Source organism: Symphalangus syndactylus, chromosome 12 (genome assembly GCF_028878055.3).
Source record: "Symphalangus syndactylus isolate Jambi chromosome 12, NHGRI_mSymSyn1-v2.1_pri, whole genome shotgun sequence".
NCBI lineage: Eukaryota > Metazoa > Chordata > Mammalia > Primates > Hylobatidae > Symphalangus > Symphalangus syndactylus.
This window is the reverse complement of record NC_072441.2, coordinates 109,455,700-109,599,878: the sequence shown is the minus strand read 5'-3', so window position 1 is coordinate 109,599,878 and position 144,179 is coordinate 109,455,700.

Sequence of the window (144,179 nt, the reverse complement as noted above, 5' to 3'; positions counted from 1 at the left end):
AGATAAAACATATTTTTGATTGAGCAGTTATGAAACACTCTTTTTGTAGAAAATGCAAGTGGAGATTCGGAGCGCTAAGAGGGTAATAGTGGAAAAAGGAATGTCTTCAAATATAAACTACACAGAATCATTCGGTGAAACTTCTTTCTGATCTGTGCATTCAGCTAACAGAGTTAAACCATACTTTTGATTGAGCAGATCTGAACACTCTTTCTGTAGAAAATGCAACTGGACATTTGGAGCGCTAAGAGCGTAGTAGTGGAAAAAGGAATATATTCAAATATAAACTACACAGAAGCATTCTGTGAAACTTCTTTCTGATCTGAGCATTCAGCTAACAGAGTTAAACCATACTTTTGATTGAGCAGTTTTGAAACACTCTGTCTGTAGAAAATGCAACTGGACATTCGTAGCGCTAAGTGGGTAATAGTGGAAAAAAGAATATGTTCAAATATAAACTACACAGAAGCATTGTATGAAACTTCTTTCTGTTCTGTGCATTCAACTAACAGAGTTGAACCTTACTTTTGATTGAGCCGTTCTGAAACACTCTTTCTCTAGAAACTGCAATTGGACATTCTGAGCGCTAGGAGGCCTATATTGGGAAAAAGAATGTCTACTAATAAAAACTACACAGAAGAATTGTGTGAAACTTCTTTCTGTTCTGTTTGTTCAACTAAAAGAGTTGAACCTTAGTTTTGATTGAGCCGTTCTGAATCACTCTTTCTGTAGAAAATGTAAGTGGAGATTCGGAGCGCTAAGAGGGAAATAGTGGAAAAAGGAATGTCTCCAAATATAAACTACACAGAATCATTCTGTGAAACTTCTTTCTGATCTGTGCATTCAGCTAACAGAGTTAAACCATACTTTTGATTGAGCAGATCTGAACACTCTTTCTGTAGAAAATGCAACTGGACATTTGGAGCGCTAAGAGAGTATTAGTGGAAAAAGGAATATATTCAAATATAAACTACACAGAAGCATTCTGTGAAACTTCTTTCTGATCTGAGCATTCAGCTAACAGAGTTAAACCATACTTTTGATTGAGCAGTTTTGAAACACTCTGTCTGTAGCAAATGCAACTGGACATTCGTAGCGCTGAGTGGGTAATAGTGGAAAAAAGAATATGTTCCAATATAAACTACACAGAAGCATTGTATGAAATTTCTTTCTGTTCTGTGCATTCAACTAACAGAGTTGAACCTTACTTTTGATTGAGCCTTTCTGAAACACTCTTTCTGTAGAAACTGCAATTGGACATTCTGAGCGCTAAGAGGCCTCTATTGGGAAAAATAATATCTTCAAATAAAAACTACACAGAAGCATTGTGTGAAACTTATTTCTGATATGTTCATTAAGCTAACAGAGTTAAACCATACTTTTGATTGCGCAGTTCTGAACACTCTTTCTGTAGAAAATGCAAGTGGACATTCGGAGCGCTAAGAGGGTAATAGTGGAAAAAGGAATATATTCAAATATAAACTACACAGTAGCATTCTGTGAAAATTCTTTCTGTTCTGTGCATTCAACTAACTGAGTTGAACCTTACTTTTGATTGAGCCGTTCTGAAACACTCTTTCTGTAGAAACTGCTATTGGACATGCTAAGCGCTAAGAGGCCTACATTGGGAAAAAGAATATCTTCAAATAAAAACTACACAGATGCATTCTGTGAAACTTATTTCTCATCTGTAAATTCAGTTAACAGAGATAAAACATATTTTTGATTGAGCAGTTATGAAACACTCTTTTTGTAGAAAATGCAAGTGGAGATTCGGAGCGCTAAGAGGGTAATAGTGGAAAAAGGAATGTCTTCAAATATAAACTACACAGAATCATTCGGTGAAACTTCTTTCTGATCTGTGCATTCAGCTAACAGAATTAAACCATACTTTTGATTGAGCAGATCTGAACACTCTTTCTGTAGAAAATGCAACTGGACATTTGGAGCGCTAAGAGCGTAGTAGTGGAAAAAGGAATATATTCAAATATAAACTACACAGAAGCATTCTGTGAAACTTCTTTCTGATCTGAGCATTCAGCTAACAGAGTTAAACCATACTTTTGATTGAGCAGTTTTGAAACACTCTGTCTGTAGAAAATGCAACTGGACATTCGTAGCGCTAAGTGAGTAATAGTGGAAAAAAGAATATGTTCAAATATAAACTACACAGAAGCATTGTATGAAACTTCTTTCTGTTCTGTGCATTCAACTAACAGAGTTGAACCTTACTTTTGATTGAGCCGTTCTGAAACACTCTTTCTCTAGAAACTGCAATTGGACATCCTGAGCGCTAGGAGGCCTATATTGGGAAAAAGAATGTCTACTAATAAATACTACACAGAAGAATTGTGTGAAACTTCTTTCTGTTCTGTTTGTTCAACTAAAAGAGTTGAACCTTAGTTTTGATTGAGCCGTTCTGAATCACTCTTTCTGTAGAAAATGTAAGTGGAGATTCGGAGCGCTAAGAGGGAAATAGTCGAAAAAGGAATGTCTCCAAATATAAACTACACAGAATCATTCTGTGAAACTTCTTTCTGATCTGTGCATTCAGCTAACAGAGTTAAACCATACTTTTGATTGAGCAGATCTGAACACTCTTTCTGTAGAAAATGCAACTGGACATTTGGAGCGCTAAGAGAGTAGTAGTGGAAAAAGGAATATATTCAAATATAAACTACACAGAAGCATTCTGTGAAACTTCTTTCTGATCTGAGCATTCAGCTAACAGAGTTAAACCATACTTTTGATTGAGCAGTTTTGAAACACTCTGTCTGTAGAAAATGCAACTGGACATTCGTAGCGCTAAGTGGGTAATAGTGGAAAAAAGAATATGTTCAAATATAAACTACACAGAAGCATTGTATGAAACTTCTTTCTGTTCTGTGCATTCAACTAACAGAGTTGAACCTGACTTTTGATTGAGCCTTTCTGAAACACTCTTTCTGTAGAAACTGCAATTGGACATTCTGAGCGCTAAGAGGCCTATATTGGGAAAAATAATATCTTCAAATAAAAACTACACAGAAGCATTGTGTGAAACTTATTTCTGATATGTTCACTAAGCTAACAGAGTTAAACCATACTTTTGATTGCGCAGTTCTGAACACTCTTTCTGTAGAAAATGCAAGTGGACATTCGGAGTGCTAAGAGGGTAATAGTGGAAAAAGGAATATATTCAAATATAAACTACACAGTAGCATTCTGTGAAAATTCTTTCTGTTCTGTGCATTCAACTAACAGAGTTGAACCTTACTTTTGATTGAGCCGTTCTGAAACACTCTTTCTGTAGAAACTGCAATTGGACATGCTAAGCGCTAAGAGGCCTACATTGGGAAAAATAATATCTTCAAATAAAAACTACACAGATGCATTCTGTGAAACTTATTTCTGATCTGTAAATTCAGTTAACAGAGATAAAACATATTTTTGATTGAGCAGTTATGAAACACTCTTTTTGTAGAAAATGCAAGTGGAGATTCGGAGCGCTAAGTGGGTAATAGTGGAAAAAGGAATGTCTTCAAATATAAACTACACAGAATCATTCTAAGAAACTTCTTTGTGATCTGTGCATTCAGCTAACAGAGTTAAACCATACTTTTGATTGAGCAGATCTGAACACTCTTTCTGTAGAAAATGCAACTGGACATTTGGAGCGCTAAAAGAGTAGTAGTGGAAAAAGGAATATATTCAAATATAAACTACACAGAAGCATTCTGTGAAACTTCTTTCTGATCTGAGCATTCAGCTAACAGAGTTAAACCATACTTTTGATTGAGCAGTTTTGAAACACTCTGTCTGTAGAAAATGCAACTGGACATGCGTAGCGCTAAGTGGGTAATAGTGGAAAAAGAATATGTTCAAATATAAACTACACAGAAGCATTGTATGAAATTTCTTTCTGTTCTGTGCATTCAACTAACAGAGTTGAACCTTACTTTTGATTGAGCCTTTCTGAAACACTCTTTCTGTAGAAACTGCAATTGGACATTCTGAGCGCTAAGAGGCCTATATTGGGAAAAATAATATCTTCAAATAAAAACTACACAGAAGCATTGTGTGAAACTTATTTCTGATATGTTCATTAAGCTAACAGAGTTAAACCATACTTTTGATTGCGCAGTTCTGAACACTCTTTCTGTAGAAAATGCAAGTGGACATTCGGAGCGCTAAGAGGGTAATAGTGGAAAAAGGAATATATTCAAATATAAACTACACAGTAGCATTCTGTGAAAATTCTTTCTGTTCTGTGCATTCAACTAACAGAGTTGAACCTTACTTTTGATTGAGCCGTTCTGAAACACTCTTTCTGTAGAAACTGCAATTGGACATGCTAAGCGCTAAGAGGCCTACATTCTGAAAAATAATATCTTCAAATAAAAACTACACAGATGCATTCTGTGAAACTTATTACTGATCTGTAAATTCAGTTAACAGAGATAAAACATATTTTTGATTGAGCAGTTATGAAACACTCTTTTTGTAGAAAATGCAAGTGGAGATTCGGAGCGCTAAGTGGGTAATAGTGGAAAAAGGAATGTCTTCAAATATAAACTACACAGAATCATTCTAAGAAACTTCTTTGTGATCTGTGCATTCAGCTAACAGAGTTAAACCATACTTTTGATTGAGCAGATCTGAACACTCTTTCTGTAGAAAATGCAACTGGACATTTGGAGCGCTAAGAGAGTAGTAGTGGAAAAAGGAATATATTCAAATATAAACTAAACAGAAGCATTCTGTGAAACTTCTTTCTGATCTGAGCATTCAGCTAACAGAGTTAAACCATACTTTTGATTGAGCAGTTTTGAAACACTCTGTCTGTAGAAAATGCAACTGGACATGCGTAGCGCTAAGTGGGTAATAGTGGAAAAAGAATATGTTCAAATATAAACTACACAGAAGCATTGTATGAAACTTCTTTCTGTTCTGTGCATTCAACTAACAGAGTTGAACCTTACTTTTGATTGAGCCTTTCTGAAACACTCTTTCTGTAGAAACTGCAATTGGACATTCTGAGCGCTAAGAGGCCTCTAATGGGAAAAATAATATCTTCAAATAAAAACTACACAGAAGCATTGTGTGAAACTTATTCCTGATATGTTCATTAAGCTAACAGAGTTAAACCATACTTTTGATTGCGCAGTTCTGAACACTCTTTCTGTAGAGAATGCAAGTGGACATTCGGAGCGCTAAGAGGGTAATAGTGGAAAAAGGAATATATTCAAATATAAACTACACAGTAGCATTCTGTGAAAATTCTTTCTGTTCTGTGCATTCAACTAACAGATTTGAACCTTACTATTGATTGAGCCGTTCTGAAACACTCTTTCTGTAGAAACTGCAATTGGACATGCTAAGCGCTAAGAGGCCTACATTGGGAAAAAGAATATCTTCAAATAAAAACTACACAGATGCATTCTGTGAAACTAATTTCTGATCTGTAAATTCAGTTAACAGAGATAAAACATATTTTTGATTGAGCAGTTATGAAACACACTTTTTGTAGAAAATGCAAGTGGAGATTCGGAGCGCTAAGTGGGTAATAGTGGAAAAAGGAATGTCTTCAAATATAAACTACACAGAATCATTCGGTGAAACTTCTTTCTGATCTGTGCATTCAGCTAACAGAGTTAAACCATACTTTTGATTGAGCAGATCTGAACACTCTTTCTGTAGAAAATGCAACTGGACATTTGGAGCGCTAAGAGCGTAGTAGTGGAAAAAGGAATATATTCAAATATAAACTACACAGAAGCATTCCGTGAAACTTCTTTCTGATCTGAGCATTCAGCTAACAGAGTTAAACCATACTTTTGATTGAGCAGTTTTGAAACACTCTGTCTGTAGAAAATGCAACTGGACATTCGTAGCGCTAAGTGGGTAATAGTGGAAAAAAGAATATGTTCAAATATAAACTACACAGAAGCATTGTATGAAACTTCTTTCTGTTCTTTGCATTCAACTAACAGAGTTGAACCTTACTTTTGATTGAGCCGTTCTGAAACACTCTTTCTGTAGAAACTGCAATTGGACATTCTGAGCGCTAGGAGGCCTATATTGGGAAAAAGAATGTCTACAAATAAAAACTACACAGAAGAATTGTGTGAAACATCTTTCTGTTCTGTTTGTTCAACTAAAAGAGTTGAACCTTAGTTTTGATTGAGCCGTTCTGAAACACTCTTTCTGTAGAAAATGCAAGTGGAGATTCGGAGCGCTAAGAGGGTAATAGTGGAAAAAGGAATGTCTCCAAATATAAACTACACAGAATCATTCTGTGAAACTTCTTTCTGATCTGTGCATTCAGCTAACAGAGTTAAACCATACTTTTGATTGAGCAGATCTGAACACTCCTTCTGTAGAAAATGCAACTGGACATTTGGAGCGCTAAGAGAGTAGTAGTGGAAAAAGGAATATATTCAAATATAAACTACACAGAAGCATTCTGTGAAACTTCTTTCTGATCTGAGCATTCAGCTAACAGAGTTAAACCATACTTTTGATTGAGCAGTTTTGAAACACTCTGTCTGTAGAAAATGCAACTGGACATTCGTAGCGCTAAGTGGGTAATAGTGGAAAAAAGAATATGTTCAAATATAAACTACACAGAAGAATTGTATGAAACTTCTTTCTGTTCTGTGCATTCAACTAACAGAGTTGAACCTTACTTTTGATTGAGCCTTTCTGAAACACTCTTTCTGTAGAAACTGCAATTGGACATTCTGAGCGCTAAGAGGCCTATATTGGGAAAAATAATATCTTCAAATAAAAACTACACAGAAGCATTGTGTGAAACTTATTTCTGATATGTTCATTAAGCTAACAGAGTTAAACCATACTTTTGATTGCGCAGTTCTGAACACTCTTTCTGTAGAAAATGCAAGTGGACATTCGGAGCGCTAAGAGGGTAATAGTGGAAAAAGGAATATATTCAAATATAAACTACACAGTAGCATTCTGTGAAAATTCTTTCTGTTCTGTGCATTCAACTAACAGAGTTGAACCTTACTTTTGATTGAGCCGTTCTGAAACACTCTTTCTGTAGAAACTGCAATTGGACATGCTAAGCGCTAAGAGGCCTACATTGGGAAAAAGAATATCTTCAAATAAAAACTACACAGATGCATTCTGTGAAACTTATTACTGATCTGTAAATTCAGTTAACAGAGATAAAACATATTTTTGATTGAGCAGTTATGAAACACTCTTTTTGTAGAAAATGCAAGTGGAGATTCGGAGCGCTAAGAGGGTAATAGTGGAAAAAGGAATGTCTTCAAATATAAACTACACAGAATCATTCGGTGAAACTTCTTTCTGATCTGTGCATTCAGCTAACAGAGTTAAACCATACTTTTGATTGAGCAGATCTGAACACTCTTTCTGTAAAAAATGCAACTGGACATTTGGAGCGCTAAGAGCGTAGTAGTGGAAAAAGGAATATATTCAAATATAAACTACACAGAAGCATTCCGTGAAACTTCTTTCTGATCTGAGCATTCAGCTAACAGAGTTAAACCATACTTTTATTGAGCAGTTTTGAAACACTCTGTCTGTAGAAAATGCAACTGGACATTCGTAGCGCTAAGCGGGTAATGTGGAAAAAAAATATGTTCAAATATAAACTACACAGAAGCATTGTATGAAATTTCTTTCTGTTCTGTGCATTCAACTAACAGAGTTGAACCTTACTTTTGATTGAGCCTTTCTGAAACACTCTTTCTGTAGAAACTGCAATTGGACATTCTGAGCGCTAAGAGGCCTATATTGGGAAAAATAATATCTTCAAATAAAAACTACACAGAATCATTGTGTGAAACTTATTTCTGATATGTTCATTAAGCTAACAGAGTTAAACCATACTTTTGATTGTGCAGTTCTGAACAGTCTTTCTGTAGAAAATGCAAGTGGACATTCGGAGCGCTAAGAGGGTAATAGTGGAAAAAGGAATATATTCAAATATAAACTACACAGTAGCATTCTGTGAAAATTCTTTCTGTTCTGTGCATTCAACTAACAGAGTTGAACCTTACTTTTGATTGAGCCTTTCTGAAACACTCTTTCTGTAGAAACTGCAATTGGACATTCTGAGGGCTAGGAGGCCTATATTGGGAAAAAGAATGTCTACAAATAAAAACTACACAGAAGAATTGTGTGAAACACTTTTCTGTTCTGTTTGTTCAACTAAAAGAGTTGAACCTTAGTTTTGATTGAGCCGTTCTGAAACACTCTTTCTGTAGAAAATGCAAGTGGAGATTCGGAGCGCTAAGTGGGTAATAGTGGAAAAAGGAATGTCTTCAAATATAAACTACACAGAATCATTCTCTGAAACTTCTTTGTGATCTGTGCATTCAGCTAACAGAGTTAAACCATACTTTTGATTGAGCAGATCTGAACACTCTTTCTGTAGAAAATGCAACTGGACATTTGGAGCGCTAAGAGAGTAGTAGTGGAAAAAGGAATATATTCAAATATAAACTACACAGAAGCATTCTGTGAAACTTCTTTCTGATCTGAGCATTCAGCTAACAGAGTTAAACCATAATTTTGATTGAGCAGTTTTGAAACACTCTGTCTGTAGCAAATGCAACTGGACATTCGTAGCGCTGAGTGGGTAATAGTGGAAAAAAGAATATGTTCCAATATAAACTACACAGAAGCATTGTATGAAATTTCTTTCTGTTCTGTGCATTCAACTAACAGAGTTGAACCTTACTTTTGATTGAGCCTTTCTGAAACACTCTTTCTGTAGAAACTGCAATTGGACATTCTGAGCGCTAAGAGGCCTCTATTGGGAAAAATAATATCTTCAAATAAAAACTACACAGAAGCATTGTGTGAAACTTATTTCTGATATGTTCATTAAGCTAACAGAGTTAAACCACACTTTTGATTGCGCAGTTCTGAACACTCTTTCTGTAGAAAATGCAAGTGGACATTCGGAGCGCTAAGAGGGTAATAGTGGAAAAAGGAATATATTCAAATATAAACTACACAGTAGCATTCTGTGAAAATTCTTTCTGTTCTGTGCATTCAACTAACTGAGTTGAACCTTACTTTTGATTGAGCCGTTCTGAAACACTCTTTTTGTAGAAACTGCTATTGGACATGCTAAGCGCTAAGAGGCCTACATTGGGAAAAAGAATATCTTCAAATAAAAACTACACAGATGCATTCTGTGAAACTTATTTCTCATCTGTAAATTCAGTTAACAGAGATAAAACATATTTTTGATTGAGCAGTTATGAAACACTCTTTTTGTAGAAAATGCAAGTGGAGATTCGGAGCGCTAAGAGGGTAATAGTGGAAAAAGGAATGTCTTCTAATATAAACTACACAGAATCATTCGGTGAAACTTCCTTCTGATCTGTGCATTCAGCTAACAGAATTAAACCATACTTTTGATTGAGCAGATCTGAACACTCTTTCTGTAGAAAATGCAACTGGACATTTGGAGCGCTAAGAGCGTAGTAGTGGAAAAAGGAATATATTCAAATATAAACTACACAGAAGCATTCTGTGAAACTTCTTTCTGATCTGAGCATTCAGCTAACAGAGTTAAACCATACTTTTGATTGTGCAGTTTTGAAACACTCTGTCTGTAGAAAATGCAACTGGACATTCGTAGCGCTAAGTGAGTAATAGTGGAAAAAAGAATATGTTCAAATATAAACTACACAGAAGCATTGTATGAAACTTCTTTCTGTTCTGTGCATTCAACTAACAGAGTTGAACCTTACTTTTGATTGAGCCGTTCTGAAACACTCTTTCTCTAGAAACTGCAATTGGACATCCTGAGCGCTAGGAGGCCTATATTGGGAAAAAGAATGTCTACTAATAAAAACTACACAGAAGAATTGTGTGAAACTTCTTTCTGTTCTGTTTGTTCAACTAAAAGAGTTGCACCTTAGTTTTGATTGAGCCGTTCTGAATCACTCTTTCTGTAGAAAATGTAAGTGGAGATTCGGAGCGCTAAGAGGGAAATAGTGGAAAAAGGAATGTCTCCAAATATAAACTACATAGAATCATTCTGTGAAACTTCTTTCTGATCTGTGCATTCAGCTAACAGAGTTAAACCATACTTTTGATTGAGCAGATCTGAACACTCTTTCTGTAGAAAATGCAACTGGACATTTGGAGCGCTAAGAGAGTAGTAGTGGAAAAAGGAATATATTCAAATATAAACTACACAGAAGCATTCTGTGAAACTTCTTTCTGATCTGAGCATTCAGCTAACAGAGTTAAACCATACTTTTGATTGAGCAGTTTTGAAACACTCTGTCTGTAGAAAATGCAACTGGACATTCGTAGCGCTAAGTGGGTAATAGTGGAAAAAAGAATATGTTCAAATATAAACTACACAGAAGCATTGTATGAAACTTCTTTCTGTTCTGTGCATTCAACTAACAGAGTTGAACCTGACTTTTGATTGAGCCTTTCTGAAACACTCTTTCTGTAGAAACTGCAGTTGGACATTCTGAGCGCTAAGAGGCCTATATTGGGAAAAATAATATCTTCAAATAAAAACTACACAGAAGCATTGTGTGAAACTTATTTCTGATATGTTCATTAAGCTAACAGAGTTAAACCATACTTTTGATTGCGCAGTTCTGAACACTCTTTCTGTAGAAAATGCAAGTGGACATTCGGAGCGCTAAGAGGGCAATAGTGGAAAAAGGAATATATTCAAATATAAACTACACAGTAGCATTCTGTGAAAATTCTTTCTGTTCTGTGCATTCAACTAACAGAGTTGAACCTTACTTTTGATTGAGCCGTTCTGAAACACTCTTTCTGTAGAAACTGCAATTGGACATGCTAAGCGCTAAGAGGCCTACATTGGGAAAAATAATATCTTCAAATAAAAACTACACAGATGCATTCTGTGAAACTTATTTCTGATCTGTAAATTCAGTTAACAGAGATAAAACATATTTTTGATTGAGCAGTTATGAAACACTCTTTTTGTAGAAAATGCAAGTGGAGATTCGGAGCGCTAAGTGGGTAATAGTGGAAAAAGGAATGTCTTCAAATATAAACTACACAGAATCATTCTAAGAAACTTCTTTGTGATCTGTGCATTCAGCTAACAGAGTTAAACCATACTTTTGATTGAGCAGATCTGAACACTCTTTCTGTAGAAAATGCAACTGGACATTTGGAGCGCTAAGAGAGTAGTAGTGGAAAAAGGAATATATTCAAATATAAACTACACAGAAGCATTCTGTGAAACTTCTTTCTGATCTGAGCATTCAGCTAACAGAGTTAAACCATACTTTTGATTGAGCAGTTTTGAAACACTCTGACTGTAGAAAATGCAACTGGACATGCGTAGCGCTAAGTGGGTAATAGTGGAAAAAGAATATGTTCAAATATAAACTACACAGAAGCATTGTATGAAACTACTTTCTGTTCTGTGCATTCAACTAACAGAGTTGAACCTTACTTTTGATTGAGCCTTTCTGAAACACTCTTTCTGTAGAAACTGCAATTGGACATTCTGAGCGCTAAGAGGCCTCTATTGGGAAAAATAATATCTTCAAATAAAAACTACACAGAAGCATTGTGTGAAACTTATTCCTGATATGTTCATTAAGCTAACAGAGTTAAACCATACTTTTGATTGCGCAGTTCTGAACACTCTTTCTGTAGAAAATGCAAGTGGACATTCGGAGCGCTAAGAGGGTAATAGTGGAAAAAGGAATATATTCAAATATAAACTACACAGTAGCATTCTGTGAAAATTCTTTCTGTTCTGTGCATTCAACTAACAGAGTTGAACCTAACTTTTGATTGAGCCGTTCTGAAACACTCTTTCTGTAGAAACTGCAATTGGACATGCTAAGCGCTAAGAGGCCTACATTGGGAAAAATAATATCTTCAAATAAAAACTACACAGATGCATTCTGTGAAACTTATTTCTGATCTGTAAATTCAGTTAACAGAGAAAAAACATATTTTTGATTGAGCAGTTATGAAACACTCTTTTTGTAGAAAATGCAAGTGGAGATTCGGAGCGCTAAGTGGGTAATAGTGGAAAAAGGAATGTCTTCAAATATAAACTACACAGAATCATTCTAAGAAACTTCTTTGTGATCTGTGCATTCAGCTAACAGAGTTAAACCATACTTTTGATTGAGCAGATCTGAACACTCTTTCTGTAGAAAATGCAACTGGACATTTGGAGCGCTAAGAGAGTAGTAGTGGAAAAAGGAATATATTCAAATATAAACTACACAGAAGCATTCTGTGAAACTTCTTTCTGATCTGAGCATTCAGCTAACAGAGTTAAACCATACTTTTGATTGAGCAGTTTTGAAACACTCTGTCTGTAGAAAATGCAACTGGACATGCGTAGCGCTGAGTGGGTAATAGTGGAAAAAGAATATGTTCAAATATAAACTACACAGAAGCATTGTATGAAACTTCTTTCTGTTCTGTGCATTCAACTAACAGAGTTGAACCTTACTTTTGATTGAGCCTTTCTGAAACACTCTTTCTGTAGAAACTGCAATTGGACATTCTGAGCGCTAAGAGGCCTCTAATGGGAAAAATAATATCTTCAAATAAAAACTACACAGAAGCATTGTGTGAAACTTATTCCTGATATGTTCATTAAGCTAACAGAGTTAAACCATACTTTTGATTGCGCAGTTCTGAACACTCTTTCTGTAGAGAATGCAAGTGGACATTCGGAGCGCTAAGAGGGTAATAGTGGAAAAAGGAATATATTCAAATATAAACTACACAGTAGCATTCTGTGAAAATTCTTTCTGTTCTGTGCATTCAACTAACAGAGTTGAACCTTACTTTTGATTGAGCCGTTCTGAAACACTCTTTCTGTAGAAACTGCAATTGGACATGCTAAGCGCTAAGAGGCCTACATTGGGAAAAAGAATATCTTCAAATAAAAACTACACAGATGCATTCTGTGAAACTAATTTCTGATCTGTAAATTCAGTTAACAGAGATAAAACATATTTTTGATTGAGCAGTTATGAAACACTCTTTTTGTAGAAAATGCAAGTGGAGATTCGGAGCGCTAAGAGGGTAATAGTGGAAAAAGGAATGTCTTCAAATATAAACTACACAGAATCATTCGGTGAAACTTCTTTCTGATCTGTGCATTCAGCTAACAGAGTTAAACCATACTTTTGATTGAGCAGATCTGAACACTCTTTCTGTAGAAAATGCAACTGGACATTTTGAGCGCTAAGAGCGTAGTAGTGGAAAAAGGAATATATTCAAATATAAACTACACAGAAGTATTCCGTGAAACTTCTTTCTGATCTGAGCATTCAGCTAACAGAGTTAAACCATACTTTTGATTGAGCAGTTTTGAAACACTCTGTCTGTAGAAAATGCAACTGGACATTCGTAGCGCTAAGTGGGTAATAGTGGAAAAAAGAATATGTTCAAATATAAACTACACAGAAGCATTGTATGAAACTTCTTTCTGATCTGTGCATTCAACTAACAGAGTTGAACCTTACTTTTGATTGAGCCGTTCTGAAACACTCTTTCTGTAGAAACTGCAATTGGACATTCTGAGCGCTAGGAGGCCTATATTGGGAAAAAGAATATCTACAAATAAAAACTACACAGAAGCATTGTGTGAAACTTATTTCTGATATGTTCATTAAGCTAACAGAGTTAAACCATACTTTTGATTGTGCAGTTCTGAACACTCTTTCTGTAGAAAATGCAAGTGGACATTTGGAGCGCTAAGAGGGTAATAGTGGAAAAAGGAATATATTCAAATATAAACTACACAGTAGCATTCTGTGAAAATTCTTTCTGTTCTGTGCATTCAACTAACAGAGTTGAACCTTACTTTTGATTGAGCCTTTCTGAAACACTCTTTCTGTAGAAACTGCAATTGGACATTCTGAGCGCTAGGAGGCCTATATTGGGAAAAAGAATGTCTACAAATAAAAACTACACAGAAGAATTGTGTGAAACATCTTTCTGTTCTGTTTGTTCAACTAAAAGAGTTGAACCTTAGTTTTGATTGAGCCGTTCTGAAACACTCTTTCTGTAGAAAATGCAAGTGGAGATTCGGAGCGCTAAGTGGGTAATAGTGGAAAAAGGAATGTCTTCAAATATAAACTACACAGAATCATTCTCTGAAACTTCTTTGTGATCTGTGCATTCAGCTAACAGAGTTAAACCATACTTTTGATTGAGCAGATCTGAACACTCTTTCTGTAGAAAATGCAAATGGACATTTGGTGCGCTAAGTGAGTAGTAGTGGAAAAAGGAATATATTCAAATATAAACTACACAGAAGCATTCTGTGAAACTTCTTTCTGATCTGAGCATTCAGCTAACAGAGTTAAACCATACTTTTGATTGAGCAGTTTTGAAACACTCTGTCTGTAGAAAATGCAACTGGACATTCGTAGCGCTAAGTGGGTAATAGTGGAAAAAAGAATATGTTCAAATATAAACTACACAGAAGCATTGTATGAAACTTCTTTCTGTTCTGTGCATTCAACTAACAGAGTTGAACCTTACTTTTGATTGAGCCTTTCTGAAACACTCTTTCTGTAGAAACTGCAATTGGACATTCTGAGCGCTAAGAGGCCTCTATTGGGAAAAAAAATATCTTCAAATAAAAACTACACAGAAGCATTGTGTGAAACTTATTCCTGATATGTTCATTAAGCTAACAGAGTTAAACCATACTTTTGATTGCGCAGTTCTGAACACTCTTTCTGTAGAAAATGCAAGTGGACATTCGGAGCGCTGAGAGGGTAATAGTGGAAAAAGGAATATATTCAAATATAAACTACACAGTAGCATTCTGTGAAAATTCTTTCTGTTCTGTGCATTCGACTAACAGAGTTGAACCTTACTTTTGATTGAGCCGTTCTGAAACACTCTTTCTGTAGAAACTGCAATTGGACATGCTAAGCGCTAAGAGGACTACATTGGGAAAAAGAATATCTTCAAATAAAAACTACACAGATGCCTTCTGTGAAACTTATTTCTGATCTGTAAATTCAGTTAACAGAGATAAAACATATTTTTGATTGAGCAGTTATGAAACACTCTTTTTGTAGAAAATGCAAGTGGAGATTCGGAGCGCTAAGAGGGTAATAGTGGAAAAAGGAATGTCTTCAAATATAAACTACACAGAATCATTCGGTGAAACTTCTTTCTGATCTGTGCATTCAGCTAACAGAGTTAAACCATACTTTTCATTGAGCAGATCTGAACACTCTTTCTGTAGAAAATGCAACTGGACATTTGGAGCGCTAAGAGCGTAGTAGTGGAAAAAGGAATATATTCAAATATAAACTACACAGAAGCATTCTGTGAAACTTCTTTCTGATCTGAGCATTCAGCTAACAGAGTTAAACCATACTTTTGATTGAGCAGTTTTGAAACACTCTGTCTGTAGAAAATGCAACTGGACATTCGTAGCGCTAAGTGGGTAATAGTGGAAAAAAGAATATGTTCAAATATAAACTACACAGAAGCATTGTATGAAACTTCTTTCTGTTCTGTGCATTCAACTAACAGAGTTGAACCTTACTTTTGATTGAGCCGTTCTGAAACACTCTTTCTGTAGAAACTGCAATTGGACATTCTGAGCGCTAGGAGGCCTATATTGGGAAAAAGAATATCTACAAATAAAAACTACACAGAAGAATTGTGTGAAACTTCTTTCTGTTCTGTTTGTTCAACTAAAAGAGTTGAACCTTAGTTTTGATTGAGCCGTTCTGAATCACTCTTTCTGTAGAAAATGCCAGTGGAGATTCGGAGCGCTAAGAGGGAAATAGTGTAAAAAGGAATGTCTCCAAATATAAACTACACAGAATCATTCTGTGAAACTTCTTTCTGATCTGTGCATTCAGCTAACAGAGTTAAACCATACTTTTGATTGAGCCGATCTGAACACTCTTTCTGTAGAAAATGCAACTGGACATTTGGATCGCTAAGAGAGTAGTAGTGGAAAAAGGAATATATTCAAATATAAACTACACAGAAGCATTCTGTGAAACTTCTTTCTGATCTGAGCATTCAGCTAACAGAGTTAAACCATACTTTTGATTGAGCAGTTTTGAAACACTCTGTCTGTAGAAAATGCAACTGGACATTCGTAGCGCTAAGTGGGTAATAGTGGAAAAAAGAATATGTTCAAATATAAACTACACAGAAGCATTGTATGAAACTTCTTTCTGTTCTGTGCATTCAACTAACAGAGTTGAACCTGACATTTGATTGAGCCTTTCTGAAACACTCTTTCTGTAGAAACTGCAATTGGACATTCTGAGCGCTAAGAGGCCTCTATTGGGAAAAATAATATCTTCAAATAAAAACTACACAGAAGCATTGTGTGAAACTTATTTCTGATATGTTCATTAAGCTAACAGAGTTAAACCATACTTTTGATTGCGCAGTTCTGAACACTCTTTCTGTAGAAAATGCAAGTGGACATTCGGAGCGCTAAGAGGGTAATGGTGGAAAAAGGAATATATTCAAATATAAACTACACAGTAGCATTCTGTGAAAATTCTTTCTGTTCTGTGCATTCAACTAACAGAGTTGAACCTTACTTTTGATTGAGCCGTTCTGAAACACTCTTTCTGTAGAAACTGCAATTGGACATGCTAAGCGCTAAGAGGCCTACATTGGGAAAAAGAATATCTTCAAATAAAAACTACACAGATGCATTCTGTGAAACTTATTTCTGATCTGTAAATTCAGTTAACAGAGATAAAACATATTTTTGATTGAGCAGTTATGAAACACTCTTTTTGTAGAAAATGCAAGTGGAGATTCGGAGAGCTAAGAGGGTAATAGTGGAAAAAGGAATGTCTCCAAATATAAACTACACAGAATCATTCTGTGAAACTTCTTTCTGATCTGTGCATTCAGCTAACAGAGTTAAACCATACTTTTGATTGAGCAGATCTGAACACTCTTTCTGTAGAAAATGCAACTGGACATTTGGAGCGCTAAGAGCGTAGTAGTGGAAAAAGGAATATATTCAAATATAAACTACACAGAAGCATTCTGTGAAACTTCTTTCTGATCTGAGCATTCAGCTAACAGAGTTAAACCATACTTTTGATTGAGCAGTTTTGAAACACTCTGTCTGTAGAAAATGCAACTGGACATTCGTAGCGCTAAGTGGGTAATAGTGGAAAAAAGAATATGTTCAAATATAAACTACACAGAAGCATTGTATGAAACTTCTTTCTGTTCTGTGCATTCAACTAACAGAGTTGAACCTTACTTTTGATTGAGCCGTTGTGAAACACTCTTTCTGTAGAAACTGCAATTGGATATTCTGAGCGCTAGGAGGCCTATATTGGGAAAATGAATGTCTACAAATAAAAACTACACAGAAGAATTGTGTGAAACTTCTTTCTGTTCTGTTTGTTCAACGAAAAGAGTTGAACCTTAGTTTTGATTGAGCCGTTCTGAAGCACTCTTTCTGTAGAAAATACAAGTGGAGATTCGGAGCGCTAAGAGGGAAATAGTGGAAAAAGGAATGTCTCCAAATATAAACTACACAGAATCATTCTGTGAAACTTCTTTCTGATCTGTGCATTCAGCTAACAGAGTTAAACCATACTTTTGATTGAGCAGATCTGAACACTCTTTCTGTAGAAAATGCAACTGGACATTTGGAGCGCTAAGAGAGTAGTAGTGGAAAAAGAAATATATTCAAATATAAACTACACAGAAGCATTCTGTGAAACTTCTTTCTGATCTGAGAATTCAGCTAACAGAGTTAAACCATACTTTTGATTGAGCAGTTTTGAAACACTCTGTCTGTAGAAAATGCAACTGGACATTCGTAGCGCTAAGTGGGTAATAGTGGAAAAAAGAATATGTTCAAATATAAACTACACAGAAGCATTGTATGAAACTTCTTTCTGTTCTGTGCATTCAACTAACAGAGTTGAACCTGACTTTTGATTGAGCCTTTCTGAAACACTCTTTCTGTAGAAACTGCAATTGGACATTCTGAGCGCTAAGAGGCCTCTATTGGGAAAAATAATATCTTCAAATAAAAACTACACAGAAGCATTGTGTGAAACTTATTTCTGATATGTTCATTAAGCCAACAGAGTTAAACCATACTTTTGATTGCGCAGTTCTGAACACTCTTTCTGTAGAAAATGCAAGTGGACATTCGGAGCGCTAAGACGGTAATAGTGGAAAAAGGAATATATTCAAATATGAACTACACAGTAGCATTCTGTGAAAATTCTTTCTGTTCTGTGCATTCAACTAACAGAGTTCAACCTTACTTTTGATTGAGCAGTTCTGAAACACTCTTTCTGTAGAAACTGCAATTGGACATCCTAAGCGCTAAGAGGCCTACATTGGGAAAAAGAATATCTTGAAATAAAAACTACACATATGAATTCTGTGAAACTTATTTCTGATCTGTAAATTCAGTTAACAGAGATAAAACATATTTTTGATTGAGCAGTTATGAAACACTCTTTTTGTAGAAAATGCAAGTGGAGATTCGGAGCGCTAAGAGGGTAATAGTGGAAAAAGGAATGTCTCCAAATATAAACTACACAGAATCATTCTGTGAAACTTCTTTCTGATCTGTGCATTCAGCTAACAGAGTTAAACCATACTTTTGATTGAGCAGATCTGAACACTCTTTCTGTAGAAAATGCAACTGGACATTTTGAGCGCTAAGAGCGTAGTAGTGGAAAAAGGAATATATTCAAATATAAACTACGCAGAAGCATTCTGTGAAACTTCTTTCTGATCTGAGCATTCAGCTAACAGAGTTAAACCATACTTTTGATTGAGCAGTTTTGAAACACTCTGTCTGTAGAAAATGCAACTGGACATTCGTAGCGCTAAGTGGGTAATAGTGGAAAAAGGAATATGTTCAAATATAAACTACACAGAAGCATTGTATGAAACTTCTTTCTGTTCTGTGCATTCAACTAACAGAGTTGAACCTTACTTTTGATTGAGCCGTTCTGAAACACTCTTTCTCTAGAAACTGCAATTGGACATTCTGAGCGCTAGGAGGCCTATATTGGGAAAAAGAATGTCTACTAATAAAAACTACACAGAAGAATTGTGTGAAACTTCTTTCTGTTCTGTTTGTTCAACTAAAGGAGTTGAACCTTAGTTTGATTGAGCCGTTCTGAATCACTCTTTCTGTAGAAAATGCAAGTGGAGATTCGGAGCGCTAAGAGGGAAATAGTGGAAAAAGGAATGTCTCCAAATATAAACTACACAGAATCATTCTGTGAAACTTCTTTCTGATCTGTGCATTCAGCTAACAGAGTTAAACCATACTTTTGATTGAGCAGATCTGAACACTCTTTCTGTAGAAAATGCAACTGGACATTTGGAGCGCTAAGAGAGTAGTAGTGGAAAAAGTAATATATTCAAATATAAACTACACAGAAGCATTCTGTGAAACTTCTTTCTGATCTGAGCATTCAGCTAACATAGTTAAACCATACTTTTGATTGAGCAGTTTTGAAACACTCTGTCTGTAGAAAATGCAACTGGACATTCGTAGCGCTAAGTGGGTAATAGTGGAAAAAAGAATATGTTCAAATATAAACTACACAGATGCATTGTATGAAACTTCTTTCTGTTCGGTGCATTCAACTAACAGAGTTGAACCTGACTTTTGATTGAGCCTTTCTGAAACACTCTTTCTGTAGAAACTGCAATTGGACATTCTGAGCGCTAAGAGGCCTCTATTGGGAAAAATAATATCTTCAAATAAAAACTACACAGAAGCATTGTGTGAAACTTATTTCTGATATGTTCATTAAGCTAACAGAGTTAAACCATACTTTTGATTGCGCAGTTCTGAACACTCTTTCTGTAGAAAATGCAAGTGGACATTCGGAGCGCTAAGAGGGTAATAGTGGAAAAAGGAATATATTCAAATATGAACTACACAGTAGCATTCTGTGAAAATTCTTTCTGTTCTGTGCATTCAACTAACAGAGTTCAACCTTACTTTTGATTGAGCCGTTCTGAAACACTCTTTCTGTAGAAACTGCAATTGGACATGCTAAGCGCTAAGAGGCCTACATTGGGAAAAAGAATATCTTCAAATAAAAACTACACAGATGCATTCTGTGAAACTTATTTCTGATCTGTAAATTCAGTTAACAGAGATAAAACATATTTTTTATTGAGCAGTTATGAAACACTCTTTTTGTAGAAAATGCAAGTGGAGATTCCGAGCGCTAAGAGGGTAATAGTGGAAAAAGGAATGTCTCCAAATATAAACTACACAGAATCATTCTGTGAAACTTCTTTCCGATCTGTGCATTCAGCTAACAAAGCTAAACCATACTTTTGATTGAGCAGATCTGAACACTCTTTCTTTAGAAAATGCAACTGGACATTTGGAGCGCTAAGAGCGTAGTAGTGGAAAAAGGAATATATTCAAATATAAACTACACAGAAGCATTCTGTGAAACTTCTTTCTGATTTGAGAATTCAGCTAACAGAGTTAAACCATACTTTTCATTGAGCAGTTTTGAAACACTCTGTCTGTAGAAAATGCAACTGGACATTCGTAGCGCTAAGTGGGTAATATTGGAAAAAAGAATATGTTCAAATATAAACTACACAGAAGCATTGTATGAAACTTCTTTCTGTTCTGTGCATTCAACTAACAGAGTTGAACCTTACTTTTGATTGAGCCGTTGTGAAACACTCTTTCTCTAGAAACTGCAATTGGACATTCTGAGCGCTAGGAGGCCTATATTGGGAAAATGAATTTCTACAAATAAAAACTACACAGAAGAATTGTGTGAAACTTCTTTCTGTTCTGTTTGTTCAACGAAAAGAGTTGAACCTTAGTTTTGATTGAGCCGTTCTGAAGCACTCTTTCTGTAGAAAATACAAGTGGAGATTCGGAGCGCTAAGAGGGAAATAGTGGAAAAAGGAATGTCTCCAAATATAAACTACACAGAATCATTCTGTGAAACTTCTTTCTGATCTGTGCATTCAGCTAACAGAGTTAAACCATACTTTTGATTGAGCAGATCTGAACACTCTTTCTGTAGAAAATGCAACTGGACATTTTGAGCGCTAAGAGCGTAGTAGTGGAAAAAGGAATATATTCTAATATAAACTACGCAGAAGCATTCTGTGAAACTTCTTTCTGATCTGAGCATTCAGCTAACAGAGTTAAACCATACTTTTGATTGAGCAGTTTTGAAACACTCTGTCTGTAGAAAATGCAACTGGACATTCGTAGCGCTAAGTGGGTAATAGTGGAAAAAGGAATATGTTCAAATATAAACTACACAGAAGCATTGTATGAAACTTCTTTCTGTTCTGTGCATTCAACTAACAGAGTTGAACCTTACTTTTGATTGAGCCATTCTGAAACACTCTTTCTCTAGAAACTGCAATTGGACATTCTGAGCGCTAGGAGGCCTATATTGGGAAAAAGAATGTCTACTAATCAAAACTACACAGAAGAATTGTGTGAAACTTCTTTCTGTTCTGTTTGTTCAACTAAAGGAGTTGAACCTTAGTTTGATTGAGCCGTTCTGAATCACTCTTTCTGTAGAAAATGCAAGTGGAGATTCGGAGCGCTAAGAGGGAAATAGTGGAAAAAGGAATGTCTCCAAATATAAACTACACAGAATCATTCTGTGAAACTTCTTTCTGATCTGTGCATTCAGCTAACAGAGTTAAACCATACTTTTGATTGAGCAGATCTGAACACTCTTTCTGTAGAAAATGCAACTGGACATTTGGAGCGCTAAGAGAGTAGTAGTGGAAAAAGTAATATATTCAAATATAAACTACACAGAAGCATTCTGTGAAACTTCTTTCTGATCTGAGCATTCAGCTAACATAGTTAAACCATACTTTTGATTGAGCAGTTTTGAAACACTCTGTCTGTAGAAAATGCAACTGGACATTCGTAGCGCTAAGTGGGTAATAGTGGAAAAAAGAATATGTTCAAATATAAACTACACAGATGCATTGTATGAAACTTCTTTCTGTTCGGTGCATTCAACTAACAGAGTTGAACCTGACTTTTGATTGAGCCTTTCTGAAACACTCTTTCTGTAGAAACTGCAATTGGACATTCTGAGCGCTAAGAGGCCTCTATTGGGAAAAATAATATATTCAAATAAAAACTACACAGAAGCATTGTGTGAAACTTATTTCTGATATGTTCATTAAGCTAACAGAGTTAAACCATACTTTTGATTGCGCAGTTCTGAACACTCTTTCTGTAGAAAATGCAAGTGGACATTCGGAGCGCTAAGAGGGTAATAGTGGAAAAAGGAATATATTCAAATATGAACTACACAGTAGCATTCTGTGAAAATTCTTTCTGTTCTGTGCATTCAACTAACAGAGTTCAACCTTACTTTTGATTGAGCCGTTCTGAAACACTCTTTCTGTAGAAACTGCAATTGGACATGCTAAGCGCTAAGAGGCCTACATTGGGAAAAAGAATATCTTCAAATAAAAACTACACAGATGCATTCTGTGAAACTTATTTCTGATCTGTAAATTCAGTTAACAGAGATAAAACATATTTTTGATTGAGCAGTTATGAAACACTCTTTTTGTAGAAAATGCAAGTGGAGATTCGGAGCGCTAAGAGGGTAATAGTGGAAAAAGGAATGTCTCCAAATATAAACTACACAGAATCATTCTGTGAAACTTCTTTCCGATCTGTGCATTCAGCTAACAGAGCTAAACCATACTTTTGATTGAGCAGATCTGAACACTCTTTCTTTAGAAAATGCAACTGGACATTTGGAGCGCTAAGAGCGTAGTAGTGGAAAAAGGAATATATTCAAATATAAACTACACAGAAGCATTCTGTGAAACTTCTTTCTGATTTGAGAATTCAGCTAACAGAGTTAAACCATACTTTTCATTGAGCAGTTTTGAAACACTCTGTCTGTAGAAAATGCAACTGGACATTCGTAGCGCTAAGTGGGTAATATTGGAAAAAAGAATATGTTCAAATATAAACTACACAGAAGCATTGTATGAAACTTCTTTCTGTTCTGTGCATTCAACTAACAGAGTTGTACCTTACTTTTGATTGAGCCGTTCTGAAACACTCTTTCTCTAGAAACTGCAATTGGACATTCTGAGCGCTAGGAGGCCTATATTGGGAAAAAGAATGTCTACTAATAAAAACTACACAGAAGAATTGTGTTAAACTTCTTTCTGTTCTATTTGTTCAACTAAAAGAGTTGAACCTTAGTTTTGATTGAGCCGTTCTGAATCACTCTTTCTGTAGAAAATGCAAGTGGAGATTCGGAGCGCTAAGAGGGAAATAGTGGAAAAAGGAATGTCTCCAAATATAAACTACACAGAAACATTCTGTGAAACTTCTTTCTGATCTGTGCATTCAGCTAACAGAGTTAAACCATACTTTTGATTGAGCAGATCTGAACACTCTTTCTGTAGAAAATGCAACTGGACATTTGGAGCGCTAAGAGAGTAGTAGTGGAAAAAGGAATATATTCAAATATAAACTACACAGAAGAATTCTGTGAAACTTCTTTCTGATCTGAGCATTCAGCTAACAGAGTTAAACCATACTTTTGATTGAGCAGTTTTGAAACACTCTGTCTGTAGAAAATGCAACTGGACATTCGTAGCGCTAAGTGGGTAATAGTGGAAAAAAGAATATGTTCAAATATAAACTACACAGAAGCATTGTATGAAACTTCTTTCTGTTCTGTGCATTCAATTAACAGAGTTGAACCTGACTTTTGATTGAGCCTTTCTGAAACACTCTTTCTGTAGAAACTGCAATTGGACATTCTGAGCGCTAAGAGGCCTCTATTGGGAAAAATAATATCTTCAAATAAAAACTACACAGAAGCATTGTGTGAAACTTATTTCTGATATGTTCATTAAGCTAACAGAGTTAAACCATACTTTTGATTGCGCAGTTCTGAACACTCTTTCTGTAGAAAATGCAAGTGGACATTCGGAGCGCTAAGAGGGTAATAGTGGAAAAAGGAATATATTCAAATATGAACTACACAGTAGCATTTTGTGAAAATTCTTTCTGTACTGTGCATTCAACTAACAGAGTTGAACCTTACTTTTGATTGAGCCGTTCTGAAACACTCTTTCTGTAGAAACTGCAATTGGACATGCTAAGCGCTAAGAGGCCTACATTGGGAAAAAGAATATCTTTAAATAAAAACTACACAGATGCATTCTGTGAAAATTATTTCTGATCGGTATATTCAGTTAACAGAGATAAAACATATTTTTGATTGAGCAGTTATGAAACACACTTTTTGTAGAAAATGCAAGTGGAGATTCGGAGCGCTAAGATGGTAATAGTGGAAAAAGGAATGTCTCCAAATATAAACTACACAGAATCATTCGGTGAAACTTCTTTCTGATCTGTGCATTCAGCTAACAGAGTTAAACCATACTTTTGATTGAGCAGATCTGAACACTCTTTCTGTAGAAAATGCAACTGGACATTTGGAGCGCTAAGACCGTAGTAGTAGAAAAAGGAATATATTCAAATATAAACTACACAGAAGCATTCTGTGAAACTTCTTTCTGATCTGAGCATTCAGCTAACAGAGTTAAACCATACTTTTGATTGAGCAGTTTTGAAACACTCTGTCTGTAGAAAATGCAACTGGACATTCGTAGCGCTAAGTGGGTAATAGTGGAAAAAAGAATATGTTCAAATATAAACTACACAGAAGCATTGTATGAAACTTCTTTCTGTTCTGTGCATTCAACTAACAGAGTTGAACCTTACTTTTGATTGAGCCGTTCTGAAACACTCTTTCTGTAGAAACTGCAATTGGACATTCTGAGCGCTAAGAGGCCTATATTGGGAAAAAGAATGTCTACAAATAAAAACTACACAGAAGAATTGTGTGAAACTTCTTTCTGTTCTGTTTGTTCAACTAAAAGAGTTGAGCCTTAGTTTTGATTGAGCCGTTCTGAAACACTCTTTCTGTAGAAAATGCAAGTGGAGATTCGGAGCGCTAAGAGGCCTATATTGGGAAAAATAATATCTTCAAATAAAAACTACACAGAAGCATTGTGTGAAACTTATTTCTGATATGTTCATTAAGCTAACAGAGTTAAACCATACTTTTGATTGTGCAGTTCTGAAAACTCTTTCTGTAGAAAATGCAAGTGGACATTCGGAGCGCTAAGAGGGTAATAGTGGAAAAAGGAATATATTCAAACATAAACTACACAGTAGCATTCTGTGAAAATTCTTTCTGTTCTGTGCATTCAACTAACAGAGTTGAACCTTACTTTTGATTGAGCCGTTCTGAAACACTCTTTCTGTAGAAACTGCAATTGGAGATTCTGAGCGCTAAGAGGCCTATATTGGGAAAAAGAATGTCTACAAATAAAAACTACACAGAAGAATTGTGTGAAACTTCTTTCTGTTCTGTTTGTTCAACTAAAAGAGTTGAACCTTAGTTTTGATTGAGCCGTTCTGAAACACTCTTTCTGTAGAAAATGCAAGTGGAGATTCGGAGCGCTAAGAGGGTAATAGTGGAAAAAGGAATGTCTCCAAATATAAACTACACAGAATCATTCTGTGAAACTTCTTTCTGATCTGTGCATTCAGCTAACAGAGTTAAACCATACTTTTGATTGAGCAGATCTGAACACTCTTTCTGTAGAAAATGCAACTGGACATTTGGAGCGCTAAGAGAGTAGTAGTGGAAAAAGGAATATATTCAAATATAAACTACACAGAAGCATTCTGTGAAAATTCTTTCTGATCTGAGCATTCAGCTAACAGAGTTAAACCATACTTTTGATTGAGCAGTTTTGAAACACTCTGTCTGTAGCAAATGCAACTGGACATTCGTAGCGCTGAGTGGGTAATAGTGGAAAAAAAATATGTTCAAATATAAACTACACAGAAGCATTGTATGAAACTTCTTTCTGTTCTGTGCATTCAACTAACAGAGTTGAACCTTACTTTTGATTGAGCCGTTCTTAAACACTCTTTCTGTAGAAACTGCAATTGGACATTCTGAGCGCTAGGAGGCCTATATTGGGAAAAAGAATGTCTACAAATAAAAACTACACAGAAGAATTGTGTGAAACTTCTTTCTGTTCTGTTTGTTCAACTAAAAGAGTTGAACCTTAGTTTTGATTGAGCCGTTCTGAATCACTCTTTCTGTAGAAAATGCAAGTGGAAATTCGGAGCGCTAAGAGGGAAATAGTGGAAAAAGGAATGTCTCCAAATATAAACTACACAGAATCATTCTGTGAAACTTCTTTCTGATCTGTGCATTCAGCTAACAGAGTTAAACCATACTTTTGATTGAGCAGATCAGAACACTCTTTCTGTAGAAAATGCAACTGGACATTTGGAGCGCTAAGAGAGTAGTAGTGGAAAAAGGAATATATTCAAATATAAACTACACAGAAGCATTCTGTGAAACTTCTTTCTGATCTGAGCATTCAGCTAACAGAGTTAAACCATACTTTTGATTGAGCAGTTTTGAAACACTCTGTCTGTAGAAAATGCAACTGGACATTCGTAGCGCTAAGTGGGTAATAGTGGAAAAAAGAATATGTTCAAATATAAACTACACAGAAGCATTGTATGAAACTCCTTTCTGTTCTGTGCATTCAACTAACAGAGTTGAACCTGACTTTTGATTGAGCCTTTCTGAAACACTCTTTCTGTAGAAACTGCAATTGGACATTCTGAGCGCTAAGAGGACTCTATTGGGAAAAATAATATCTTCAAATAAAAACTACACAGAAGCATTGTGTGAAACTTATTTCTGATATGTTCATTAAGCTAACAGAGTTAAACCATACTTTTGATTGCGCAGTTCTGAACACTCTTTCTGTAGAAAATGCAAGTGGACATTCGGAGCGCTAAGAGGGTAATAGTGGAAAAAGGAATATATTCATATATGAACTACACAGTAGCATTCTGTGAAAATACTTTCTGTTCTGTGCATTCAACTAACAGAGTTGAACCTTACTTTTGATTGAGCCGTTCTGAAACACTCTTTCTGTAGAAACTGCAATTGGACATGCTAAGCGCTAAGAGGCCTACATTGGGAAAAAGAATATCTTCAAATAAAAACTACACAGATGCATTCTGTGAAACTTATTTCTGATCTGTAAATTCAGTTAACAGAGATAAAACATATTTTTGATTGAGCAGTTATGAAACACTCTTTTTGTAGAAAATGCCAGTGGAGATTCGGAGCGCTAAGAGGGTAATAGTGGAAAAAGAATGTCTTCAAATACAAACTACACAGAATCATTCGGTGAAACTTCTTTCTGATCTGTGCATTCAGCTAACAGAGTTAAACCATACTTTTGATTGAGCAGATCTGAAAACACTTTCTGTAGAAAATGCAACTGGACATTTGGAGCGCTAAGAGCGTAGTAGTGGAAAAAGGAATATATTCAAATATAAACTACACAGAAGCATTCTGTGAAACTTCTTTCTGATCTGAGCATTCAGCTAACAGAGTTAAACCATACTTTTGATTGAGCAGTTTTGAAACACTCTGTCTGTAGAAAATGCAACTGGACATTCGTAGCGCTAAGTGGGTAATAGTGGAAAAAAGAATATGTTCAAATAGAAACTACACAGAAGCATTGTATGAAACTCCTTTCTGTTCTGTGCATTCAACTAACAGAGTTGAACCTTACTTTTGATTGAGCCGTTCTGAAACACTCTTTCTGTAGAAACTGCAATTGGACATTCTGAGCGCTAAGAGGCCTATATTGGGAAAAAGAATGTCTACAAATAAAAACTACACAGAAGAATTGTGTGAAACTTCTTTCTGTTCTGTTTGTTCAACTAAAAGAGTTGAACCTTAGTTTTGATTGAGCCGTTCTGAAACACTCTTTCTGTAGAAAATGCAAGTGGAGATTCGGAGCGCTAAGAGGGTAATAGTGGAAAAAGGAATGTCTCCAAATATAAACTACACAGAATCATTCTGTGAAACTTCTTTCTGATCTGTGCATTCAGCTAACAGAGTTAAACCATACTTTTGATTGAGCAGATCTGAACACTCTTTCTGTAGAAAATGCAACTGGACATTTGGAGCGCTAAGAGAGTAGTAGTGGAAAAAGGAATATATTCAAATATAAACTACACAGAAGCATTCTGTGAAACTTCTTTCTGATCTGAGCATTCAGCTAACAGAGTTAAACCATAATTTTGATTGAGCAGTTTTGAAAAACTCTGTCTGTAGCAAATGCAACTGGACATTCGTAGCGCTGAGTGGGTAATAGTGGAAAAAAGAATATGTTCAAATATAAACTACACAGAAGCATTGTATGAAATTTCTTTCTGTTCTGTGCATTCAACTAACAGAGTTGAACCTTACTTTTGATTGAGCCTTTCTGAAACACTCTTTCTGTAGAAACTGCAATTGGACATTCTGAGCGCTAAGAGGGCTCTATTGGGAAAAATAATATCTTCAAATAAAAACTACACAGAAGCATTGTGTGAAACTTATTTCTGATATGTTCATTAAGCTAACAGAGTTAAACCATACTTTTGATTGCGCAGTTCTGAACACTCTTTCTGTAGAAAATGCAAGTGGACATTCGGAGCGCTAAGAGGGTAATAGTGGAAAAAGGAATATATTCAAATATAAACTACACAGTAGCATTCTGTGAAAATTCTTTCTGTTCTGTGCATTCAACTAACTGAGTTGAACCTTACTTTTGATTGAGCCGTTCTGAAACACTCTTTCTGTAGAAACTGCTATTGGACATGCTAAGCGCTAAGAGACCTACATTGGGAAAAAGAATATCTTCAAATAAAAACTACACAGATGCATTCTGTGAAACTTATTTCTGATCTGTAAATTCAGTTAACAGAGATAAAACATATTTTTGATTGAGCAGTTATGAAACACTCTTTTTGTAGAAAATGCAAGTGGAGATTCGGAGCGCTAAGAGGGTAATAGTGGAAAAAGGAATGTCTCCAAATATAAACTACACAGAATCATTCGGTGAAACTTCTTTCTGATCTGTGCATTCAGCTAACAGAATTAAACCATACTTTTGATTGAGCAGATCTGAACACTCTTTCTGTAGAAAATGCAACTGGACATTTGGAGCGCTAAGAGAGTGGTAGTGGAAAAAGGAATATATTCAAATATAAACTACACAGAATCATTCTGTGAAACTTCTTTCTGATCTGAGCATTCAGCTAACAGAGTTAAACCATACTTTTGATTGAGCAGTTTTGAAACACTCTGTCTGTAGAGAATGCAACTGGACATGCGTAGCACTAAGTGGGTAATAGTGGAAAAAGAATATGTTCAAATATAAACTACACAGAAGCATTGTATGAAACTTCTTTCTGTTCTTTGCATTCAACTAACAGAGTTGAACCTTACTTTTGATTGAGCCGTTCTGAAACACTCTTTCTGTAGAAACTGCAATTGGACATTCTGAGCGCTAGGAGGCCTATATTGGGAAAAAGAATGTCTACAAATAAAAACTACACAGAAGAATTGTGTGAAACTTCTTTCTGTTCTGTTTGTTCAACTAAAAGAGTTGAACCTTAGTTTTGATTGAGCCGTTCTGAATCACTCTTTCTGTAGAAAATGTAAGTGGAGATTCGGAGCGCTAAGAGGGTAATTGTGGAAAAAGGAATATATTCAAATATAAACTACACAGTAGCATTCTGTGAAAATTCTTTCTGTTCTGTGCATTCAACTAACAGAGTTGAACCTTACTTTTGATTGAGCCGTTCTGAAACACTCTTTCTGTAGAAACTGCAATTAGACATGCTAAGCGCTAAGAGGCCTACATTGGGAAAAAGAATATCTTCAAATATAAACTACACAGATGCATTCTGTGAAACTTATTACTGATCTGTAAATTCAGTTAACAGAGATAAAACATATTTTTGATTGAGCAGTTATGAAACACTCTTTTTGTAGAAAATGCAAGTGGAGATTCGGAGCGCTAAGAGGGTAATAGTGGAAAAAGGAATGTCTTCAAATATAAACTACACAGAATCCTTCGGTGAAACTTCTTTCTGATCTGTGCATTCAGCTAACAGAGTTAAACCACACTTTTGATTGAGCAGATCTGAACACTCTTTCTGTAGAAAATGCAACTGGACTTTTGGAGCGCTAAGAGCGTAGTAGTGGAAAAAGGAATATATTCAAATATAAACTACACAGAAGCATTCCGTGAAACTTCTTTCTGATCTGAGCATTCAGCTAACAGAGTTAAACCATACATTTGATTGAGCAGTTTTGAAACACTCTGTCTGTAGAAAATGCAACTGGACATTCGTAGCGCTAAGCGGGTAATGTGGAAAAAAAATATGTTCAAATATACACTACACAGAAGCATTGTATGAAATTTCTTTCTGTTCTGTGCATTCAACTAACAGAGTTGAACCTTACTTTTGATTGAGCCTTTCTGAAACACTCTTTCTGTAGAAACTGCAATTGGACATTCTGAGCGCTAAGAGGCCTATATTGGGAAAAATAATATCTTCAAATAAAAACTACACAGAAGCATTGTGTGAAACTTATTTCTGATATGTTCATTAAGCTAACAGAGTTAAACCATACTTTTGATTGCGCAGTTCTGAACACTCTTTCTGTAGAAAATGCAAGTGGACATTCGGAGCGCTAAGAGGGTAATAGTGGAAAAAGGAATATATTCAAATATAAACTACACAGTAGCATTCTGTGAAAATTCTTTCTGTTCTGTGCATTCAACTGACAGAGTTGAACCTTACTTTTGATTGAGCCGTTCTGAAATACTCTTTCTGTAGAAACTGCAATTGGACATGCTAAGCGCTAAGAGGACTACATTGGGAAAAAGAATATCTTCAAATAAAAACTACACAGATGCATTCTGTGAAACTTATTTCTGATCTGTAAATTCAGTTAACAGAGATAAAACATATTTTTGATTGAGCAGTTATGAAACACTCTTTTTGTAGAAAATGCAAGTGGAGATTCGGAGCGCTAAGTGGGTAATAGTGGAAAAAGGAATGTCTTCAAATATAAACTACACAGAATCATTCGGTGAAACTTCTTTCTGATCTGTGCATTCAGCTAACAGAGTTAAACCATACTTTTGATTGAGCAGATCTGAACACTCTTTCTGTAGAAAATGCAACTGGACATTTGGAGCGCTAAGAGAGTAGTAGTGGAAAAAGGAATATATTCAAATATAAACTACACAGAAGCATTCTGTGAAACTTCTTTCTGATCTGAGCATTCAGCTAACAGAGTTAAACCATACTTTTGATTGAGCAGTTTTGAAACACTCTGTCTGTAGAAAATGCAACTGGACATGCGTAGCGCTAAGTGGGTAATAGTGGAAAAAGAATATGTTCAAATATAAACTACACAGAAGCATTGTATGAAACTTCTTTCTGTTCTGTGCATTCAAATAACAGAGTTGAACCTTACTTTTGATTGAGCCTTTCTGAAACACTCTTTCTGTAGAAACTGCAATTGGACATTCTGAGCGCTAAGAGGCCTCTATTGGGAAAAATAATATCTTCAAATAAAAACTACACAGAAGCATTGTGTGAAACTTATTCCTGATATGTTCATTAAGCTAACAGAGTTAAACCATACTTTTGATTGCGCAGTTCTGAACACTCTTTCTGTAGAAAATGCAAGTGGACATTCGGAGCGCTAAGAGGGTAATTGTGGAAAAAGGAATATATTCAAATATAAACTACACAGTAGCATTCTGTGAAAATTCTTTCTGTTCTGTGCATTCAACTAACAGAGTTGAACCTTACTTTTGATTGAGCCGTTCTGAAACACTCTTTCTGTAGAAACTGCAATTGGACATGCTAAGCGCTAAGAGGCCTACATTGGGAAAAAGAATATCTTCAAATAAAAACTACACAGATGAATTCTGTGAAACTTATTTCTGATCTGTAAATTCAGTTAACAGAGATAAAACATATTTTTGATTGAGCAGTTATGAAACACTCTTTTTGTAGAAAATGCAAGTGGAGATTCGGAGCGCTAAGAGGGTAATAGTGGAAAAAGGAATGTCTTCAAATATAAACTACACAGAATCATTCGGTGAAACTTCTTTCTGATCTGTGCATTCAGCTAACAGAGTTAAACCATACTTTTGATTGAGCAGATCTGAACACTCTTTCTGTAGAAAATGCAACTGGACATTTGGAGCGCTAAGAGCGTAGTAGTGGAAAAAGGAATATATTCAAATATAAACTACACAGAAGCATTCCGTGAAACTTCTTTCTGATCTGAGCATTCAGCTAACAGAGTTAAACCATACTTTTGATTGAGCAGTTTTGAAACACTCTGTCTGTAGAAAATGCAACTGGACATTCGTAGCGCTAAGCGGGTAATGTGGAAAAAAAATATATTCAAATATACACTACACAGAAGCATTGTATGAAATTTCTTTCTGTTCTGTGCATTCAACTAACAGAGTTGAACCTTACTTTTGATTGAGCCTTTCTGAAACACTCTTTCTGTAGAAACTGCAATTGGACATTCTGAGCGCTAAGAGGCCTATATTGGGAAAAATAATATCTTCAAATAAAAACTACACAGAAGCATTGTGTGAAACTTATTTCTGATATGTTCATTAAGCTAACAGAGTTAAACCATACTTTTGATTGCGCAGTTCTGAACACTCTTTCTGTAGAAAATGCAAGTGGACATTCGGAGCGCTAAGAGGGTAATAGTGGAAAAAGGAATATATTCAAATATAAACTACACAGTAGCATTCTGTGAAAATTCTTTCTGTTCTGTGCATTCAACTAACAGAGTTGAACCTTATTTTTGATTGAGCCTTTCTGAAACACTCTTTCTGTAGAAACTGCAATTGGACATTCTGAGCGCTAGGAGGCCTATATTGGGAAAAAGAATGTCTACAAATAAAAACTACACAGAAGAATTGTGTGAAACATCTTTCTGTTCTGTTTGTTCAACTAAAAGAGTTGAACCTTAGTTTTGATTGAGCCGTTCTGAAACACTCTTTCTGTAGAAAATGCAAGTGGAGATTCGGAGCGCTAAGTGGGTAATAGTGGAAAAAGGAATGTCTTCAAATATAAACTACACAGAATCATTCTGTGAAACTTCTTTGTGATCTGTGCATTCAGCTAACAGAGTTAAACCATACTTTTGATTGAGCAGATCTGAACACTCTTTCTGTAGAAAATGCAACTGGACATTTGGAGCGCTAAGAGAGTAGTAGTGGAAAAAGGAATATATTCAAATATAAACTACACAGAAGCATTCTGTGAAACTTCTTTCTGATCTGATCATTCAGCTAACAGAGTTAAACCATACTTTTGATTGAGCAGTTTTGAAACACTCTGTCTGTAGAAAATGCAACTGGACATTCGTAGCGCTAAGTGGGTAATAGTGGAAAAAAGAATATGTTCAAATATAAACTACACAGAAGCATCGTATGAAACTTCTTTCTGTTCTGTGCATTCAACTAACAGAGTTGAATCTTACTTTTGATTGAGCCTTTCTGAAACACTCTTTCTGTAGAAACTGCAATTGGACATTCTGAGCGCTAAGAGGCCTCTATTGGGAAAAATAATATCTTCAAATAAAAACTACACAGAAGCATTGTGTGAAACTTATTCCTGATATGTTCATTAAGCTAACAGAGTTAAACCATACTTTTGATTGCGCAGTTCTGAACACTCTTTCTGTAGAAAATGCAAGTGGACATTCGGAGCGCTAAGAGGGTAATAGTGGAAAAAGGAATATATTCAAATATAAACTACACAGTAGCATTCTGTGAAAATTCTTTCTGTTCTGTGCATTCAACTAACAGAGTTGAACCTTACTTTTGATTGAGCCGTTCTGAAATACTCTTTCTGTAGAAACTGCAATTGGACATGCTAAGCGCTAAGAGGACTACATTGGGAAAAAGAATATCTTCAAATAAAAACTACACAGATGCATTCTGTGAAACTTATTTCTGATCTGTAAATTCAGTTAACAGAGATAAAACATATTTTTGATTGAGCAGTTATGAAACACTCTTTTTGTAGAAAATGCAAGTGGAGATTCGGAGCGCTAAGAGGGTAATAGTGGAAAAAGGAATTTCTTCAAATATAAACTACACAGAATCATTGTATGAAACTTCTTTCTGTTCTGTACATTCAACTAACAGAGTTGAACCTGACTTTTGATTGAGCCTTTCTGAAACACTCTTTCTGTAGAAACTGCAATTGGACATTCTGAGCGCTAAGAGGCCTCTATTGGGAAAAATAATATCTTCAAATAAAAACTACACAGAAGCATTGTGTGAAACTTATTTCTGATATGTTCATTAAGCTAACAGAGTTAAACCATACTTTTGATTGCGCAGTTCTGAACACTCTTTCTGTAGAAAATGCAAGTGGACATTCGGAGCGCTAAGAGGGTAATAGTGGAAAAAGGAATATATTCAAATATAAACTACACAGTAGCATTCTGTGAAAATTATTTCTGTTCTTTGCATTCAACTAACAGAGTTGAACCTTACTTTTGATTGAGCCGTTCTGAAACACTCTTTCTGTAGAAACTGCAATTGGACATGCTAAGCGCTAAGAGGCCTACATTGGGAAAAAGAATATCTTCAAATAAAAACTACACAGATGCATTCTGTGAAACTTATTTCTGATCTGTAAATTCAGTTAACAGAGATAAAACATATTTTTGATTGAGCAGTTATGAAACACTCTTTTTGTAGAAAATGCAAGTGGAGATTCGGAGCACTAAGAGGGTAATAGTGGAAAAAGGAATGTCTCCAAATATAAACTACACAGAATCATTCTGTGAAACTTCTTTCTGATCTGTGCATTCAGCTAACAGAGTTAAACCATACTTTTGATTGAGCAGATCTGAACACTCTTTCTGTAGAAAATGCAACTGAACCTTTGGAGCGCTAAGAGCGTAGTAGTGGAAAAAGGAATATATTCAAATATAAACTACACAGAATCATTCTGTGAAACTTCTTTCTGATCTGAGCATTCAGCTAACAGAGTTAAACCATACTTTTGATTGAGCAGTTTTGAAACACTCTGTCTGTAGAAAATGCAACTGGACATTCGTAGCGCTAAGTGGGTAATAGTGGAAAAAAGAATATGTTCAAATATAAACTACACAGAAGCATTGTATGAAACTTCTTTCTGTTCTGTGCATTCAACTAACAGAGTTGAACCTTACTTTTGATTGAGCCGTTCTGAAACACTCTTTCTGTAGAAACTGCAATTGGACATTCTGAGCGCTAGGAGGCCTATATTGGGAAAAAGAATATCTACAAATAAAAACTACACAGAAGAATTGTGTGAAACTTCTTTCTGTTCTGTTTGTTCAACTAAAAGAGTTGAACCTTAGTTTTGATTGAGCCGTTCTGAATCACTCTTTCTGTAGAAAATGCCAGTGGAGATTCGGAGCGCTAAGAGGGAAATAGTGTAAAAAGGAATGTCTCCAAATATAAACTACACAGAATCATTCTGTGAAACTTCTTTCTGATCTGTTCATTCAGCTAACAGAGTTAAACCATACTTTTGATTGAGCAGATCTGAACACTCTTTCTGTAGAAAATGCAACTGGACATTTGGATCGCTAAGAGAGTAGTAGTGGAAAAAGGAATATATTCAAATATAAACTACACAGAAGCATTCTGTGAAACTTCTTTCTGATCTGAGCATTCAGCTAACAGAGTTAAACCATACTTTTGATTGAGCAGTTTTGAAACACTCTGTCTGTAGAAAATGCAACTGGACATTCGTAGCGCTAAGTGGGTAATAGTGGAAAAAAGAATATGTTCAAATATAAACTACACAGAAGCATTGTATGAAACTTCTTTCTGTTCTGTGCATTCAACTAACAGAGTTGAACCTGACTTTTGATTGAGCCTTTCTGAAACACTCTTTCTGTAGAAGCTGCAATTGGACATTCTGAGCGCTAAGAGGACTCTATTGGGAAAAATAATATCTTCAAATAAAAACTACACAGAAGCATTGTGTGAAACTTATTTCTGATATGTTCATTAAGCTAACAGAGTTAAACCATACTTTTGATTGCGCAGTTCTGAACACTCTTTCTGTAGAAAATGCAAGTGGACATTCGGAGTGCTAAGACTGTAATGGTGGAAAAAGGAATATATTCAAATATAAACTACACAGTGGCATTCTGTGAAAATTCTTTCTGTTCTGTGCATTCAACTAACAGAGTTGAACCTTACTTTTGATTGAGCCGTTCTGAAACACTCTTTCTGTAGAAACTGCAATTGGACATGCTAAGCGCTAAGAGGCCTACAATGGGAAAAAGAATATCTTAAAATAAAAACTACACAGATGCATTCTGTGAAACTTATTTCTGATCTGTAAATTCAGTTAACAGAGATAAAACATATTTTTGATTGAGCAGTTATGAAACACTCTTTTTGTAGAAAATGCAAGTGGAGATTCAGAGCGCTAAGAGGGTAATAGTGGAAAAAGGAATGTCTCCTAATATAAACTACACAGAATCATTCTGTGAAACTTCTTTCTGATCTGTGCATTCAGCTAACAGAGTTAAACCATACTTTTGATTGAGCAGATCTGAACACTCTTTCTGTAGAAAATGCAACTGGACATTTGGAGCGCTAAGAGCGTAGTAGTGGAAAAAGGAATATATTCAAATATAAACTACACAGAAGCATTCTGTGAAACTTCTTTCTGATCTGAGCATTCAGCTAACAGAGTTAAACCATACTTTTGATTGAGCAGTTTTGAAACACTCTGTCTGTGGAAAATGCAACTGGACATTCGTAGCGCTAAGTCGGTAATAGTGGAAAAAAGAATATGTTCAAATATAAACTACACAGAAGCATTGTATGAAACTTCTTTCTGTTCTGTGCATTCAACTAACAGAGTTGAACCTTACTTTTGATTGAGCCGTTGTGAAACACTCTTTCTGTAGAAACTGCAATTGGACATTCTGAGCGCTAGGAGGCCTATATTGGGAAAATGAATGTCTACAAATAAAAACTACACAGAAGAATTGTGTGAAACTTCTTTCTGTTCTGTTTGTTCAACTAAAAGAGTTGAACCTTAGTTTTGATTGAGCCGTTCTGAATCACTCTTTCTGTAGAAAATGCCAGTGGAGATTCGGAGCGCTAAGAGGGAAATAGTGTAAAAAGGAATGTCTCCAAATATAAACTACACAGAATCATTCTGTGAAACTTCTTTCTGATCTGTGCATTCAGCTAACAGCGTTAAACCATACTTTTGATTGAGCAGATCTGAACACTCATTCTGTAGAAAATGCAACTGGACATTTGGATCGCTAAGAGAGTAGTAGTGGAAAAAGGAATATATTCAAATATAAACTACACAGAAGCATTCTGTGAAACTTCTTTCTGATCTGAGCATTCAGCTAACAGAGTTAAACCATACTTTTGATTGAGCAGTTTTGAAACACTCTGTCTGTAGAAAATGCAACTGGACATTCGTAGAGCTAAGTGGGTAATAGTGGAAAAAAGAATATGTTCAAATATAAACTACACAGAATCATTGTATGAAACTTCTTTCTGTTCTGTACATTCAACTAACTGAGTTGAACCTGACTTTTGATTGAGCCTTTCTGAAACACTCTTTCTGTAGAAACTGCAATTGGACATTCTGAGCGCTAAGAGGCCTCTATTGGGAAAAATAATATCTTCAAATAAAAACTACACAGAAGCATTGTGTGAAACTTATTTCCTATATGTTCATTAAGCTAACAGAGTTAAACCATACTTTTGATTGCGCAGTTCTGAACACTCTTTCTGTAGAAAATGCAAGTGGACATTCGGAGCGCTAAGAGGGTAATGGTGGAAAAAGGAATATATTCAAATATAAACTACACAGTAGCATTCTGTGAAAATTCTTTCTGTTCTGTGCATTCAACTAACAGAGTTGAACCTTACTTTTGATTGAGCCGTTCTGAAACACTCTTTCTGTAGAAACTGCAATTGGACTTGCTAAGCGCTAAGAGGCCTACATTGGGAAAAAGAATATCTTCAAATAAAAACTACACAGATGCATTCTGTGAAACTTATTTCTGATCTTTAAATTCAGTTAACAGAGATAAAACATATTTTTGATTGAGCAGTTATGAAACACTCTTTTTGTAGAAAATGCAAGTGGAGATTCGGAGCGCTAAGAGGGTAATAGTGGAAAAAGGAATGTCTCCAAATATAAACTACACAGAATCATTCTGTGAAACTTCTTTCTGATCTGTGCATTCAGCTAACAGAGCTAAACCATACTTTTGATTGAGCAGATCTGAACACTCTTTCTGTAGAAAATGCAACTGGACATTTGGAGCGCTAAGAGCGTAGTAGTGGAAAAAGGAATATATTCAAATATAAACTACACAGAAGCATTCTGTGAAACTTCTTTCTGATCTGAGCATTCAGCTAACAGAGTTAAACCATACTTTTGATTGAGCAGTTTTGAAACACTCTGTCTGTAGAAAATGCAACTGGACATTCGTAGCGCTAAGTGGGTAATAGTGGAAAAAAGAATATGTTCAAATATAAACTACACAGAAGCATCGTATGAAACTTCTTTCTGTTCTGTGCATTCAACTAACAGAGTTGAATCTTACTTTTGATTGAGCCTTTCTGAAACACTCTTTCTGTAGAAACTGCAATTGGACATTCTGAGCGCTAAGAGGCCTCTATTGGGAAAAATAATATCTTCAAATAAAAACTACACAGAAGCATTGTGTGAAACTTATTCCTGATATGTTCATTAAGCTAACAGAGTTAAACCATACTTTTGATTGAGCAGTTCTGAACACTCTTTCTGTAGAAAATGCAAGTGGACATTCGGAGCGCTAAGAGGGTAATAGTGGAAAAAGGAATATATTCAAATATAAACTACACAGTAGCATTCTGTGAAAATTCTTTCTGTTCTGTGCATTCAACTAACAGAGTTGAACCTTACTTTTGATTGAGCCGTTCTGAAATACTCTTTCTGTAGAAACTGCAATTGGACATGCTAAGCGCTAAGAGGACTACATTGGGAAAAAGAATATCTTCAAATAAAAACTACACAGATGCATTCTGTGAAACTTATTTCTGATCTGTAAATTCAGTTAACAGAGATAAAACATATTTTTGATTGAGCAGTTATGAAACACTCTTTTTGTAGAAAATGCAAGTGGAGATTCGGAGCGCTAAGAGGGTAATAGTGGAAAAAGGAATTTCTTCAAATATAAACTACACAGAATCATTGTATGAAACTTCTTTCTGTTCTGTACATTCAACTAACAGAGTTGAACCTGACTTTTGATTGAGCCTTTCTGAAACACTCTTTCTGTAGAAACTGCAATTGGACATTCTGAGCGCTAAGAGGCCTCTATTGGGAAAAATAATATCTTCAAATAAAAACTACACAGAAGCATTGTGTGAAACTTATTTCCTATATGTTCATTAAGCTAACAGATTTAAACCATACTTTTGATTGCGCAGTTCTGAACACTCTTTCTGTAGAAAATGCAAGTGGACATTCGGAGCGCTAAGAGGGTAATGATGGAAAAAGGAATATATTCAAATATAAACTACACAGTAGCATTCTGTGAAAATTCTTTCTGTTCTTTGCATTCAACTAACAGAGTTGAACCTTACTTTTGATTGAGCCGTTCTGAAACACTCTTTCTGTAGAAACTGCAATTGGACATGCTAAGCGCTAAGAGGCCTACATTGGGAAAAAGAATATCTTCAAATAAAAACTACACAGATGCATTCTGTGAAACTTATTTCTGATCTGTAAATTCAGTTAACAGAGATAAAACATATTTTTGATTGAGCAGTTATGAAACACTCTTTTTGTAGAAAATGCAAGTGGAGATTCGGAGCGCTAAGAGGGTAATAGTGGAAAAAGGAATGTCTCCAAATATAAACTACACAGAATCATTCTGTGAAACTTCTTTCTGATCTGTGCATTCAGCTAACAGAGTTAAACCATACTTTTGATTGAGCAGATCTGAACACTCTTTCTGTAGAAAATGCAACTGAACCTTTGGAGCGCTAAGAGCGTAGTAGTGGAAAAAGGAATATTTTCAAATATAAACTACACAGAATCATTCTGTGAAACTTCTTTCTGATCTGAGCATTCAGCTAACAGAGTTAAACCATACTTTTGATTGAGCAGTTTTGAAACACTCTGTCTGTAGAAAATGCAACTGGACATTCGTAGCGCTAAGTGGGTAATAGTGGAAAAAAGAATATGTTCAAATATAAACTACACAGAAGCATTGTATGAAACTTCTTTCTGTTCTGTGCATTCAACTAACAGAGTTGAACCTTACTTTTGATTGAGCCGTTCTGAAACACTCTTTCTGTAGAAACTGCAATTGGACATTCTGAGCGCTAGGAGGCCTATATTGGGAAAAAGAATATCTACAAATAAAAACTACACAGAAGAATTGTGTGAAACTTCTTTCTGTTCTGTTTGTTCAACTAAAAGAGTTGAACCTTAGTTTTGATTGAGCCGTTCTGAATCACTCTTTCTGTAGAAAATGCCAGTGGAGATTCGGAGCGCTAAGAGGGAAATAGTGGAAAAAGGAATGTCTCCAAATATAAACTACACAGAATCATTCTGTGAAACTTCTTTCTGATCTGTGCATTCAGCTAACAGAGTTAAACCATACTTTTGATTGAGCAGATCTGAACACTCTTTCTGTAGAAAATGCAACTGGACATTTGGATCGCTAAGAGAGTAGTAGTGGAAAAAGGAATATATTCAAATATAAACTACACAGAAGCATTCTGTGAAACTTCTTTCTGATCTGAGCATTCAGCTAACAGAGTTAAACCATACTTTTGATTGAGCAGTTTTGAAACACTCTGTCTGTAGAAAATGCAACTGGACATTCGTAGCGCTAAGTGGGTAATAGTGGAAAAAAGAATATGTTCAAATATAAACTACACAGAAGCATTGTATGAAACTTCTTTCTGTTCTGTGCATTCAACTAACAGAGTTGAACCTGACTTTTGATTGAGCCTTTCTGAAACACTCTTTCTGTAGAAGCTGCAATTGGACATTCTGAGCGCTAAGAGGCCTCTATTGGGAAAAATAATATCTTCAAATAAAAACTACACAGAAGCATTGTGTGAAACTTATTTCTGATATGTTCATTAAGCTAACAGAGTTAAACCATACTTTTGATTGCGCAGTTCTGAACACTCTTTCTGTAGAAAATGCAAGTGGACATTCGGAGTGCTAAGAGGGTAATGGTGGAAAAAGGAATATATTCAAATATAAACTACACAGTGGCATTCTGTGAAAATTCTTTCTGTTCTGTGCATTCAACTAACAGAGTTGAACCTTACTTTTGATTGAGCCGTTCTGAAACACTCTTTCTGTAGAAACTGCAATTGGACATGCTAAGCGCTAAGAGGCCTACAATGGGAAAAAGAATATCTTAAAATAAAAACTACACAGATGCATTCTGTGAAACTTATTTCTGATCTGTAAATTCAGTTAACAGAGATAAAACATATTTTTGATTGAGCAGTTATGAAACACTCTTTTTGTAGAAAATGCAAGTGGAGATTCAGAGCGCTAAGTGGGTAATAGTGGAAAAAGGAATGTCTCCTAATATAAACTACACAGAATCATTCTGTGAAACTTCTTTCTGATCTGTGCATTCAGCTAACAGAGTTAAACCATACTTTTGATTGAGCAGATCTGAACACTCTTTCTGTAGAAAATGCAACTGGACATTTGGAGCGCTAAGAGCGTAGTAGTGGAAAAAGGAATATAATCAAATATAAACTACACAGAAGCATTCTGTGAAACTTCTTTCTGATCTGAGCATTCAGCTAACAGAGTTAAACCATACTTTTGATTGAGCAGTTTTGAAACACTCTGTCTGTGGAAAATGCAACTGGACATTCGTAGCGCTAAGTCGGTAATAGTGGAAAAAAGAATATGTTCAAATATAAACTACACAGAAGCATTGTATGAAACTTCTTTCTGTTCTGTGCATTCAACTAACAGAGTTGAACCTTACTTTTGATTGAGCCGTTGTGAAACACTCTTTCTGTAGAAACTGCAATTGGACATTCTGAGCGCTAGGAGGCCTATATTGGGAAAATGAATGTCTACAAATAAAAACTACACAGAAGAATTGTGTGAAACTTCTTTCTGTTCTGTTTGTTCAACTAAAAGAGTTGAACCTTAGTTTTGATTGAGCCGTTCTGAATCACTCTTTCTGTAGAAAATGCCAGTGGAGATTCGGAGCGCTAAGAGGGAAATAGTGTAAAAAGAATGTCTCCAAATATAAACTACACAGAATCATTCTGTGAAACTTCTTTCTGATCTGTGCATTCAGCTAACAGCGTTAAACCATACTTTTGATTGAGCAGATCTGAACACTCATTCTGTAGAAAATGCAACTGGACATTTGGATCGCTAAGAGAGTAGTAGTGGAAAAAGGAATATATTCAAATATAAACTACACAGAAGCATTCTGTGAAACTTCTTTCTGATCTGAGCATTCAGCTAACAGAGTTAAACCATACTTTTGATTGAGCAGTTTTGAAACACTCTGTCTGTAGAAAATGCAACTGGACATTCGTAGAGCTAAGTGGGTAATAGTGGAAAAAAGAATATGTTCAAATATAAACTACACAGAATCATTGTATGAAACTTCTTTCTGTTCTGTATATTCAACTAACTGAGTTGAACCTGACTTTTGATTGAGCCTTTCTGAAACACTCTTTCTGTAGAAACTGCAATTGGACATTCTGAGCGCTAAGAGGCCTCTATTGGGAAAAATAATATCTTCAAATAAAAACTACACAGAATCATTGTGTGAAACTTATTTCCTATATGTTCATTAAGCTAACAGAGTTAAACCATACTTTTGATTGCGCAGTTCTGAACACTCTTTCTGTAGAAAATGCAAGTGGACATTCGGAGCGCTAAGAGGGTAATGGTGGAAAAAGGAATATATTCAAATATAAACTAAACAGTAGCATTCTGTGAAAATTCTTTCTGTTCTGTGCATTCAACTAACAGAGTTGAACCTTACTTTTGATTGAGCCGTTCTGAAACACTCTTTCTGTAGAAACTGCAATTGGACATGCTAAGCGCTAAGAGGCCTACATTGGGAAAAAGAATATCTTCAAATAAAAACTACACAGATGCATTCTGTGAAACTTATTTCTGATCTGTAAATTCAGTTAACAGAGATAAAACATATTTTTGATTGAGCAGTTATGAAACACTCTTTTTGTAGAAAATGCAAGTGGAGATTCGGAGCGCTAAGAGGGTAATAGTGGAAAAAGGAATGTCTCCAAATATAAACTACACAGAATCATTCTGTGAAACTTCTTTCTGATCTGTGCATTCAGCTAACAGAGTTAAACCATACTTTTGATTGAGCAGTTTTGAAACACTCTGTCTGTAGAAAATGCAACTGGACATTCGTAGCGCTAAGTGGGTAATAGTGGAAAAAAGAATATGTTCACATAGAAACTACACAGAAGCATTGTATGAAACTTCTTTCTGTTCTGTGCATTCAACTAACAGAGTTGAACCTTACTTTTGATTGAGCCGTTCTGAAACACTCTTTCTGTAGAAACTGCAATTGGACATTCTGAGCGCTAAGAGGCCTATATTGGGAAAAAGAATGTCTACAAATAAAAACTACACAGAAGAATTGTGTGAAACTTCTTTCTGTTCTGTTTGTTCAACGAAAAGAGTTGAACCTTAGTTTTGATTGAGCCGTTCTGAAGCAATCTTTCTGTAGAAAATTCAAGTGGAGATTCGGAGCGCTAAGAGGGAAATAGTGGAAAAAGGAATGTCTCCAAATATAAACTACACAGAATCATTCTGTGAAACTTCTTTCTGATCTGTGCATTCAGCTAACAGAGTTAAACCATACTTTTGATTGAGCAGATCTGAACACTCTTTCTGTAGAAAATGCAACTGGACATTTGGAGCGCTAAGAGAGTAGTAGTGGAAAAAGGAATATATTCAAATATAAACTACACAGAAGCATTCTGTGAAACTTCTTTCTGATCTGAGCATTCAGCTAACAGAGTTAAACCATACTTTTGATTGAGCAGTTTTGAAACACTCTGTCTGTAGAAAATGCAACTGGACATTCGTAGCGCTAAGTGGGTAATAGTGGAAAAAAGAATATGTTCAAATATAAACTACACAGAAGCATTGTATGAAACTTCTTTCTGTTCTGTGCATTCAACTAACAGAGTTGAACCTGACTTTTGATTGAGCCTTTCTGAAACACTCTTTCTGTAGAAACTGCAATTGGACATTCTGAGCGCTAAGAGGCCTCTATTGGGAAAAATAATATCTTCAAATGAAAACTACACAGAAGCATTGTGTGAAACTTATTTCTGATATGTTCATTAAGCCAACAGAGTTAAACCATACTTTTGATTGCGCAGTTCTGAACACTCTTTCTGTAGAAAATGCAAGTGGACATTCGGAGCGCTAAGAGTGTAATAGTGGAAAAAGTAATATATTCAAATATGAACTACACAGTAGCATTCTGTGAAAATTCTTTCTGTTCTGTGCATTCAACTAACAGAGTTCAACCTTACTTTTGATTGAGCCATTCTGAAACACTCTTTCTGTAGAAACTGCAATTGGACATGCTAAGCGCTAAGAGGCCTACATTGGGAAAAAGAATATCTTGAAATAAAAACTACACAGATGCATTCTGTGAAACTTATTTCTGATCTGTAAATTCAGTTAACAGAGATAAAACATATTTTTGATTGAGCAGTTATGAAACACTCTTTTTGTAGAAAATGCAAGTGGAGATTCGGAGCGCTAAGAGGGTAATAGTGGAAAAAGGAATGTCTCCAAATATAAACTACACAGAATCATTCTGTGAAACTTCTTTCTGATCTGTGCATTCATCTAACAGAGTTAAACCATACTTTTGATTGAGCAGATCTGAACACTCTTTCTGTAGAAAATGCAACTGGACATTTTGAGCGCTAAGAGCGTAGTAGTGGAAAAAGGAATATATTCAAATATAAACTACACAGAAGCATTCTGTGAAACTTCTTTCTGATCTGAGCATTCAGCTAACAGAGTTAAACCATACTTTTGATTGAGCAGTTTTGAAACACTCTGTCTGTAGAAAATGCAACTGGACATTCGTAGCGCTAAGTGGGTAATAGTGGAAAAAGGAATATGTTCAAATATAAACTACACAGAACCATTGTATGAAACTTCTTTCTGTTCTGTGCATTCAACTAACAGAGTTGAACCTTACTTTTGATTGAGCCGTTCTGAAACACTCTTTCTCTAGAAACTGCAATTGGACATTCTGAGCGCTAGGAGGCCTATATTGGGAAAAAGAATGTCTACTAATAAAAACTACACAGAAGAATTGTGTGAAACTTCTTTCTGTTCTGTTTGTTCAACTAAAGGAGTTGAACCTTAGTTTGATTGAGCCGTTCTGAATCACTCTTTCTGTAGAAAATGCAAGTGGAGATTCGGAGCGCTAAGAGGGAAATAGTGGAAAAAGGAATGTCTCCAAATATAAACTACACAGAATCATTCTGTGAAACTTCTTTCTGATCTGTGCATTCAGCTAACAGAGTTAAACCATACTTTTGATTGAGCAGATCTGAACACTCTTTCTGTAGAAAATGCAACTGGACATTTGGAGCGCTAAGAGAGTAGTAGTGGAAAAAGGAATATATTCAAATATAAACTACACAGAAGCATTCTGTGAAACTTCTTTCTGATCTGAGCATTCAGCTAACATAGTTAAACCATACTTTTGATTGAGCAGTTTTGAAACACTCTGTCTGTAGAAAATGCAACTGGACATTCGTAGCGCTAAGTGGGTAATAGTGGAAAAAAGAATATGTTCAAATATAAACTACACAGAAGCATTGTATGAAACTTCTTTCTGTTCGGTGCATTCAACTAACAGAGTTGAACCTGACTTATGATTGAGCCTTTCTGAAACACTCTTTCTGTAGAAACTGCAATTGGACATTCTGAGCGCTAAGAGGCCTCTATTGGGAAAAATAATATCTTCAAATAAAAACTACACAGAAGCATTGTGTGAAACTTATTTCTGATATGTTCATTAATCTAACAGAGTTAAACCATACTTTTGATTGCGCAGTTCTGAACACTCTTTCTGTAGAAAATGCAAGTGGACATTCGGAGCGCTAAGAGGGTAATAGTGGAAAAAGGAATATATTCAAATATGAACTACACAGTAGCATTCTGTGAAAATTCTTTCTGTTCTGTGCTTTCAACTAACAGAGTTCAACCTTACTTTTGATTGAGCCGTTCTGAAACACTCTTTCTGTAGAAACTGCAATTGGACATGCTAAGCGCTAAGAGGCCTACATTGGGAAAAAGAATATCTTCAAATAAAAACTACACAGATGCATTCTGTGAAACATATTTCTGATCTGTAAATTCAGTTAACAGAGATAAAACATATTTTTGATTGAGCAGTTATGAAACACTCTTTTTGTAGAAAATGCAAGTGGAGATTCGGAGCGCTAAGAGGGTAATAGTGGAAAAAGGAATGTCTCCAAATATAAACTACACAGAATCATTCTGTGAAACTTCTTTCTGATCTGTGCATTCAGCTAACAGAGCTAAACCATACTTTTGATTGAGCAGATCTGAACACTCTTTCTGTAGAAAATGCAACTGGACATTTGGAGCGCTAAGAGCGTAGTAGTGGAAAAAGGAATATATTCAAATATAAACTACACAGAAGCATTCTGTGAAACTTCTTTCTGATTTGAGAATTCAGCTAACAGAGTTAAACCATACTTTTGATTGAGCAGTTTTGAAACACTCTGTCTGTAGAAAATGCAACTGGACATTCGTAGCGCTAAGTGGGTAATATTGGAAAAAAGAATATGTTCAAATATAAACTACACAGAAGCATTGTATGAAACTTCTTTCTGTTCTGTGCATTCAACTAACAGAGTTGAACCTTACTTTTGATTGAGCCGTTCTGAAACACTCTTTCTCTAGAAACTGCAATTGGACATTCTGAGCGCTAGGAGGCCTATATTGGGAAAAAGAATGTCTACTAATAAAAACTACACAGAAGAATTGTGTGAAACTTCTTTCTGTTCTGTTTGTTCAACTAAAAGAGTTGAACCTTAGTTTTGATTGAGCCGTTCTGAATCACTCTTTCTGTAGAAAATGCAAGTGGAGATTCGGAGCGCTAAGAGGGATATAGTGGAAAAAGGAATGTCTCCAAATATAAACTACACAGAAACATTCTGTGAAACTTCTTTCTGATCTGTGCATTCAGCTAACAGAGTTAAACCATACTTTTGATTGAGCAGATCTGAACACTCTTTCTGTAGAAAATGCAACTGGACATTTGGAGCGCTAAGAGAGTAGTAGTGGAAAAAGGAATATATTCAAATATAAACTACACAGAAGAATTCTGTGAAACTTCTTTCTGATCTGAGCATTCAGATAACAGAGTTAAACCATACTTTTGATTGAGCAGTTTTGAAACACTCTGTCTGTAGAAAATGCAACTGGACATTCGTAGCGCTAAGTGGGTAATAGTGGAAAAAGAATATGTTCAAATATAAACTACACAGAAGCATTGTATGAAACTTCTTTCTGTTCTGTGCTTTCAACTAACAGAGTTGAACCTTACTTTTGATTGAGCCTTTCTGAAACACTCTTTCTGTAGAAACTGCAATTGGACATTCTGAGCGCTAAGAGGTCTCTATTGGGAAAAATAATATCTTCAAATAAAAACTACACAGAAGCATTGTGTGAAACTTATTCCTGATATGTTCATTAAGCTAACAGAGTTAAACCATACTTTTGATTGCGCAGTTCTGAACACTCTTTCTGTAGAAAATGCAAGTGGACATTCGGAGCGCTAAGAGGGTAATAGTGGAAAAAGGAATATATTCAAATATAAACTACACAGTAGCATTCTGTGAAAATTCTTTCTGTTCTGTGCATTCAACTAACAGAGTTGAACCTTACTTTTGATTGAGCCGTTCTGAAACACTCTTTCTGTAGAAACTGCAATTGGACATGCTAAGCGCTAAGAGGCCTACATTGGGAAAAAGAATATCTTCAAATAAAAACTACACAGATGCCTTCTGTGAAACTAATTTCTGATCTGTAAATTCAGTTAACAGAGATAAAACATATTTTTGATTGAGCAGTTATGAAACACTCTTTTTGTAGAAAATGCAAGTGGAGATTCGGAGCGCTAAGAGGGTAATAGTGGAAAAAGGAATGTCTTCAAATATAAACTACACAGAATCATTCGGTGAAACATCTTTCTGATCTGAGCATTCAGCTAACAGAATTAAACCATACTTTTGATTGAGCAGATCTGAACACTCTTTCTGTAGAAAATGCAACTGGACATTTGGAGCGCTAAGAGAGTAGTAGTGGAAAAAGGAATATATTCAAATATAAACTACACAGAAGCATTCTGTGAAACTTCTTTCTGATCTGAGCATTCAGCTAACAGAGTTAAACCATACTTTTGATTGAGCAGTTTTGAAACACTCTGTCTGTAGAAAATGCAACTGGACATTCTTAGCGCTAAGTGGGTAGTAGTGGAAAAATGAATATGTTCAAATATAAACTACACAGAAGAATTGTATGAAACTTCTTTCTGTTCTGTGCATTCAACTAACAGAGTTGAACCTTACTTTTGATTGAGCCTTTCTGAAACACTCTTTCTGTAGAAACTTCAATTGGACATTCTGAGCGCTAAGAGGCCTCTATTGGGAAAAATAATATCTTCAAATAAAAACTACACAGAAGCATTGTGTGAAACTTATTTCTGATATGTTCATTAAGCTAACAGAGTTAAACCATACTTTTGATTGCGCAGTTCTGAACACTCTTTCTGTAGAAAATGCAAGTGGACATTCGGAGCGCTAAGAGGGTAATAGTGGAAAAAGGAATATATTCAAATATAAACTACACAGTAGCATTCTGTGAAAATTCTTTCTGTTCTGTGCATTCAACTAACAGATTTGAACCTTACTTTTGATTGAGCCGTTCTGAAACACTCTTTCTGTAGAAACTGCAATTGGACATTCTGAGCGCTAAGAGGCCTATATTGGGAAAAAGAATGTCTACAAATAAAAACTACACAGAAGAATTGTGTGAAACTTCTTTCTGTTCTGTTTGTTCAACTAAAAGAGTTGGACCTTAGTTTTGATTGAGCCGTTCTGAAACACTCTTTCTGTAGAAAATGCAAGTGGATATTCGGAGCGCTAAGAGGGTAATAGTGGAAAAAGGAATGTCTCCAAATATAAACTACACAGAATCATTCTGTGAAACTTCTTTCTGATCTGTGCATTCAGCTAACAGAGTTAAACCATACTTTTGATTGAGCAGATCTGAACACTCTTTCTGTAGAAAATGCAACTGGACATTTGGAGCGCTAAGAGAGTAGTAGTGGAAAAAGGAATATATTCAAATATAAACTACACAGAAGCATTCTGTGAAACTTCTTTCTGATCTGAGCATTCAGCTAACAGAGTTAAACCATACTTTTGATTGAGCAGTTTTAAAACACTCAGTCTGTAGAAAATGCAACTGGACATTCGTAGCGCTAAGTGGGTAATAGTGGAAAAAAAATATGTTCAAATATAAACTACACAGAAGCATTGTATGAAATTTCTTTCCGTTCTGTGCATTCAACTAACAGAGTTGAACCTTACTTTTGATTGAGCCTTTCTGAAACACTCTTTCTGTAGAAACTGCAATTGGACATTCTGAGCGCTAAGAGGCCTATATTGGGAAAAATAATATCTTCAAATAAAAACTACACAGAAGCATTGTGTGAAACTTATTTCTGATATGTTCATTAAGCTAACAGAGTTAAACCATACTTTTGATTGCGCAGTTCTGAACACTCTTTCTGTAGAAAATGCAAGTGGACATTCGGAGCGCTAAGAGGGTAATAGTGGAAAAAGGAATATATTCAAATATAAACTACACAGTAGCATTCTGTGAAAATTCTTTCTGTTCTGTGCATTCAACTAACAGAGTTGAACCTTACTTTTGATTGAGCCGTTCTGAAACACTCTTTCTGTAGAAACTGCAATTGGACATGCTAAGCGCTAAGAGGCCTACATTGGGAAAAATAATATCTTCAAATAAAAACTACACAGATGCATTCTGTGAAACTTATTTCTGATCTGTAAATTCAGTTAACAGAGATAAAACATATTTTTGATTGAGCAGTTATGAAACACTCTTTTTGTAGAAAATGCAAGTGGAGATTCGGAGCGCTAAGTGGGTAATAGTGGAAAAAGGAATGTCTTCAAATATAAACTACACAGAATCATTCGGTGAAACTTCTTTGTGATCTGTGCATTCAGCTAACAGAGTTAAACCATACTTTTGATTGAGCAGATCTGAACACTCTTTCTGTAGAAAATGCAACTGGACATTTGGAGCGCTAAGAGAGTAGTAGTGAAAAAAGGAATATATTCAAATATAAACTACACAGAAGCATTCTGTGAAACTTCTTTCTGATCTGAGCATTCAGCTAACAGAGTTAAACCATACTTTTGATTGAGCAGTTTTGAAACACTCTGTCTGTAGAAAATGCAACTGGACATGCGTAGCGCTAAGTGGGTAATAGTGGAAAAAGAATATGTTCAAATATAAACTACACAGAAGCATTGTATGAAACTTCTTTCTGTTCTGTGCATTCAACTAACAGAGTTGAACCTTACTTTTGATTGAGCCTTTCTGAAACACTCTTTCTGTAGAAACTGCAATTGGACATTCTGAGCGCTAAGAGGCCTCTATTGGGAAAAATAATATCTTCAAATAAAAACTACACAGAAGCATTGTGTGAAACTTATTCCTGATATGTTCATTAAGCTAACAGAGTTAAACCATACTTTTGATTGCGCAGTTCTGAACACTCTTTCTGTAGAAAATGCAAGTGGACATTCGGAGCGCTAAGAGGGTAATAGTGGAAAAAGGAATATATTCAAATATAAACTACACAGTAGCATTCTGTGAAAATTCTTTCTGTTCTGTGCATTCAACTAACAGAGTTGAACCTTACTTTTGATTGAGCCGTTCTGAAACACTCTTTCTGTAGAAACTGCAATTGGACATGCTAAGTGCTAAGAGGCCTACATTGGGAAAAAGAATATCTTCAAATAAAAACTACACAGATGCATTCTGTGAAACTTATTTCTGATCTGTAAATTCAGTTAACAGAGATAAAACATATTTTTGATTGAGCAGTTATGAAACACTCTTTTTGTAGAAAATGCAAGTGGAGATTCGGAGCGCTAAGAGGGTAATAGTGGAAAAAGGAATGTCTTCAAATATAAACTACACAGAATAATTCGGTGAAACTTCTTTCTGATCTGTGCATTCAGCTAACAGAGTTAAACCATACTTTTGATTGAGCAGATCTGAACACTCTTTCTGTAGAAAATGCAACTGGACATTTGGAGCGCTAAGAGCGTAGTAGTGGAAAAAGGAATATATTCAAATATAAACTACACAGAAGCATTCCGTGAAACTTCTTTCTGATCTGAGCATTCAGCTAACAGAGTTAAACCATACTTTTGATTGAGCAGTTTTGAAACACTCTGTCTGTAGAAAATGCAACTGGACATTCGTAGCGCTAAGTGGGTAATAGTGGAAAAAAGAATATGTGCAAATATAAACTACACAGAAGCATTGTATGAAACTTCTTTCTGTTCTTTGCATTCAACTAACAGAGTTGAACCTTACTTTTGATTGAGCCGTTCTGAAACACTCTTTCTGTAGAAACTGCAATTGGACATTCTGAGCGCTAGGAGGCCTATATTGGGAAAAAGAATGTCTACAAATAAAAACTACACAGAAGAAATGTGTGAAACATCTTTCTGTTCTGTTTGTTCAACTAAAAGAGTTGAACCTTAGTTTTGATTGAGCCGTTCTGAAACACTCTTTCTGTAGAAAATGCAAGTGGAGATTCGGAGCGCTAAGAGGGTAATAGTGGAAAAAGGAATGTCTCCAAATATAAACTACACAGAGTCATTCTGTGAAACTTCTTTCTGATCTGTGCATTCAGCTAACAGAGTTAAACCATACTTTTGATTGAGCAGATCTGAACACTCTTTCTGTAGAAAATGCAACTGGACATTTGGAGCGCTAAGAGAGTAGTAGTGGAAAAAGGAATATATTCAAATATAAACTACACAGAAGCATTCTGTGAAACTTCTTTCTGATCTGAGCATTCAGCTAACAGAGTTAAACCATACTTTTGATTGAGCAGTTTTGAAACACTCTGTCTGTAGAAAATGCAACTGGACATTCGTAGCGCTAAGTGGGTAATAGTGGAAAAAAGAATATGTTCAAATATAAACTACACAGAAGAATTGTATGAAACTACTTTCTGTTCTGTGCATTCAACTAACAGAGTTGAACCTTACTTTTGATTGAGCCTTTCTGAAACACTCTTTCTGTAGAAACTGCAATTGGACATTCTGAGCGCTAAGAGGCCTCTTTTGGGAAAAATAATATCTTCAAATAAAAACTACACAGAAGCATTGTGTGAAACTTATTTCTGATATGTTCATTAAGCTAACAGAGTTAAACCATACTTTTGATTGCGCAGTTCTGAACACTCTTTCTGTAGAAAATGCAAGTGGACATTCGGAGCGCTAAGAGGGTAATAGTGGAAAAAGGAATATATTCAAATATAAACTACACAGTAGCATTCTGTGAAAATTCTTTCTGTTCTGTGCATTCAACTAACAGAGTTGAACCTTACTTTTGATTGAGCCGTTCTGAAACACTCTTTCTGTAGAAACTGCAATTGGACATGCTAAGCGCTAAGAGGCCTACATTGGGAAAAAGAATATCTTCAAATAAAAACTACACAGATGCATTCTGTGAGACTTATTTCTGATCTGTAAATTCAGTTAAAAGAGATAAAACATATTTTTGATTGAGCAGTTATGAAACACTCTTTTTGTAGAAAATGCAAGTGGAGATTCGGAGCTCTAAGAGGGTAATAGTGGAAAAAGGAATGTCTTCAAATATAAACTACACAGAATCATTCGGTGAAACTTCTTTCTGATCTGTGCATTCAGCTAACAGAGTTAAACCATACTTTTGATTGAGCAGATCTGAACACTCTTTCTGTAGAAAATGCAACTGGACATTTGGAGCGCTAAGAGCGTAGTAGTGGAAAAAGGAATATATTCAAATATAAACTACACAGAAGCATTCCGTGAAACTTCTTTCTGATCTGAGCATTCAGCTAACAGAATTAAACCATACTTTTGATTGAGCAGTTTTGAAACACTCTGTCTGTAGAAAATGCAACTGGACATTCGTAGCGCTAAGTGGGTAATAGTGGAAAAAAGAATATGTTCAAATATAAACTACACAGAAGCATTGTATGAAACTTCTTTCTGTTCTTTGCATTCAACTAACAGAGTTGAACCTTACTTTTGATTGAGCCGTTCTGAAACACTCTTTCTGTAGAAACTGCAATTGGACATTCTGAGCGCTAGGAGGCCTATATTGGGAAAAAGAATGTCTACAAATAAAAACTACACAGAAGAAATGTGTGAAACATCATTCTGTTCTGTTTGTTCAACTAAAAGAGTTGAACCTTAGTTTTGATTGAGCCATTCTGAAACACTCTTACTGTAGAAAATGCAAGTGGAGATTCGGAGCGCTAAGAGGGTAATAGTGGAAAAAGGAATGTCTCCAAATATAAACTACACAGAATCATTCTGTGAAACTTCTTTCTGATCTGTGCATTCAGCTAACAGAGTTAAACCATACTTTTGATTGAGCAGATCTGAACACTCTTTCTGTAGAAAATGCAACTGGACATTTGGAGCGCTAAGAGAGTAGTAGTGGAAAAAGGAATATATTCAAATATAAACTACACAGAAGCATTCTGTGAAACTTCTTTCTGATCTGAGCATTCAGCTAACAGAGTTAAACCATACTTTTGATTGAGCAGTTTTGAAACACTCTGTCTGTAGAAAATGCAACTGGACATTCGTAGCGCAAAGTGGGTAATAGTGGAAAAAAGAATATGTTCAAATATAAACTACACAGAAGAATTGTATGAAACTTCTTTCTGTTCTGTGCATTCAACTAACAGAGTTGAACCTTACTTTTGATTGAGCCTTTCTGAAACACTCTTTCTGTAGAAACTGCAATTGGACATTCTGAGCGCTAAGAGGCCTCTATTGGGAAAAATAATATCTTCAAATAAAAACTACACAGAAGCATTGTGTGAAACTTATTTCTGATATCTTCATTAAGCTAACAGAGTTAAACCATACTTTTGATTGCGCAGTTCTGAACACTCTTTCTGTAGAAAATGCAAGTGGACATTCGGAGCGCTAAGAGGGTAATAGTGGAAAAAGGAATATATTCAAATATAAACTACACAGAAGCATTCTGTGAAAATTCTTTCTGTTCTGTGCATTCAACTAACAGAGTTGAACCTTACTTTTGATTGAGCCGTTCTGAAACACTCTTTCTGTAGAAACTGCAATTGGACATGCTAAGCGCTAAGAGGCCTACATTGGGAAAAAGAATATCTTCAAATAAAAACTACACAGATGCATTCTGTGAAACTTATTACTGATCTGTAAATTCAGTTAACAGAGATAAAACATATTTTTGATTGAGCAGTTATGAAACACTCTTTTTGTAGAAAATGCAAGTGGAGATTCGGAGCGCTAAGAGGGTAATAGTGGAAAAAGGAATGTCTTCAAATATAAACTACACAGAATCATTCGGTGAAACTTCTTTCTGATCTGTGCATTCAGCTAACAGAGTTAAACCATACTTTTGATTGAGCAGATCTGAACACTCTTTCTGTAGAAAATGCAACTGGACATTTGGAGCGCTAAGAGCGTAGTAGTGGAAAAAGGAATATATTCAAATATAAACTACACAGAAGCATTCCGTGAAACTTCTTTCTGATCTGAGCATTCAGCTAACAGAGTTAAACCATACTTTTGATTGAGCAGTTTTGAAACACTCTGTCTGTAGAAAAAGCAACTGGACATTCGTAGCGCTAAGCGGGTAATGTGGAAAAAAAATATGTTCAAATATAAACTACACAGAAGCATTGTATGAAATTACTTTCTGTTCTGTGCATTCAACTAACAGAGTTGAACCTTACTTTTGATTGAGTCTTTCTGAAACACTCTTTCTGTAGAAACTGCAATTGGACATTCTGAGCGCTAAGAGGCCTATATTGGGAAAAATAATATCTTCAAATAAAAACTACACAGAAGCATTGTGTGAAACTTATTTCTGATATGTTCATTAAGCTAACAGAGTTAAACCATACTTTTGATTGCGCAGTTCTGAACACTCTTTCTGTAGAAAATGCAAGTGGACATTCGGAGCGCTAAGAGGGTAATAGTGGAAAAAGGAATATATTCAAATATAAACTACACAGTAGCATTCTGTGAAAATTCTTCTGTTCTGTGCATTCAACTAACAGAGTTGAACCTTACTTTTGATTGAGCCTTTCTGAAACACTCTTTCTGTAGAAACTGCAATTGGACATTTTGAGCGCTAGGAGGCCTATATTGGGAAAAAGAATGTCTACAAATAAAAACTACACAGAAGAATTGTGTGAAACATCTTTCTGTTCTGTTTGTTCAACTAAAAGAGTTGAACCTTAGTTTTGATTGAGCCGTTCTGAAACACTCTTTCTGTAGAAAATGCAAGTGGAGATTCGGAGCGCTAAGTGGGTAATAGTGGAAAAAGGAATGTCTTCAAATATAAACTACACAGAATCATTCTGTGAAACTTCTTTGTGATCTGTGCATTCAGCTAACAGAGTTAAACCATACTTTTGATTGAGCAGATCTGAACACTCTTTCTGTAGAAAATGCAACTGGACATTTGGAGCGCTAAGAGAGTAGTAGTGGAAAAAGGAATATATTCAAATATAAACTACACAGAAGCATTCTGTGAAACTTCTTTCTGATCTGAGCATTCAGCTAACAGAGTTAAACCATACTTTTGATTGAGCAGTTTTGAAACACTCTGTCTGTAGAAAATGCAACTGGACATTCGTAGCGCTAAGTGGGTAATAGTGGAAAAAAGAATATGTTCAAATATAAAATACACAGAAGCATTGTATGAAATTTCTTTCTGTTCTGTGCATTCAACTAACAGAGTTGAACCTTCGTTTTCATTGAGCCTTTCTGAAACACTCTTTCTGTAGAAACTGCAATTGGACATTCTGAGCGCTAAGAGGCCTCTATTGGGAAAAATAAAATCTTCAAATAAAAACTACACAGAAGCATTGTGTGAAACTTATTTCTGATATGTTCATTAAGCTAACAGAGTTAAACCATACTTTTGATTGCGCAGTTCTGAACACTCTTTCTGTAGAAAATGCAAGTGGACATTCGGAGCGCTAAGAGGGTAATAGTGGAAAAAGGAATATATTCAAATATAAACTACACAGTAGCATTCTGTGAAAATCCTTTCTGTTCTGTGCACTCAACTAACAGAGTTGAACCTTACTTTTGATTGAGCCGTTCTGAAACACTCTTTCTGTAGAAACTGCAATTGGACATGCTAAGCGCTAAGAGGCCTATATTGGGAAAAAGAATATCTTCAAATAAAAACTACACAGATGCATTCTGTGAAACTTATTTCTGATCTGTAAATTCAGTTAACAGAGATAAAACATATTTTTGATTGAGCAGTTATGAAACACTCTTTTTGTAGAAAATGCAAGTGGAGATTCGGAGTGCTAAGAGGGTAATAGTGGAAAAAGGAATGTCTTCAAATATAAACTACACAGAATCATTCGGTGAAACTTCTTTCTGATCTGTGCATTCAGCTAACAGAGTTAAACCATACTTCTGATTGAGCAGATCTGAACACTCTTTCTGTAGAAAATGCAACTGGACATTTGGAGCGCTAAGAGCGTAGTAGTGGAAAAAGGAATATATTCAAATATAAACTACACAGAAGCATTCTGTGAAACTTCTTTCTGATCTGAGCATTCAGCTAACAGAGTTAAACCATACTTTTGATTGAGCAGTTTTGAAACACTTTGTCTGTAGAAAATGCAACTGGACATTCGTAGCGCTAAGTGGGTAATAGTGGAAAAAAGAATATGTTCAAATATAAACTACACAGAAGCATTGTATGAAACTTCTTTCTGTTCTGTGCATTCAACTAACAGAGTTGAACCTTACTTTTGATTGAGCCGTTCTGAAACACTCTTTCTGTAGAAACTGCAATTGGACATTCTGAGCGCTAAGAGGCCTATATTGGGAAAAAGAATGTCTACAAATAAAAACTACACAGAAGAATTGTGTGAAAATTCTTTCTGTTCTGTTTGTTCAACTAAAAGAGTTGAACCTTAGATTTGATTGAGCCGTTCTGAAACACTCTTTCTGTAGAAAATGCAAGTGGAGATTCGGAGCGCTAAGAGGCCTATATTGGGAAAAATAATATCTTCAAATAAAAACTACACAGAAGCATTGTGTGAAACTTATTTCTGATATGTTCATTAAGCTAACAGAGTTAAACCATACTTTTGATTGCGCAGTTCTGAACACTCTTTCTGTAGAAAATGCAAGTGGACATTCGGAGCGCTAAGAGGGTAATAGTGGAAAAAGGAATATATTCAAACATAAACTACACAGTAGCATTCTGTGAAAATTCTTTCTGTTCTGTGCATTCAACTAACAGAGTTGAACCTTACTTTTGATTGAGCCGTTCTGAAACACTCTTTCTGTAGAAACTGCAATTGGACATGCTAAGCGCTAAGAGGCCTACATTGGGAAAAAGAATATCTTCAAAGAAAAACTACACAGATGCATTCTGTGAAACTTATTTCTGATCTGTAAATTCAGTTAACAGAGATAAAACATATTTTTTATTGAGCAGTTATGAAACACTCTTTTTGTAGAAAATGCAAGTGGAGATTCGGAGCGCTAAGAGGGTAATAGTGGAAAAAGGAATGTCTCCAAATATAAACTACACAGAATCATTCTGTGAAACTTCTTTCTGATCTGTGCATTCAGCTAACAGAATTAAACCATACCTTTGATTGAGCTGATCTGAACACTCTTTCTGTAGAAAATGCAACTGGACATTTGGAGCGCAAAGAGCGTAGAAGTGGAAAAAGGAATATATTCAAATATAAACTACACAGAAGCATTCTGTGAAACTTCTTTCTGATCTGAGCATTCAGCTAACAGAGTTAAACCATACTATTGATTGAGCAGTTTTGAAACACTCCATCTGTAGAATATGCAACTGGACATTCGTAGCGCTAAGTGGGTAATAGTGGAAAAAATAATATGTTCAAATATAAACTACACAGAAGCATTGTATGAAACTTCTTTCTGTTCTGTGCATTCAACTAACAGAGTTGAACCTTACTTTTGATTGAGCCGTTCTGAAACACTCTTTCTGTAGAAACTGCAATTGGACATTCTGAGCGCTAAGAGGCCTATATTGGGAAAAAGAATGTCTACAAATAAAAGCTACACAGAAGAATTGTGTGAAACTTCTTTCTCTTCTGTTTGTTCAACTAAAAGAGTTGAACCTTAGTTTTGATTGAGCCGTTCTGAAACACTCTTTCTGTAGAAAATGCAAGTGGAGATTCGGAGCGCTAAGAGGGTAATAGTGGAAAAAGGAATGTCTCCAAATATAAACTACACAGAATCATTCTGTGAAACTTCTTTCTGATCTGTGCATTCAGCTAACAGAGTTAAACCATACTTTTGATTGAGCAGATCTGAACACTCTTTCTGTAGAAAATGCAACTGGACTTTTGGAGCGCTAAGAGAGTAGTAGTGGAAAAACGAATATATTCAAATATAAACTACACAGAAGCATTCTGTGAAACTTCTTTCTGATCTGAGCATTCAGCTAACAGAGTTAAACCATAATTTTGATTGAGCAGTTTTGAAACACTCTGTCTGTAGAAAATGCAACTGGACATTCGTAGCGCTAAGTGGGTAATAGTGGAAAAAAGAATATGTTCAAAATTAAACTACACAGAAGCATTGTATGAAATTTCTTTCTGTTCTGTGCATTCAACTAACAGAGTTGAACCTTACTTTTGATTGAGCCCTTCTGAAACACTCTTTCTGTAGAAACTGCAATTGGACATTCTGAGCGCTAAGAGGCCTCTATTGGGAAAAATAATATCTTCAAATAAAAACTACACAGAAGCATTGTGTGAAACTTATTTCTGATATGTTCATTAAGCTAACAGAGTTAAACCATACTTTTGATTTCGCAGTTCTGAACACTCTTTCTGTAGAAAATGCAAGTGGACATTCGGAGCGCTAAGAGGGTAATAGTGGAAAAAGGAATATATTCAAATATAAACTACACAGTAGCATTCTGTGAAAATTCTTTCTGTTCTGTGCATTCAACTAACAGAGTTGAACCTTACTTTTGATTGAGCCGTTCTGAAACACTCTTTCTGTAGAAAGTGCAATTGGACATTCTGAGCGCTAGGAGGCCTATATTGGGAAAAAGAATGTCTACAAATAAAAACTACACAGAAGAATTGTGTGAAACTTCTTTCTGTTCTGTTTGTTCAACTAAAAGAGTTGAACCTTAGTTTTGATTGAGCCGTTCTGAATCACTCTTTCTGTAGAAAATGCAAGTGGAGATTCGGAGCGCTAAGAGGGAAATAGTGGAAAAAGGAATGTCTCCAAATATAAACTACACAGAATCATTCTGTGAAACTTCTTTCTGATCTGTGCATTCAGCTAACAGAGCTAAACCATACTTTTGATTGAGCAGATCTGAACACTCTTTCTGTAGAAAATGCAACTGGACATTTGGAGCGCTAAGAGCGTAGTAGTGGAAAAAGGAATATATTCAAATATAAACTACACAGAAGCATTCTGTGAAACTTCTTTCTGATTTGAGAATTCAGCTAACAGAGTTAAACCATACTTTTGATTGAGCAGTTTTGAAACACTCTGTCTGTAGAAAATGCAACTGGACATTCGTAGCGCTAAGTGGGTAATATTGGAAAAAAGAATATGTTCAAATATAAACTACACAGAAGCATTGTATGAAACTTCTTTCTGTTCTGTGCATTCAACTAACAGAGTTGAACCTTACTTTTGATTGAGCCGTTCTGAAACACTCTTTCTCTAGAAACTGCAATTGGACATTCTGAGCGCTAGGAGGCCTATATTGGGAAAAAGAATGTCTACTAATAAAAACTACACAGAAGAATTGTGTGAAACTTCTTTCTGTTCTGTTTGTTCAACTAAAAGAGTTGAACCTTAGTTTTGATTGAGCCGTTCTGAATCACTCTTTCTGTAGAAAATGCAAGTGGAGATTCGGAGCGCTAAGAGGGATATAGTGGAAAAAGGAATGTCTCCAAATATAAACTACACAGAAACATTCTGTGAAACTTCTTTCTGATCTGTGCATTCAGCTAACAGAGTTAAACCATACTTTTGATTGAGCAGATCTGAACACTCTTTCTGTAGAAAATGCAACTGGACATTTGGAGCGCTAAGAGAGTAGTAGTGGAAAAAGGAATATATTCAAATATAAACTACACAGAAGAATTCTGTGAAACTTCTTTCTGATCTGAGCATTCAGATAACAGAGTTAAACCATACTTTTGATTGAGCAGTTTTGAAACACTCTGTCTGTAGAAAATGCAACTGGACATTCGTAGCGCTAAGTGGGTAATAGTGGAAAAAAGAATATGTTCAAATATAAACTACACAGAAGCATTGTATGAAACTTCTTTCTGTTCTGTGCATTGAACTAACAGAGTTGAACCTGACTTTTGATTGAGCCTTTCTGAAACACTCTTTCTGTAGAAACTGCAATTGGACATTCTGAGCGCTAAGAGGCCTCTATTGGGAAAAATAATATCTTCAAATAAAAACTACACAGAAGCATTGTGTGAAACTTATTTCTGATATGTTCATTAAGCTAACAGAGTTAAACCATACTTTTGATTGCGCAGTTCTGAGCACTCTTTCTGTAGAAAATGCAAGTGGACATTCGGAACGCTAAGAGGGTAATAGTGGAAAAAGGAATATATTCAAATATGAACTACACAGTAGCATTCTGTGAAAATTCTTTCTGTTCTGTGCATTCAACTAACAGAGTTGAACCTTACTTTTGATTGAGCCGTTCTGAAACACTCTTTCTGTAGAAACTGCAATTGGACATGCTAAGCGCTAAGAGGCCTATATTGGGAAAAAGAATATCTTCAAATAAAAACTACACAGATGCATTCTGTGAAACTTATTTCTGATCTGTAAATTCAGTTAACAGACATAAAACATATTTTTGATTGAGCAGTTATGAAACACTCTTTTTGTAGAAAATGCAAGCGGAGATTCGGAGCGCTAAGAGGGTAATAGTGGAAAAAGAATGTCTTCAAATATAAACTACACAGAATCATTCGGTGAAACTTCTTTCTGATCTGTGCATTCAGCTAACAGAGTTAAACCATACTTTTGATTGAGCAGATCTGAACACTCTTTCTGTAGAAAATGCAACTGGACATTTGGAGCGCTAAGAGCGTAGTAGTGGAAAAAAGAATATATTCAAATATAAACTACACAGAAGCATTCTGTGAAACTTCTTTCTGATCTGAGCATTCAGCTAACAGAGTTAAACCATACTTTTGACTGAGCAGTTTTGAAACACTCTGTCTGTAGAAAATGCAACTGGACATTCGTAGCGCTAAGTGGGTAATAGTGGAAAAAAGAATATGTTCAAATAGAAACTACACAGAAGCATTGTATGAAACTTTTTTCTGTTCTGTGCATTCAACTAACAGAGTTGAACCTTACTTTTGATTGAGCCGTTCTGAAACACTCTTTCTGTAGAAACTGCAATTGGACATTCTGAGCGCTAAGAGGCCTATATTGGGAAAAAGAATGTCTACTAATAAAAACTACACAGAAGAATTGTGTGAAACTTCTTTCTGTTCTGTTTGTTCAACTAAAAGAGTTGAACCTTAGTTTTGATTGAGCCGTTCTGAAACACTCTTTCTGTAGAAAATGCAAGTGGAGATTCGGAGCGCTAAGAGGGAAATAGTGGAAAAAGGAATGTCTCCAAATATAAACTACACAGAATCATTCTGTGAAACTTCTTTCTGATCTGTGCATTCAGCTAACAGAGTTAAACCATACTTTTGATTGAGCAGATCTGAACACTCTTTCTGTAGAAAATGCAACTGGACATTTGGAGCGCTAAGAGAGTAGTAGTGGAAAAAGGAATATATTCAAATATAAACTACACAGAAGCATTCTGTGAAACTTCTTTCTGACCTGAGCATTCAGCTAACAGAGTTAAACCATAATTTTGATTGAGCAGTTTTGAAACACTCTGTCTGTAGCAAATGCAACTGGACATTCGTAGCGCTGAGTGGGTAATAGTGGAAAAAAGAATATGTTCCAATATAAACTACACAGAAGCATTGTATGAAATTTCTTTCTGTTCTGTGCATTCAACTAACAGAGTTGAACCTTACTTTTGATTGAGCCGTTCTGAAACACTCTTTCTGTAGAAACTGCAATTGGACATGCTAAGCGCTAAGAGGCCTACATTGGGAAAAATAATATCTTCAAATAAAAACTACACAGATGCATTCTGTGAAACTTATTTCTGATCTGTAAATTCAGTTAACAGAGATAAAACATATTTTTGATTGAGCAGTTATGAAACCCTCTTTTTGTAGAAAATGCAAGTGGAGATTCGGAGCGCTAAGTGGGTAATAGTGGAAAAAGGAATGTCTTCAAATATAAACTACACAGAATCATTCTAAGAAACTTCTTTGTGATCTGTGCATTCAGCTAACAGAGTTAAACCATACTTTTGATTGAGCAGATCTGAACACTCTTTCTGTAGAAAATGCAACTGGACATTTGGAGCGCTAAGAGAGTAGTAGTGGAAAAAGGAATATATTCAAATATAAACTACACAGAAGCATTCTGTGAAACTTCTTTCTGATCTGAGCATTCAGCTAACAGAGTTAAACCATACTTTTGATTGAGCAGTTTTGAAACACTCTGTCTGTAGAAAATGCAACTGGACATGCGTAGCGCTAAGTGGGTAATAGTGGAAAAAGAATATGTTCAAATATAAACTACACAGAAGCATTGTATGAAACTTCTTTCTGTTCTGTGCTTTCAACTAACAGAGTTGAACCTTACTTTTGATTGAGCCTTTCTGAAACACTCTTTCTGTAGAAACTGCAATTGGACATTCTGAGCGCTAAGAGGTCTCTATTGGGAAAAATAATATCTTCAAATAAAAACTACACAGAAGCATTGTGTGAAACTTATTCCTGATATGTTCATTAAGCTAACAGAGTTAAACCATACTTTTGATTGCGCAGTTCTGAACACTCTTTCTGTAGAAAATGCAAGTGGACATTCGGAGCGCTAAGAGGGTAATAGTGGAAAAAGGAATATATTCAAATATAAACTACACAGTAGCATTCTGTGAAAATTCTTTCTGTTCTGTGCATTCAACTAACAGAGTTGAACCTTACTTTTGATTGAGCCGTTCTGAAACACTCTTTCTGTAGAAACTGCAATTGGACATGCTAAGCGCTAAGAGGCCTACATTGGGAAAAAGAATATCTTCAAATAAAAACTACACAGATGCCTTCTGTGAAACTAATTTCTGATCTGTAAATTCAGTTAACAGAGATAAAACATATTTTTGATTGAGCAGTTATGAAACACTCTTTTTGTAGAAAATGCAAGTGGAGATTCGGAGCGCTAAGAGGGTAATAGTGGAAAAAGGAATGTCTTCAAATATAAACTACACAGAATCATTCGGTGAAACATCTTTCTGATCTGAGCATTCAGCTAACAGAATTAAACCATACTTTTGATTGAGCAGATCTGAACACTCTTTCTGTAGAAAATGCAACTGGACATTTGGAGCGCTAAGAGAGTAGTAGTGGAAAAAGGAATATATTCAAATATAAACTACACAGAAGCATTCTGTGAAACTTCTTTCTGATCTGAGCATTCAGCTAACAGAGTTAAACCATACTTTTGATTGAGCAGTTTTGAAACACTCTGTCTGTAGAAAATGCAACTGGACATTCTTAGCGCTAAGTGGGTAATAGTGGAAAAATGAATATGTTCAAATATAAACTACACAGAAGAATTGTATGAAACTTCTTTCTGTTCTGTGCATTCAACTAACAGAGTTGAACCTTACTTTTGATTGAGCCTTTCTGAAACACTCTTTCTGTAGAAACTTCAATTGGACATTCTGAGCGCTAAGAGGCCTCTATTGGGAAAAATAATATCTTCAAATAAAAACTACACAGAAGCATTGTGTGAAACTTATTTCTGATATGTTCATTAAGCTAACAGAGTTAAACCATACTTTTGATTGCGCAGTTCTGAACACTCTTTCTGTAGAAAATGCAAGTGGACATTCGGAGCGCTAAGAGGGTAATAGTGGAAAAAGGAATATATTCAAATATAAACTACACAGTAGCATTCTGTGAAAATTCTTTCTGTTCTGTGCATTCAACTAACAGATTTGAACCTTACTTTTGATTGAGCCGTTCTGAAACACTCTTTCTGTAGAAACTGCAATTGGACATTCTGAGCGCTAAGAGGCCTATATTGGGAAAAAGAATGTCTACAAATAAAAACTACACAGAAGAATTGTGTGAAACTTCTTTCTGTTCTGTTTGTTCAACTAAAAGAGTTGGACCTTAGTTTTGATTGAGCCGTTCTGAAACACTCTTTCTGTAGAAAATGCAAGTGGATATTCGGAGCGCTAAGAGGGTAATAGTGGAAAAAGGAATGTCTCCAAATATAAACTACACAGAATCATTCTGTGAAACTTCTTTCTGATCTGTGCATTCAGCTAACAGAGTTAAACCATACTTTTGATTGAGCAGATCTGAACACTCTTTCTGTAGAAAATGCAACTGGACATTTGGAGCGCTAAGAGAGTAGTAGTGGAAAAAGGAATATATTCAAATATAAACTACACAGAAGCATTCTGTGAAACTTCTTTCTGATCTGAGCATTCAGCTAACAGAGTTAAACCATACTTTTGATTGAGCAGTTTTGAAACACTCAGTCTGTAGAAAATGCAACTGGACATTCGTAGCGCTAAGTGGGTAATAGTGGAAAAAAAATATGTTCAAATATAAACTACACAGAAGCATTGTATGAAATTTCTTTCCGTTCTGTGCATTCAACTAACAGAGTTGAACCTTACTTTTGATTGAGCCTTTCTGAAACACTCTTTCTGTAGAAACTGCAATTGGACATTCTGAGCGCTAAGAGGCCTATATTGGGAAAAATAATATCTTCAAATAAAAACTACACAGAAGCATTGTGTGAAACTTATTTCTGATATGTTCATTAAGCTAACAGAGTTAAACCATACTTTTGATTGCGCAGTTCTGAACACTCTTTCTGTAGAAAATGCAAGTGGACATTCGGAGCGCTAAGAGGGTAATAGTGGAAAAAGGAATATATTCAAATATAAACTACACAGTAGCATTCTGTGAAAATTCTTTCTGTTCTGTGCATTCAACTAACAGAGTTGAACCTTACTTTTGATTGAGCCGTTCTGAAACACTCTTTCTGTAGAAACTGCAATTGGACATGCTAAGCGCTAAGAGGCCTACATTGGGAAAAATAATATCTTCAAATAAAAACTACACAGATGCATTCTGTGAAACTTATTTCTGATCTGTAAATTCAGTTAACAGAGATAAAACATATTTTTGATTGAGCAGTTATGAAACACTCTTTTTGTAGAAAATGCAAGTGGAGATTCGGAGCGCTAAGTGGGTAATAGTGGAAAAAGGAATGTCTTCAAATATAAACTACACAGAATCATTCGGTGAAACTTCTTTGTGATCTGTGCATTCAGCTAACAGAGTTAAACCATACTTTTGATTGAGCAGATCTGAACACTCTTTCTGTAGAAAATGCAACTGGACATTTGGAGCGCTAAGAGAGTAGTAGTGGAAAAAGGAATATATTCAAATATAAACTACACAGAAGCATTCTGTGAAACTTCTTTCTGATCTGAGCATTCAGCTAACAGAGTTAAACCATACTTTTGATTGAGCAGTTTTGAAACACTCTGTCTGTAGAAAATGCAACTGGACATGCGTAGCGCTAAGTGGGTAATAGTGGAAAAAGAATATGTTCAAATATAAACTACACAGAAGCATTGTATGAAACTTCTTTCTGTTCTGTGCATTCAACTAACAGAGTTGAACCTTACTTTTGATTGAGCCTTTCTGAAACACTCTTTCTGTAGAAACTGCAATTGGACATTCTGAGCGCTAAGAGGCCTCTATTGGGAAAAATAATATCTTCAAATAAAAACTACACAGAAGCATTGTGTGAAACTTATTCCTGATATGTTCATTAAGCTAACAGAGTTAAACCATACTTTTGATTGCGCAGTTCTGAACACTCTTTCTGTAGAAAATGCAAGTGGACATTCGGAGCGCTAAGAGGGTAATAGTGGAAAAAGGAATATATTCAAATATAAACTACACAGTAGCATTCTGTGAAAATTCTTTCTGTTCTGTGCATTCAACTAACAGAGTTGAACCTTACTTTTGATTGAGCCGTTCTGAAACACTCTTTCTGTAGAAACTGCAATTGGACATGCTAAGTGCTAAGAGGCCTACATTGGGAAAAAGAATATCTTCAAATAAAAACTACACAGATGCATTCTGTGAAACTTATTTCTGATCTGTAAATTCAGTTAACAGAGATAAAACATATTTTTGATTGAGCAGTTATGAAACACTCTTTTTGTAGAAAATGCAAGTGGAGATTCGGAGCGCTAAGAGGGTAATAGTGGAAAAAGGAATGTCTTCAAATATAAACTACACAGAATAATTCGGTGAAACTTCTTTCTGATCTGTGCATTCAGCTAACAGAGTTAAACCATACTTTTGATTGAGCAGATCTGAACACTCTTTCTGTAGAAAATGCAACTGGACATTTGGAGCGCTAAGAGCGTAGTAGTGGAAAAAGGAATATATTCAAATATAAACTACACAGAAGCATTCCGTGAAACTTCTTTCTGATCTGAGCATTCAGCTAACAGAGTTAAACCATACTTTTGATTGAGCAGTTTTGAAACACTCTGTCTGTAGAAAATGCAACTGGACATTCGTAGCGCTAAGTGGGTAATAGTGGAAAAAAGAATATGTGCAAATATAAACTACACAGAAGCATTGTATGAAACTTCTTTCTGTTCTTTGCATTCAACTAACAGAGTTGAACCTTACTTTTGATTGAGCCGTTCTGAAACACTCTTTCTGTAGAAACTGCAATTGGACATTCTGAGCGCTAGGAGGCCTATATTGGGAAAAAGAATGTCTACAAATAAAAACTACACAGAAGAAATGTGTGAAACATCTTTCTGTTCTGTTTGTTCAACTAAAAGATTTGAACCTTAGTTTTGATTGAGCCGTTCTGAAACACTCTTTCTGTAGAAAATGCAAGTGGAGATTCGGAGCGCTAAGAGGGTAATAGTGGAAAAAGGAATGTCTCCAAATATAAACTACACAGAGTCATTCTGTGAAACTTCTTTCTGATCTGTGCATTCAGCTAACAGAGTTAAACCATACTTTTGATTGAGCAGATCTGAACACTCTTTCTGTAGAAAATGCAACTGGACATTTGGAGCGCTAAGAGAATAGTAGTGGAAAAAGGAATATATTCAAATATAAACTACACAGAAGCATTCTGTGAAACTTCTTTCTGATCTGAGCATTCAGCTAACAGAGTTAAACCATACTTTTGATTGAGCAGTTTTGAAACACTCTGTCTGTAGAAAATGCAACTGGACATTCGTAGCGCTAAGTGGGTAATAGTGGAAAAAAGAATATGTTCAAATATAAACTACACAGAAGAATTGTATGAAACTTCTTTCTGTTCTGTGCATTCAACTAACAGAGTTGAACCTTACTTTTGATTGAGCCTTTCTGAAACACTCTTTCTGTAGAAACTGCAATTGGACATTCTGAGCGCTAAGAGGCCTCTTTTGGGAAAAATAATATCTTCAAATAAAAACTACACAGAAGCATTGTGTGAAACTTATTTCTGATATGTTCATTAAGCTAACAGAGTTAAACCATACTTTTGATTGCGCAGTTCTGAACACTCTTTCTGTAGAAAATGCAAGTGGACATTCGGAGCGCTAAGAGGGTAATAGTGGAAAAAGGAATATATTCAAATATAAACTACACAGTAGCATTCTGTGAAAATTCTTTCTGTTCTGTGCATTCAACTAACAGAGTTGAACCTTACTTTTGATTGAGCCGTTCTGAAACACTCTTTCTTTAGAAACTGCAATTGGACATGCTAAGCGCTAAGAGGCCTACATTGGGAAAAAGAATATCTTCAAATAAAAACTACACAGATGCATTCTGTGAGACTTATTTCTGATCTGTAAATTCAGTTAAAAGAGATAAAACATATTTTTGATTGAGCAGTTATGAAACACTCTTTTTGTAGAAAATGCAAGTGGAGATTCGGAGCTCTAAGAGGGTAATAGTGGAAAAAGGAATGTCTTCAAATATAAACTACACAGAATCATTCGGTGAAACTTCTTTCTGATCTGTGCATTCAGCTAACAGAGTTAAACCATACTTTTGATTGAGCAGATCTGAACACTCTTTCTGTAGAAAATGCAACTGGACATTTGGAGCGCTAAGAGCGTAGTAGTGGAAAAAGGAATATATTCAAATATAAACTACACAGAAGCATTCCGTGAAACTTCTTTCTGATCTGAGCATTCAGCTAACAGAATTAAACCATACTTTTGATTGAGCAGTTTTGAAACACTCTGTCTGTAGAAAATGCAACTGGACATTCGTAGCGCTAAGTGGGTAATAGTGGAAAAAAGAATATGTTCAAATATAAACTACACAGAAGCATTGTATGAAACTTCTTTCTGTTCTTTGCATTCAACTAACAGAGTTGAACCTTACTTTTGATTGAGCCGTTCTGAAACACTCTTTCTGTAGAAACTGCAATTGGACATTCTGAGCGCTAGGAGGCCTATATTGGGAAAAAGAATGTCTACAAATAAAAACTACACAGAAGAAATGTGTGAAACATCATTCTGTTCTGTTTGTTCAACTAAAAGAGTTGAACCTTAGTTTTGATTGAGCCATTCTGAAACACTCTTACTGTAGAAAATGCAAGTGGAGATTCGGAGCGCTAAGAGGGTAATAGTGGAAAAAGGAATGTCTCCAAATATAAACTACACAGAATCATTCTGTGAAACTTCTTTCTGATCTGTGCATTCAGCTAACAGAGTTAAACCATACTTTTGATTGAGCAGATCTGAACACTCTTTCTGTAGAAAATGCAACTGGACATTTGGAGCGCTAAGAGAGTAGTAGTGGAAAAAGGAATATATTCAAATATAAACTACACAGAAGCATTCTGTGAAACTTCTTTCTGATCTGAGCATTCAGCTAACAGAGTTAAACCATACTTTTGATTGAGCAGTTTTGAAACACTCTGTCTGTAGAAAATGCAACTGGACATTCGTAGCGCAAAGTGGGTAATAGTGGAAAAAAGAATATGTTCAAATATAAACTACACAGAAGAATTGTATGAAACTTCTTTCTGTTCTGTGCATTCAACTAACAGAGTTGAACCTTACTTTTGATTGAGCCTTTCTGAAACACTCTTTCTGTAGAAACTGCAATTGGACATTCTGAGCGCTAAGAGGCCTCTATTGGGAAAAATAATATCTTCAAATAAAAACTACACAGAAGCATTGTGTGAAACTTATTTCTGATATCTTCATTAAGCTAACAGAGTTAAACCATACTTTTGATTGCGCAGTTCTGAACACTCTTTCTGTAGAAAATGCAAGTGGACATTCGGAGCGCTAAGAGGGTAATAGTGGAAAAAGGAATATATTCAAATATAAACTACACAGAAGCATTCTGTGAAAATTCTTTCTGTTCTGTGCATTCAACTAACAGAGTTGAACCTTACTTTTGATTGAGCCGTTCTGAAACACTCTTTCTGTAGAAACTGCAATTGGACATGCTAAGCGCTAAGAGGCCTACATTGGGAAAAAGAATATCTTCAAATAAAAACTACACAGATGCATTCTGTGAAACTTATTACTGATCTGTAAATTCAGTTAACAGAGATAAAACATATTTTTGATTGAGCAGTTATGAAACACTCTTTTTGTAGAAAATGCAAGTGGAGATTCGGAGCGCTAAGAGGGTAATAGTGGAAAAAGGAATGTCTTCAAATATAAACTACACAGAATCATTCGGTGAAACTTCTTTCTGATCTGTGCATTCAGCTAACAGAGTTAAACCATACTTTTGATTGAGCAGATCTGAACACTCTTTCTGTAGAAAATGCAACTGGACATTTGGAGCGCTAAGAGCGTAGTAGTGGAAAAAGGAATATATTCAAATATAAACTACACAGAAGCATTCCGTGAAACTTCTTTCTGATCTGAGCATTCAGCTAACAGAGTTAAACCATACTTTTGATTGAGCAGTTTTGAAACACTCTGTCTGTAGAAAAAGCAACTGGACATTCGTAGCGCTAAGCGGGTAATGTGGAAAAAAAATATGTTCAAATATAAACTACACAGAAGCATTGTATGAAATTTCTTTCTGTTCTGTGCATTCAACTAACAGAGTTGAACCTTACTTTTGATTGAGTCTTTCTGAAACACTCTTTCTGTAGAAACTGCAATTGGACATTCTGAGCGCTAAGAGGCCTATATTGGGAAAAATAATATCTTCAAATAAAAACTACACAGAAGCATTGTGTGAAACTTATTTCTGATATGTTCATTAAGCTAACAGAGTTAAACCATACTTTTGATTGCGCAGTTCTGAACACTCTTTCTGTAGAAAATGCAAGTGGACATTCGGAGCGCTAAGAGGGTAATAGTGGAAAAAGGAATATATTCAAATATAAACTACACAGTAGCATTCTGTGAAAATTTTTCTGTTCTGTGCATTCAACTAACAGAGTTGAACCTTACTTTTGATTGAGCCTTTCTGAAACACTCTTTCTGTAGAAACTGCAATTGGACATTTTGAGCGCTAGGAGGCCTATATTGGGAAAAAGAATGTCTACAAATAAAAACTACACAGAAGAATTGTGTGAAACATCTTTCTGTTCTGTTTGTTCAACTAAAAGAGTTGAACCTTAGTTTTGATTGAGCCGTTCTGAAACACTCTTTCTGTAGAAAATGCAAGTGGAGATTCGGAGCGCTAAGTGGGTAATAGTGGAAAAAGGAATGTCTTCAAATATAAACTACACAGAATCATTCTGTGAAACTTCTTTGTGATCTGTGCATTCAGCTAACAGAGTTAAACCATACTTTTGATTGAGCAGATCTGAACACTCTTTCTGTAGAAAATGCAACTGGACATTTGGAGCGCTAAGAGAGTAGTAGTGGAAAAAGGAATATATTCAAATATAAACTACACAGAAGCATTCTGTGAAACTTCTTTCTGATCTGAGCATTCAGCTAACAGAGTTAAACCATACTTTTGATTGAGCAGTTTTGAAACACTCTGTCTGTAGAAAATGCAACTGGACATTCGTAGCGCTAAGTGGGTAATAGTGGAAAAAAGAATATGTTCAAATATAAAATACACAGAAGCATTGTATGAAATTTCTTTCTGTTCTGTGCATTCAACTAACAGAGTTGAACCTTCGTTTTCATTGAGCCTTTCTGAAACACTCTTTCTGTAGAAACTGCAATTGGACATTCTGAGCGCTAAGAGGCCTCTATTGGGAAAAATAAAATCTTCAAATAAAAACTACACAGAAGCATTGTGTGAAACTTATTTCTGATATGTTCATTAAGCTAACAGAGTTAAACCATACTTTTGATTGCGCAGTTCTGAACACTCTTTCTGTAGAAAATGCAAGTGGACATTCGGAGCGCTAAGAGGGTAATAGTGGAAAAAGGAATATATTCAAATATAAACTACACAGTAGCATTCTGTGAAAATCCTTTCTGTTCTGTGCACTCAACTAACAGAGTTGAACCTTACTTTTGATTGAGCCGTTCTGAAACACTCTTTCTGTAGAAACTGCAATTGGACATGCTAAGCGCTAAGAGGCCTATATTGGGAAAAAGAATATCTTCAAATAAAAACTACACAGATGCATTGTGTGAAACTTATTTCTGATCTGTAAATTCAGTTAACAGAGATAAAACATATTTTTGATTGAGCAGTTATGAAACACTCTTTTTGTAGAAAATGCAAGTGGAGATTCGGAGTGCTAAGAGGGTAATAGTGGAAAAAGGAATGTCTTCAAATATAAACTACACAGAATCATTCGGTGAAACTTCTTTCTGATCTGTGCATTCAGCTAACAGAGTTAAACCATACTTCTGATTGAGCAGATCTGAACACTCTTTCTGTAGAAAATGCAACTGGACATTTGGAGCGCTAAGAGCGTAGTAGTGGAAAAAGGAATATATTCAAATATAAACTACACAGAAGCATTCTGTGAAACTTCTTTCTGATCTGAGCATTCAGCTAACAGAGTTAAACCATACTTTTGATTGAGCAGTTTTGAAACACTTTGTCTGTAGAAAATGCAACTGGACATTCGTAGCGCTAAGTGGGTAATAGTGGAAAAAAGAATATGTTCAAATATAAACTACACAGAAGCATTGTATGAAACTTCTTTCTGTTCTGTGCATTCAACTAACAGAGTTGAACCTTACTTTTGATTGAGCCGTTCTGAAACACTCTTTCTGTAGAAACTGCAATTGGACATTCTGAGCGCTAAGAGGCCTATATTGGGAAAAAGAATGTCTACAAATAAAAACTACACAGAAGAATTGTGTGAAAATTCTTTCTGTTCTGTTTGTTCAACTAAAAGAGTTGAACCTTAGATTTGATTGAGCCGTTCTGAAACACTCTTTCTGTAGAAAATGCAAGTGGAGATTCGGAGCGCTAAGAGGCCTATATTGGGAAAAATAATATCTTCAAATAAAAACTACACAGAAGCATTGTGTGAAACTTATTTCTGATATGTTCATTAAGCTAACAGAGTTAAACCATACTTTTGATTGCGCAGTTCTGAACACTCTTTCTGTAGAAAATGCAAGTGGACATTCGGAGCGCTAAGAGGGTAATAGTGGAAAAAGGAATATATTCAAACATAAACTACACAGTAGCATTCTGTGAAAATTCTTTCTGTTCTGTGCATTCAACTAACAGAGTTGAACCTTACTTTTGATTGAGCCGTTCTGAAACACTCTTTCTGTAGAAACTGCAATTGGACATGCTAAGCGCTAAGAGGCCTACAATGGGAAAAAGAATATCTTCAAAGAAAAACTACACAGATGCATTCTGTGAAACTTATTTCTGATCTGTAAATTCAGTTAACAGAGATAAAACATATTTTTTATTGAGCAGTTATGAAACACTCTTTTTGTAGAAAATGCAAGTGGAGATTCGGAGCGCTAAGAGGGTAATAGTGGAAAAAGGAATGTCTCCAAATATAAACTACACAGAATCATTCTGTGAAACTTCTTTCTGATCTGTGCATTCAGCTAACAGAATTAAACCATACCTTTGATTGAGCTGATCTGAACACTCTTTCTGTAGAAAATGCAACTGGACATTTGGAGCGCTAAGAGCGTAGAAGTGGAAAAAGGAATATATTCAAATATAAACTACACAGAAGCATTCTGTGAAACTTCTTTCTGATCTGAGCATTCAGCTAACAGAGTTAAACCATACTATTGATTGAGCAGTTTTGAAACACTCCATCTGTAGAATATGCAACTGGACATTCGTAGCGCTAAGTGGGTAATAGTGGAAAAAATAATATGTTCAAATATAAACTACACAGAAGCATTGTATGAAACTTCTTTCTGTTCTGTGCATTCAACTAACAGAGTTGAACCTTACTTTTGATTGAGCCGTTCTGAAACACTCTTTCTGTAGAAACTGCAATTGGACATTCTGAGCGCTAAGAGGCCTATATTGGGAAAAAGAATGTCTACAAATAAAAGCTACACAGAAGAATTGTGTGAAACTTCTTTCTCTTCTGTTTGTTCAACTAAAAGAGTTGAACCTTAGTTTTGATTGAGCCGTTCTGAAACACTCTTTCTGTAGAAAATGCAAGTGGAGATTCGGAGCGCTAAGAGGGTAATAGTGGAAAAAGGAATGTCTCCAAATATAAACTACACAGAATCATTCTGTGAAACTTCTTTCTGATCTGTGCATTCAGCTAACAGAGTTAAACCATACTTTTGATTGAGCAGATCTGAACACTCTTTCTGTAGAAAATGCAACTGGACTTTTGGAGCGCTAAGAGAGTAGTAGTGGAAAAACGAATATATTCAAATATAAACTACACAGAAGCATTCTGTGAAACTTCTTTCTGATCTGAGCATTCAGCTAACAGAGTTAAACCATAATTTTGATTGAGCAGTTTTGAAACACTCTGTCTGTAGAAAATGCAACTGGACATTCGTAGCGCTAAGTGGGTAATAGTGGAAAAAAGAATATGTTCAAATATAAACTACACAGAAGCATTGTATGAAATTTCTTTCTGTTCTGTGCATTCAACTAACAGAGTTGAACCTTACTTTTGATTGAGCCCTTCTGAAACACTCTTTCTGTAGAAACTGCAATTGGACATTCTGAGCGCTAAGAGGCCTCTATTGGGAAAAATAATATCTTCAAATAAAAACTACACAGAAGCATTGTGTGAAACTTATTTCTGATATGTTCATTAAGCTAACAGAGTTAAACCATACTTTTGATTTCGCAGTTCTGAACACTCTTTCTGTAGAAAATGCAAGTGGACATTCGGAGCGCTAAGAGGGTAATAGTGGAAAAAGGAATATATTCAAATATAAACTACACAGTAGCATTCTGTGAAAATTCTTTCTGTTCTGTGCATTCAACTAACAGAGTTGAACCTTACTTTTGATTGAGCCGTTCTGAAACACTCTTTCTGTAGAAAGTGCAATTGGACATTCTGAGCGCTAGGAGGCCTATATTGGGAAAAAGAATGTCTACAAATAAAAACTACACAGAAGAATTGTGTGAAACTTCTTTCTGTTCTGTTTGTTCAACTAAAAGAGTTGAACCTTAGTTTTGATTGAGCCGTTCTGAATCACTCTTTCTGTAGAAAATGCAAGTGGAGATTCGGAGCGCTAAGAGGGAAATAGTGGATAAAGGAATGTCTCCAAATATAAACTACACAGAATCATTCTGTGAAACTTCTTTCTGATCTGTGCATTCAGCTAACAGAGTTAAACCATACTTTTGATTGAGCAGATCTGAACACTCTTTCTGTAGAAAATGCAACTGGACATTTGGAGCGCTAAGAGAGTAGTAGTGGAAAAAGGAATATATTCAAATATAAACTACACAGAAGCATTCTGTGAAACTTCTTTCTGATCTGAGCATTCAGCTAACAGAGTTAAACCATACTTTTGATAGAGCAGTTTTGAAACACTCTGTCTGTAGAAAATGCAACTGGACATTCGTAGCGCTTAGTGGGTAATAGTGGAAAAAAGAATATGTTCAAATATAAAATACACAGAAGCATTGTATGAAATTTCTTTCTGTTCTGTGCATTCAACTAACAGAGTTGAACCTTACTTTTGATTGAGCCTTTCTGAAACACTCTTTCTGTAGAAACTGCAGTTGGACATTCTGAGCGCTAAGAGGCCTCTATTGGGAAAAATAAAATCTTCAAATAAAAACTACACAGAAGCATTGTGTGAAACTTATTTCTGATATGTTCATTAAGCTAACAGAGTTAAACCATACTTTTGATTGCGCAGTTCTGAACACTCTTTCTGTAGAAAATGCAAGTGGACATTCGGAGCGCTAAGAGGGTAATAGTGGAAAAAGGAATATATTCAAATATAAACTACACAGTAGCATTCTGTGAAAATCCTTTCTGTTCTGTGCACTCAACTAACAGAGTTGAACCTTACTTTTGATTGAGCCGTTCTGAAACACTCTTTCTGTAGAAACTGCAATTGGACATGCTAAGCGCTAAGAGGCCTATATTGGGAAAAAGAATATCTTCAAATAAAAACTACACAGATGCATTCTGTGAAACTTATTTCTGATCTGTAAATTCAGTTAACAGAGATAAAACATATTTTTGATTGAGCAGTTATGAAAAACTCTTTTTGTAGAAAATGCAAGTGGAGATTCGGAGCGCTAAGAGGGTAATAGTGGAAAAAGGAATGTCTTCAAATATAAACTACACAGAATCATTCGGTGAAACTTCTTTCTGATCTGTGCATTCAGCTAACAGAGTTAAACCATACTTCTGATTGAGCAGATCTGAACACTCTTTCTGTAGAAAATGCAACTGGACATTTGGAGCGCTAAGAGCGTAGTAGTGGAAAAAGGAATATATTCAAATATAAACTACACAGAAGCATTCTGTGAAACTTCTTTCTGATCTGAGCATTCAGCTAACAGAGTTAAACCATACTTTTGATTGAGCAGTTTTGAAACACTTTGTCTGTAGAAAATGCAACTGGACATTCGTAGCGCTAAGTGGGTAATAGTGGAAAAAAGAATATGTTCAAATATAAACTACACAGAAGCATTGTATGAAACTTCTTTCTGTTCTGTGCATTCAACTAACAGAGTTGAACCTTACTTTTGATTGAGCCGTTCTGAAACACTCTTTCTGTAGAAACTGCAATTGGACATTCTGAGCGCTAAGAGGCCTATATTGGGAAAAAGAATGTCTACAAATAAAAACTACACAGAAGAATTGTGTGAAAATTCTTTCTGTTCTGTTTGTTCAACTAAAAGAGTTGAACCTTAGATTTGATTGAGCCGTTCTGAAACACTCTTTCTGTAGAAAATGCAAGTGGAGATTCGGAGCGCTAAGAGGCCTATATTGGGAAAAATAATATCTTCAAATAAAAACTACACAGAAGCATTGTGTGAAACTTATTTCTGATATGTTCATTAAGCTAACAGAGTTAAACCATACTTTTGATTGCGCAGTTCTGAACACTCTTTCTGTAGAAAATGCAAGTGGACATTCTGAGCGCTAAGAGGGTAATAGTGGAAAAAGGAATATATTCAAACATAAACTACACAGTAGCATTCTGTGAAAATTCTTTCTGTTCTGTGCATTCAACTAACAGAGTTGAACCTTACTTTTGATTGAGCCGTTCTGAAACACTCTTTCTGTAGAAACTGCAATTGGACATGCTAAGCGCTAAGAGGCCTACATTGGGAAAAAGAATATCTTCAAAGAAAAACTACACAGATGCATTCTGTGAAACTTATTTCTGATCTGTAAATTCAGTTAACAGAGATAAAACATATTTTTGATTGAGCAGTTATGAAACACTCTTTTTGTAGAAAATGCAAGTGGAGATTCGGAGCGCTAAGAGGGTAATAGTGGAAAAAGGAATGTCTCCAAATATAAACTACACAGAATCATTCTGTGAAACTTCTTTCTGATCTGTGCATTCAGCTAACAGAATTAAACCATACTTTTGATTGAGCAGATCTGAACACTCTTTCTGTAGAAAATGCAACTGGACATTTGGAGCGCTAAGAGCGTAGTAGTGGAAAAAGGAATATATTCAAATATAAACTACACAGAAGCATTCTGTGAAACTTCTTTCTGATCTGAGCATTCAGCTAACAGTGTTAAACCATACTTTTGATTGAGCAGTTTTGAAACACTCCATCTGTAGAATATGCAACTGGACATTCGTAGCGCTAAGTGGCTAATAGTGGAAAAAAGAATATGTTCAAATATAAACTACACAGAAGCATTGTATGAAACTTCTTTCTGTTCTGTGCATTCAACTAACAGAGTTGAACCTTACTTTTGATTGAGCCGTTCTGAAACACTCTTTCTGTAGAAACTGCCATTGGACATTCTGAGCGCTAAGAGGCCTATATTGGGAAAAAGAATGTCTACAAATAAAAACTACACAGAAGAATTGTGTGAAACTTCTTTCTCTTCTGTTTGTTCAACTAAAAGAGTTGAACCTTAGTTTTGATTGAGCCGTTCTGAAACATTCTTTCTGTAGAAAATGCAAGTGGAGATTCGGAGCGCTAAGAGGGTAATAGTGGAAAAAGGAATGTCTCCAAATATAAACTACACAGAATCATTCTGTGAAACTTCTTTCTGATCTGTGCATTCAGCTAACAGAGTTAAACCATACTTCTGATTGAGCAGATCTGAACACTCTTTCTGTAGAAAATGCAACTGGACATTTGGAGCGCTAAGTGAGTAGTAGTGGAAAAACGAATATATTCAAATATAAACTACACAGAAGCATTCTGTGAAACATCTTTCTGATCTGAGCATTCAGCTAACAGAGTTAAACCATACTTTTGATTGAGCAGTTTTGAAACACTCTGTCTGTAGAAAATGCAACTGGACATTCGTAGCGCTAAGTGGCTAATAGTGGAAAAAAGAATATGTTCAAATATAAACTACACAGAAGCATTGTATGAAACTTCTTTCTGTTCTGTGCATTCAAATAACAGAGTTGAACCTGACTTTTTATTGAGCCTTTCTGAAACACTCTTTCTGTAGGAACTGCAATTGGACATTCTGAGCACTAAGAGGACTCTATTGGGAAAAATAATATCTTCAAATAAAAACTACACAGAAGCATTATGTGAAACTTATTTCTGATATGTTCATTAAGCTAACAGAGTTAAACCATACTTTTGATTGCGCAGTTCTGAACACTCTTTCTGTAGAAAATGCAAGTGGACATTCGGAGCGCTAAGAGGGTAATAGTGGAAAAAGTAATATATTCAAATATGAACTACACAGTAGCATTCTGTGAAAATTCTTTCTGTTCTGTGCATTCAACTAACAGAGTTGAACCTTACTTTTGATTGAGCCGTTCTGAAACACTCTTTCTGTAGAAACTGCTATTGGACATGCTAAGCGCTAAGAGGCCTACATTGGGAAAAAGAATATCTTCAAATAAAAACTACACAGATGCATTCTGTGAAACTTATTTCTGATCTGTAAATTCAGTTAACAGAGATAAAACATATTTTTGATTGAGCAGTTATGAAACACTCTTTTTGTAGAAAATGCAAGTGGAGATTCGGAGCGCTAAGAGGGTAATAGTGGAAAAAGAATGTCTTCAAATATAAACTACACAGAATCATTCGGTGAAACTTCTTTCTGATCTGTGCATTCAGCTAACAGAGTTAAACCATACTTTTGATTGAGCAGATCTGAACACACTTTCTGTAGAAAATGCAACTGGACATTTGGAGCGCTAAGAGCGTAGTAGTGGAAAAAGGAATATATTCAAATATAAACTACACAGAAGCATTCTGTGAAACTTCTTTCTGATCTGAGCATTCAGCTAACAGAGTTAAACCATACTTTTGATTGAGCAGTTTTGAAACACTCTGTCTGTAGAAAATGCAACTGGACATTCGTAGCGCTAAGTGGGTAATAGTGGAAAAAAGAATATGTTCAAATATAAACTACACAGAAGCATTGTATGAAACTTCTTTCTGTTCTGTGCATTCAACTAACAGAGTTGAACCTTACTTTTGATTGAGCCGTTCTGAAACACTCTTTCTCTAGAAACTGCAATTGGACATTCTGAGCGCTAGGAGGCCTATATTGGGAAAAAGAATGTCTACTAATAAAAACTACACAGAAGAATTGTGTGAAACTGCTTTCTGCTCTGTTTGTTCAACTAAAAGAGTTGAACCTTAGTTTTGATTGAGCCGTTCTGAATCACTCTTTCTGTAGAAAATGTAAGTGGACATTCGGAGCGCTAAGAGGGAAATAGTGGAAAAAGGAATGTCTCCAAATATAAACTACACATAATCATTCTGGGAAACTTCTTTCTGATCTGTGCATTCAGCTAACAGAGTTAAACCATACTTTTGATTGAGCAGATCTGAACACTCTTTCTGTAGAAAATGCAACTGGACATTTGGAGCGCTAAGAGAGTAGTAGTGGAAAAAGGAATATATTCAAATATAAACTACACAGAAGCATTCTGTGAAACTTCTTTCTGATCTGAGCATTCAGCTAACAGAGTTAAACCATACTTTTGATTGAGCAGTTTTGAAACACTCTGTCTGTAGAAAATGCAACTGGACATTCGTAGCGCTAAGTGGGTAATAGTGGAAAAAAGAATATGTTCAAATATAAACTACACAGAAGCATTGTATGAAACTTCTTTCTGTTCTGTGCATTCAACTAACAGAGTTGAACCTGACTTTTGATTGAGCCTTTCTGAAACACTCTTTCTGTAGAAACTGCAATTGGACATTCTGAGCGCTAAGAGGACTCTATTGGGAAAAATAATATCTTCAAATAAAAACTACACAGAAGCATTGTGTGAAACTTATTTCTGATTTGTTCATTAAGCTAACAGAGTTAAACCATACTTTTGATTGCGCAGTTCTGAACACTCTTTCTGTAGAAAATGCAAGTGGACATTCGGAGCGCTAAGAGGGTAATAGTGGAAAAAGGAATATATTCAAATATAAACTACACAGTAGCATTCTGTGAAAATTCTTTCTGTTCTGTGCATTCAACTAACACAGTTGAACCTTAATTTTGATTGAGCCGTTCTGAAACACTCTTTCTGTAGAAACTGCAATTGGACATGCTAAGCGCTAAGAGGCCTACATTGGGAAAAAGAATATCTTCAAATAAAAACTACACAGATGCATTCTGTGAAACTTATTTCTGATCTGTAAATTCAGTTAACAGAGATAAAACATATTTTTGATTGAGCAGTTATGAAACACTCTTTTTGTAGAAAATGCAAGTGGACATTCGGAGCGCTAAGAGGTTAATAGTGGAAAAAGGAATATATTCAAATATAAACTACACAGTAGCATTGTGTGAAAATTCTTTCTGTTCTGTGCATTCAACTAACAGAGTTGAACCTTACTTTTGATTGAGCCGTTCTGAAACACTCTTTCTGTAGAAACTGCAATTGGACATGCTAAGCGCTAAGAGGCCTACATTGGGAAAAAGAATATCTTCAAATAAAAACTACACAGATGCATTCTGTGAAACTCATTTCTGATCTGTAAATTCAGTTAACAGAGATAAAACATATTTTTGATTGAGCAGTTATGAAACACTCTTTTTGTAGAAAATGCAAGTGGAGATTCGGAGCGCTAAGAGGGTAATAGTGGAAAAAGTATGTCTTCAAATATAAACTACACAGAATCATTCGGTGAAACTTCTTTCTGATCTGTGCATTCAGCTAACAGAGTTAAACCATACTTTTGATTGAGCAGATCTGAACACTCTTTCTGTAGAAAATGCAACTGGACATTTGGAGCGCTAAGAGCGTAGTAGTGGAAAAAGGAATATATTCAAATATAAACTACACAGAAGCATTCTGTGAAACTTCTTTCTGATCTGAGCATTCAGCTAACAGAGTTAAACCATACTTTTGATTGAGCAGTTTTGAAACACTCTGTCTGTAGAAAATGCAACTGGACATTCGTAGCGCTAAGTGGGTAATGGTGGAAAAAAGAATATGTTCAAATAGAAACTACACAGAAGCATTGTATGAAACTTCTTTCTGTTCTGTGCATTCAACTAACAGAGTTGAACCTTACTTTTGAATGAGCCTTTCTGAAACACTCTTTCTTTAGAAACTGCAATTGGACATTCTGAGCGCTAAGAGGCCTATATTGGGAAAAATAATATCTTCAAATAAAAACTACACAGAAGCATTGTGTGAAACTTATTTCTGATATGTTCATTAAGCTAACAGAGTTAAACCATACTTTTGATTGCGCAGTTCTGAACACTCTTTATGTAGAAAATTCAAGTGGACATTCGGAGCGCTAAGAGGGTAATAGTGGAAAAAGGAATATATTCAAATATAAACTACACAGTAGCATTCTGTGAAAATTCTTTCTGTTCTGTGCATTCAACTAACAGAGTTGAAACTTACTTTTGATTGAGCCGTTCTGAACCACTCTTTCTGTAGAAACTGCAATTGGACATGCTAAGCACTAAGAGGCCTACATTGGGAAAAAGAATATCTTCAAATAAAAACTACACAGATGCATTCTGTGAAACTTATTTCTGATCTGTAAATTCAGTTAACAGAGATAAAACATATTTTTGATTGAGCAGTTATGAAACACTCTTTTTGTAGAAAATGCAAGTGGAGATTCGGAGCGCTAAGAGGGTAAAAGTGGAAAAAGGAATGTCTTCAAATATAAACTACACAGAATCATTCGGTGAAACTTCTTTCTGATCTGTGCATTCAGCTAACAGAGTTAAACCATACTTTTGATTGAGCAGATCTGAACACTCTTTCTGTAGAAAATGCAACTGGACATTTGGAGCGCTAAGAGCGTAGTAGTGGAAAAAGGAATATATTCAAATATAAACTACACAGAAGCATTCTGTGAAACTTCTTTCTGATCTGAGCATTCAGCTAACAGAGTTAAACCATACTTTTGATTGAGCAGTTTTGAAACACTCTGTCTGTAGAAAATGCAACTGGACATTCGTAGCGCTAAGTGGGTAATAGTGGAAAAAAGAATATGTTCAAATATAAACTACACAGAAGCATTCTGTGAAACTTCTTTCTGATCTGAGCATTCAGCTAACAGAGTTAAACCATACTTTTGATTGAGCAGTTTTGAAACACTTTGTCTGTAGAAAATGCAACTGGACATTCGTAGCGCTAAGTGGGTAATAGTGGAAAAAAGAATATGTTCAAATATAAACTACACAGAAGCATTGTATGAAACTTCTTTCTGTTCTGTGCATTCAACTAACAGAGTTGAACCTTACTTTTGATTGAGCCGTTCTGAAACACTCTTTCTGTAGAAACTGCAATTGGACATTCTGAGCGCTAAGAGGCCTATATTGGGAAAAAGAATGTCTACAAATAAAAACTACACAGAAGAATTGTGTGAAAATTCTTTCTGTTCTGTTTGTTCAACTAAAAGAGTTGAACCTTAGATTTGATTGAGCCGTTCTGAAACACTCTTTCTGTAGAAAATGCAAGTGGAGATTCGGAGCGCTAAGAGGCCTATATTGGGAAAAATAATATCTTCAAATAAAAACTACACAGAAGCATTGTGTGAAACTTATTTCTGATATGTTCATTAAGCTAACAGAGTTAAACCATACTTTTGATTGCGCAGTTCTGAACACTCTTTCTGTAGAAAATGCAAGTGGACATTCGGAGCGCTAAGAGGGTAATAGTGGAAAAAGGAATATATTCAAACATAAACTACACAGTAGCATTCTGTGAAAATTCTTTCTGTTCTGTGCATTCAACTAACAGAGTTGAACCTTACTTTTGATTGAGCCGTTCTGAAACACTCTTTCTGTAGAAACTGCAATTGGACATGCTAAGCGCTAAGAGGCCTACATTGGGAAAAAGAATATCTTCAAAGAAAAACTACACAGATGCATTCTGTGAAACTTATTTCTGATCTGTAAATTCAGTTAACAGAGATAAAACATATTTTTGATTGAGCAGTTATGAAACACTCTTTTTGTAGAAAATGCAAGTGGAGATTCGGAGCGCTAAGAGGGTAATAGTGGAAAAAGGAATGTCTCCAAATATAAACTACACAGAATCATTCTGTGAAACTTCTTTCTGATCTGTGCATTCAGCTAACAGAATTAAACCATACTTTTGATTGAGCAGATCTGAACACTCTTTCTGTAGAAAATGCAACTGGACATTTGGAGCGCTAAGAGCGTAGTAGTGGAAAAAGGAATATATTCAAATATAAACTACACAGAAGCATTCTGTGAAACTTCTTTCTGATCTGAGCATTCAGCTAACAGAGTTAAACCATACTTTTGATTGAGCAGTTTTGAAACACTCCATCTGTAGAATATGCAACTGGACATTCGTAGCGCTAAGTGGCTAATAGTGGAAAAAAGAATATGTTCAAATATAAACTACACAGAAGCATTGTATGAAACTTCTTTCTGTTCTGTGCATTCAACTAACAGAGTTGAACCTTACTTTTGATTGAGCCGTTCTGAAACACTCTTTCTGTAGAAACTGCCATTGGACATTCTGAGCGCTAAGAGGCCTATATTGGGAAAAAGAATGTCTACAAATAAAAACTACACAGAAGAATTGTGTGAAACTTCTTTCTCTTCTGTTTGTTCAACTAAAAGAGTTGAACCTTAGTTTTGATTGAGCCGTTCTGAAACATTCTTTCTGTAGAAAATGCAAGTGGAGATTCGGAGCGCTAAGAGGGTAATAGTGGAAAAAGGAATGTCTCCAAATATAAACTACACAGAATCATTCTGTGAAACTTCTTTCTGATCTGTGCATTCAGCTAACAGAGTTAAACCATACTTCTGATTGAGCAGATCTGAACACTCTTTCTGTAGAAAATGCAACTGGACATTTGGAGCGCTAAGTGAGTAGTAGTGGAAAAACGAATATATTCAAATATAAACTACACAGAAGCATTCTGTGAAACATCTTTCTGATCTGAGCATTCAGCTAACAGAGTTAAACCATACTTTTGATTGAGCAGTTTTGAAACACTCTGTCTGTAGAAAATGCAACTGGACATTCGTAGCGCTAAGTGGCTAATAGTGGAAAAAAGAATATGTTCAAATATAAACTACACAGAAGCATTGTATGAAACTTCTTTCTGTTCTGTGCATTCAAATAACAGAGTTGAACCTGACTTTTTATTGAGCCTTTCTGAAACACTCTTTCTGTAGAAACTGCAATTGGACATTCTGAGCACTAAGAGGACTCTATTGGGAAAAATAATATCTTCAAATAAAAACTACACAGAAGCATTGTGTGAAACTTATTTCTGATATGTTCATTAAGCTAACAGAGTTAAACCATACTTTTGATTGCGCAGTTCTGAACACTCTTTCTGTAGAAAATGCAAGTGGACATTCGGAGCGCTAAGAGGGTAATAGTGGAAAAAGTAATATATTCAAATATGAACTACACAGTAGCATTCTGTGAAAATTCTTTCTGTTCTGTGCATTCAACTAACAGAGTTGAACCTTACTTTTGATTGAGCCGTTCTGAAACACTCTTTCTGTAGAAACTGCTATTGGACATGCTAAGCGCTAAGAGGCCTACATTGGGAAAAAGAATATCTTCAAATAAAAACTACACAGATGCATTCTGTGAAACTTATTTCTGATCTGTAAATTCAGTTAACAGAGATAAAACATATTTTTGATTGAGCAGTTATGAAACACTCTTTTTGTAGAAAATGCAAGTGGAGATTCGGAGCGCTAAGAGGGTAATAGTGGAAAAAGAATGTCTTCAAATATAAACTACACAGAATCATTCGGTGAAACTTCTTTCTGATCTGTGCATTCAGCTAACAGAGTTAAACCATACTTTTGATTGAGCAGATCTGAACACTCTTTCTGTAGAAAATGCAACTGGACATTTGGAGCGCTAAGAGCGTAGTAGTGGAAAAAGGAATATATTCAAATATAAACTACACAGAAGCATTCTGTGAAACTTCTTTCTGATCTGAGCATTCAGCTAACAGAGTTAAACCATACTTTTGATTGAGCAGTTTTGAAACACTCTGTCTGTAGAAAATGCAACTGGACATTCGTAGCGCTAAGTGGGTAATAGTGGAAAAAAGAATATGTTCAAATATAAACTACACAGAAGCATTGTATGAAACTTCTTTCTGTTCTGTGCATTCAACTAACAGAGTTGAACCTTACTTTTGATTGAGCCGTTCTGAAACACTCTTTCTCTAGAAACTGCAATTGGACATTCTGAGCGCTAGGAGGCCTATATTGGGAAAAAGAATGTCTACTAATAAAAACTACACAGAAGAATTGTGTGAAACTTCTTTCTGTTCTGTTTGTTCAACTAAAAGAGTTGAACCTTAGTTTTGATTGAGCCGTTCTGAATCACTCTTTCTGTAGAAAATGTAAGTGGAGATTCGGAGCGCTAAGAGGGAAATAGTGGAAAAAGGAATGTCTCCAAATATAAACTACACAGAATCATTCTGTGAAACTTCTTTCTGATCTGTGCATTCAGCTAACAGAGTTAAACCATACTTTTGATTGAGCAGATCTGAACACTCTTTCTGTAGAAAATGCAACTGGACATTTGGAGCGCTAAGAGAGTAGTAGTGGAAAAAGGAATATATTCAAATATAAACTACACAGAAGCATTCTGTGAAACTTCTTTCTGATCTGAGCATTCAGCTAACAGAGTTAAACCATACTTTTGATTGAGCAGTTTTGAAACACTCTGTCTGTAGAAAATGCAACTGGACATTCGTAGCGCTAAGTGGGTAATAGTGGAAAAAAGAATATGTTCAAATATAAACTACACAGAAGAATTGTATGAAACTTCTTTCTGTTCTGTGCATTCAACTAACAGAGTTGAACCTGACTTTTGATTGAGCCTTTCTGAAACACTCTTTCTGTAGAAACTGCAATTGGACATTCTGAGCGCTAAGAGGACTCTATTGGGAAAAATAATATCTTCAAATAAAAACTACACAGAAGCATTGTGTGAAACTTATTTCTGATTTGTTCATTAAGCTAACAGAGTTAAACCATACTTTTGATTGCGCAGTTCTGAACACTCTTTCTGTAGAAAATGCAAGTGGACATTCGGAGCGCTAAGAGGGTAATAGTGGAAAAAGGAATATATTCAAATATAAACTACACAGTAGCATTCTGTGAAAATTCTTTCTGTTCTGTGCATTCAACTAACAGAGTTGAACCTTAATTTTGATTGAGCCATTCTGAAACACTCTTTCTGTAGAAACTGCAATTGGACATGCTAAGCGCTAAGAGGCCTACATTGGGAAAAAGAATATCTTCAAATAAAAACTACACAGATGCATTCTCTGAAACTTATTTCTGATCTGTAAATTCAGTTAACAGAGATAAAACATATTTTTGATTGAGCAGTTATGAAACACTCTTTTTGTAGAAAATGCAAGTGGACATTCGGAGCGCTAAGAGGTTAATAGTGGAAAAAGGAATATATTCAAATATAAACTACACAGTAGCATTGTGTGAAAATTCTTTCTGTTCTGTGCATTCAACTAACAGAGTTGAACCTTACTTTTGATTGAGCCGTTCTGAAACACTCTTTCTGTAGAAACTGCAATTGGACATGCTAAGCGCTAAGAGGCCTACATTGGGAAAAAGAATATCTTCAAATAAAAACTACACAGATGCATTCTGTGAAACTCATTTCTGATCTGTAAATTCAGTTAACAGAGATAAAACATATTTTTGATTGAGCAGTTATGAAACACACTTTTTGTAGAAAATGCAAGTGGAGATTCGGAGCGCTAAGAGGGTAATAGTGGAAAAAGAATGTCTTCAAATATAAACTACACAGAATCATTCGGTGAAACTTCTTTCTGATCTGTGCATTCAGCTAACAGAGTTAAACCATACTTTTGATTGAGCAGATCTGAACACTCTTTCTGTAGAAAATGCAACTGGACATTTGGAGCGCTAAGAGCGTAGTAGTGGAAAAAGGAATATATTCAAATATAAACTACACAGAAGCATTCTGTGAAACTTCTTTCTGATCTGAGCATTCAGCTAACAGAGTTAAACCATACTTTTGATTGAGCAGTTTTGAAACACTCTGTCTGTAGAAAATGCAACTGGACATTCGTAGCGCTAAGTGGGTAATGGTGGAAAAAAGAATATGTTCAAATAGAAACTACACAGAAGCATTGTATGAAACTTCTTTCTGTTCTGTGCATTCAACTAACAGAGTTGAACCTTACTTTTGATTGAGCCTTTCTGAAACACTCTTTCTGTAGAAACTGCAATTGGACATTCTGAGCGCTAAGAGGCCTATATTGGGAAAAATAATATCTTCAAATAAAATCTACACAGAAGCATTGTGTGAAACTTATTTCTGATATGTTCATTAAGCTAACAGAGTTAAACCATACTTTTGATTGCGCAGTTCTGAACACTCTTTATGTAGAAAATTCAAGTGGACATTCGGAGCGCTAAGAGGGTAATAGTGGAAAAAGGAATATATTCAAATATAAACTACACAGTAGCATTCTGTGAAAATTCTTTCTGTTCTGTGCATTCAACTAACAGAGTTGAAACTTACTTTTGATTGAGCCGTTCTGAACCTCTCTTTCTGTAGAAACTGCAATTGGACATGCTAAGCACTAAGAGGCCTACATTGGGAAAAAGAATATCTTCAAATAAAAACTACACAGATGCATTCTGTGAAACTTATTTCTGATCTGTAAATTCAGTTAACAGAGATAAAACATATTTTTGATTGAGCAGTTATGAAACACTCTTTTTGTAGAAAATGCAAGTGGAGATTCGGAGCGCTAAGAGGGTAAAAGTGGAAAAAGGAATGTCTTCAAATATAAACTACACAGAATCATTCGGTGAAACTTCTTTCTGATCTGTGCATTCAGCTAACAGAATTAAACCATACTTTTGATTGAGCAGATCTGAACACTCTTTCTGTAGAAAATGCAACTGGACATTTGGAGCGCTAAGAGCGTAGTAGTAAAAAAAGGAATATATTCAAATATAAACTACACAGAATCATTCTGTGAAACTTCTTTCTGATCTGAGCATTCAGCTAACAGAGTTAAACCATACTTTTGATTGAGCAGTTTTGAAACACTCTGTCTGTAGAAAATGCAACTGGACATTCGTAGCGCTAAGTGGGTAATAGTGGAAAAAAGAATATGTTCAAATATAAACTACACAGAAGCATTGTATGAAACTTCTTTCTGTTCTGTGCATTCAACTAACAGAGTTGAACCTTACTTTTGATTGAGCCATTCTGAAACACTCTTTCTCTAGAAACTGCAATTGGACATTCTGAGCGCTAGGAGGCCTATATTGGGAAAAAGAATGTCTACAAATAAAAACTACACAGAAGAATTGTGTGAAACTTCTTTCTGTTCTGTTTCAACTAAAAGAGTTTAACCTTAGTTTTGATTGAGCCGTTCTGAAACACTCTTTCTGTAGAAAATGCAAGTGGAGATTCGGAGCGCTAAGAGGGTAATAGTGGAAAAAGGAATGTCTCCAAATATAAACTACACAGAATCATTCTGTGAAACTTCTTTCTGATCTGTGCATTCAGCTAACAGAGTTAAACCATACTTTTGATTGAGCAGATCTGAACACTCTTTCTGTAGAAAATGCAACTGGACATTTGGAGCGCTAAGAGCGTAGTAGTGGAAAGAGGAATATATTCAAATATAAACTACACAGAAGCATTCTGTGAAACTTCTTTCTGTTCTGAGAATTCAGCTAACAGAGTTAAACCATACTTTTGATTGAGCAGTTTTGAAACACTCTGTCTGTAGAAAATGAAACTGGACATTCGTAGCGCTAAGTGGGTAATAGTGGAAAAAAGAATATGTTCAAATATAAACTACACAGAAGCATTGTATGAAACTTCTTTCTGTTCTGTGCATTCAACTAACAGAGTTGAACCTTACTTTTGATTGAGCCGTTGTGAAACACTCTTTCTGTAGAAACTGCAATTGGACATTCTGAGCGCTAGGAAGCCTATATTGGGAAAAAGAATGTCTACAAATAAAAACTACACAGAAGAATTGTGTGAAACTTCTTTCTGTTCTGTTTGTTCAACTAAAAGAGTTGAACCTTAGTTTTGATTGAGCCGTTCTGAAACACTCTTTCTGTAGAAAATGCAAGTGGAGATTCGGAGCGCTAAGAGGGTAATAGTGGAAAAAGGAATGTCTCCAAATATAAACTACACAGAATCATTCTGTGAAACTTCTTTCTGATCTGTGCATTCAGCTAACAGAATTAAACCATACTTTTGATTGAGCAGATCTGAACACTCTTTCTGTAGAAAATGCAACTGGACATTTGGAGCGCTAAGAGAGTAGTAGTGGAAAAAGGAATATATTCAAATATAAACTACACAGAAGCATTCTGTGAAACTTCTTTCTGATCTGAGCATTCAGCTAAAAGAGTTAAACCATACTTTTTATTGAGCAGTTTTGAAACACTCTGTCTGTAGAAAATGCAACTGGACATTCGTAGCGCTAAGTGGGTAATAGTGGAAAAAAGAATATGTTCAAATATAAACTACACAGAAGCATTGTATGAAACTTCTTTCTGTTCTGTGCATTCAACTAACAGAGTTGAACCTTACTTTTGATTGAGCCTTTCTGAAACACTGTTTCTGTAGAAACTGCAATTGGACATTCTGAGCGCTAAGAGGCCTATATTGGGAAAAAGAATGTCTACAAATAAAAACTACACAGAAGAATTGTGTGAAACTTCTTTCTGTTCTGTTTGTTCAACTAAAAGAGTTGAACCTTAGTTTTGATTGAGCAGTTCTGAAACACTTTTTCTTTAGAAAATGCAAGTGGAGATTCGGAGGGCTAAGAGGGTAATAGTGGAAAAAGGAATGTCTCCAAATATAAACTACACAGAATCATTCTGTGAAACTTCTTTCTGATCTGTGCATTCAGCTAACAGAGTTAAGACATACTTTGGATTGAGCAGATCTGAACACACTTTCTGTAGAAAATGCAACTGGACATTTGGAGCGCTAAGAGAGTAGTAGTGGAAAAAGGAATATATTCAAATATAAACTACACAGAAGCATTCTGTGAAACTTCTTTCTGATCTGAGCATTCAGCTAACAGAGTTAAACCATACTTTTGATTGAGCAGTTTTGAAACACTCTGTCTGTAGAAAATGCAACTGGACATTCGTAGCGCTACGTGGTTAACAGTGGGAAAAAGAATATGTTCAAATATAAACTACACAGAAGCATTGTATGAAATTTCTTTCTGTTCTGTGCATTCAACTAACAGAGTTGAACCTTACTTTTGATTGAGCCGTTCTGAAACACTCTTTCTGTAGAAACTGCAATTGGACATTCTGAGCGATAAGAGGCCTCTATTGGGAAAAATAATATCTTCAAATAAAAACTACACAGAAGCATTGTGTGAAACTTATTTCTGATATGTTCATTAAGCTAACAGAGTTAAACCATACTTTTGATTGCGCAGTTCTGAAAACACTTTCTGTAGAAAATGCAAGTGGACATTCCGAGCGCTAAGAGGGTAATAGTGGAAAAAGGAATATATTCAAATATAAACTACACAGTAGCATTCTGTGAAAATTCTTTCTGTTCTGTGCATTCAACTAACAGAGTTGAACCTTACTTTTGATTGAGCCGTTCTGAAACACTCTTTCTTTAGAAACTGCAATTGTACATGCTAAGCGCTAAGAGGCCTACATTGGGAAAAAGAATATCTTCAAATAAAAACTACACAGATGCATTCTGTGAAAATTATTTCTGATCTGTAAATTCAGTTAACAGAGATAAAACATATTTTTGATTGAGCAGTTATGAAACACACTTTTTGTAGAAAATGCAAGTGGAGATTCGGAGCACTAAGAGGGTAATAGTGGAAAAAGGAATGTCTTCAAATATAAACTACACAGAATCATTCGGTGAAACTTCTTTCTGATCTGTGCATTCAGCTAACAGAGTTGAACCTTACTTTTGATTGAGCCGTTCTGAAACACTCTTTCTGTAGAAAATGCAAGTGGAGATTAGGAGCGCTAAGATGGTAATAGTGGAAAAAGGAATGTCTCCAAATATAAACTACACAGAATCATTCTGTGAAACTTCTTTCTGATCTGTGCTTTCAGCTAACAGAGTTAAACCATACTTTTGATTGAGCAGATCTGAACACTCTTTCTGTAGAAAATGCAACTGGACATTTGGAGCGCTAAGAGAGTAGTAGTGGAAAAAGGAATATATTCAAATATAAACTACACCGAAGCATTCTGTGAAACTTCTTTCTGATCTGAGCATTCAGCTAACAGAGTTAAACCATACTTTTGATTGAGCAGTTTTGAAACACTCTGTCTGTAGAAAATGCAACTGGACATTCGTAGCGCTAAGTGGGTAATAGTGGAAAAAAGAATATGTTCAAATATAAACTACACAGAAGCATTGTATGTAACTTCTTTCTGTTCTGTGCATTCAACTAACAGAGTTGAACCTTACTTTTGATTGAGCCTTTCTGAAACACTCTTTCTGTAGAAACTGCAATTGGACATTCTGAGCGCTAAGAGGCCTCTATTGGGAAAAATAATATCTTCAAATAAAAACTACACAGAAGCATTGTGTGAAACTTATTTCTGATATGTTCATTAAGCTAACAGAGTTAAACCATACTTTGGATTGCGCAGTTCTGAACACTCTTTCTGTAGAAAATGCAAGTGGACATTCGGAGCGCTAAGAGGGTAATAGTGGAAAAAGGATTATATTCAAATATAAACTACACAGTAGCATTCTGTGAAAATTCTTTCTGTTCTGTGCATTCAACTAACAGAGTTGAACCTTACTTTTGATTGAGCCGTTCTGAAACACTCTTTCTGTAGAAACTGCAATTGGACATGCTAAGCGCTAAGAGGCCTACATTGGGAAAAAGAATATCTTCAAATAAAAACTACACAGATGCATTCTGTGAAACTTATTTCTGATCTGTAAATTCAGTTAGCAGAGATAAAACATATTTTTGATTGAGCAGTTATGAAACACTCTTTTTGTAGAAAATGCAAGTGGAGATTCGGAGCGCTAAGAGGGTAATAGTGGAAAAACGAATGTCTTCAAATATAAACTACACAGAATCATTCGGTGAAACTTCTTTCTGATCTGTGCATTCAGCTAACAGAGTTAAACCATACTTTTGATTGAGCAGATCTGAACACTCTTTCTGTAGAAAATGCAACTGGACATTTGGAGCGCTAAGAGCGTAGTAGTGGAAAAAGGAATATATTCAAATATAAACTACACAGAAGCATTCTGTGAAACTTATTTCTGATCTGAGCATTCAGCTAACAGAGTTAAACCATACTTTTGATTGAGCAGTTTTGAAACACTCTGTCTGTAGATAATGCAACTGGACATTCGTAGCGCTAAGTGGGTAATAGTGGAAAAAAGAATATGTTCAAATATAAACTACACAGAAACATTGTATGAAACTTCTTTCTGTTCTGTGCATTCAACTAACAGAGTTGAACCTTACTTTTGATTGAGCCGTTCTGAAACACTCTTTCTGTAGAAACTGCAATTGGACATTCTGAGCGCTAGGAGGCCTATATTGGGAAAAAGAATTTCTACAAATAAAAACTACACAGAAGAATTGTGTGAAACTCCTTTCTGTTCTGTTTGTTCAACTAAAAGAGTTGAACCTTAGTTTTGATTGAGCCGTTATGAAACACTCTTTCTGTAGAAAATGCAAGTGGAGATTAGGAGCGCTAAGATGGTAATAGTGGAAAAAGGAATGTCTCCAAATATAAACTACACAGAATCATTCTGTGAAACTTCTTTCTGATCTGTGCTTTCAGCTAACAGAGTTAAACCATACTTTTGATTGAGCAGATCTGAACACTCTTTCTGTAGAAAATGCAACTGGACATTTGGAGCGCTAAGAGAGTAGTAGTGGAAAAAGGAATATATTCAAATATAAACTACACCGAAGCATTCTGTGAAACTTCTTTCTGATCTGAGCATTCAGCTAACAGAGTTAAACCATACTTTTGATTGAGCAGTTTTGAAACACTCTGTCTGTAGAAAATGCAACTGGACATTCGTAGCGCTAAGTGGGTAATAGTGGAAAAAAGAATATGTTCAAATATAAACTACACAGAAGCATTGTATGTAACTTCTTTCTGTTCTGTGCATTCAACTAACAGAGTTGAACCTTACTTTTGATTGAGCCTTTCTGAAACACTCTTTCTGTAGAAACTGCAATTGGACATTCTGAGCGCTAAGAGGCCTCTATTGGGAAAAATAATACCTTCAAATAAAAACTACACAGAAGCATTGTGTGAAACTTATTTCTGATATGTTCATTAAGCTAACAGAGTTAAACCATACTTTGGATTGCGCAGTTCTGAACACTCTTTCTGTAGAAAATGCAAGTGGACATTCGGAGCGCTAAGAGGGTAATAGTGGAAAAAGGAATATATTCAAATATAAACTACACAGTAGCATTCTGTGAAAATTCTTTCTGTTCTGTGCATTCAACTAACAGAGTTGAACCTTACTTTTGATTGAGCCGTCCTGAAACACTCTTTCTGTAGAAACTGCAATTGGACATGCTAAGCGCTAAGAGGCCTACATTGGGAAAAAGAATATCTTCAAATAAAAACTACACAGATGCATTCTGTGAAACTTATTACTGATCTGTAAATTCAGTTAGCAGAGATAAAACATATTTTTGATTGAGCAGTTATGAAACACTCTTTTTGTAGAAAATGCAAGTGGAGATTCGGAGCGCTAAGAGGGTAATAGTGGAAAAACGAATGTCTTCAAATATAAACTACACAGAATCATTCGGTGAAACTTCTTTCTGATCTGTGCATTCAGCTAACAGAGTTAAACCATACTTTTGATTGAGCAGATCTGAACACTCTTTCTGTAGAAAATGAAACTGGACATTTGGAGCGCTAAGAGAGTAGTAGTGGAAAAAGGAATATATTCAAATATAAACTACACAGAAGCATTCTGTGAAACTTCTTTCTGATCTGAGCATTCAGCTAACAGAGTTAAACCATACTTTTGATTGAGCAGTTTTGAAACACTCTGTCTGTAGAAAATGCAACTGGACATTCGTAGCGCTAAGTGGGTAACAGTGGAAAACAGAATATGTTCAAATATAAACTACACAGAAGCATTGTATGTAACTTCTTTCTGTTCTGTGCATTCAACTAACAGAGTTGAACCTTACTTTTGATTGAGCCTTTCTGAAACACTCTTTCTGTAGAAACTGCAATTGGACATTCTGAGCGCTAAGAGGCCTCTATTGGGAAAAATAATATCTTCAAATAAAAACTACACAGAAGAATTGTGTGAAACTCCTTTCTGTTCTGTTTGTTCAACTAAAAGAGTTGAACCTTAGTTTTGATTGAGCCGTTCTGAAACACTCTTTCTGTAGAAAATGCAAGTGGAGATTAGGAGCGCTAAGATGGTAATAGTGGAAAAAGGAATGTCTCCAAATATAAACTACACAGAATCATTCTGTGAAACTTCTTTCTGATCTGTGCTTTCAGCTAACAGAGTTAAACCATACTTTTGATTGAGCAGATCTGAACACTCTTTCTGTAGAAAATGCAACTGGACATTTGGAGCGCTAAGAGAGTAGTAGTGGAAAAAGGAATATATTCAAATATAAACTACACCGAAGCATTCTGTGAAACTTCTTTCTGATCTGAGCATTCAGCTAACAGAGTTAAACCATACTTTTGATTGAGCAGTTTTGAAACACTCTGTCTGTAGAAAATGCAACTGGACATTCGTAGCGCTAAGTGGGTAATAGTGGAAAAAAGAATATGTTCAAATATAAACTACACAGAAGCATTGTATGTAACTACTTTCTGTTCTGTGCATTCAACTAACAGAGTTGAACCTTACTTTTGATTGAGCCTTTCTGAAACACTCTTTCTGTAGAAACTGCAATTGGACATTCTGAGCGCTAAGAGGCCTCTATTGGGAAAAATAATATCTTCAAATAAAAACTACACAGAAGCATTGTGTGAAACTTATTTCTGATATGTTCATTAAGCTAACAGAGTTAAACCATACTTTGGATTGCGCAGTTCTGAACACTCTTTCTGTAGAAAATGCAAGTGGACATTCGGAGCGCTAAGAGGGTAATAGTGGAAAAAGGAATATATTCAAATATAAACTACACAGTAGCATTCTGTGAAAATTCTTTCTGTTCTGTGCATTCAACTAACAGAGTTGAACCTTACTTTTGATTGAGCCGTTCTGAAACACTCTTTCTGTAGAAACTGCAATTGGACATGCTAAGCGCTAAGAGGCCTACATTGGGAAAAAGAATATCTTCAAATAAAAACTACACAGATGCATTCTGTGAAACTTATTTCTGATCTGTAAATTCAGTTAGCAGAGATAAAACATATTTTTGATTGAGCAGTTATGAAACACTCTTTTTGTAGAAAATGCAAGTGGAGATTCGGAGCGCTAAGAGGGTAATAGTGGAAAAACGAATGTCTTCAAATATAAACTACACAGAATCATTCGGTGAAACTTCTTTCTGATCTGTGCATTCAGCTAACAGAGTTAAACCATACTTTTGATTGAGCAGATCTGAACACTCTTTCTGTAGAAAATGCAACTGGACATTTGGAGCGCTAAGAGAGTAGTAGTGGAAAAAGGAATATATTCAAATATAAACTACACAGAAGCATTCTGTGAAACTTCTTTCTGATCTGAGCATTCAGCTAACAGAGTTAAACCATACTTTTGATTGAGCAGTTTTGAAACACTCTGTCTGTAGAAAATGCAACAGGACATTCGTAGCGCTAAGTGGGTAACAGTGGAAAACAGAATATGTTCAAATAGAAACTACACAGAAGCATTGTATGTAACTTCTTTCTGTTCTGTGCATTCAACTAACAGAGTTGAACCTTACTTTTGATTGAGCCTTTCTGAAACACTCTTTCTGTAGAAACTGCAATTGGACATTCTGAGCGCTAAGAGGCCTCTATTGGGAAAAATAATATCTTCAAATAAAAACTACACAGAAGCATTGTGTGAAACTTATTTCTGATATGTTCATTAAGCTAACAGAGTTAAACCATACTTTTGATTGCGCAGTTCTGAACACTCTTTCTGTAGAAAATGCAAGTGGACATTCGGAGCTCTAAGAGGGTAATAGTGGAAAAAGGAATATATTCAAATATAAACTACACAGTAGCATTCTGTGAAAATTCTTTCTGTTCTGTGCATTCAACTAACAGAGTTGAACCTTACTTTTGATTGAGCCGTTCTGAAACACTCTTTCTGTAGAAACTGCAATTGGACATGCTAAGCGCTAAGAGGCCTACATTGGGAAAAAGAATATCTTCAAATAAAAACTACACAGATGCATTCTGTGAAACCTATTTCTGATCTGTAAATTCAGTTAGCAGAGATAAAACATATTTTTGATTGAGCACTTATGAAACACTCTTTTTGTAGAAAATGCAAGTGGAGATTCGGAGCGCTAAGAGGGTAATAGTGGAAAAGGAATGTCTTCAAATATAAACTACACAGAATCATTCGGTGAAACTTCTTTCTGATCTGTGCATTCAGCTAACAGTGTTAAACCATACTTTTGATTGAGCAGATCTGAACACTCTTTCTGTAGAAAATGCAACTGGACATTTGGAGTGCTAAGAGCGTAGTAGTGGAAAAAGTAATATATTCAAATATAAACTACACAGAAGCATTCTGTGAAACTTCTTTCTGATCTGAGCATTCAGCTAACAGAGTTAAACCATACTTTTGATTGAGCAGTTTTGAAACACTCTGTCTGTAGAAAATGCAACTGGACATTCGTAGCGCTAAGTGGGAAATAGTGGAAAAAAGAATATGTTCAAATATAAACTACACAGAAACATTGTATGAAACTTCTTTCTGTTCTGTGCATTCAACTAACAGAGTTGAACCTTACTTTTGATTGAGCCGTTCTGAAACACTCTTTCTGTAGAAACTGCAATTGGACATTCTGAGGGCAAGGAGGCCTATATTGGGAAAAAGAATTTCTACAAATAAAAACTACACAGAAGAATTGTGTGAAACTTCTTTCTGTTCTGTTTGTTCAACTAAAAGAGTTGAACCTTAGTTTTGATTGAGCCGTTCTGAAACACTCTTTCTGTAGAAAATGCAAGTGGAGATTCGGAGCGCTAAGAGGGTAATAGTGGAAAAAGGAATGTCTCCAAATATAAACTACACAGAATCATTCTGTGAAACTTCTTTCTGATCTGTGCATTCAGCTAACAGAGTTAAACCATACTTTTGATTGAGCAGATCTGAACACTCTTTCTGTAGAAAATGCAACTGGACATTTGGAGCGCTAAGAGAGTAGTAGTGGAAAAAGGAATATATTCAAATATAAACTACACAGAAGCATTCTGTGAAACTTCTTTCTGATCTGAGCATTCAGCTAACAGAGTTAAACCATACTTTTGATTGAGCAGTTTTGAAACACTCTGTCTGTAGAAAATGCAACTGGACATTCGTAGCGCTAAGTGGGTAATAGTGGAAAAAAGAATATGTTCAAGTATAAACTACACAGAAGCATTGTATGTAACTTCTTTCTGTTCTGTGCATTCAACTAACAGAGTTGAACCTTACTTTTGATTGAGCCGTTCTGAAACACTCTTTCTGTAGAAACTGCAATTGGACATGCTAAGCGCTAAGAGGCCTACATTGGGAAAAAGAATATCTTCAAATAAAAACTACACAGATGCATTCTGTGAAACGTATTTCTGATCTGTAAATTCAGTTAGCAGAGATAAAACATATTTTTGATTGAGCAGTTATGAAACACTCTTTTTGTAGAAAATGCAAGTGGAGATTCGGAGCGCTAAGAGGGTAATAGTGGAAAAAGGAATGTCTTCAAATATAAACTACACAGAATCATTCGGTGAAACTTCTTTCTGATCTGTGCATTCAGCTAACAGAGTTAAACCATACTTTTGATTGAGCAGATCTGAACACTCTTTCTGTAGAAAATGCAACTGGACATTTGGAGTGCTAAGAGCGTAGTAGTGGAAAAAGTAATATATTCAAATATAAACTACACAGAAGCATTCTGTGAAACTTCTTTCTGATCTGAGCATTCAGCTAACAGAGTTAAACCATACTTTTGATTGAGCAGTTTTGAAACACTCTGTCTGTAGAAAATGCAACTGGACATTCGTAGCGCTAAGTGGGAAATAGTGGAAAAAAGAATATGTTCAAATATAAACTACACAGAAACATTGTATGAAACTTCTTTCTGTTCTGTGCATTCAACTAACAGAGTTGAACCTTACTTTTGATTGAGCCGTTCTGAAACACTCTTTCTGTAGAAACTGCAATTGGACATTCTGAGGGCAAGGAGGCCTATATTGGGAAAAAGAATTTCTACAAATAAAAACTACACAGAAGAATTGTGTGAAACTTCTTTCTGTTCTGTTTGTTCAACTAAAAGAGTTGAACCTTAGTTTTGATTGAGCCGTTCTGAAACACTCTTTCTGTAGAAAATGCAAGTGGAGATTCGGAGCGCTAAGAGGGTAATAGTGGAAACAGGAATGTCTCCAAATATAAACTACACAGAATCATTCTGTGAAACTTCTTTCTGATCTGTGCATTCAGCTAACAGAGTTAAACCATACTTTTGATTGAGCAGATCTGAACACTCTTTCTGTAGAAAATGCAACTGGACATTTGGAGCGCTAAGAGAGTAGTAGTGGAAAAAGGAATATATTCAAATATAAACTACACAGAAGCATTCTGTGAAACTTCTTTCTATTCTGAGCATTCAGCTAACAGAGTTAAACCATACTTTTGATTGAGCAGTTTTGAAACACTCTGTCTGTAGAAAATGCAACTGGACATTCGTAGCGCTAAGTGGGTAATAGTGGAAAAAAGAATATGTTCAAATATAAACTACACAGAAGCATTGTATGTAACTTCTTTCTGTTCTGTGCATTCAACTAACAGAGTTGAACCTTACTTTTGATTGAGCCTTTCTGAAACACCCTTTCTGTAGAAACTGCAATTGGACATTCTGAGCGCTAAGAGGCCTCTATTGGGAAAAATAATATCTTCAAATAAAAACTACACAGAAGCATTGTGTGAAACTTATTTCTGATATGTTCATTAAGCTAACAGAGTTAAACCATACTTTTGATTGCGCAGTTCTGAACACTCTTTCTGTAGAAAATGCAAGTGGACATTCGGAGCACTAAGAGGGTAATAGTGGAAAAAGGAATATATTCAAATATAAACTACACAGTAGCATTCTGTGAAAATTCTTTCTGTTCTGTGCATTCAACTAACAGAGTTGAACCTTACTTTTGATTGAGCCGTTCTGAAACACTCTTTCTGTAGAAACTGCAATTGGACATGCTAAGCGCTAAGAGGCCTACATTGGGAAAAAGAATATCTTCAAATAAAAACTACACAGATGCATTCTGTGAAACTTATTTCTGATCTGTAAATTCAGTTAACACAGATAAAACGTATTTTTGATTGAGCAGTTATGAAACACTCTTTTTGTAGAAATGGCAAGTGGAGATTCGGAGCGCTAAGAGGGTAATAGTGGAAAAAGGAATGTCTCCAAATATAAACTACACAGAATCATTCTGTGAAACTTCTTTCTGATCTGTGCATTCAGCTAACAGAGTTAAACCATACTTTTGATTGAGCAGATCTGAACACTCTTTCTGTAGAAAATGCAACTGGACATTTGGAGCGCTAAGAGAGCAGTAGTGGAAAAAGGAATATATTCAAATATAAACTACACAGAAGCATTCTGTGAAACTTCTTTCTGATCTGAGCATTCAGCTAACAGAGTTAAACCATACTTTTGATTGAGCAGTTTTGAAACACTCTGTCTGTAGAAAATGCAACTGGACATTCGTAGCGCTAAGTGGGTAACAGTGGAAAACAGAATATGTTCAAATATAAACTACACAGAAGCATTGTATGTAACTTCTTTCTGTTCTGTGCATTCAAATAACAGAGTTGAACCTTACTTTTGATTGAGCCTTTCTGAAACACTCTTTCTGTAGAAACTGCAATTGGACATTCTGAGCGCTAAGACGCCTCTATTGGGAAAAATAATATCTTCAAATAAAAACTACACAGAAGCATTGTGTGAAACTTATTTCTGATATGTTCATTAAGCTAACAGAGTTAAACCATACTTTTGATTGCGCAGTTCTGAACACTCTTTCTGTAGAAAATGCAAGTGGACATTCGGAGCGCTAAGAGGGTAATAGTGGAAAAAGGAATATATTCAAATATAAACTACACAGTAGCATTCTGTGAAAATTCTTTCTGTTCTGTGCATTCAACTAACAGAGTTGAACCTTACTTTTGATTGAGCCGTTCTGAAACACTCTTTCTGTAGAAACTGCAATTGGACATGCTAAGCGCTAAGAGGCCTACATTGGGAAAAAGAATATCTTCAAATAAAAACTACACAGATGCATTCTGTGAAACTTATTTCTGATCTGTAAATTCAGTTAGCAGAGATAAAACATATTTTTGATTGAGCAGTTATGAAACACTCTTTTTGTAGAAAATGCAAGTGGAGATTCGGAGCGCTAAGAGGGTAATAGTGGAAAAAGGAATGTCTTCAAATATAAACTACACAGAATCATTCGGTGAAACTTCTTTCTGATCTGTGCATTCAGCTAACAGAGTTAAACCATACTTTTGATTGAGCAGATCTGAACACTCTTTCTGTAGAAAATGCAACTGGACATTTGGAGTGCTAAGAGCGTAGTAGTGGAAAAAGTAATATATTCAAATATAAACTACACAGAAGCATTCTGTGAAACTTCTTTCTGATCTGAGCATTCAGCTAACAGAGTTAAACCATACTTTTGATTGAGCAGTTTTGAAACACTCTGTCTGTAGAAAATGCAACTGGACATTCGTAGCGCTAAGTGGGTAATAGTGGAAAAAGGATATGTTCAAATATAAACTACACAGAAACATTGTATGAAAGTTCTTTCTGTTCTGTGCATTCAACTAACAGAGTTGAACCTTACTTTTGATTGAGCCGTTCTGAAACACTCTTTCTGTAGAAACTGCAATTGGACATTCTGAGGGCAAGGAGGCCTATATTGGGAAAAAGAATTTCTACAAATAAAAACTACACAGAAGAATTGTGTGAAACTTCTTTCTGTTCTGTTTGTTCAACTAAAAGAGTTGAAACTTAGTTTTGATTGAGCCGTTCTGAAACACTCTTTCTGTAGAAAATGCAAGTGGAGATTCGGAGCGCTAAGAGGGTAATAGTGGAAAAAGGAATGTCTTCAAATATAAACTACACAGAATCATTCGGTGAAACTTCTTTCTGGTCTGTGCATTCAGCTAACAGAGTTAAACCATACTTTTGATTGAGCAGATCTGAACACTCTTTCTGTAGAAAATGCAACTGGACATTTGCAGTGCTAAGAGCGTAGTAGTGGAAAAAGGAATATATTCAAATATAAACTACACAGAAGCATTCTGTGAAACTTCTTTCTGATCTGAGCATTCAGCTAACAGAGTTAAACCATACTTTTGATTGAGCAGTTTTGAAACACTCTGTCTGTAGAAAATGCAACTGGACATTCGTAGCGCTAAGTGGGTAATAGTGGAAAAAATAATATGTTCAAATATAAACTACACAGAAGCATTGTATGAAACTTCTTTCTGTTCTGTGCATTCAACTAACAGAGTTGAACCTTACTTTTGATTGAGCCTTTCTGAAACACTCTTTCTGTAGAAACTGCAATTGGACATTCTGAGCGCTAAGAGGCCTCTATTGGGAAAAATAATATCTTCAAATAAAAACTACACAGAAGCATTGTGTGAAACTTATTCCTGATATGTTCATTAAGCTAACAGAGTTAAACCATACTTTTGATTGCGCAGTTCTGAACACTCTTTCTGTAGAAAATTCAAGTGGACATTCGGAACGCTAAGAGGGTAATAGTGGAAAAAGGAATATATTCAAATATAAACTACACAGTAGCATTCTGTGAAAATTCTTTCTGTTCTGTGCATTCAACTAACAGAGTTGAACCTTACTTTTGATTGAGCCGTTCTGAAACACTCTTTCTGTAGAAACTGCAATTGGACATGCTAAGCGCTAAGAGGCCTACATTGGGAAAAAGAATATCTTCAAATAAAAACTACACAGATGCATTCTGTGAAACTTATTTCTGATCTGTAAATTCAGTTAACAGAGATAAAACATATTTTTGATTGAGCAGTTATGAAACACTCTTTTTGTAGAAAATGCAAGTGGAGATTCGGAGCGCTAAGAGGGTAATAGTGGAAAAAGGAATGTCTTCAAATATAAACTACACAGAATCATTCGGTGAAACTTCTTTCTGATCTGTGCATTCAGCTAACAGAGTTAAACCATACTTTTGATTGAGCAGATCTGAACACTCTTTCTGTAGAAAATGCAACTGGACATTTGGAGCGCTAAGAGCGTAGTAGTGGAAAAAGGAATATATTCAAATATAAACTACACAGAAGCATTCTGTGAAACTTCTTTCTGATCTGAGCATTCAGCTAACAGAGTTAAACAATACTTTTGATTGAGCAGTTTTGAAACACTCTGTCTGTAGAAAATGCAACTGGACATTCGTAGCGCTAAGTGGGTAATAGTGGAAAAAAGAATATATTCAAATATAAACTACACAGAAACATTGTATGAAACTTCTTTCTGTTCTGTGCATTCAACTAACAGAGTTGAACCTTACTTTTGATTGAGCCGTTCTGAAACACTCTTTCTGTAGAAACTGCAATTGGACATTCTGAGCGCTAGGAGGCCTATATTGGGAAAATGAATTTCTACAAATAAAAACTACACAGAAGAATTGTGTGAAACTTCTTTCTGTTCTGTTTGTTCAACTAAAAGAGTTGAACCTTAGTTTTGATTGAGCCGTTCTGAAACAGTCTTTCTGTAGAAAATGCAAGTGGAGTTTCGGAGCGCTAAGAGGGTAATAGTGGAAAAAGGAATGTCTCCAAATATAAACTACACAGAATCATTCTGTGAAACTTCTTTCTGATCTGTGCATTCAGCTAACAGAGTTAAACCATACTTTTGATTGAGCAGATCTGAACACTCTTTCTGTAGAAAATGCAACTGGACATTTGGAGCGCTAAGAGAGTAGTAGTGTTTCTACATATGGCTAGCCAGTTTTCCCAGCACCATTTATTGAATAGGGAATCCTTTCCCCATTTCTTGTTTTTGTCAGGTTTGTCAAAGATCAGATAGTTGTAGCTATGCGGCATCATTTCTGAGGGCTCTGTTCTGTTCCATTGATCTATGTCTCTGTTGTGGTACCATTACCATGCTGTTTTCGTTACTGTAGCCTTGTAGTATAGTTTAAAGTCAGGTAGCGTGATGCCTCCAGCTTTGTTCTTTTGGCTTAGGATTGACTTGGAGATGCGGGCTCTTTTTTGGTTCCATATGAACTTTAAAGTAGTTTTTTCCAATTCTGTGAAGAACGTCATTGGTAGCTTGATGGGGATGGCATTGAATCTATAAATTACCTTGGGCAGTATGGCCATTTTCACGATATTGATTCTTCCACTCCATGAGCATGGAATGTTCTTCCATTTGTTTGTATCCTCTTTTATTTCATTGAGCAGTGGTTTGTAGTTCTCCTTGAAGAGGTCCTTCACATCCCTTGTAAGTTGGATTCCTAGGTATTTTATTCTCTTTGAAGCAATTGTGAATGGGAGTTCACTCATGATTTGGCTCTCTGTTTGTCTGTTATTGGTGTACAAGAATGCTTGTGATTTTTGTACATTAATTTTGTATCCTGAGACTTTGCTGAAGTTGCTAATCAGCTTAAGGAGATTTTGGGCTGACACAATGGGGTTTTCTAGATATACAATCATGTCATCTGCAAACAGGGACAATTTGACTTCCTCTTTTCCTAATTGAATACCCTTTATTTCCTTCTCCTGCCTGATTGCTCTGGCCAGAACTTCCAGCACTATGTTGAATAGTAGCGGTGAGAGAGGGCATCCCTGTCTTGTGCCAGTTTTCAGAGGGAATGCTTCCAGTTTTTGCCCATTCAGTATGATATTGGCTGTGGGTTTGTCATAGATAGCTCTTATCGTTGAAAGCTGCAACTGGATCCCTTCCTTACACCTTATACAAAAATTAATTCAAGATGGATTAAAGACTTATATGTTAGACCTAAAACCATTAAAATCCTACAAGAAAACCTAGGCAATACCATTCAGGACATAGGCGTGGGCAAGGACTTCATGTCTAAAACACCAAAAGCAATGGCAACAAAAGCCAAAATCGACAAATGGGATCTCATTAAACTAAAGAGCTTCTGCACAGCAAAAGAAACTATCATCAGAGTGAACAGGCAACCTACACAATGGGAGAACATTTTTGCAACCTACTCATCTGACAAAGGGCTAATATCCAGAATCTACAATGAACTCAAACAAATTTACAAGAAAAAAACAAACAACCCCATCAAAAAGTGGGCAGAGGACATGAACAGACACTTCTCAAAAGAAGACATTTATGCAGCCAAAAAACACATGAAGAAATGCTCCTCATCACTGGCCATCAGAGAAATGCAAATCAAAACCACAGTGAGATACCATCTCACACCAGTTAGAATGGCCATCATTAAAAAATCAGGAAACAACAGGTGCTGGAGAGGATGTGGAGAAATAGGAACACTTTTACACTGTTGGTGGGACTGTAAACTAGTTCAACCATTGTGGAAGTCAGTGTGGCGATTCCTCAGGGATCTAGAACTAGAAATACCATTTGACCCAGCCATCCCACTACTGGGTATATACCCAAAGGACTATAAATCATGCTGCTATAAAGACACATGCACACGTATGTTTATTGCGGCACTATTCACAATAGCAAAGAGTTGGAACCAACCCAAATGTCCAACAACGATAGACTGGATTAAGAAAATGTGGCACATATACACCATGGAATACTATGCAGCCATAAAAAAGGATGAGTTCGTGTCCTTTGTAGGGACATGGATGAAACTGGAAAACATCATTCTCAGTAAACTATCGCAAGGACAAAAAACCAAACACCGCATGTTCTCACTCATAGGTGGGAATTGAACAATGAGAACTCATGGACACAGGAAGGGGAACATCACGCTCCGGGGACTGTTGTGGGGTGGGGGGAGGGGGGAGGGACAGCATTAGGAGATACACCTAATGCTAAATGACGAATTAATGGGTGCAGGAAATCAACATGGCACATGGATACATATGTAACAAACCTGCACATTGTGCACATGTACCCTAAAACCCTAAAGTATAATAATAAAAATAAAAAAAAAAATAAAAAAAAAAAAAAAAAAAAAAAAAAAAGAAGTGACTATCCAAATTGGATCTCTTTTGTTATTTTTAGAACAAGTGTTAACCAAGTATTTCTTTTGAAATGTGTAAGCATTTCCTTAGTTTAATTTTTACACATTAAATTTCTGATTGGCTTTGAAAGAAGTCTATATAATGAGGAAAGGCAATTCTCAGAATAGTCAGAAGCTATCTTGAGGAGACTTGATGGAAAGAAGTTATGAAGTTTGACCTAAAACTGGAGCGTAAGTGTTAAACTGCCCCCCAAATATACTGGAGGACAGAATGCTCAGGGAGATGCTAGAAAGATAAATAAAGAAAACAGAAAAAAAAAAAAAAAAAAAAAAAAAAAAAAGAGAGTAGTAGTGGAAAAAGGAATATATTCAAATATAAACTACACAGAAGCATTCTGTGAAACTTCTTTCTAATCTGAGCATTCAGCTAACAGAGTTAAACCATACTTTTGATTGAGCAGTTTTGAAACACTCTGTCTGTAGAAAATGCAACTGGACATTCGTAGCGCTAAGTGGGTAATAGTGGAAAAAAGAATATGTTCAAATATAAACTACACAGAAGCATTGTATGTAACTTCTTTCTGTTCTGTGCATTCAACTAACAGAGTTGAACCTTACTTTTGATTGAGCCTTTCTGAAACACTCTTTCTGTAGAAACTGCAATTGGACATTCTGAGCGCTAAGAGGCCTCTATTGGGAAAAATAATATCTTCAAATAAAAACTACACAGAAGCATTGTGTGAAACTTATTTCTGATATGTTCATTAAGCTAACAGAGTTAAACCATACTTTTGATTGCGCAGTTCTGAACACTCTTTCTGTAGAAAATGCAAGTGGACATTCGGAGCGCTAAGAGGGTAATAGTGGAAAAAGGAATATATTCAAATATAAACTACACAGTAGCATTCTGTGAAAATTCTTTCTGTTCTGTGCATTCAACTAACAGAGTTGAACCTTACTTTTGATTGAGCCGTTCTGAAACACTCTTTCTGTAGAAACTGCAATTGGACATGCTAAACTCTAAGAGGCCTACATTGGGAAAAAGAATATCTTCAAATAAAAACTACACAGATGCATTCTGTGAAACTTATTTCTGATCTGTAAATTCAGTTAACAGAGATAAAACATATTTTTGACTGAGCAGTTATGAAACACTCTTTTTGTAGAAAATGCAAGTGGAGATTCGGAGCGCTAAGAGGGTAATAGTGGAAAAAGTAATGTCTTCAAATATGAACTACACAGAATCATTCGGTGAAACTTCTTTCTGATCTGTGCATTCAGCTAACAGAGTTAAACCATACTTTTGATTGAGCAGATCTGAACACTCTTTCTGTAGAAAATGCAACTGGACATTTGGAGTGCTAAGAGCGTAGTAGTGGAAAAAGGAATACATTCAAATATAAACTACACAGAAGCATTCTGTGAAACTTCTTTCTGATCTGAGCATTCAGCTAACAGAGTTAAACCATACTTTTGATTGAGCAGTTTTGAAACACTCTGTCTCTAGAAAATGCAACTGGACATTCGTAGCGCTAAGTGGGTAATAGTGGAAAAAAGAATATGTTCAAATATAAACTACACAGAAGCATTGTATGAAACTTCTTTCTGTTCTGTGCATTCAACTAACAGAGTTGAACCTTACATTTGATTGAGCCGTTCAGAAACACTCTTTCTGTAGAAACTGCAATTGGACATTCTGAGCGCTAAGAGGCCTATATTGGGAAAAATAATATCTTCAAATAAAAACTACACAGAAGCATTGTGTGAAACTTATTTCTGATATATTCATTAAGCTAACAGAGTTAAACCATACTTTTGATTGCGCAGTTCTGAACACTCTTTCTGTAGAAAATGCACGTGGACATTCGGAGCGCTAAGAGGGTAATAGTGGAAAAAGGAATGTCTCCAAATATAAACTACACAGAATCATTCTGTGAAACTTCTTTCTGATCTGTGCATTCAGCTAACAGAGTTAAACCATACTTTTGATTGAGCAGATCTGAACACTCTTTCTGTAGAAAATGCAACTGGACATTTGGAGCGCTAAGAGAGTAGTAGTGGAAAAAGGAATATATTCAAATATAAACTACACAGAAGCATTCTGTGAAACTTCTTTCTGATCTGAGCATTCAGCTAACAGAGTTAAACAATACTTTTGATTGAGCAGTTTTGAAACACTCTGTCTGTAGAAAATGCAACTGGACATTCGTAGCACAAAGTGGGTAATAGTGGAAAAAAGAATATGTTCAAATATAAACTACACAGAAGCATTCTATGAAACTTCTTTCTGTTCTGTGCATTCAACTAACAGAGTTGAACCTTTCTTTTGATTGAGCCGTTCTGAAACACTCTTTCTGTAGAAACTGCAATTGGACATTCTGAGCGCTAGGAGGCCTATATTGGGAAAAAGAATGTCTACAAATAAAAACTACACAGAAGAATTGTGTGAAACTTCTTTCTGTTCTGTTTGTTCAACTAAACTAGTTGAACCTTAGTTTTGATTGAGCCGTTCTGAAACACTCTTTCTGTAGAAAATGCAAGTGGAGATTTGGAGCGCTAAGAGGCTAATAGTGGAAAAAGGAATGTCTCCAAATATAAACTACACAGAATCATTCTGTGAAACTTCTTTCTGATCTGTGCATTCAGCTAACAGAGTTAAACCATACTTTTGATTGAGCAGATCTGAAAACTCTTTCTGTAGAAAATGCAACTGGACATTTGGAGTGCTAAGAGAGTAGTAGTGGAAAAAGGAATATATTCAAATATAAACTACACAGAAGCATTCTGTGAAACTTCTTTCTGATCTGAGCATTCAGCTAACAGAGTTAAACCATACTTTTGATTGAGCAGTTTTGAAACACTCTGTCTGTAGAAAATGCAACTGGACATTCGTAGCGCTAAGTGGGTAATAGAGGAAAAAAGAATATGTTCAAATATAAACTACACAGAAGCATTGTATGAAACTTCTTTCTGTTCTGTGCATTCAACTAACAGAGTTGAACCTTACTTTTGATTGAGCCTTTCTGAAACACTCTTTCTGTAGAAACTGCAATTGGACATTCTGAGCGCTAAGAGGCCTATATTGGGAAAAATAATATCTTCAAATATAAACTACACAGAAGCATTGTGTGAATCTTATTTCTGATATGTTCATTAAGCTAACAGAGTTAAGCCATACTTTTGATTGCGCAGTTCTGAACACTCTTTCTGTAGAAAATGCAAGTGGACATTCGGAGTGCTAAGAGGGTAATAGTGGAAAAAGGAATATATTCAAATATAAACTACACAGTAGCATTCTGTGAAAATTCTTTCTGTTCTGTGCATTCAACTAACAGAGTTGAACCTTACTTTTGATTGAGCCGTTCGGAAACACTCTTTCTGTAGAAACTGCAATTGGACATGCTAAGCGCTAAGAGGCCTACATTGGGAAAAAGAATATCTTCAAATAAAAACTACACAGATGCATTCTGTGAAACTTATTTCTGATCTGTAAATTCAGTTAAAAGAGATAAAACATATTTTTGATTGAGCAGTTATGAAACACTCTTTTTGTAGAAAATGCAAGTGGAGATTCAGAGCGCTAAGAGGGTAATAGTGGAAAAAGGAATGTCTTCAAATATAAACTACACAGAATCATTCGGTGAAACTTCTTTCTGATCTGTGCATTCAGCTAACAGAGTTAAACCATACTTTTGATTGAGCAGATCTGAACACTCTTTCTGTAGAAAATGCAACTGGACATTTGGAGCGCTAAGAGCGTAGTAGTCGAAAAAGGAATATATTCAAATATAAACTACACAGAAGCATTCTGTGAAACTTCTTTCTGATCTGAGCATTCAGCTAACAGAGTTAAACCATACTTTTGATTGAGCAGTTTTGAAACACTCTGTCTGTAGAAAATGCAACTGGACATTCGTAGCGCTAAGAGGGTAATAGTGGAAAAAAGAATATGTTCAAATATAAACTACACAGAAGCATTGTATGAAACTTCTTTCTGTTCTGTGCATTCAACTAACAGAGTTGAACCTTACTTTTGATTGAGCCGTTCTGAAACACCCTTTCTGTAGAAACTGCAATTGGACATTCTGAGCGCTAGGAGGCCTATATTGGGAAAAAGAATGTCTACAAATAAAAACTACACAGAAGAATTGTGTGAAACTTCTTTCTGTTCTGTTTGTTCAACTAAAAGAGTTGAACCTTAGTTTTGATTGAGCCGTTCTGAAACACTCTTTCTGTAGAAAATGCAAGTGGAGATTCGGAGCGCTAAGAGAGTAATAGTGGAAAAAGGAATGTCTCCAAATATAAACTACACAGAGTCATTCTGTGAAACTTCTTTCTGATCTGTGCATTCAGCTAACAGAGTTAAACCATACTTTTGATTGAGCAGATCTGAACACTCTTTCTGTAGAAAATGCAACTGGACATTTGGAGCGCTAAGAGCGTAGTAGTGGAAAAAGGAATATATTCAAATATAAACTACACAGAAGCACTCTGTGAAAATTCTTTCTGATCTGAGCATTCAGCTAACAGAGTTAAACCATACTTTTGATTGAGCAGTTTTAAAACACTCTGTCTGTAGAAAATGCAACTGGACAATCGTAGCGCTAAGTGGGTAATAGTGGAAAAAAGATATGTTCAAATATAAACTACACAGAAGCATTGTATGAAACTTCTTTCTGTTCTGTGCATTCAACTAACAGAGTTGAACCTTACTTTTGATTGAGCCGTTCTGAAACACTCTTTCTGTAGAAACTGCAATTGGACATTCTGAGCGCTAGGAGGCCTATATTGGGAAAAAGAATGTCTACAAATAAAAACTACACAGAAGAATTGTGTGAAACTTCTTTCTGTTCTGTTTTTTCAACTAAAAGAGTTGAACCTTAGTTTTGATTGAGCCGTTCTGAAACACTCTTTCTGTAGAAAATGCAAATGAGGATTCGGAGCGCTAAGAGGGTAATAGTGGAAAAAGGAATGTCTCCAAATATAAACTACACAGAGTCATTCTGTGAAACTTCTTTCTGATCTGTGCATTCAGCTAACAGTGTTAAAACATACTTTTGATTGAGCAGATCTGAACACTCTTTCTGTAGAAAATGCAACTGGACATTTGGAGCGCTAAGAGAGTAGTAGTGGAAAAAGGAATATATTCAAATATAAACTACACAGAAGCATTCTCTGAAACTTCTTTCTGATCTGAGCATTCAGCTAACAGAGTTAAAGCATACTTTTGATTGAGCAGTTTTGAAACACTCTGTCTGTAGAAAATGCAACTGGACATTCGTAGCGCTAAGAGGGTAATAGTGGAAAAATGAATATGTTCAAATATAAACTACACAGAAGCATTGTATGAAACTTCTTTCTGTTCTGTGCATTCAACTAACAGAGTTGATCCTTACTTATGATTGAGCCTTTCTGAAACACTCTTTCTGTAGAAACTGCAATTGGACATTCTGAGCGCTAAGAGGCCTCTATTGGGAAAAATAATATCTTCAAATAAAAACTACACAGAAGCATTGTGTGAAACTTATTTCTGATATGTGCATTAAGCTAACAGAGTTAAACCATACTTTTGATTGCGCAGTTCTGAACACTCTTTCTGTAGAAAATGCAAGTGGACATTCGGAGCGCTAAGAGGGTAATAGTGGAAAAAGGAATATGTTCAAATATAAACTACACAGTAGCTTTCTGTGAAAATTCTTTCTGTTCTGTGCATTCAACTAACAGAGTTGAACCTTACTTTTGATTGAGCCGTTCTGAAACACTCTTTCTGTAGAAACTGCAATTGGACATGCTAAGCGCTAAGAGGCCTACATTGGGAAAAATAATATCTTCAAATAAAAACTACACAGATGCATTCTGTGAAACTTATTTCTGATCTGTAAATTCAGTTAACAGAGATAAAACATATTTTTGATTGAGCAGTTATGAAACACTCTTTTTGTAGAAAATGCAAGTGGAGATTCGGAGCGCTAAGAGGGTACTAGTGGAAAAAGGAATGTCTTCAAATATAAACTACACAGAATCATTCGGTGAAACTTCTTTCTGATCTGTGCATTCAGCTAACAGAGTTAAACCACATTTTTGATTGAGCAGATCTGAACACTCTTTCTGTAGAAAATGCAACTGGACATTTGGAGCGCTAAGAGCGTAGTAGTGGAAAAAGGAATATATTCAAATATAAACTACACAGAAGCATTCTGTGAAACTTCTTTCTGATCTGAGCATTCAGCTAACAGAGTTAAACCATACTTTTGATTGAGCAGTTTTGAAACACTCTGTCTGTGGAAAATGCAACTGGACATTCGTAGCGCTAAGTGGGTAATAGTGGAAAAAAGCATATGTTCAAATATAAACTACACAGAAGCATTGTATGAAACTTCTTTCTGTTCTGTGCATTCAACTAACAGAGTTGAACCTTACTTTTGATTGAGCCGTTCTGAAACACTCTTTCTGTAGAAACTGCAATTGGACATTCTGAGCGCTAGGAGGCCTATATTGGGAAAAAGAATGTCTACAAATAAAAACTACACAGAAGAATTGTGTGAAACTTCTTTCTGTTCTGTTTGTTCAACTAAAAGAGTTGAACCTTAGTTTTGATTGAGCCGTTCTGAAACACTCTTTCTGTAGAAAATGCAAGTGGAGATTCGGAGCGCTAAGAGAGTAATAGTGGAAAAAGGAATGTCTCCAAATATAAACTACACAGAGTCATTCTGTGAAACTTCTTTCTGATCTGTGCATTCAGCTAACAGAGTTAAACCATACTTTTGATTGAGCAGATCTGAACACTCTTTCTGTAGAAAATGCAACTGGACATTTGGAGCGCTAAGAGCGTAGTAGTGGAAAAAGGAATATATTCAAATATAAACTACACAGAAGTACTCTGTGAAACTTCTTTCTGATCTGAGCATTCAGCTAACAGAGTTAAACCATACTTTTGATTGAGCAGTTTTGAAACACTCTGTCTGTAGAAAATGCAACTGGACAATCGTAGCGCTAAGTGGGTAATAGTGGAAAAAAGATATGTTCAAATATAAACTACACAGAAGCATTGTATGAAACTTCTTTCTGTTCTGTGCATTCAACTAACAGAGTTGAACCTTACTTTTGATTGAGCCGTTCTGAAACACTCTTTCTGTAGAAACTGCAATTGGACATTCTGAGCGCTAGGAGGCCTATATTGGGAAAAAGAATATCTACAAATAAAAACTACACAGAATAATTGTGTGAAACTTCTTTCTGTTCTGTTTTTTCAACTAAAAGAGTTGAACCTTAGTTTTGATTGAGCCGTTCTGAAACACTCTTTCTGTAGAAAATGCAAATGAGGATTCGGAGCGCTAAGAGGGTAATAGTGGAAAAAGGAATGTCTCCAAATATAAACTACACAGAGTCATTCTGTGAAACTTCTTTCTGATCTGTGCATTCAGCTAACAGTGTTAAAACATACTTTTGATTGAGCAGATCTGAACACTCTTTCTGTAGAAAATGCAACTGGACATTTGGAGCGCTAAGAGAGTAGTAGTGGAAAAAGGAATATATTCAAATATAAACTACACAGAAGCATTCTCTGAAACTTCTTTCTGATCTGAGCATTCAGCTAACAGAGTTAAAGCATACTTTTGATTGAGCAGTTTTGAAGCACTCTGTCTGTAGAAAATGCAACTGGACATTCGTAGCGCTAAGAGGGTAATAGTGGAAAAATGAATATGTTCAAATATAAACTACACAGAAGCATTGTATGAAACTTCTTTCTGTTCTGTGCATTCAACTAACAGAGTTGAACCTTACTTATGATTGAGCCTTTCTGAAACACTCTTTCTGTAGAAACTGCAATTGGACATTCTGAGCGCTAAGAGGCCTCTATTGGGAAAAATAATATCTTCAAATAAAAACTACACAGAAGCATTGTGTGAAACTTATTTCTGATATGTGCATTAAGCTAACAGAGTTAAACCATACTTTTGATTGCGCAGTTCTGAACACTCTTTCTGTAGAAAATGCAAGTGGACATTCGGAGCGCTAAGAGGGTAATAGTGGAAAAAGGAATATGTTCAAATATAAACTACACAGTAGCTTTCTGTGAAAATTCTTTCTGTTCTGTGCATTCAACTAACAGAGTTGAACCTTACTTTTGATTGAGCCGTTCTGAAACACTCTTTCTGTAGGAACTGCAATTGGACATGCTAAGCGCTAAGAGGCCTACATTGGGAAAAAGAATATCTTCAAATAAAAACTACACAGATGCATTCTGTGAAACTTATTTCTGATCTGTAAATTCAGTTAACAGAGATAAAACATATTTTTGATTGAGCAGTTATGAAACACTCTTTTTGTAGAAAATGCAAGTGGAGATTCGGAGCGCTAAGAGGGTACTAGTGGAAAAAGGAATGTCTTCAAATATAAACTACACAGAATCATTCGGTGAAACTTCTTTCTGATCTGTGCATTCAGCTAACAGAGTTAAACCACATTTTTGATTGAGCAGATCTGAACACTCTTTCTGTAGAAAATGCAACTGGACATTTGGAGCGCTAAGAGCGTAGTAGTGGAAAAAGGAATATATTCAAATATAAACTACACAGAAGCATTCTGTGAAACTTCTTTCTGATCTGAGCATTCAGCTAACAGAGTTAAACCATACTTTTGATTGAGCAGTTTTGAAACACTCTGTCTGTGGAAAATGCAACTGGACATTCGTAGCGCTAAGTGGGTAATAGTGGAAAAAAGCATATGTTCAAATATAAACTACACAGAAGCATTGTATGAAACTTCTTTCTGTTCTGTGCATTCAACTAACAGAGTTGAACCTTACTTTTGATTGAGCCGTTCTGAAACACTCTTTCTGTAGAAACTGCAATTGGACATTCTGAGCGCTAGGAGGCCTATATTGGGAAAAAGAATGTCTACAAATAAAAACTACACAGAAGAATTGTGTGAAACTTCTTTCTGTTCTGTTTGTTCAACTAAAAGAGTTGAACCTTAGTTTTGATTGAGCCGTTCTGAAACACTCTTTCTGTAGAAAATGCAAGTGGAGATTCGGAGCACTAAGAGGGTAATAGTGGAAAAAGGAATGTCTCCTAATATAAACTACACAGAATCATTCTGTGAAACTTCTTTCTGATCTGTGCATTCAGCTAACAGAGTTAAACCATACTTTTGATTGAGCAGATCTGGACACTCTTTCTGTAGAAAATGCAACTGGACATTTGGAGCGCTAAGAGCGTAGTAGTGGAAAAGGGAATATATACCAATATAAACTACACAGAAGCATTCTGTGAAAATTCTTTCTGATCTGAGCATTCAGCTAACAGAGTTAAACCATACTTTTGATTGAGCAGTTTTGAAACTCTCTGTCTGTAGAAAATGCAACTGGACATTCGTAGCGCTAAGTGGGTAATAGTGGAAAAAAGAATATGTTCAAATATAAACTACACAGAAGCATTGTATGAAACTTCTTTCTGTTCTGTGCATTCAACTAACAGAGTTGAACCTTACTTTTGATTGAGCCGTTCTGAAACACTCTTTCTGTAGAAACTGCAATTGGACATTCTGAGCGCTAAGAGGCCTATATTGGGAAAAAGAATGTCTACAAATAAAAACTACACAGAAGAATTGTGTGAAACTTCTTTCTGTTCTGTTTGTTCAACTAAAAGAGTTGAACCTTAGTTTTGATTGAGCCGTTCTGAAACACTCTTTCTGTAGAAAATGCAAGTGGAGATTCGGAGCGCAAAGAGGGTAATAGTGGAAAAAGGAATGTCTCCAAATATAAACTACACAGAATCATTCTGTGAAACTTCTTTCTGATCTGTGCATTCAGCTAACAGAGTTAAACCATACTTTTGATTGAGCAGATCTGAACACTCTTTCTGTAGAAAATGCAACTGGACATTTGGAGCGCTAAGAGAGTAGTAGTGGAAAAAGGAATATATTCAAATATAAACTACACAGAAGCATTCTGTGAAACTTCTTTCTGATCTGAGCATTCAGCTAACAGAATTAAACCATACTTTTGATTGAGCAGTTTTGAAACACTCTGTCTGTAGAAAATGCAACTGGACATTCGTAGCGCTAAGTCGGTAATAGTGGAAAAAAGAATATGTTCAAATATAAACTACACAGAAGCATTGTATGAAACTTCTTTCTGTTCTGTGCATTCAACTAACAGAGTTGAACCTTACTATTGATTGAGCCTTTCTGAAACACTCTTTCTGTAGAAACTGCAATTGGACATTCTGAGCGCTAAGAGGCCTCTATTGGGAAAAATAATATCTTCAAATAAAAACTACACAGAAGCATTGTGTGAAACTTATTTCTGATATGTTCATTAAGCTAACAGAGTTAAACCATACTTTTGATTGCGCAGTTCTGAACACTCTTTCTGTAGAAAATGCAAGTGGACATTCTGAGCGCTAAGAGGGTAATAATGGAAAAAGGAATATATTCAAATATAAACTACACAGTAGCATTCTGTGAAAATTCTTTCTGTTCTGTGCATTCAACTAACAGAGTTGAACCTTACTTTTGATTGAGCCGTTCTGAAACACTCTTTCTGTAGAAACTGCAATTGGACATGCTAAGCGCTAAGAGGCCTACATTGGGAAAAAGAATATCTTCAAATAAAAACTACACAGATGCATTCTGTGAAACTTATTTCTGATCTGTAAATTCAGTTAACAGAGATAAAACATATTTTTGATTGAGCAGTTATGAAACACTCTTTTTGTAGAAAATGCAAGTGGAGATTCAGAGCGCTAAGAGGGTAATAGTGGAAAAAGGAATGTCTTCAAATATAAACTACACAGAATCATTCGGTGAAACTTCTTTCTGATCTGTGCATTCAGCTAACAGAGTTAAACCATACTTTTGATTGAGCAGATCTGAACACTCTTTCTGTAGAAAATGCAACTGGACATTTGGAGCGCTAAGAGCGTAGTAGTGGAAAAAGGAATATATTCAAATATAAACTACACAGAAGCATTCTGTGAAACTTCTTTCTGATCTGAGCATTCAGCTAACAGAGTTAAACCATACTTTTGATTGAGCAGTTTTGAAACACTCTGTCTGTAGAAAATGCAACTGGACATTCGTAGCGCTAAGTGGGTAATAGTGGAAAAAAGAATATGTTCAAATAGAAACTACACAGAAGCATTGTATGAAACTTCTTTCTGTTCTGTGCATTCAACTAACACAGTTGAACCTTACTTTTGATTGAGCCGTTCTGAAACACTCTTTCTGTAGAAACTGCAATTGGACATTCTGAGCGCTAGGAGGCCTATATTGGGAAAAAGAATGTCTACAAATAAAAACTACACAGAAGAATTGTGTGAAACTTCTTTCTGTTCTGTTTGTTCAACTAAAAGAGTTGAACCTTAGTTTTGATTGAGCCGTTCTGAAACACTCTTTCTGTAGAAAATGCAAGTGGAGATTCGGAGCGCAAAGAGGGTAATAGTGGAAAAAGGAATGTCTCCAAATATAAACTACACAGAATCATTCTGTGAAACTTCTTTCTGATCTGTGCATTCAGCTAACAGAGTTAAACCATACTTTTGATTGAGCAGATCTGAACACTCTTTCTGTAGAAAATGCAACTGGACATTTGGAGCGCTAAGAGAGTAGTAGTGGAAAAAGGAATATATTCAAATATAAACTACACAGAAGCATTCTGTGAAACTTCTTTCTGATCTGAGCATTCAGCTAACAGAATTAAACCATACTTTTGATTGAGCAGTTTTGAAACACTCTGTCTGTAGAAAATGCAACTGGACATTCGTAGCGCTAAGTCGGTAATAGTGGAAAAAAGAATATGTTCAAATATAAACTACACAGAAGCATTGTATGAAACTTCTTTCTGTTCTGTGCATTCAACTAACAGAGTTGAACCTTACTATTGATTGAGCCTTTCTGAAACACTCTTTCTGTAGAAACTGCAATTGGACATTCTGAGCGCTAAGAGGCCTCTATTGGGAAAAATAATATCTTCAAATAAAAACTACACAGAAGCATTGTGTGAAACTTATTTCTGATATGTTCATTAAGCTAACAGAGTTAAACCATACTTTTTTTTTTTTTTTTTTTTTTAATTTGAGACAGAGTCTCGCTCTGTCGCCCGGGCTGGAGTGCAGTGGCGCAATCTCGGCTCACTGCAAGCTCCGCCTCCCGGGTTCACGCCATTCTCCTGCCTCAGCCTCCGAGTAGCTGGGACTACAGGCGCCCGCCACCGCGCCCGGCTAATTTTTTGTATTTTTTTAGTAGAGACGGGGTTTCACCGTGGTCTCGATCTCCTGACCTCGTGATCCGCCCGCCTCGGCCTCCCAAAGTGCTGGGATTACAAGCGTGAGCCACCGCGCCCGGCCTAAACCATACTTTTGATTGCGCAGTTCTGAACACTCTTTCTGTAGAAAATGCAAGTGGACATTCTGAGCGCTAAGAGGGTAATAATGGAAAAAGGAATATATTCAAATATAAACTACACAGTAGCATTCTGTGAAAATTCTTTCTGTTCTGTGCATTCAACTAACAGAGTTGAACCTTACTTTTGATTGAGCCGTTCTGAAACACTCTTTCTGTAGAAACTGCAATTGGACATGCTAAGCGCTAAGAGGCCTACATTGGGAAAAAGAATATCTTCAAATAAAAACTACACAGATGCATTCTGTGAAACTTATTTCTGATCTGTAAATTCAGTTAACAGAGATAAAACATATTTTTGATTGAGCAGTTATGAAACACTCTTTTTGTAGAAAATGCAAGTGGAGATTCAGAGCGCTAAGAGGGTAATAGTGGAAAAAGGAATGTCTTCAAATATAAACTACACAGAATCATTCGGTGAAACTTCTTTCTGATCTGTGCATTCAGCTAACAGAGTTAAACCATACTTTTGATTGAGCAGATCTGAACACTCTTTCTGTAGAAAATGCAACTGGACATTTGGAGCGCTAAGAGCGTAGTAGTGGAAAAAGGAATATATTCAAATATAAACTACACAGAAGCATTCTGTGAAACTTCTTTCTGATCTGAGCATTCAGCTAACAGAGTTAAACCATACTTTTGATTGAGCAGTTTTGAAACACTCTGTCTGTAGAAAATGCAACTGGACATTCGTAGCGCTAAGTGGGTAATAGTGGAAAAAAGAATATGTTCAAATAGAAACTACACAGAAGCATTGTATGAAACTTCTTTCTGTTCTGTGCATTCAACTAACACAGTTGAACCTTACTTTTGATTGAGCCGTTCTGAAACACTCTTTCTGTAGAAACTGCAATTGGACATTCTGAGCGCTAGGAGGCCTATATTGGGAAAAAGAATGTCTACAAATAAAAACTACACAGAAGAATTGTGTGAAACTTCTTTCTGTTCTGTTTGTTCAACTAAAAGAGTTGAACCTTAGTTTTGATTGAGCCGTTCTGAAACACTCTTTCTGTAGAAAATGCAAGTGGAGATTCGGAGCGCTAAGAGGGTAATAGTGGAAAAAGGAATGTCTCCAAATATAAACTACACAGAGTCATTCTGTGAAACTTCTTTCTGATCTGTGCATTCAGCTAACAGAGTTAAACCATACTTTTGATTGAGCAGATCTGAACACTCTTTCTGTAGAAAATGCAACTGGACATTTGGAGCGCTAAGAGAGTAGTAGTGGAAAAAGGAATATATTCAAATATAAACTACACAGAAGCATTCTCTGAAACTTCTTTCTGATCTGAGCATTCAGCTAACAGAGTTAAAGCATACTTTTGATTGAGCAGTTTTGAAACACTCTGTCTGTAGAAAATGCAACTGGACATTCGTAGCGCTAAGTGGGTAATAGTGGAAAAAAGAATATGTTCAAATATAAACTACACAGAAGCATTGTATGAAACTGCTTTCTGTTCTGTGCATTCAACTAACAGAGTTGAACCTTACTTATGATTGAGCCTTTCTGAAACACTCTTTCTGTAGAAACTGCAATTGGACATTCTGAGCGCTAAGAGGCCTCTATTGGGAAAAATAATATCTTCAAATAAAAACTACACAGAAGCATTGTGTGAAACTTATTTCTGATATGTGCATTAAGCTAACAGAGTTAAACCATACTTATGATTGCGCAGTTCTGAACACTCTTTCTGTAGAAAATGCAAGTGGACATTCGGAGCGCTAAGAGGGTAATAGTGGAAAAAGGAATATATTCAAATATAAACTACACAGTAGCTTTCTGTGAAAATTCTTTCTGTTCTGTGCATTCAACTAACAGAGTTGAACCTTACTTTTGATTGAGCCGTTCTGAAACACTCTTTCTGTAGAAACTGCAATTGGACACGCTAAGCGCTAAGAGGCCTACATTGGGAAAAAGAATATCTTCAAATAAAAACTACACAGATGCATTCTGTGAAACTTATTTCTGATCTGTAAATGCAGTTAACAGAGATAAAACATATTTTTGATTGAGCAGTTATGAAACACTCTTTTTGTAGAAAATGCAAGTGGAGATTCGGAGCGCTAAGAGGGTACTAGTGGAAAAAGGAATGTCTTCAAATATAAACTACACAGAATCATTCGGTGAAACTTCTTTCTGATCTGTGCATTCAGCTAACAGAGTTAAACCACATTTTTGATTGAGCAGATCTGAACACTCTTTCTGTAGAAAATGCAACTGGACATTTGGAGCGCTAAGAGCGTAGTAGTGGAAAAAGGAATATATTCAAATATAAACTACACAGAAGCATTCTGTGAAACTTCTTTCTGATCTGAGCATTCAGCTAACAGAGTTAAACCATACTTTTGATTGAGCAGTTTTGAAACACTCTGTCTGTGGAAAATGCAACTGGACATTCGTAGCGCTAAGTGGGTAATAGTGGAAAAAAGCATATGTTCAAATATAAACTACACAGAAGCATTGTATGAAACTTCTTTCTGTTCTGTGCATTCAACTAACAGAGTTGAACCTTACTTTTGATTGAGCCGTTCTGAAACACTCTTTCTGTAGAAACTGCAATTGGACATTCTGAGCGCTAGGAGGCCTATATTGGGAAAAAGAATGTCTACAAATAAAAACTACACAGAAGAATTGTGTGAAACTACTTTCTGTTCTGTTTGTTCAACTAAAAGAGTTGAACCTTAGTTTTGATTGAGCCATTCTGAAACACTCTTTCAGTAGAAAATGAAAGTGGAGATTCGGAGCGCTAAGAGGGTAATAGTGGAAAAAGGAATGTCTCCAAATATAAACTACACAGAATCATTCTGTGAAACTTCTTTCTGATCTGTGCATTCAGCTAACAGAGTTAAACCATACTTTTGATTGAGCAGATCTGAACACTCTTTCTGTAGAAAATGCAACTGGACATTTGGAGCGCTAAGAGAGTAGTAGTGGAAAAAGGAATATATTTTAATATAAACTACACAGAAGCATTCTCTGAAACTTCTTTCTGATCTGAGCATTCAGCTAACAGAGTTAAAGCATACTTTTGATTGAGCAGTTTTGAAACACTCTGTCTGTAGAAAATGCAACTGGACATTCGTAGCGCTAAGTGGGTAATAGTGGAAAAAAGAATATGTTCAAATATAAACTACACAGAAGCATTGTATGAAACTTCTTTCTGTTCTGTGCATTCAACTAACAGAGTTGAACCTTACTTATGATTGAGCCTTTCTGAAACACTCTTTCTGTAGAAACTGCAATTGGACATTCTGAGCGCTAAGAGGCCTATATTGGGAAAAAGAATGTCTACAAATAAAAACTACACATAAGAATTGTGTGAAACTTCTTTCTGTTCTGTTTGTTCAACTAAAGGAGTTGAACCTTAGTTTTGATTGGCCGTTCTGAAACACTATTTCTGTAGAAAATGCAAGTGGAGATTCGGAGCGCTAAGAGGGTAATAGTGGAAAAAGGAATGTCTCCAAATATAAACTACACAGAATCATTCTGTGAAACTTCTTTCTGATCTGTGCATTCAGCTAACAGAGTTAAACCATACTTTTGATTGAGCAGATCTGAACACTCTTTCTGTAGAAAATGCAACTGGACATTTGGAGCGCTAAGAGAGTAGTAGTGGAAAAAGCAATATATTCAAATATAAACTACACAGAAGCATTCTGTGAAACTTCTTTCTGATCTGAGCATTCAGCTAACAGGATTAAACCATAATTTTGATTGAGCAGTTTTGAAACACTCTGTCTGTAGAAAATGCAACTGGACATTCGTAGTGCTAAGTCGGTAATAGTGGAAAAAAGAATATGTTCAAATATAAACTACACAGAAGCATTGTATGAAACTTCTTTCTGTTCTGTGCATTCAACTAACAGAGTTGAACCTTACTTTTGATTGAGCCTTTCTGAAACAATCTTTCTGTAGAAACTGCAATTGGACATTCTGAGCGCTAAGAGGCCTCTATTGGGAAAAATAATATCTTCAAATAAAAACTACACAGAAGCATTGTGTGAAACTTATTTCTGATATGTTCATTAAGCTAACAGAGTTAAACCATACTTTTGATTGCGCAGTTCTGAACACTCTTTCTGTAGAAAATGCAAGTGGACATTAGGAGTGCTAAGAGGGTAATAGTGGAAAAAGGAATATATTCAAATATAAACTACACAGTAGCATTCTGTGAAAATACTTTCTGTTCTGTGCATTCAACTAACAGAGTTGAACCTTACTTTTGATTGAGCCGTTCTGAAACACTCTTTCTGTAGAAACTGCAATTGGACATGCTAATCGCTAAGAGGCCTACATTGGGAAAAAGAATATCTTCAAATAAAAACTACACAGATGCATTCTGTGAAACTTATTTCTGATCTGTAAATTCAGTTAACAGAGATAAAACATATTTTTGATTGAGCAGTTATGAAACACTCTTTTTGTAGAAAATGCAAGTGGAGATTCAGAGCGCTAAGAGGGTAATAGTGGAAAAAGGAATGTCTTCAAATATAAACTACACAGAATCATTCGGTGAAACTTCTTTCTGATCTGTGCATTCAGCTAACAGAGTTAAACCATACTTTTGATTGAGCAGATCTGAACACTCTTTCTGTAGAAAATGCAACTGGACATTTGGAGCGCTAAGAGCGTAGTAGTGGAAAAAGGAATATATTCAAATATAAACTACACAGAAGCATTCTGTGAAACTTCTTTCTGATCTGAGCATTCAGCTAACAGAGTTAAACCATACTTTTGATTGAGCAGTTTTGAAACACTCTGTCTGTAGAAAATGCAACTGGACATTCGTAGCGCTAAGTGGGTAATAGTGGAAAAAGAATATGTTCAAATATAAACTACACAGAAGCATTGTATGAAACTTCTTTCTGTTCTGTGCATTCAACTAACAGAGTTGAACCTTACTTTTGATTGAGCCGTTCTGAAACACTCTTTCTGTAGAAACTGCAATTGGACATTCTGAGCGCTAGGAGGCCTATATTGGGAAAAAGAATGTCTACAAATAAAAACTACACAGAAGAATTGTGTGAAACTTCTTTCTGTTCTGTTTGTTCAACTAAAAGAGTTGAACCTTAGTTTTGATTGAGCCGTTCTGAAACACTCTTTCTGTAGAAAATGCAAGTGGAGATTCGGAGCGCTAAGAGGGTAATAGTGGAAAAAGGAATGTCTCCAAATATAAGCTACACAGAGTCATTCTGTGAAACTTCTTTCTGATCTGTGCATTCAGCTAACAGAGTTAAACCATACTTTTGATTGAGCAGATCTGAACACTCTTTCTGTAGAAAATGCAACTGGACATTTGGAGCGCTAAGAGAGTAGTAGTGGAAAAAGGAATATATTCAAATATAAACTACACAGAAGCATTCTCTGAAACTTCTTTCTGATCTGAGCATTCAGCTAACAGAGTTAAAGCATACTTTTGATTGAGCAGTTTTGAAACACTCTGTCTGTAGAAAATGCAACTGGACATTCGTAGCGCTAAGTGGGTAATAGTGGAAAAAAGAATATGTTCAAATATAAACTACACAGAAGCATTGTATGAAACTTCTTTCTGTTCTGTGCATTCAACTAACAGAGTTGAACCTTACTTTTGATTGAGCCGTTCTGAAACACTCTTTCTGTAGAAACTGCAATGGGACATTCTGAGCGCTAGGAGGCCTATATTGGGAAAAAGAATGTCTACAAATAAAAACTACACAGAAGAATTGTGTGAAACTTCTTTCTGTTCTGTTTGTTCAACTAAAAGAGTTGAACCTTAGTTTTGATTGAGCCGTTCTGAAACATTCTTTCTGTAGAAAATGCAAGTGGAGATTCGGAGCGCAAAGAGGGTAATAGTGGAAAAAGGAATGTCTCCAAATATAAACTACACAGAATCATTCTGTGAAACTTCTTTCTGATCTGTGCATTCAGCTAACAGAGTTAAACCATACTTTTGATTGAGCAGATCTGAACACTCTTTCTGTAGAAAATGCAACTGGACATTTGGAGCGCTAAGAGAGTAGTAGTGGAAAAAGGAATATATTCAAATATAAACTACACAGAAGCATTCTGTGAAACTTCTTTCTGATCTGAGCATTCAGCTAACAGAATTAAACCATACTTTTGATTGAGCAGTTTTGAAACACTCTGTCTGTAGGAAATGCAACTGGACATTCGTAGTGCTAAGTCGGTAATAGTGGAAAAAAGAATATGTTCAAATATAAACTACACAGAAGCATTGTATGAAACTTCTTTCTGTTCTGTGCATTCAACTAACAGAGTTGAACCTTACTTTTGATTGAGCCTTTCTGAAACACTCTTTCTGTAGAAACTGCAATTGGACATTCTGAGCGCTAAGAGGCCTCTATTGGGAAAAATAATATCTTCAAATAAAAACTACACAGAAGCATTGTGTGAAACTTATTTCTGATATGTTCATTAAGCTAACAGAGTTAAACCATACTTTTGATTGCGCAGTTCTGAACACTCTTTCTGTAGAAAATGCAAGTGGACATTCGAAGCGCTAAGAGGGTAATAGTGGAAAAAGGAATATATTCAAATATAAACTACACAGTAGCATTCTGTGAAAATACTTTCTGTTCTGTGCATTCAACTAACAGAGTTGAACCTTACTTTTGATTGAGCCGTTCTGAAACACTCTTTCTGTAGAAACTGCAATTGGACATGCTAAGCGCTAAGAGGCCTACATTGGGAAAAAGAATATCTTCAAATAAAAACTACACAGATGCATTCTGTGAAACTTATTTCTGATCTCTAAATTCAGTTAACAGAGATAAAACATATTTTTGATTGAGCAGTTATGAAACACTCTTTTTGTAGAAAATGCAAGTGGAGATTCGGAGCGCTAAGAGGGTACTAGTGGAAAAAGGAATGTCTTCAAATATAAACTACACAGAATCATTCGGTGAAACTTCTTTCTGATCTGTGCATTCAGCTAACAGAGTTAAACCATACTTTTGATTGAGCAGATCTGAACACTCTTTCTGTAGAAAATGCAACTGGACATTTGGAGCGCTAAGAGCGTAGTAGTGGAAAAAGGAATATATTCAAATATAAACTACACAGAAGCATTCTGTGAAACTTCTTTCTGATCTGAGCATTCAGCTAACAGAGTTAAACCATACTTTTGATTGAGCAGTTTTGAAACACTCTGTCTGTAGAAAATGCAACTGGACATTCGTAGCGCTAAGTGGGTAATAGTGGAAAAAGAATATGTTCAAATATAAACTACACAGAAGCATTGTATGAAACTTCTTTCTGTTCTGTGCATTCAACTAACAGAGTTGAACCTTACTTTTGATTGAGCCGTTCTGAAACACTCTTTCTGTAGAAACTGCAATTGGACATTCTGAGCGCTAGGAGGCCTATATTGGGAAAAAGAATGTCTACAAATAAAAACTACACAGAAGAATTGTGTGAAACTTCTTTCTGTTCTGTTTGTTCAACTAAAAGAGTTGAACCTTAGTTTTGATTGAGCCGTTCTGAAACACTCTTTCTGTAGAAAATGCAAGTGGAGATTCGGAGCGCTAAGAGGGTAATAGTGGAAAAAGGAATGTCTCCAAATATAAACTACACAGAATCTTTCTGTGAAACTTCTTTCTGATCTGTGCATTCAGCTAACAGAGTTAAACCATACTTTTGATTGAGCAGATCTGAACACTCTTTCTGTAGAAAATGCAACTGGACATTTGGAGCGCTAAGAGCGTAGTAGTGGAAAAAGGAATATATACAAATATAAACTACACAGAAGCATTCTGTGAAAATTCTTTCTGATCTGAGCATTCAGCTAACAGAGTTAAACCATACTTTTGATTGAGCAGTTTTGAAACACTCTGTCTGTAGGAAATGCAACTGGACATTCGTAACGCTAAGTGGGTAATAGTGGAAAAAATAATATGTTCAAATATAAACTACACAGAAGCATTGTATGAAACTTCTTTCTGTTCTGTGCATTCAACTAACAGAGTTGAACCTTACTTTTGATTGAGCCGTTCTGAAACACTCTTTCTGTAGAAACTGCAATTGGACATTCTGAGCGCTAAGAGGCCTATATTGGGAAAAACAATGTCTACAAATAAAAACTACACAGAAGAATTGTGTGAAACTTCTTTCTGTTCTGTTTGTTCAACTAAAAGAGTTGAACCTTAGTTTTGATTGAGCCGTTCTGAAACACTCTTTCTGTAGAAAATGCAAGTGGAGATTCGGAGCGCAAAGAGGGTAATAGTGGAAAAAGTAATGTCTCCAAATATAAACTACACAGAATCATTCTGTGAAACTTCTTTCTGATCTGTGCATTCAGCTAACAGAGTTAAACCATAGATTTGATTGAGCAGATCTGAACACTCTTTCTGTAGAAAATGCAACTGGACATTTGGAGCGCTAAGAGAGTAGTAGTGGAAAAAGGAATATATTCAAATATAAACTACACAGAAGCATTCTGTGAAACTTCTTTCTGATCTGAACATTCAGCTAACAGAGTTAAACCATACTTTTGATTGAGCAGCTTTGAAACACTCTGTCTGTAGAAAATGCAACTGGACATTCGTAGCGCTAAGTGGGTAATAGTGGAAAAAAGAATATGTTCAAATATAAACTACACAGAAGCATTGTATGAAACTTCTTTCTGTTCTGTGCATTCAACTAACAGAGTTGAACCTTACTTTTGATTGAGCCGTTCTGAAACACTCTTTCTGTAGAAACTGCAATTGGACATTCTGAGCGCTAAGAGGCCTATATTGGGAAAAAGAATGTCTACAAATAAAAACTACACAGAAGAATTGTGTGAAACTTCTTTCTGTTCTGTTTGTTCAACTAAAAGAGTTGAACCTTAGTTTTGATTGAGCCTTTCTGAAACACTCTTTCTGTAGAAACTGCAATTGGACATTCTGAGCGCTAAGAGTCTTCTATTGGTAAAAATAATATCTTCAAATAAAAACTACAGAGAAGCATTGTGTGAAACTTATTTCTGATATGTTCATTAAGCTAACAGAGTTAAACCATACTTTTGATTGCGCAGTTCTGAACACTCTTTCTGTAGACAATGCAAGTGGACATTCGGAGCGCTAAGAGGGTAATAGTGGAAAAAGGAATATATTCAAATATAAACTACACAGTAGCATTCTGTGAAAATTCTTTCTGTTCTGTGCATTCAACTAACAGAGTTGAACCTTACTTTTGATTGAGCCGTTCTGAAACACTCTTTCTGTAGAAACTGCAATTGGACATGCTAAGCGCTAAGAGGCCTACATTGGGAAAAAGAATATCTTCAAATGAAAACTACACAGATGCATTCTGTGAAACTTATTTCTGATCTGTAAATTCAGTTAACAGAGATAAAACATATTTTTGATTGAGCAGTTATGAAACACTCTTTTTGTAGAAAATGCAAGTGGAGATTCGGAGCGCTAAGAGGGTAATAGTGGAAAAAGGAATGTCTTCAAATATAAACTACACAGAATCATTCGGTGAAACTTCTTTCTGATCTGTGCATTCAGCTAACAGAGTTAAACCATACTTTTGATTGAGCAGATCTGAACACTCTTTCTGTAGAAAATGCAACTGGACATTTGGAGCGCTAAGAGCGTAGTAGTGGAAAAAGGAATATATTCAAATATAAACTACACAGAAGCATTCTGTGAAACTTCTTTCTGATCTGAGGATTCAGCTAACAGAGTTAAACCATACTTTTGATTGAGCAGTTTTGAAACACTCTGTCTGTAGAAAATGCAACTGCACATTCGTAGCGCTAAGTGGGTAATAGTGGACAAAAGAATATGTTCAAATATAAACTACACAGAAGCATTGTATGAAACTTCTTTCTGTTCTGTGCACTCAACTAACAGAGTTGAACCTTACTTTTGATTGAGCCGTTCTGAAACACTCTTTCTGTAGAAACTGCAATTGGACATTCTGAGCGCTAAGAGGCCTATATTGGGAAAAAGAATGTCTACAAATAAAAACTACACAGAAGAATTGTTTGAAACATCTTTCTGTTCTGTTTGTTCAACTAAAAGGGTTGAACCTTAGTTTTGATTGAGCCGTTCTGAAACACTCTTTCTGTAGAAAATGCAAGTGGAGATTCGGAGCGCTAAGAGGCTAATAGTGGAAAAAGGAATGTCTCCAAATATAAACTACACAGAATCATTCTGTGAAACTTCTTTCTGATCTGTGCATTCAGCAAACAGAGTTAAACCATACTTTTGATTGAGCAGATCTGAACACTCTTTCTGTAGAAAATGCAACTGGACATTTGGAGCGCTAAGAGAGTAGTAGTGGAAAAAGGAATATATTCAAATATAAACTACACAGAAGCATTCTGTGAAACTTCTTTCTGATCTGAGCATTCAGCTAACAGAGTTAAACCATACTTTTGATTGGGCAGTTTTGAAACACTCTGTCTGTAGAAAATGCAACTGGACATTCGTAGCGCTAAGTGGGTAATAGTGGAAAAAAAATATGTTCAAATATAAACTACACAGAAGCATTGTATGAAACTTCTTTCTGTTCTGTGCATTCAACTAACAGAGTTGAACCTTACTTTTGATTGAGCCTTTCTGAAACACTCTTTCTGTAGAAACTGCAATTGGACATTCTGAGCGCTAAGAGGCCTCTATTGGGAAAAATAATATCTTCAAGTAAAAACTACACAGAAGCATTGTGTGAAACTTATTTCTGATATGTTCATTAAGCTAACAGAGTTAAACCATACTTTTGATTGTGCAGTTCTGAACACTCTTTCTGTAGAAAATGCAAGTGGACATTCGGAGCGCTAAGAGGGTAATAGTGGAAAAAGGAATATATTCAAATATAAACTACACAGTAGCATTCTGTGAAAATTCTTTCTGTTCTGTGCATTCAACTAACAGAGTTGAACCTTACTTTTGATTGAGCCGTTCTGAAACACTCTTTCTGTAGAAACTGCAATTGGACATTCTGAGCGCTAAGAGGCCTATATTGGGAAAAAGAATGTCTACAAATAAAAACTACACCGAAGAATTGTGTGAAACTTCTTTCTGTTCTGTTTGTTCAACTAAAAGAGTTGAAACTTAGTTTTGATTGAGCCGTTCTGAAACACTCTTTCTGTAGAAAATGCAAGTGGAGATTCGGAGCGCTAAGAGGGTAATAGTGGAAAAAGGAATGTCTCCAAATATAAACTACACAGAATCATTCTGTGAAACTTCTTTCTGATCTGTGCATTCAGCTAACAGAATTAAACCATACTTTTGATTGAGCAGATCTGAACACTCTTTCTGTAGAAAATGCAACTGGACATTTGGAGCGCTAAGAGAGTAGTAGTGGAAAAAGGAATATATTCAAATATAAACTACACAGAAGCATTCTGTGAAACTTCTTTCTGATCTGAGCATTCAGCTAGCAGAGTTAAACCATACTTTTGATTGAGCAGTTTTGAAACACTCGGTCTGTAGAAAATGCAACTGGACATTCGTAGCGCTAAGTGGGTAATAGTGGAAAAAAGAATATGTTCAAATATAAACTACACAGAAGCATTGTATGAAACTTCTTTCTGTTCTGTGCATTCAACTAACAGAGTTGAACCTTACATTTGATTGAGCCTTTCTGAAACACTCTTTCTGTAGAAACTACAATTGGACATTCTGAGCGCTAAGAGGCCTCTATTGGGAAAAATAATATCTTCAAATAAAAACTACACAGAAGCATTGTGTGAAACTTATTTCTGATATGTTCATTAAGCTAACAGAGTTAAACCATACTTTTGATTGCGCAGTTCTGAACACTCTTTCTGTAGAAAATGCAAGTGGACATTCGGAGCGCTAAGAGGGTAATAGTGGAAAAAGGAATATATTCAAATATAAACTACACAGTAGCATTCTGTGAAAATTCTTTCTGTTCTGTGCATTCAACTAACAGAGTTGAACCTTACATTTGATTGATCCGTTCTGAAACACTCTTTCTGTAGAAACTGCAATTGGACATGCTAAGCGCTAAGAGGCCTACATTGGGAAAAAGAATATCTTCAAATGAAAACTACACAGATGCATTCTGTGAAACTTATTTCTGATCTGTAAATTCAGTTAACAGAGATAAAACATATTTTTGATTGAGCAGTTATGAAACACTCTTTTCGTAGAAAATGCAAGTGGAGATTCGGAGCGCTAAGAGGGTAATAATGGAAAAAGAAATGTCTTCAAATATAAACTACACAGAATCATTCGGTGAAACTTCTTTCTGATCTGTGCATTCAGCTAACAGAGTTAAACCATACTTTTGATTGAGCAGATCTGAACACTCTTTCTGTAGAAAATGCAACTGGACATTTGGAGCGCTAAGAGCGTAGTAGTGGAAAAAGGAATATATTCAAATATAAACTACACAGAAGCATTGTATGAAACTTCTTTCTGTTCTGTGCACTCAACTAACAGAGTTGAACCTTACTTTTGATTGAGCCGTTCTGAAACACTCTTTCTGTAGAAACTGCAATTGGACATGCTAAGCGCTAAGAGGCCTACATTGGGAAAAAGAATATCTTCAAATGAAAACTACACAGATGCATTCTGTGAAACTTATTTCTGATCTGTAAATTCAGTTAACAGAGATAAAACATATTTTTGATTGAGCAGTTATGAAACACTCTTTTTGTAGAAAATGCAAGTGGAGATTCGGAGCGCTAAGAGGGTAATAGTGGAAAAAGGAATGTCTTCAAATATAAACTACACAGAATCATTCGGTGAAACTTCTTTCTGATCTGTGCATTCAGCTAACAGAGTTAAACCATACTTTTGATTGAGCAGATCTGAACACTCTTTCTGTAGAAAATGCAACTGGACATTTGGAGCGCTAAGAGCGTAGTAGTGGAAAAAGGAATATATTCAAATATAAACTACACAGAAGCATTCTGTGAAACTTCTTTCTGATCTGAGGATTCAGCTAACAGAGTTAAACCATACTTTTGATTGAGCAGTTTTGAAACACTCTGTCTGTAGAAAATGCAACTGCACATTCGTAGCGCTAAGTGGGTAATAGTGGACAAAAGAATATGTTCAAATATAAACTACACAGAAGCATTGTATGAAACTTCTTTCTGTTCTGTGCACTCAACTAACAGAGTTGAACCTTACTTTTGATTGAGCCGTTCTGAAACACTCTTTCTGTAGAAACTGCAATTGGACATTCTGAGCGCTAAGAGGCCTATATTGGGAAAAAGAATGTCTACAAATAAAAACTACACAGAAGAATTGTGTGAAACATCTTTCTGTTCTGTTTGTTCAACTAAAAGGGTTGAACCTTAGTTTTGATTGAGCCGTTCTGAAACACTCTTTCTGTAGAAAATGCAAGTGGAGATTCGGAGCGCTAAGAGGCTAATAGTGGAAAAAGGAATGTCTCCAAATATAAACTACACAGAATCATTCTGTGAAACTTCTTTCTGATCTGTGCATTCAGCAAACAGAGTTAAACCATACTTTTGATTGAGCAGATCTGAACACTCTTTCTGTAGAAAATGCAACTGGACATTTGGAGCGCTAAGAGAGTAGTAGTGGAAAAAGGAATATATTCAAATATAAACTACACAGAAGCATTCTGTGAAACTTCTTTCTGATCTGAGCATTCAGCTAACAGAGTTAAACCATACTTTTGATTGAGCAGTTTTGAAACACTCTGTCTGTAGAAAATGCAACTGGACATTTGTAGCGCTAAGTGGGTAATAGTGGAAAAAAGAATATGTTCAAATATAAACTACACAGAAGCATTGTATGAAACTTCTTTCTGTTCTGTGCATTCAACTAACAGAGTTGAACCTTACTTTTGATTGAGCCTTTCTGAAACACTCTTTCTGTAGAAACTGCAATTGGACATTCTGAGCGCTAAGAGGCCTCTATTGGGAAAAATAATATCTTCAAGTAAAAACTACACAGAAGCATTGTGTGAAACTTATTTCTGATATGTTCATTAAGCTAACAGAGTTAAACCATACTTTTGATTGTGCAGTTCTGAACACTCTTTCTGTAGAAAATGCAAGTGGACATTCGGAGCGCTAAGAGGGTAATAGTGGAAGAAGGAATATATTCAAATATAAACTACACAGTAGCATTCTGTGAAAATTCTTTCTGTTCTGTGCATTCAACTAACAGAGTTGAACCTGACTTTTGACTGAGCCGTTCTGAAACACTCTTTCTGTAGAAACTGCAATTGGACATTCTGAGCGCTAAGAGGCCTATATTGGGAAAAAGAATGTCTACAAATAAAAACTACACCGAAGAATTGTGTGAAACTTCTTTCTGTTCTGTTTGTTCAACTAAAAGAGTTGAAACTTAGTTTTGATTGAGCCGTTCTGAAACACTCTTTCTGTAGAAAATGCAAGTGGAGATTCGGAGCGCTAAGAGGGTAATAGTGGAAAAAGGAATGTCTCCAAATATAAACTACACAGAATCATTCTGTGAAACTTCTTTCTGATCTGTGCATTCAGCTAACAGAATTAAACCATACTTTTGATTGAGCAGATCTGAACACTCTTTCTGTAGAAAATGCAACTGGACATTTGGAGCGCTAAGAGAGTAGTAGTGGAAAAAGGAATATATTCAAATATAAACTACACAGAAGCATTCTGTGAAACTTCTTTCTGATCTGAGCATTCAGCTAGCAGAGTTAAACCATACTTTTGATTGAGCAGTTTTGAAACACTCGGTCTGTAGAAAATGCAACTGGACATTCGTAGCGCTAAGTGGGTAATAGTGGAAAAAAGAATATGTTCAAATATAAACTACACAGAATCATTGTATGAAACTTCTTTCTGTTCTGTGCATTCAACTAACAGAGTTGAAACTTACATTTGATTGAGCCTTTCTGAAACACTCTTTCTGTAGAAACTACAATTGGACATTGTGAGCGCTAAGAGGCCTCTATTGGGAAAAATAATATCTTCAAATAAAAACTACACAGAAGCATTGTGTGAAACTTATTTCTGATATGTTCATTAAGCTAACAGAGTTAAACCATACTTTTGATTGCGCAGTTCTGAACACTCTTTCTGTAGAAAATGCAAGTGGACATTCGGAGCGCTAAGAGGGTAATAGTGGAAAAAGGAATATATTCAAATATAAACTACACAGTAGCATTCTGTGAAAATTCTTTCTGTTCTGTGCATTCAACTAACAGAGTTGAACCTTACTTTTGATTGAGCCGTTCTGAAACACTCTTTCTCTAGAAACTGCAATTGGACATGCTAAGCGCTAAGAGGCCTACATTGGGAAAAAGAATATCTTCAAATAAAAACTACACAGATGCATTCTGTGAAACTTATTTCTGATCTGTAAATTCAGTTAACAGAGATAAAACATATTTTTGATTGAGCAGTTATGAAACACTCTTTTTGTAGAAAATGCAAGTGGAGATTCGGAGCGCTAAGAGGGTAATAGTGGAAAAAGGAATGTCTTCAAATATAAACTACACAGAATCATTCGGTGAAACTTCTTTCTGATCTGTGCATTCAGCTAACAGAGTTAAACCATACTTTTGATTGAGCAGATCTGAACACTCTTTCTGTAGAAAATGCAACTGGACATTTGGAGTGCTAAGAGCGTAGTAGTGGAAAAAGGAATATATTCAAATATAAACTACACAGAAGCATTCTGTGAAACTTCTTTCTGATCTGAGCATTCAGCTAACAGAGTTAAACCATACTTTTGATTGAGCAGTTTTGAAACACTCTGTCTGTAGAAAATGCAACTGGACATTCGTAGCGCTAAGTGGGTAATAGTGGAAAAAAAATATGTTCAAATATAAACTACACAGAAGCATTGTATGAAACTTCTTTCTGTTCTGTGCATTCAACTAACAGAGTTGAACCTTACTTTTGATTGAGCCGTTCTGAAACACTCTTTCTGTAGAAACGGCAATTGGACATTCTGAGCGCTAAGAGGCCTATATTGGGAAAAAGAATGTCTACAAATAAAAACTACACAGAAGAATTGTGTGAAACAACTTTCTGTTCTGTTTGTTCAACTAAAAGAGTTGAACCTTAGTTTTGATTGAGCCGTTCTGAAACACTTTTTCTGTAGAAAATGCAAGTGGAGATTCGGAGCGCTAAGAGGGTAATAGTGGAAAAAGGAATTTCTCCAAATATAAACTACACAGAATCATTCTGTGAAACTTCTTTCTGATCTGTGCATTCAGCTAACAGAATTAAACCTTACTTTTGATTGAGCAGATCTGAACACTCTTTCTGTAGAAAATGCAACTGGACATTTGGAGCGCTAAGAGAGTAGTAGTGGAAAAAGGAATATATTCAAATATAAACTACACAGAAGCATTCTGTGAAACTTCTTTCTGATCTGAGCATTCAGCTAACACAGTTAAACCATACTTTTGATTGAGCAGTTTTGAAACACTCTGTCTGTAGAAAATGCAACTGGACATTCGTAGCGCTAAGTGGGTAATAGTGGAAAAAAGAATATGTTCAAATATAAACTACACAGAACCATTGTATGAAACTTCTTTCTGTTCTGTGCATTCAACTAACAGAGTTGAACCTTACATTTGATTGAGAATTCTGAAACACTCTTTCTGTAGAAACTGCAATTGGACATTCTGAGCGCTAAGAGGCCTATATTGGGAAAAATATCTTCAAATAAAAACTACACAGAAGCATTGTGTGAAACTTATTTCTGATATGTTCATTAAGCTAACAGAGTTAATCCATACTTTTGATTGCGCAGTTCTGAACACTCTTTCTATAGAAAATGCAAGTGTTCATTCGGAGAGCTAAGAGGGTAATAGTGGAAAAAGGAATATATTCAAATATAAACTACACAGTAGCATTCTGCGAAAATTCTTTCTGTTCTGTGCATTCAACTAACAGAGTTGAACCTTACCTTTGATTGAGCCGTTCTGAAACACTCTTTCTGTAGAAACTGCAATTGGACATTCTGAGCGCTAAGAGGCCTATATTGGGAAAAAGAATGTCTACAAATAAAAACTACACAGAAGAATTGTGTGAAACATCTTTCTGTTCTGTTTGTTCAACTAAAAGAGTTGAACCTTAGTTTTGATTGAGTCGTTCTGAAACACTCTTTCTGTAGAAAATGCAAGTGGAGATTCGGAGCGCTAAGAGGGTAATAGTGGAAAAAGGAATGTCTCCAAATATAAACTACACAGAATCATTCTGTGAAACTTCTTTCTGATCTGTGCATTCAGCTAACAGAGTTAAACCATACTTTTGATTGAGCAGATCTGAACACTCTTTCTGTAGAAAATGCAACTGGACATTTGGAGCGCTAAGAGAGTAGTAGTGGAAAAAGGAATATATTCAAATATAAACTACACAGAAGCATTCTGTGAAACTTCTTTCTGATCTGAGCATTCAGCTAACAGAGTTAAACCATACTTTTGATTGAGCAGTTTTGAAACACTCGGTCTGTAGAAAATGCAACTGGACATTCGTAGCGCTAAGTGGGTAATAGTGGAAAAAAGAATATGTTCAAATATAAACTACACAGAAGCATTGTATGAAACTTCTTTCTGTTTTGTGCATTCAACTAACAGAGTTGAACCTTACTTTTGATTGAGCCTTTCTGAAACACTCTTTCTGTAGAAACTGCAATTGGACATTCTGAGCGCTAAGAGGCCTCTATTGGGAAAAATAATATCTTCAAATAAAAACTACACAGAAGCATTGTGTGAAACTTATTTCTGATATGTTCATTAATCTAACAGAGTTAAACCATACTTTTGATTGCGCAGTTCTGAACACTCTTTCTGTAGAAAATGCAAGTGGACATTCGGAGCGCTAAGAGGGTAATAGTGGAAAAAGGAATATATTCAAATATAAACTACACAGTAGCATTCTGTGAAAATACTTTCTGTTCTGTGCATTCAACTAACAGAGTTGAACCTTACATTTGATTGAGCCGATCTGAAACACTCTTTCTGTCGAAACTGCAATTGGACATGCTAAGCGCTAAGAGGCCTACATTGGGAAAAGGAATATCTTCAAATGAAAACTACACAGATGCATTCTGTGAAACTTATTTCTGATCTGTAAATTCAGTTAACAGAGATAAAACATATTTTTGATTGAGCAGTTATGAAACACTCTTTTTGTAGAAAATGCAAGTGGAGATTCGGAGCGCTAAGAGGGTAATAGTGGAAAAAGGAATGTCTTCAAATATAAACTACACAGAATCATTCGGTGAAACTTCTTTCTGATCTGTGCATTCAGCTAACAGAGTTAAACCATACTTTTGATTGAGCAGATCTGAACACTCTTTCTGTAGAAAATGCAACTGGACATTTGGAGCGCTAAGAGCGTAGTAGTGGAAAAAGGAATATATTCAAATATAAACTACACAGAAGCATTCTGTGAAACTTCTTTCTGATCTGAGGATTCAGCTAACAGAGTTAAACCATACTTTTGATTGAGCCGTTTTGAAACACTCTGTCTGTAGAAAATGCAACTGCACATTCGTAGCGCTAAGTGGGTAATAGTGGACAAAAGAATATGTTCAAATATAAACTACACAGAAGCATTGTATGAAACTTCTTTCTGTTCTGTGCACTCAACTAACAGAGTTGAACCTTACTTTTGATTGAGCCGTTCTGAAACCCTCTTTCTGTAGAAACTGCAATTGGACATTCTGAGCGCTAAGAGGCCTATATTGGGAAAAAGAATGTCTACAAATAAAAACTACACAGAAGAATTGTGTGAAACATCTTTCTGTTCTGTTTGTTCAACTAAAAGGGTTGAACCTTAGTTTTGATTGAGCCGTTCTGAAACACTCTTTCTGTAGAAAATGCAAGTGGAGATTCGGAGCGCTAAGAGGGTAATAGTGGAAAAAGGAATGTCTCCAAATATAAACTACACAGAATCATTCTGTGAAACTTCTTTCTGATCTGTGCATTCAGCTAACAGAATTAAACCATACTTTTGATTGAGCAGATCTGAACACTCTTTCTGTAGAAAATGCAACTGGACATTTGGAGCGCTAAGAGAGTAGTAGTGGAAAAAGGAATATATTCAAATATAAACTACACAGAAGCATTCTGTGAAACTTCTTTCTGATCTGAGCATTCAGCTAACAGAGTTAAACCATACTTTTGATTGAGCAGTTTTGAAACACTCGGTCTGTAGAAAATGCAACTGGACATTCGTAGCGCTAAGTGGGTAATAGTGGAAAAAAGAATATGTTCAAATATAAACTACACAGAATCATTGTATGAAACTTCTTTCTGTTCTGTGCATTCAACTAACAGAGTTGAAACTTACATTTGATTGAGCCTTTCTGAAACACTCTTTCTGTAGAAACTACAATTGGACATTGTGAGCGCTAAGAGGCCTCTATTGGGAAAAATAATATCTTCAAATAAAAACTACACAGAAGCATTGTGTGAAACTTATTTCTGATATGTTCATTAAGCTAACAGAGTTAAACCATACTTTTGATTGCGCAGTTCTGAACACTCTTTCTGTAGAAAATGCAAGTGGACATTCGGAGCGCTAAGAGGGTAATAGTGGAAAAAGGAATATATTCAAATATAAACTACACAGTAGCATTCTGTGAAAATTCTTTCTGTTCTGTGCATTCAACTAACAGAGTTGAACCTTACTTTTGATTGAGCCGTTCTGAAACACTCTTTCTCTAGAAACTGCAATTGGACATGCTAAGCGCTAAGAGGCCTACATTGGGAAAAAGAATATCTTCAAATAAAAACTACACAGATGCATTCTGTGAAACTTATTTCTGATCTGTAAATTCAGTTAACAGAGATAAAACATATTTTTGATTGAGCAGTTATGAAACACTCTTTTTGTAGAAAATGCAAGTGGAGATTCGGAGCGCTAAGAGGGTAATAGTGGAAAAAGGAATGTCTTCAAATATAAACTACACAGAATCATTCTGTGAAACTTCTTTCTGATCTGTGCATTCAGCTAACAGAGTTAAACCATACTTTTGATTGAGCAGATCTGAACACTCTTTCTGTAGAAAATGCAACTGGACATTTGGAGTGCTAAGAGCGTAGTAGTGGAAAAAGGAATATATTCAAATATAAACTACACAGAAGCATTCTGTGAAACTTCTTTCTGATCTGAGCATTCAGCTAACAGAGTTAAACCATACTTTTGATTGAGCAGTTTTGAAACACTCTGTCTGTAGAAAATGCAACTGGACATTCGTAGCGCTAAGTGGGTAATAGTGGAAAAAAAATATGTTCAAATATAAACTACACAGAAGCATTGTATGAAACTTCTTTCTGTTCTGTGCATTCAACTAACAGAGTTGAACCTTACTTTTGATTGAGCCGTTCTGAAACACTCTTTCTGTAGAAACGGCAATTGGACATTCTGAGCGCTAAGAGGCCTATATTGGGAAAAAGAATGTCTACAAATAAAAACTACACAGAAGAATTGTGTGAAACAACTTTCTGTTCTGTTTGTTCAACTAAAAGAGTTGAACCTTAGTTTTGATTGAGCCGTTCTGAAACACTCTTTCTGTAGAAAATGCAAGTGGAGATTCGGAGCGCTAAGAGGGTAATAGTGGAAAAAGGAATTTCTCCAAATATAAACTACACAGAATCATTCTGTGAAACTTCTTTCTGATCTGTGCATTCAGCTAACAGAATTAAACCTTACTTTTGATTGAGCAGATCTGAACACTCTTTCTGTAGAAAATGCAACTGGACATTTGGAGCGCTAAGAGAGTAGTAGTGGAAAAAGGAATATATTCAAATATAAACTACACAGAAGCATTCTGTGAAACTTCTTTCTGATCTGAGCATTCAGCTAACACAGTTAAACCATACTTTTGATTGAGCAGTTTTGAAACACTCTGTCTGTAGAAAATGCAACTGGACATTCGTAGCGCTAAGTGGGTAATAGTGGAAAAAAGAATATGTTCAAATATAAACTACACAGAACCATTGTATGAAACTTCTTTCTGTTCTGTGCATTCAACTAACAGAGTTGAACCTTACATTTGATTGAGAATTCTGAAACACTCTTTCTGTAGAAACTGCAATTGGACATTCTGAGCGCTAAGAGGCCTATATTGGGAAAAATATCTTCAAATAAAAACTACACAGAAGCATTGTGTGAAACTTATTTCTGATATGTTCATTAAGCTAACAGAGTTAATCCATACTTTTGATTGCGCAGTTCTGAACACTCTTTCTATAGAAAATGCAAGTGTTCATTCGGAGAGCTAAGAGGGTAATAGTGGAAAAAGGAATATATTCAAATATAAACTACACAGTAGCATTCTGTGAAAATTCTTTCTGTTCTGTGCATTCAACTAACAGAGTTGAACCTTACCTTTGATTGAGCCGTTCTGAAACACTCTTTCTGTAGAAACTGCAATTGGACATTCTGAGCGCTAAGAGGCCTATATTGGGAAAAAGAATGTCTACAAATAAAAACTACACAGAAGAATTGTGTGAAACATCTTTCTGTTCTGTTTGTTCAACTAAAAGAGTTGAACCTTAGTTTTGATTGAGTCGTTCTGAAACACTCTTTCTGTAGAAAATGCAAGTGGAGATTCGGAGCGCTAAGAGGGTAATAGTGGAAAAAGGAATGTCTCCAAATATAAACTACACAGAATCATTCTGTGAAACTTCTTTCTGATCTGTGCATTCAGCTAACAGAGTTAAACCATACTTTTGATTGAGCAGATCTGAACACTCTTTCTGTAGAAAATGCAACTGGACATTTGGAGCGCTAAGAGAGTAGTAGTGGAAAAAGGAATATATTCAAATATAAACTACACAGAAGCATTCTGTGAAACTTCTTTCTGATCTGAGCATTCAGCTAACAGAGTTAAACCATACTTTTGATTGAGCAGTTTTGAAACACTCGGTCTGTAGAAAATGCAACTGGACATTCGTAGCGCTAAGTGGGTAATAGTGGAAAAAAGAATATGTTCAAATATAAACTACACAGAAGCATTGTATGAAACTTCTTTCTGTTTTGTGCATTCAACTAACAGAGTTGAACCTTACTTTTGATTGAGCCTTTCTGAAACACTCTTTCTGTAGAAACTGCAATTGGACATTCTGAGCGCTAAGAGGCCTCTATTGGGAAAAATAATATCTTCAAATAAAAACTACACAGAAGCATTGTGTGAAACTTATTTCTGATATGTTCATTAATCTAACAGAGTTAAACCATACTTTTGATTGCGCAGTTCTGAACACTCTTTCTGTAGAAAATGCAAGTGGACATTCGGAGCGCTAAGAGGGTAATAGTGGAAAAAGGAATATATTCAAATATAAACTACACAGTAGCATTCTGTGAAAATACTTTCTGTTCTGTGCATTCAACTAACAGAGTTGAACCTTACATTTGATTGAGCCGATCTGAAACACTCTTTCTGTCGAAACTGCAATTGGACATGCTAAGCGCTAAGAGGCCTACATTGGGAAAAGGAATATCTTCAAATGAAAACTACACAGATGCATTCTGTGAAACTTATTTCTGATCTGTAAATTCAGTTAACAGAGATAAAACATATTTTTGATTGAGCAGTTATGAAACACTCTTTTTGTAGAAAATGCAAGTGGAGATTCGGAGCGCTAAGAGGGTAATAGTGGAAAAAGGAATGTCTTCAAATATAAACTACACAGAATCATTCGGTGAAACTTCTTTCTGATCTGTGCATTCAGCTAACAGAGTTAAACCATACTTTTGATTGAGCAGATCTGAACACTCTTTCTGTAGAAAATGCAACTGGACATTTGGAGCGCTAAGAGCGTAGTAGTGGAAAAAGGAATATATTCAAATATAAACTACACAGAAGCATTCTGTGAAACTTCTTTCTGATCTGAGGATTCAGCTAACAGAGTTAAACCATACTTTTGATTGAGCCGTTTTGAAACACTCTGTCTGTAGAAAATGCAACTGCACATTCGTAGCGCTAAGTGGGTAATAGTGGACAAAAGAATATGTTCAAATATAAACTACACAGAAGCATTGTATGAAACTTCTTTCTGTTCTGTGCACTCAACTAACAGAGTTGAACCTTACTTTTGATTGAGCCGTTCTGAAACCCTCTTTCTGTAGAAACTGCAATTGGACATTCTGAGCGCTAAGAGGCCTATATTGGGAAAAAGAATGTCTACAAATAAAAACTACACAGAAGAATTGTGTGAAACATCTTTCTGTTCTGTTTGTTCAACTAAAAGGGTTGAACCTTAGTTTTGATTGAGCCGTTCTGAAACACTCTTTCTGTAGAAAATGCAAGTGGAGATTCGGAGCGCTAAGAGGGTAATAGTGGAAAAAGGAATGTCTCCAAATATAAACTACACAGAATCATTCTGTGAAACTTCTTTCTGATCTGTGCATTCAGCTAACAGAATTAAACCATACTTTTGATTGAGCAGATCTGAACACTCTTTCTGTAGAAAATGCAACTGGACATTTGGAGCGCTAAGAGAGTAGTAGTGGAAAAAGGAATATATTCAAATATAAACTACACAGAAGCATTCTGTGAAACTTCTTTCTGATCTGAGCATTCAGCTAACAGAGTTAAATCATACTTTTGATTGAGCAGTTTTGAAACACTCTGTCTGTAGAAAATGCAGCTGGACATTCGTAGTGCTAAGTGGGTAAAAGTGGAAAAAAGAATATGTTCAAATATAAACTACACAGAACCATTGTATGAAACTACTTTCTGTTCTGTGCATTCAACTAACAGAGTTGAACCTTACTTTTGATTGAGCCTTTCTGAAACACTCTTTCTGTAGAAACTGCAATTGGACATTCTGAGCGCTAAGAGGTCTCTATTGGGAAAAATAATATCTTCAAATAAAAACTACACAGAAGCATTGTGTGAAACTTATTTCTGATATGTTCATTAAGCTAACAGAGTTAAACCATACTTTTGATTGCGCAGTTCTGAACACTCTTTCTGTAGAAAATGCAAGTGGACATTCGGAGCGCTAAGAGGGTAATAGTGGAAAAAGGAATATATTCAAATATAAACTACACAGTAGCATTCTGTGAAAATTCTTTCTGTTCTGTGCATTCAACTAACAGAGTTGAACCTTACTTTTGATTGAGCCGTTCTGAAAAACTCTTTCTGTAGAAACTGCAATTGGACATGCTAAGCGCTAAGAGGCCTACATTGGGAAAAAGAATATCTTCAAATTAAAACTACACAGATGCATTCTGTGAAACTTATTTCTGATCTGTAAATTCAGTTAACAGAGATAAAACATATTTTTGATTGAGCAGTTATGAAACACTCTTTTGGAGAAAATGCAAGTGTAGATTCGGAGCGCTAAGAGGGTAATAGTGGAAAAAGGAATGTCTTCAAATATAAACTACACAGAATCATTCGGTGAAACTTCTTTCTGATCTGTGCATTCAGCTAACAGAGTTAAACCATATTTTTGATTGAGCAGATCTGAACACTCTTTCTGTAGAAAATGCAACTGGACATTTGGAGCGCTAAGAGCGTAGTAGTGGAAAAAGGAATATATTCAAATATAAACTACACAGAAGCATTCTGTGAAACTTCTTTCTGATCTGAGCATTCAGCTAACAGAGTTAAACCATACTTTTGATTGAGCAGTTTTGAAACACTCTGTCTGTAGAAAATGCAACTGGACATTCGTAGCGCTAAGTGGGTAATAGTGGAAAAAAGAATATGTTCAAATATAAACTACACAGAAGCATTGTATGAAACTTCTTTCTGTTCTGTGCATTCAACTAACAAAGTTGAACCTTACTTTTGATTGAGCCGTTCTGAAACACTCTTTCTGTAGAAACTGCAATTGGACATTCTGAGCGCTAAGAGGCCTATATTGGGAAAAAGAATGTCTACAAATAAAAACTACACAGAAGAATTGTGTGAAACTTCTTTCTGTTCTGTTTGTTCAACTAAAAGAGTTGAACCTTAGTTTTGATTGAGCCGTTCTGAAACACTCTTTCTGTAGAAAATGCAAGTGGAGATTCAGAGCGCTAAGAGGGTAATAGTGGAAAAAGGAATGTCTCCAAATATAAACTACACAGAATCATTCTGTGAAACTTCTTTCCGATCTGTGCATTCAGCTAACAGAGTTAAACCATACTTTTGATTGAGCAGATCTGAACACTCTTTCTGTAGAAAATGCAACTGGACATTTGGAGCGCTAAGAGAGTAGTAGTGGAAAAAGGAATATATTCAAATATAAACTACACAGAAGCATTCTATGAAACTTCTTTCTGATCTGAGCATTCAGCTAACAGGGTTAAACCATACTTTTGATAGAGCAGTTTTGAAACACTCTGTCTGTAGAAAATGCAACTGGACATTCGTAGCGCTAAGTGGGTAATAGTGGAAAAAAGAATATGTTCAAATATAAACTACACAGAAACATTGTATGAAACTTCTTTCTGTTCTGTGCATTCAACTAACAGAGTTGAACTTTACTTATGATTGAGCCTTTCTGAAACACTCTTTCTGTAGAAACTGCAATTGGACATTCTGAGCGCTAAGAGGCCTCTATTGGGAAAAATAATATCTTCAAATAAAAAATACACAGAAGCATTGTGTGAAACTTATTTCTGATATGTTCATTAAACAAACAGATTTAAATCATACTTTTGATTGCGCAGTTCTGAACACTCTTTCTGTAGAAAATGCAAGTGGACATTCGGAGCCCTAAGAGGGTAATAGTGGAAAAAGGAATATATTCAAATATAAACTACACAGTAGCATTCTGTGAAAATACTTTCTGTTCTGTGCATTCAACTAACAGAGTTGAACCTTACTTTTGATTGAGCCGTTCTGAAACACTCTTTCTGTAGAAACTGCAATTGGACATGCTAAGCGCTAAGAGGCCTACATTGGGAAAAAGAATATCTTCAAATGAAAACTACACAGATGCATTCTGTGAAACTTATTTCTGATCTGTAAATTCAGTTAACAGAGATAAACCATATTTTTGATTGAGCAGTTAGGAA